The 144179-nt window shown below is 40.6% G+C and overlaps 3 protein-coding genes across 4 annotated transcripts; all 3 read left to right on the top strand.

The window, feature by feature from the left end:
• The first annotated feature begins 11975 nt into the window (after positions 1-11975).
• Positions 11976-84578, top strand: RGS17 (regulator of G protein signaling 17). Its single transcript, XM_075036811.1, has 5 exons — positions 11976-11989; positions 56162-56305; positions 78685-78774; positions 80696-80930; positions 84390-84578. The coding sequence occupies exons 2-5, from the start codon at positions 56187-56189 to the stop codon at positions 84576-84578; spliced, it is 633 nt and encodes a 210-aa protein (XP_074892912.1). The 5' UTR covers positions 11976-11989; positions 56162-56186.
• Positions 84579-91009: 6431 nt separating this feature from the next.
• MTRF1L (mitochondrial translation release factor 1 like) lies at positions 91010-108727 on the top strand. Its single transcript, XM_075035969.1, has 7 exons — positions 91010-91493; positions 94471-94550; positions 95744-95927; positions 102890-103053; positions 104017-104134; positions 106512-106648; positions 107101-108727. Exons 1-7 carry the CDS (start codon positions 91190-91192, stop codon positions 107314-107316), a joined length of 1203 nt encoding a protein of 400 aa, XP_074892070.1. The 5' UTR covers positions 91010-91189; the 3' UTR covers positions 107317-108727.
• Positions 107479-117094, top strand: FBXO5 (F-box protein 5). Of its 2 annotated transcripts, none has more exons than XM_075035967.1 (5): positions 107479-107609; positions 112165-112901; positions 113040-113130; positions 114343-114504; positions 116005-117094. In XM_075035967.1, exons 2-5 carry the CDS (start codon positions 112180-112182, stop codon positions 116254-116256), a joined length of 1227 nt encoding a protein of 408 aa, XP_074892068.1. In that variant the 5' UTR covers positions 107479-107609; positions 112165-112179; the 3' UTR covers positions 116257-117094. The 2 variants fall into 2 exon arrangements, with proteins under 2 accessions (XP_074892068.1, XP_074892069.1); XM_075035968.1 differs by lacking the exon at positions 107479-107609 and adding an exon at positions 110139-110258.
• Positions 117095-144179: the final 27085 nt, after the last annotated feature.

Raw genomic sequence — 144179 nt, forward strand, 5'->3', positions numbered from 1 at the left:
AAATGTTCAAGGAACAGAAAGTGTTTATTTGGAAATGTCGTTAAGAAATTGCTTGAGCTGATAAAGTTTAAACCCTTTTGCACATTTTCCTCTGATTTTTTTCTCTCCTTTTTTCCTTGTCAGTAACAAAATTCTCCCACTCCTACAATTGTATTTGTTGTGTGTTGGTCATCTAATTATTCTCTTAAATTGGATGTTCTCAGCCCTTCCCTTTTTATTTACTTTGAAACACAAACTCCATTTCCAATGCCAACACAATGATTCTACAGCAAAGCCCAGGGGAGCTTTGAGTGGGTAAGGAACGAAACACCGGCTTCACTTAATAGTAAAATTAGCTGGAGCCACCATTTTACTTTCCATACATATTTTATAAAGGAATCACATCCAATAGCCTTTGGTTTCAATATCAGGATTTTCTGATATAGTCCTACATTTGGACTTACCTTTGGCTCACAGCAAATTGATAGATGCTGCCAGAGTTTAAGATATTTGGTAATTAAAAACTTCCCTGCCACTTTCTGTATGCACAAGCAGATTATCTGGTGCTGCAGAGATTCTTACAAATGGTACTCTAGCTGCCAACGTCACCAGAAAAGTGAGACACATTTCCTTGTATTAAGTTCCAAAATAGCATATGGTCTAACAGCCTCTAAAAGATGCTGTCGAAGAAGACAATCACTGACAAGGTCAAGCCTGGTCATAGCTGGGGAGATGGGGTTTAGCAATAAACAGAAGAGGTCTGGAAGGCAGCTTGGCTTCTAATGAGAGCAGATCTCAGGCACAAAAGCAGACTGATAAAGTGGCTTGCCCAACCCCAAGGAAAATGAACTGCATCTTCATCTACTCTGTTGTGAAGCAGAACTGAATTTGGTGAGTGACTTCCAGACTGAGCTTGTATAACTGAAAGCGCAACTTTATCCAAGATCTGAATTCATAAAGGGTTATTAAAAAATGGCCTGGCCGGTTGCTTGAGTGATTTTTTTCGTCAAAATGTTTTCTCAGAAAGCCCACAGCACCAAAGGCATTGTGTATCCATGCATGCATGTGCAATACCATTTGTATTATTTTCTCCTATGGCCAGTGATTATGTATGCCTCTTACAGGCTGCTTCTGCACGTAACTCTATGACAAACAGAGCAGAAATTATTTTTAAAATACACAGGCAATGCTTATAGTCATCTTTCTTACTACTAGCAATATCACAAATCCACTACTATGAGAGAAAAGATTTGGTTATTTGTTGTGGTGGTTTTTTTTTTAAAAAAAGGTTGTACACCAAAGGTCCCTTTCTTGGATTAGGTCCTTATCCACTGAGGGATTTATATGAAAAAGAAAATTTTTCATATTTCTGCCTACAGGATCTAAAATGTCCTGTGATTCCTACCCTGATCTAAATGAACATAGCGCTACTGCTCAATCCATTCTATTAAATTTGGTGGATTTTTTTTCATTTATAAGGTTATAATTGAGATTAAACTGTGACCATGATTTTTATAAAATGGTGAGTTAGAGTGACTAGCTTAAGATGTTTCTAGAAGGCCGGCCTTTCAGAAACTCATGAGCAGACCACTCGTCTTCCCTGCCTTCTCTCTAAAAACGAGAGGCTTTGTGGTGTTTCAGGTTGTTGAGCCAAAATAATGAGTCATTTCTGAAAAGGGATTCTTTTTAATGTTGGCAACCTTATCTACCTGCCTCTGGCATCACACCGGCCATGAGAACTGCCTGCATCTTGTAAATAACAGTTGGTCGGGGTAACAGAGGCCCTACAGTTTCAGGTGCTTTGATGTTATTTCATTTTACACCCTTTGATTTGATTCATAAAGTGGTGCGTAGGAATTCTTTGCAGTGTTCCTTAGTGCGATTAAATTTCCAGATGCTTTGCCTCCACTATAGCTCTGATTATATCTTGGGAACAGGCCTTTTTGGTTAAGGGGTGCCATTTTTAAACATTCATTTTTCAGGCTACGTTTGCTGTTCAGGTTCTGGTCTGTCGCCTTCTGGATTGTGACAGGCATTGAAATGTTCTTAAAAACAATGATATCGTTCTTCTCAAAAAGACTCCATTTCCTCTGGTTTGTTGTGTCTAAATTATTTTAACACGCAATATCAGCTACATGCCATTTATTGAATTATTAGGCTTCAGACAGGTTTAGCAAATAAGTTATTGACCTTCAAAAGCTGTTTTTTTATATATGCAAACAGTGGTGTTGTCCGCAGCGTGTTTATGATGCTGTCTTTCTTAGTTTTGAGACAAACTAGAGTTGACAAGATGTTGGGTTTCATGGAGGGGAAGAAGAAGAAACTTGGTGGGCAGGATTTGACTTCATACAGATACAAATTTCCTAGCAATTATCAATTATCTTTTTATTTTAGAAGATACATTCACACCTAATTTACCACAGTATGATTCTGGATTGTGTTAAATTAAATAGAGTTTCTCAGGATTTACAGTAATATGCCCTAGATTAGATTCTAGCCAACAATTTGAAAAGGGAGAGAGGGGTTTGGCTGATTTCATTTTAGGAACTTACAGTGATTCTTCCTGAGCAAAGAGTGAGAGTTCACATTTCTTTGTACAATATTATTGTAGTCATGTTTATGGATTAGATCTATCAGACTGTAAAATATTAAAAAACTGACAGAATGGCAAGCTCTTTCCTTTTTTTTTCATAGTGCTGTAGGCATATGCATTAGAAAATAAAGATGGAGTCTTGCTAAGAGAGATGACATGTTAATTCAAAATGAGCAACAGAAGAAGATAATAAATACAGGATTTTTTTTGAGGGAGGGAGACTAAAAATGAAATAATGAGCTTATGTGGCCGTCTGAGTATAACTTCGGAATTGCTTTATCATGTTTAAATAAAAATAGACTAGTCTAAAAGTCTTTATATAAATGAAGACTAATCCAGGAGTCTACATAGGGAAGTGAGTTTTGACAGGTACCTCATAACCATATATGAATAGTAACTACATGCAGCCTGTTAGCTTCCAGTCACGTGCTCAGCTCATTAAATCACGGTGCCTAGTTGAGTGACAAATTTACAGGTCTTCTTATAATTTGGACTGATGTCATCATTATGACACACTCAAATGTAAATGCTTTCAGTTGTGCAAGTAAGGCAAATACCTTTCCCTTTTACTCTCTAAATGAACTATAAGTTTAGGACATGAAATAGTCCTAACAAAATGAAGAATGAAGACTAAAAGCATAGGAGCCAACCACCATGCTGCTATGCTCAGCCTTGTTAACAGTTGTCACCACTTGGCAGAAGTCCCCGAATATGGTTGCTGCTACACCGTTGCTTCAGGACTTTGGTTACATTTAAAGTGATCCATAGCTGACATAAGGGACCACCACCTTCTCTTGTTAGTTAGAGTGCAGTTTCCAGTCTTCCAAAAGGAGTCATAAAGTCAGAGGTCGGTAAGATTGCAAGAGTAATAACAGAAACAAAAAGCTAAACAAGTCCAAGTGGGGCCATAAAAAAGCCTTTTTGCACAAACCAGCATATTTTCAAATTAGTGTTTTGCAAATATCTGGGCCTACACCCATTGCCCTATTTTTCACCTGCTGCAAATGTCTCAAAGCATCAGTGATGCTGTTGGACCGAACTTGATGCAGCTTACAAAGGTGATGCCAGGAGAAGAGAGCATGGTCGATGTCACTGCTTCTCAGCTTGGAGTTGCCTCATAAAATGACTGTGGGGAAAAAGGAAACAGAACACATCCTACATACCCTAACATCTGCAATTGAGAAAAGAAACTAAATTGGGAAAAAGCAAGCTATATAAGAGCATTCAGAATTTATGCTAATTTTGAGCTGAGTGTAGCAACACTGCACAGGCACTGGGATGTTTTCAAAAAATTTTAGAAGGTCTCTAATAGGAAAGGTTGAGAAGCACCGTCTTCTGATCAGCTGCATATGATGTTGCAGGTCAACATCATTCTATTGTTCTGTGAGAAGGACGTGGAGGTGACAGATGTCCTGGTCTCTCAGAGTTTGGACCAAGGCATTTGTCTGCAGACTAAAGGCTAAATTGATCATGTGGGAAAATCTGACCGGGAAGCTGTCTCTGGATTTTCAGGAGAATATTTCAGAAATCAGGAAATTGCCACTAAGTTTCCACTTTCCTGCAGAAGACTTAAATTGAAGTGAAATGGTAATTTTAGCAGAGCTTTGGCAAAAACTTGCTTTGTATTGGCTTTACTGCCAGTTATTCTCAGTCAAAGCAAAAAGAAGAAAAAAAAGTGGGTGAGGAGGAGCAACAACCAAAAAAATACAGGCCCAAGGTTTTTTGGAGGACAACTGCTATGAAAGCCAGGGTACTTGCACATGGCATATGCCTTCTGTGAGGGGGATTGAATTTGCTGAAAATATTCTCTCTCAAGCAGGTGGAAAACAAATTTCTGTTCTACCTGTGAGCCTCTCACAAGGCCAAATCCATGCCCATCTACGAAGACTATTGTTGGCTAGCTAACTTGTGCGTTGTATCTTAAGATCATGAAGTCATTGATCTGTAAGGACTGATGGATTTTGCTTTCATACCTTTTATTAGAAGGTTAATTTCAAACAAGAAGTATTAGTTCTGTATTACAGAAATTTAAGGCTTTCTGACCAGGGCAGTAACCAGTTCATTGCTTTTACATCATGTACAAATGCTGACATGATACCTTTTTTCAAAAATTCAGACAAGTGATCAGATACAGCCAAAAGCAATTAGTTAAGAAAATGACCCAAGAAGGGCCTGAAATTTCCTTGTGGGGAACAGACTAAATAATCTCTTGCAATCTGTTTTGAGGCCATTCGTTCTGATTTTGCAAAAAGCTCCAATCACTTCTGTCAGACTTTATTGTCAAGTACTTTAAACTTATTAAATTATCTGAAAGTATTTGTAGAAGAGCTTACCAGACAAAGAATGAAGTTCATACTTCCATTTATTGTTGGTTTGAAGAGGGATGCCACAAAAGGATGTGTTACAGAATACTTGAGGCATCATTCACAAGGACAATTTAGTGACATTTGCCTATTCTCTTGGTTACATCTGCTAGTGATTACTTACCTAAGTCACCTTGTGTGGACTCTCTGTTTCTGTGTACCACTTCTACTGCAAAAAGTTTCAGCTTATAGATCGCAGGAAGGAAATAGCAAGTACCGACCAGAGAACAGTGTTGTCTATGTGCAAATACAAATACCGGTAGAAAGACCAGACGTCCTCTAAAGAGGAACGTGTCTGTGAATACTGAGCAGTCTACTGTGTTGAATCATACCATTAAATCGTGCCATTCCCTGCCCTCGGAAGGTCTCTGAGCGCACAGGTAGAGCGCAGTGGGCTGGCACCACCGACGACTGCTCCGCTTTCATCTCTCGGTGAGCGAGGGGAAGGGCCGCCAGGTGAGACCACCTCAGCCGGAGTCTTCATCCACCCCAAAGCCAGAACTGATTCTTCAAGGGGGAGGACGGCTGTGCTGCGTCGGACAGGGGAGCACGGATAGAGAGTCATTGGCGTAAGCTTTTCTCCCAGAGTGTTCCCACCACTGCTCTGGGACTCACCATAACCACTGCTACGTGTGAAGTGTACGTACAGGTCGTGGGCATCGATCCCAGGAAAAAAGGTGACTAGCTTGCGGTAAGGAATCTTTTCAAATTACTATCAGATGCTGATTCCTAGCCATTAAAACCCATACGCCTTTGGGAGGATTCTTCAACACGCAGTGACAAAGAGGGAAACAAGGACAGAGACCTGCCTTTGCCAGGGGATATGGCAGTGACTGCTGAAGCCAACGAGGTTGGCAGCAGAAGAAGGACCAAAGTTGAATCCCCATCGGTGGGCTAAGGGGTGCAGCCGCAGGCGACAAGCAGAGGACGCTTCCCAACTGCCTGGAACTGCGGCTACTGCATGTGTCGGGGGAGTGTGGGAACATACAAACCTCTGGCACCAGCCCGTGACTGGCACCAGAGCCGGGCAGGAAAGTTGCCTCTCTGATGCCGGTAGGCTCTGGGCTGAGTTCATAAACTCCTGCCAAACGCAGTGAGGGTGGATGAGAGGGTGGCACACCATCCACAGCACAGGAAGCTGCTTACCCTGCTCCTTCTGCTCCGTAGTCAAATCTCCGAGGCTGAGAGCTGCAAAACCTGCCTCGCAGGCTGCTGAGGAAAAGGAGGGTCTCGGCCACAGATCAGACCCTCACCACCTTGCCACCAGCTGCACAGCATAGACAGAAATATACAGAATTAGAGCCACGTGAATTTCAAAAGCTACAATTTAAGCAACTTTTTAAGAGATAACATTGCCTTTTATTTCCATAACAGAAATCTCTGTTATGCTCTTTCATGGGTTTTTTTCCCTTGAGAAATGTTCTTGTCGGTTCTCTCAGAAACTCCAGGTGGACACTTATGTGTGCTTCCAATCCCAAGTCTGGTTGCTGCTAACGACTCTGGCAGAAGAATTACATATATTTCAAAAATAACAATGAAAAGAAATGGGCTAATTTAATTACTAGAAACAAAATTAATTTCTTCAAATTATACTGAACACATTGCCTGTACTTATAATAGAGAACAGATACTACCCAAACTCCTTCATGAAATAAAATACCCAATTTTATTCCAGCACATCTACTTTGTTCTATTTTTAGGTACAATTCTCCACCTGAAATATTTGCCTGTGTTAATAGGTGGGCTTGTATTCACCCGTATTCTCTGATTTCAAATGCTTGGAGGCTTTTAAGTCTAACCATACCATTTTGTATTTCCACAATGTAAACTCTTATAGCCACTGTTGTGTTATGAGGGGGAGGGGCTTTGGGGCTTTTTACTTACTATTATTTGCACTCCAACCTTTAGCTTCAACTTAATTAAGATTTTAATGGAAACGTGAAGTAGATAAACTAAGTAAAAACAGAATATATAAAGCACAGGCCTCTGTGCTTTCATCTTACCTTCAGCAAACTATATGAGATGATAAACTGTGTAAAACACAATAGAAAATACAAACTCCCCACTTGAGAAAGAAATCAAGTATGTCTTATTCTCATACAACTTTTTAAGTATGGAATTACCTCTACATCTATATTTAAGTCCCATTTACTGAGAGCAAGAAAAGGCTTTCTTGACTCAGGATCAAATTTTAAAGCTATTACTTGTTTTTTACTGAGACAAAACAAAGTTTTAGGGAAATGGCTTTATGATATGTTGTATGACTTTTAAGGGTAATCAGGGATGTCATCATTAAAAAGAAACATTAAAGAGTTTATGGATCAGCAAGCTAAGTAAAAATTAGTATTTCATTGTTGAACCTTAATCTTGATAATTTACTGTTACCTTGGGATTATTCACTAGAAGCAGGCATGTTCAAAATACTATGTACTTTTTGCCATCCAAATGTCATTTCTTGGGACATATAAGTGGCTTTTATGACTACTAGCCTTAAAAAATTATTTAGCGTCTACTGGTCCTTTCTGTTCAGTTCCACTTAAGGACCAGAAGTGTTTCACTGCAGAGCGCTCAGATCACCTGGTTACTGAAGTGAATCTCCATCTCCCACTTCTGTGCAATGAAACCTCTTAAAATCTATTCACTCTAGCTGCTAAAGAAGGGGGATAAAATATATTTAGCTCTAGGAATAGTGTGAGGAATCTTTGTCTAGCTTGTGATGGAAGAATATATTTGGTGAAATGGTAAAATGATAATACCAGTTTATTACTGAGCTAGGATCAAGAGACCACCAGGGTAGCTGAAGCCCACAGGAAGCTATCTCAAGCACCCGTGCTGTACTTCAGTCTGGTTTCGTCAGTTTGGTGCCAGTGACATTTTTCTTCTCATTTGAGTCAACAGACTTTAGGGGTTTGGTGGCTGTTGGCACATAATACCAGCCTTTGAAATACTGATGGCTCAGCCAAAGTTAACAGAAACAGCTGCAAAACAAGATGTCATTATCTCTGGGTCTTGCTCTGAGTGAGCTACAAGTGCACCGCCATCTGCAAAGAGCAGTTCTTTAATAAGGGGACTTCTGAAGCCTTTGTTTCTGCATATAAACAAGCCAAATTACAAACGCTGCTTGGGGAAATCTGAAACTGGACTCTCAGAGACTGACTCTGTGTTTGTTCGATTTGTTGCTACTGCAAAAATAAATCTCTGTAACATTGAGATGCTGTAGCTCTAATCACGTTTTGCAAGCCAGATTCCCATCCAAATAGCCAACTGAAGTTGATCACTTCTTCAGCTCATTTGTTTTGTGCCAAAGAGCAAGAGTTAGGTTGGGGGTTTGGTGGCTGGTTGGTTGGGGTTTTTTCTAATTTTCATGGTTTTCTGCATAGCAGCATAGAAATGCCTGTTTAATTCTTTAAACTCTTCATAATAGTGTCAAATAGCATTAGACAGCCTGATAGTTATAAACAGCCATGGCTGTAAAAGAAATGTGGTATTACAGGGACACAGCTAAGAAAGATTCAAAGCAGTATTTTACATGAAGCAGACTGTACAGTCATCTCTGTAACTGCAGCACAGTTTTCTAACCCATTGCCTAGTTGATGCTACAAATGTAACTGTCTTTAAACTTTGGCAATACTGTTGCTTACAGAGAAAAATATATATATGATCAGTGGCTCAAACACATTTCAAATATTTCATTTTGTATCACATTGAAGCAATGCTGGGGGCATGAAAGAACATCATGACTTTCTGATCAGTTTGAAGTCTTTGGCTATTGATTTGTTTTAATGATAGCCTTTGGGTTTTTATAAGTTGAAGATAGGCAGAGACTGCTGTTAACTGAAGGTAGTCTTGAAGAGTTCATGACCATGAGAAATTTTAAACGACTTGTATTCTACAGGTAAAATATGAAGTTGACGAAAATGATACAGTCAACTAATAATTATGTAGACTTAATACTGAAAAATAAGGAACCTAACTTCATGTGTGTTAAAGTCAATAGGAATCCAGACATTAAAGATCACAAAGTTGAAGAAAAAATGATTTTATTAGATTTATATGGACTCTTTGTATTAGAAAGCCTTCTCACGTACACAGTGTTCTAGATTTTCACAAGTCCATTTATAATGCATTGCTCCTTCCATTTCTCTTTTCTCAAAAGTCATTGACAATTCATTGGAAAAACAATGACAACAGGTTTTAATAAAAAAAAAAAAAAAAAAGAATGCATGGTAATAAGGAAACTGGGTTAAGAAATGCAAAAAAGCGTGGAACAAGACACATGAACCAGGGAGAGAGGATAGAAAGGCCTGGAAGAAAAAGCCATTGAATGCAACTGCAGGGCTCTAAAACAGGCACATGGATTAGGCAGTGGTCAGAACAGAGCTGCTGAACAGCTATTGAAAGGAAGTGGATTTATAAACACGAGTTCAAGCAACAACAAGGAATGGCTTCAATGCAGGAAACTATGGTAAATAGGAATAGCTGGGCTTGTTCAGAGCTGTGGGAAACATTAACAGAGTCATAAAAAGCTGAAGACTTTTATTCATTTAAACATTTTAAGCATAGCTTTTTCAAACTTATAAAATTTTTAAATCTCTTTTCTTTTTTTTCCCCTGGTATGTGGATAAAATCATTTCATTCCTACCCATTACTCAGTCTCCCTTTTAGGTTGAACATCTGTATACACTTTCTATGTACCTACTAAATCTTTAGGAGAAGACATTTGCTTTGATCGGTTTCGTAGCTTTTGTCAGAGTAGAACTGTCTTCCTAATATTAAGCAGGTACTGAAGGCTTACTGTCTTCAGTATGAAGTCAATAAGCTCCAACATACGACCTTGAAGTTAAACAAGTCTTAAGACTATTTCCTAAACATGGAGGCTTTTCTGAATTGAGGCCTTAGAATGGAACTGGTGCTCTTTAAAGCTGTAGAAAGATACCCAAGCAGTTATTTTAAGCATTGCAATTAACAAATACAAACACCGTTAACACTTCATAAATACTTTTAATCCTTTTTAATGCTCTTCCCAGCACTATTTCTAAAGAAAGGGAATGTCAGCTAAATTTCCATAAAGACCTGAAAATTGCCATGCACTCATGTTTAACTTGGAGTTACACCTACATCTTTATTTAGGTATGTAACTAAAAATCGCCTGATTTTCTGAGGGCAAGGCTACACATGTAGATAGCATGTTTATTAGGACACCTGAGATAGCTGGAAAAAACAATTTTTCAGGCCCTCAAGCTCTTCAAGTCTTAAACAAATAAAAAAAGCTAAATATCAGTTGCTCTTAGTTTAATTATTTTAAATAGGTGGAACAATTCAAGAGAAGTCTGTTGATACACAAAGAGCAGAGGGGGATGTTTGTCAGGGAAAAGGTGATAAGGTATGAGAAACTATAAGACAAAGAGGAGACAAGCTGCAAAAAATTTGCTTGGACAGAATGTGATATAAAATCAGTGATACAACTGTATTCGGTTAGGCAATAACCTTTGCTATCAAGCAGAGTTAAGACTTCCAGTTCTCACACTTCTCCCCCTCGAGGATGGAGACCAGAAGAAAATTGAAGTGATGGTTTCATGAGGAGTGACTTTCGGGGACGTTAACACTGACTTTGGTCCTTATGATTCAGAATTTGAGGCTTCTGTCCCAGAATTCAAGAAGTAAGCCATAGAGCCATGACTGCGACTGCCCTGTCATTAAATTAGTTATGTTTTGAATACAGATTCCTGGGAGCCGAGATGTTTTTGATGTGCCTATGCTCGTACAGCTCTCATGCAAGTTAGCCCTTCGGGACTGTTTCCAATCCCCTTAATTTCAGCCCTACTAACATACGTGCAGTTTTGGCTACAGTTTTTGTAGCACTCCACTTTGGGATCTAGATGGGGTACACAGGTGTCTGGACCAGTTTTGCGAAGCGAATCAATCCGGGTTGTTGGCGAGGCACGGTACCACCTTAATCTGGCCTTGTGCCTTTTTGTACCATCTCGCCAGATTGTTTTGGTGGAGCGGTAAGCGCAGCAATGTGTTCTCTCTTGAGACGTTAACATTTCTGGAATCGTGGCATGATTTGACAGGATCCTGATGCCAAATATGTGTTTTTCCAGCGCTGTTGCCTTGAGGCATATCAGGCTCCAGATTTTTAAGGTGCAGTGCGGAAGCTAAATAACGTTCTCTGTCGAGCCAAAATTTGGAAACTGGTGTTTGGAAAGCTGGGACAAACTAACGGGCAAGACCTGGCAGGATTCGGGAATCACAGCCAGATTTTCAGAACACCCTGATCTTGATTCTCACGGTTGCAACCAACAGATCCGCGCTGGTTCTTTATTTAGGCATCCTGCTTCAGGTGCCCGACATCAAAAAGTTACTCAGCCACTAAATCCCTGCCTCTCTCTCGGCTGCACGAGGAGAATGAAGAGCCGGATAGCGGTTTCTACACCCTTTTTTTTATTATCATTATTTTTTTCTATTTGGACGCAGCGATGTGGGGACGAGAATAAAACCAAGCAGGAGCCCAGCACTGCTAGTGCTTCTCTTTTCACCACCGCGGCGCCCCGCTCCCGCCGCAGCAGCCCTTCCAGCCCAGAGCCTCGGATGCCGCCGCTCCGCCGCCCGCCGCGGGGCGGACCGCCGCCCTCGGCCCCGGCCCCCCGCCGCTCTCACACCCCCCCGGGACCCCCCCCGGCCCGCCGCACCGCCCGAGCAGCCTCCCCGGGAGCAGCGGCGGAGCCCGGGCCGGGGCGGGGCGGGCCCTGACTCACCCGCCGGGGCCGAGCGGGGAAACTCCCGCTGCCGCCGGGCTCCGCCGCCGGTGGCAGAGCGCATGTGCGGAGCCTCCGCGCCGCTCCTCGCACCCTCCCTCCCTCTCCACCGCCCTCCTCCCTGCCTGCCTGCCTCCCTGCCTCTCCTCCTGCCAGCTGCCCGCCCGCCGTCTCCCTCTCCCTGCCGGCTGAGGTGCTGAAGTTGGGCGGATGGCAGCAGAGCCGCTCCGCTAGGGACGAGCCGCACCAGCCCTTCCCGGGATCGCTCAGCGCCAACTGCACGCAGCCGGGCGGGGGTGGGTAAGGCGCTCCGCTTTTGAGTTCAGCCTGAACCGGCTTCAGCGGCATCAAAATGTCTGCTTTATACTGATGCACGGGGGGGGGGGGACGGACACACCAAAAAAACACCAACCAAAGGGGGGGGGGAGGAAGAGGAGGGAGGGAGACGAGAGGGAGGATGGATGAAGGGCGGTGGAGTGCAACGGAAAATGCATTTGCCGGGGGGACCGGCTGTGTGTGTCAGTGTGTGTGTGCGCGTGTAACAACGGGCGGCTGCGGCGCCGGGGCTGCAGGGTGGGGGGTGCGTGTGTGTGCGTGTGTCTCCGTGTGCGTGTGTCTCCGTGCGTGTGTCTCCGTGTGTGCGTGTGTCTCCGTGCGTGTGTCTCCCTGCCCGCGATGCACAAAGGGGTGGGGAGAGGGGCCGCCGGGCTCTGCCCGCGCCCTCCCCCGCCGCCCCCTTTCCCCGTCCCCCCCCGGCCCGGTTTGTGTCTGGGGTGCCGGGGCCCCGCCGGGCGATGCCGCCGGGCATCCGCCGCGCCGGGAGATGCTGCCCGGCCCGGGGAGGGGGAGGGAGCGGCCGCCCCCGGGGAAGCCGGGGGCACGGGCTGGCGGTGTGACAGCCCGCGGGTAAGGCAGCGCTCCTGCCTTTCCTCTTGACCTTCCCCTCCCTGTAACGCGGGTCCGCTCGGCTGGGGGGGGGGGGGCGAGGTGTTGTAATTATTGTTACGATTATTTTAATCCGCGGAGCCGGCGGAAGGTGAGGGCGAGCGAACGAGTCGCTGCTCTAAGATCGAGAGTTGCTTTCCTAACCCTCCCTCCCCCCGGCCCCCGTTCTCGGCCGCCCCTACCGGGGCCAGGGGCCGGGGGCCGGGGGCCGCCCCCACCCCGCTGCCGGGGCCACCGGCCGCACCGCCCTCCGCGGCCCCCGGGCGGCACCCAGGCTCCCCCGCCCGCCGTACCCTGCGGCACCGCCATCCCTCTGCCCCGGCCTCCGTCCCGCCCCTCCCCTGGAAATGTCGGCGGGATGCGGGCGGGGGCGGCGGGCGGAGCAGGTGGCCGGGCGCGGCCGGCGGGGCAGGGGCTGCTCCCGGCCCCCGCCCCGGCCCCGGTGCGGAGCCGTGCGGGAGAGCGCGGCGCCGGCACGGGGCTTCCCTGCGCCCGGGGAAACACCGGCCGCCGCCGCTTCCCGGTGCTGCGGGGGATGCTGTAGCGCTGCCCAGCCGCCGAGCCCCGCGGTGTGCCGCTCCTGCGGTTCCCTGCCTCGCCTCGGGATGAAACCGCCCGCGGTTGAGAAAGCCGAGGTCGCCTCGCTTGCGCGGCTGTCAGCCCTGCATGGCACAATTTATAGCCACCGCGTCTTGTTGATTGAGGAGGAAACCTCACCCGCGCTGGCAGGCTTCGAACTGGCAGGGCTAAAATTCGGGGGTTTTTTGGTATTTGGTTTCTTCATTTCAGTGTCTGGATTTTCACCAACGTGTGTCATAGGTTTGCAGCCAGATGCTTTTGCAAAATGGATGAAATCTCAAATACCCTGATAGGTAAATGTAAGGAAGTTATACATCGTCTGGCAATACTGTTATGGGTAACAGGTGATAAATAGCTTTCTACGAATGTAATATTCATGCCTTGCGAATGCGGGGAGTTCTATAAAGGAAGTTAATTCTTTTTCACATCAGTGGATGCTAGTGTCATCACCCTTACGTAAATCACTAGGGATTTTTCCCATGGCACCAGCCATTTGGGCAAACAAATTATTTAACCTTTATGGAGAAACAGTGTTACACACCATTATCACAGTTACCAAATACATATTTTTATTTGAGTTCATACTCAGAATAAGCAAAGTCCTAATAAAAGGTGTATGTGCCCCACCCCAGTAAGTTTACGGCCTAAGGCGCAAAGGCTGTGATACACACCAGTACTTACCTCCCTAAAATACGTGAGCATTAGACGTTTAAAGACGCCTTTCTCCATCGGGGTCTTAGATCTTTTTAAGTAGCCAAAATAAGAACATAATCTGATTAAAAGCACACGATCAAAAAAATTGCTACAGTGAGTTGAACATCTAGTCCAGTATCCTGGCTCTGACTGTAGTCATTAGCAGATGCTGAAGGGAGAAAAATGTAAGAAGCAGGATTGGTATACAGCGATCTTTTCCTGGTATATCCTTTCAAGTTCCAGCAAACCGTAGTACAGGGATTTCTTAAACTGGAGTTTGCTCCCAGACCATCATATTTAATACGCCCTTGAATTTCTCTACTCCCTTTTTTTAATACGTGAATACTTTAGTCTCCACCACATTCTGTGGCAATGAGCGCCACAATTTAATTACGATTTGTGTGAAGAAGTGCTTCCTTTTGTTTGCTGTGAACCTGCTGCCTGATAATTTCATTCGGTGCTCCTTAGCTTTCGTATGTGACAAGGAGCACACGCTGTGTCTGTACGAGGTGCTAGGAGTGTCCTCTCACACCAGAGCAGATACAGCGCTGGCAGTTCAAGTCCCTTCATTTTATCTATCGCTGAGTTGAGAGGTCTGCCTAGAGGTGTAAAGCCCTATTCAGCCCTCGGTCTTTATGTTGAAATCTACAGATAAGAATAGTCATTCTTTTTCTTGTTATGCAACATGGACACTTGTGCACAAAGAATTGCCCTGAACCCATGAACTCATTTCAAGAAGGCTGCTGAAAAGCTGTTTGCTGAAAATTAACTCCCTGCACTATTGATTTGAATCGAAATCTGACTGACAGCTTGGTGAAAAATGCCCTATCCTAATACAGTTTTCTACCTACCCTGAAAACAAGATGAAATGTTTTATTCTCAAACTGCAATTCTTCACTTTTAAGAAGTATACTAAATACAAAATGCAAGTTGTATGTCGAGGGACATATATCTATGAACTCTGTACATTTGAATTAGCATCACTTCCAGTTGTTCTGTGTAACGTTCATTATAAGGATGTGCATACTGAACAACATGCATAGTTTCAAAAGTAAAGTTTAAATGTCCCATAAAATCTGACTGATCTGGAAGGAGCTGTGACACCAGTTTTTCTCCCCAAGACTACTCCCAAGTTTGAATCATGCTTGAGGAGCGCTAGTATTGATCAGACCAGCATCACAGAAAGTTTCCCTCATCTCACCGGTAGCCCCATTTTGATTTCCTCACAAGAATAATGGAGGAGTAAGAGACCAGAGAACTACAAAAGTACAACCCGGACCCACAGACCCCAAAGTTTGAATTCAGCAGCAGGCACAACTTGGAGCAACACAATCCACGGCAGAATGTGGACAAGTGGAAAATGGTAGAAACCCACGTGAGTTGTGAAATCCTTCACAAAAAATAAAATACTGGGAACCTCAGATGCAGTAATCCTCGTCTCCCAAAGGACTAAAAGAAGAAGAGACTGAGTGGCATCATTACGAAGACAGGATAGAAGGGATGTTAGCCAGTCTCAGACTCAAGCCAGTCTCAAACTAAATGTGAGAATGATTTTCCACTTATAAGTGGCATATATGTGTATATATATGTGGCAAAACATATATATATATAGTATATAAACTTTCCTTCATAGAAAATACATTAGCTTGAATAAATTTTGCAACCCTAGTATCTTTTAAATAGCACTTTCTTACTTGTATGCTTCACACGCCTGCCCTTAAGTACGAAACACTTGGAGATTCTTATGAATACGCTAGAAGTGTACTAAGTGAAACAGTATTAGCTCTTACAGAGATGTTCATCACAGCTCCATTAGCTCCCTCCTGATCGTGTCTCCAATATGTCAGGCAGGGATTTATTTTGCTTGTCTACCAAGGTCTCAGCTTCAGCTTTTTTAATCAAAAATATATCTTCACCATACTCATAGTGCTTATTCTGTGAATACAGAATGAGTTTTCTAAGAACATAAAATTCATGTGCTAATTGGCTTGAGTAAAAATTAGTTAAAAACTAAATCCTTCAAGAAATACAGCATTTTTGTTGGCCTATTCTTTGTCCTAAGTAGTCTTAATAATAAAATAATGCAATCAAACTTTCCATACTGTTAATTAATTAAAAGCTTGTGCACAGGGTATAAAAACAAATGAATAGATTAAGTTGTAATTAAGTTTATCTAGTCGTGGTTATAGCTAACGGCTATAACTGTACAGGCTGTAAGTAAGCTTGTGTGAGTAGCTTTGCTGCTGACTCCTGGGGGCTACCGCACCCTCCGAAGGAGCTCAGCCCTTCGGCTTGGCCCCTCTGCGGGTCTTGGCTACGGCGGGTCTGAGATTGGGAGCTCCATGCATGTCTCCGATCCTCCGGCAAGTTAACTGATTCAGAGAGATCTTTTCTGCAAAGATGTTGTGTCTCGACCCCAAGTCGGGTGTCTGCTCTCGAAAGGTTTCCCTTGGCGCTGCTGCTGTCTCTAATGTGCACAAAGGAAGCAGCCATGCAGTGTGACTGTGGCAGGAACTTCGGGGAACGCTTAAAGCGCACAAACAAATGAACTCAGGGTCTGCACTGCTCCTCCGGCCCAGCCACCATGTAACCTGGGCCTCGGCTAAACGCGGGTCCTCCAAAGCAATGCAGGGGCTTGATTCCCTAGCGTGCTTTATCTGCTTTGCACTGCTCCAGTGATGCAAAATAGATATAAACTAATTTAAATGATGGGTGTGCTTTGAATCGTTTGTGCTGTTCTGGTATATTAATGAATCTGGGCTTAAATTTAAAAAACAAACAAACAAACAAAAAAAAAGAATAAAAGTAATGCAATCAAATTAAGATTGATTCTGTCATATCTTCCTGTGAGTTTTGAGTGATAGCTTTGTCTTTAAGTTCCTTGTTTATAAAATATGAATGAAATGCTTCTTACCTTTCATACAGTCGAAATTTTCATGTTATTTACTTTGTAAGAAAATGGCAGTAAGTTCCTAGAGATCAGTAAATGTCTAAACAGAATGTCTGTGGGGAATTACAGGTAGGGAGGTGGAATAGAAATAAAAGGTTAATAAAATCTTAAATCCCGAAGCCAAGCATTACATATTACTTAAAGGCGCTCAGACATCTTAAATACTGCATCTGCACTGCATAATCTTTCTCCATGCAAAAATACCATATATCTAACCTAGTTTCTTCAGTGAGAAAGAGAGTAAATTAGTGAGCGATGCATTAACACAGCTATGCAGCTTCTGCTACCAAAGCAGCTTCGTTTAAAGCAGCTTGGCTGCTCTCTCCAGTGACGCCAGCTCTGTGCTTGCTGAAATATGAGAGAGATCTCAAGCTGGACCACTCCAGTTAAGTTAGCCCTAACTCTGTACATACAGGCTAGCAGAGAGTGTGCCAGAGTAATGCTGCCTTAAAGGGAGACTGCCACTGTGTCATGGCTCCCCGCTGTAAAAGACAATTGATTATGCCACCTTGTTCTGTAATTTTACTTCAGTGCAAGTCCAAGCAAGACTTGATCTTACTCTGTTTTAGGAAGGCTGACTATGGCTTGGGCTGGTTTGCTGTGTTATGCTTTGCTGTGTTGTGTTTTGCTGTGCTGTGGTGTGCTCTAACGATGTCTTCATTTATCAGCAACTCATGTCAATTACGGTGCAATAATCCTATGAGATAAGGCAATTAAAGCACAGGGATCATGGATGAAGGCTGTCATGGTATCCCTAGCACAGCACCTTCATGCCTGCTGTAGTTCAGACAGCTTTTACACGAGAGAGCTCAAAACACTGGGCACCCCAAGAGGCAATGTGTCCTGGGCATGTCACCGCCGCTGCGAGGAGCTGCACCAAGTTCTCGCGTTTTCCACAGTACCCCTGGCCGGCTGGTATCACCATATACACACTGATCTCCTAAAAGCCTAAATCAGAGGGAAATGTATAGTAAATTTTTAATACCATTGTTACTGCTTATCGTTTATGTAATGAGAGCAACCTTCTGAAGGAATTTCTTATCCAATCCACCTTATTATGACAGCACTGCAGGCAGCATGCGCCCTCTGATATTCACATTGCACCAGACCTTTGGGTGGTGTAGATGCTGCTTTCTCAAGTGATTTGCATCATATGAAAATCAAGAGCAGTGAGTAATAACTTCCTGTGCAAGGGCTTCACAAGTAGCCCTGTTTTAATGAATGTAGGTGGGAAGTGTAGTCCTAATTACTCAGTGTCCAAAAGGTACTTTTATTTCCAAGTCTCATCTTCAGAAATTACAAAGTCCTAAAATATTAATCAGATACTTCATAGCTTTCAAGATGGGTTCGGGAAGAGAGGAGTGAGATGCAGAAGTTATTTTTTATCTTTCAGATATAATGGTTTAAAAATATATTCACAAATTCTTTTGATGCTTAACTCTAAACTAGTTTGTTGCAATGCAGTTGTCATATAATGGTCTGATAATCTAACTGATACAGCTTGATATATCTGGTAATCTGGTAACTAGAGTCTTAATTCATAGCATTTTTTCACTAATATATATATTATATGTGTCCAAATATTCTTATAAACACTTATTGACTCTCACAATGTAAAAAACCCAGACGATAATAATAGAGTCTCAGCTGTATGGTAAGCATCGTGCTGACCAGAATAGACAAGGATGTTTTCAAATTCTATGTCTGATTATTTGATAGGTAAAATCAAGTCATAGAGCTACCACAAAAATATGAAGTACTTGTGTGGCGAGGATCTTGAAAAGGCTAGAGGGAATACCTCTGCCCAGTGAATGCAGCAACTTCATAAACGATGAAGTTATGAAAGCGGCAGCTTGGAGCTGATAGGTCATGTAGGACTGGGCATTGGTCAGTGATGCAGTATACAGTGCTTCACTATACAGAAATCGGACTGTGTACTGGAATTGTCCTGAGCTCTCTCTGCAGAAGGACCATCCTGTATCAAGTATCTGTCTCAAAGCCTATGTCTGCACTGCGAATTGCAACGTAGGGTAGAGATATCTGACAAAGGTTGGACATTCAAAAAATTTAGTTAAAGCGGCACTGAGCCCTGTGCAAGAAAATGACCTTATTTTACCTCTACTATCTGTATGTCATCTTGTATCCTGCAGTTATAGGCTACTCAGAAACTGAAAAATCCACTCCTGAAATTTTTCTATTTTTAAGCTAAATGGCTTCTGAGGGCATTTACCATGAAATATGTTCCATACTCCTTCAACCGTTGTCTTAGCTCTTCTTAAACTTGTTTCAATTGATCAATAACCCTCTTCATCTAAGGACATCACAACTGTTGTTTCAAAAGCAGTCAGTAAAAAATACAGAAGTATTCACATGGCTTTCACATGGCTGTCTAAGATTTCAGCATTATGTAGCTGAGGCAGCACAGCTCTTTTGGGTGCAGGATTGCACTGAGCACTTCGTTTACTTGCCACGACTCTCAGTTCTTGTTAGAGTCCCAGGTTATGTCTCTGTAAAATAACAAAAGCCTGAGCTTGTGCACCAGAACTTGATCGTCTATGCATTAAATCGTTAGAACGGTCCCAGACCTGGCTGGAAAGTTACCACAGCCCAGGGACCATTCCCAATAAAAAGCTTGCATGAGGCTGTCCTGTTATCCAGGGCAGGTCAGTCATAATTATACAAATATAACTAAATTGGCCATTTGGCCTCAGAGCCAGAGAACAAGCCCTGGAATTGCTTAGCTTTCCAGTACAGACACATCACATTTCTTCAGGATATAGCCTCTAGCCTCTGACTTTGGCCTGCATCCTTTCTTCTTAGGCATATGATATTAGATTCAGCCAAAGTAAATCCATGTTTGCTGTGATTTACTTACCAATGGATCCAGATCACCTTAAGTCAGTGATTTGTCCATGTTGGCTTATATTGTTCCCTTGATATTTGCCTCCTACAAACAATAGCATTAACGATTTTTATGGTTCCTTCTGTTTCGTTCACAATAGAGGGGAAGGTGGTCGAGTCATATAAAAGAACATATTCTTGAAGGATCCAGTTAGAAACACACCTGCTTAATAATTATTCCCCATTTTTAATTTTAGACCGAGATTTATCAGGTTTTAACACATTTAATGTTTATCATGTTGATTTTTATCATGTTTATTCTACAATCACAATGTTGTGTGTACTAACAGAAGTCAACATATTTATATTGACAATATAGCCATCAACTTTAGCCATCAAATTGCTAATCTTATATAAAATACTAACCATCTCATACCAATCTCAAATATATATAGTTTTAAAAATCTGTATTTAGCATAACTCATATTGAATGGCTTTAATTATACTGAGTTAATTCAAGTCCTTCATGTGTTTATTACTATTAATATTCTATCAAATCTGTGGGATGAGGTTCATATGATTTATGTTCAATATTAATTTCTTTCATACATCACAGGAGGGAGAATTGTTCAAGCATATTCAGCAAGGAGGTGTAAAGTTTAGGAAGGGGGAGTGGCTCATATCTGTATGTGCATGATATAATAGGAAAATTATATACCTTGTGTGACTTTACTTCTAGTGAGCAATTTTCTTGGTCAGGCATATAATGCTGTGACAAATACTGTGACCTGGTTTCATACAATGTGTAAAAGCAGGTGGCATTTCAGGAACTTTTAAGAAAATTCAAAACAGTAAGAGAGGAGGGGACTATCCTTCCTATTATTATTATCTTGAGAATCTAGACAGTTTAGTAAGCACTCAGAACAAATGCAGAACACATTATGAAAAGGTTCTTACTGTCTTTCCAGACTTCTGGGATTTAGACCTAGTAAGTGTTTTAAGATAATTGTCCCATCATGCCATCTTTTCTACGAGCTCAGTTTTCAAACCACCACATCACCTCTGCATACTGGGACAACAGCACTGCTATTTCACAGAAAAGAAATACATATATATATATATATATATCAATTAAGCGATTACAGGATCACACAGTAAAATAGTGGCAGATGCAGAAATTAAATATAAGGGGCAAAATTCTTGTTGATTTCAAGGGTCAAAATTTAACATTAAGAGTCTTGTCTACCACTTCACTTGACAGCTTCCCTTTTACCAAAGTAATGCTCATATATAAAACATCAGAGAGAGCTTAAGCTCCAGAAAATCTCCATATCTAGAAAATCTCCAGGACAAAAATGGGAATTTGCAGTTGAATCAGAAGTTGGTCTTTCTGATCAAATATTCTTAGGCATTCTGACGATGACCAGAGCAAAATCCATACAATATAATTACACTGTTCCCTTGAATATGTAACCTGAATATCAATATGAAAAGTATTAGTTATGGCCATGTTAGAAAAAAAATCCTCAGTAAGCAAAAGACTTCAAAACCATGAAGACTTTGGATGGTTGAGCAATGTAGCCCTACATTTGAAAAATCAGAAGAGAACATGGAAGCATATAGCAGGTAGCATGATACCTTCTGCATATATCTCCTGACATTCAGCTCATCAGTTCTTTAAAACAGTCTGGGATTTTTGTGATCCATTAAACCATTACCTGTAGATCTGTCATTCTCATAAAATGAGTACACAGTAAAAATACAGTAAAACTAGTCAAATAACACCTGCCCTAGCTTTACAAAATTAAGTATAAAAAATTCTATGCATAAAAGATCCTGTGAGGTCACAGTTGTAATACACAGGAGAAAATGTTTTTACAGGTAATAACAGAGAGTGGACTTCAGTAGTCAACTCATGCCTAATTCTAGTAATGAATGCAGCATACCTTTTCTAACCACAGATTACTCTGAATTTTAACAACACTGCATTCTTGGGCTTGATCAGAGCTTGGTCTAGGTGAGATGCTTTAATCGGTCTATATCAGCGTATACTTTATATGTGCTTATATATATTTCTTTGTAATTTAGCCTAAGATACTTTGAATTAATTGCCTTCTGCTTACCACAGAGAGAGAACACATCCATGGGCTGTGGCATAAGTTACCACCAATCAAGTCCTCTAGTAAATTTTCCCTGAAGTATGCTGATGGCCCAGGTAAATGCAAAGTAGTTTATTTCTTAATGAAAAGAAGTAAGTTATTATATGTCCCTGTAAAGATGGGGGGGAAAGATCTCTTTGAATTCAAGTAAATAGGGTCTAAAAGAACTTAAATGTAAGAAGACTAAATTTGTCTGAAAGCCTAATTTATTACAGACCCAGCTATAGATGGGATTCAGTTGTTTTAAGGTTCATGGGGGTTTTAAGACTCCAAATAATTGAATTGCTATTAATGTGTAAGGCATTTTTCCATTAACTTGAATGCACTTCTGTAGCAGAAACTGTTCTTACAAGCAATGCTAGCCATCAGTCATATTTCAAATGTGATTGCAAGGCTCTATTTAGGCTCTGTTAAGTAGAAGCTGTTCTGCTGGACAGTGAGATCATACACAGCAAGGGGACTGAATGCCACTGCACCCTGTGCTGTGAGGTACTAGCTGGCATCACCTAAAACCACGATTTTATGTTTTAAACCCAAGTTGGGTACTATTCATATAGCAGACTTTTTTTTTTTTTTTTTTTCCTGAGCTCTGTAGGTGAGAGACTGTTTTAAATTGTGCTACAGCCCTATCCTCTAAGGTACAGAGTGTATCCACCACAGTGCCAAGCAGCTCAACTGCTATCGAACCAGGCTGGCAGCGTGTGCTCAGCAGCAGTCTGGATTAGCCTGCTTTTCATTAGTATGGCCAATTCCAGCAGGTGGCTTAGTAGTAGTTTTAGGAACATTGGAAAATAAGAACATAGGCTGGAGGGAACACCCTGGCTAATTGCATCCCAATCTCTGGCTTTTTCCAGCAGCCCGTTCTTACCTTTCCTTCCTTTTCTGGATCAAGTTAATATTAAAAGCTAGAATTTTTTTTTTTTTTTTTTACATCTATTCTTACTCAAAGGCTGTTCCAGAGCTCCTGTTGAAAACCTTTTTCTCATTTCCGGCCACATGCATTCAAAGACAGCTTATTCCCCATTTGTTCTTGTGCAATCATCTGTATTAAATTGGTCTCCCTCCCTTCCATTTTCCCACCTGACACACTCATCTCCCTCCCATTTAAATATTTGTCCCAGTAATGCTCTTTAGATCAAGCAGATGTCAGAAGATGGAGGGAACCCTCAGAATGCAAAATCTTCGTACCTTGTGAAGAAGGGGGCTCAAATGCCATGGCAGCAGCACTCCTTCCAACCACAGAACGCCTCCTCCAGCCCTTTCCCATCATAACTTCACCTGTGGAGCTCCCTGGAGTAGGAATGCAGTAGGCTGCATGACTACTCCATGAGCATCCTCTCAATCCCATTTACATAAAGGCATCCCTTGCTAAGAAGTATTCAAGGTGCAGCTGCCACCTAAAGAAATCTTAAAGTGTGCTGCTTGAGTTTCAGTGCTGTGACGCAGTGCGATCCTTGCTGTGAATAGTGGCAGCAAAACACATGAGATCATGTGTGTAAGTAAAGACTCACCTACATAAACTTGGGGGGGGGGGAGAGGGCACTAAAAGTGTCTTTTTTTTTTTCTCTATCACCAAAATACATTTCCATGTTGATCTGGATACAAGAAAGCTTCAGTATCAGTATAATTTCTCCTCTCAGACAAAATGGCCTTTTCAGGAAACTTCTGTAAGTTACTTATAAGTGCTTCTCAATCTTGGCATCTTGTAGGACTAGGTAAATAAACAAAATATTAATGTAGACACTTAGATAATAGTCTAGAAGAGCAGGGTTCCAGCAATAACAACTGTGTGATGCAAATGCTTTGGTTCACCTACATGAGATTGCACAGGACAAACAAAAATGTCATCGCTTTGATTTGTTGCTGCATGAGTTACCTTCAAAAGAAAAGTCAGATCATAAGAGAAAATTAAACGTTTGTCAAGGAAATGAAGAATCTGGGCCACTAGGATGGATTGGCTGATGATTATTCTTAGAGTTCAGTTCTGTTATGAACTCGGTATTGTTGACCCACTTGAAGACTCAAACGGAAACAGATCATGCTGCTTTATGAGGGTTTTGCACTCACATCTAAAAAGTTGTCTTTACACCCAAGAAGAGGTTTGAACTGACCATAAGCATGCCATATCCTTTATTCTGCTTGCTACCATCCTGCCTCTTACTATGCACTGAGAAAAATACTCAGCCCTATCTCAGGACAGGGACCTCTCGAGGAAACAAAATTTGGCTGTGCCCAAACTTATGCTGGCTGGATAATGACCAAACACCTCGTGTGATCAGCAGGCAGCTGTGCCCTCCCCCCCCACAATGCAATTATAACATGACCTCAGTTAATTTTTTATATTAAAAAAAAAATTGCATTGTTGAAACAAACATAAAGCCATTCAGAAACCATCTAAATTTGGCTTCCAGACTGTTTCAGATTTCAAATGCCTTGTCACTGCTTCTGAGTGATATATAATGGAAATGTAAAGGTCAGTGCTATTAGCACATTGAAAACATTTCCATCCATATCTCCTTCCTAAGATGTTGCATGGGTGACATGCCAGCAGGCAACGTGTCATGAGTATTATCTACAGGTCTCAGAAAACAGTCCCCTGATCAGAAAAAGCAGCTACCCCAAGGCTGTAGGTATGCGGACACCATTTGTTAAAGGCCAGTCTGGAGCTCAGACACCCCAACAAACATGTGGGGACAACACTGCATTAGTCTGTGATTAGCCCAGGTGATAAGCACTTATCTTTCGAGTGTCCAGTGGATGGTTACTCCATCAGGCACTCCACATCCCAGCCAGGCCCAAGTGCCTGAGCCTCCCTGGCCCTGCTGCTATCACGATGCCACACACAGGCACAAGAAATCTTGTCTGCTCGTTCACAAGACAGCGATGTGGATGGCCCATAGGAACTTGCCATGCTTACAGCTGGCAGGGACCTGTAGTTTTTGTCCCCTTGTAAGCAAAGCTTCTCAAAGGCAGAAGTTTGCCACAGCACACGGTTGTTATTGCTAGGACTCTAAACTAGTCTGCAGCTTCCCAAAATCAAAATTTCATGTGTGGAATTAGATGCAGTATTGTTGGCAAGAATATCTAACCTTTGTCAGTCTTTCTCCAGAAGTCATCGGTCATAGCACAATTATAGCAATAAGGCTGTAAGTTAGGGTGAAGTCAGAGAAAGAAAATTCAAGAAGCTTTGAGACATTTAGATTGTCTTTGAGAAGTGTCTATAACTTTTTTCCAGAATATTAGTGAGAATGGGAAGGTTAGAAGTAGATCTGCAGCGGTATAGAGGGTCAGTGGGCAGGGATGGTTTCTGACAGTAAGAGCAGACATATACTTTCTTAAGGTGCTTGGTGTTACCGCATCCTGAAAGATGGAATAAAAAATATTCTCCACAAAAGTATCATAGTAGTTGCCCACAGGTCTATCCCAATGAGGAAACATGTTAGTCCAAATCAATAATTGCAAGGCAAAACTCCTTCCTATGTTTCTACACAATGGAATGATGAACATGAACACAGGCCTCCACCCTAGCAGAAAAATCTGCAATATCTTACTTTGTGACCAAGCATGCAGGCAGTTCAATTGAATTCTGACTAGTTCTTTCCACAAAACTACAAAAAATTTCCCTGCAGGAGGAAGTGCTTGAGTCAGCTCCACAGAGAACAGAAGTTTATCCTATTCACTAAGTGGGATGAATCTTCTATTGAGATGCTAAATATTGTTTCATTGCCTTCCATAAGATCTAAAGAACTTTTTATGCCACATTTATATTCATTGTGAGCCTTTTGCCCCTGGCTCTCCAGCTGTTTCCCTGCTTACATCCTGAGGCAAGAACTGCTGAACTTGGGGAGCAGGAAGACTGAATTATTGACAGGGATGGTCTACAGAAAATTTGAGAGCGACTACACCTCAGAATTGGCTATCCAGATCTTCCAGGAAAAGGAACAAATCTCAAGAGCAGAACTAATAACCAGCACTGACTGAGAGAACACAGAGATGTTAAAAGGACCTTTGAAGTGTGAAAGGGCAAGAAACAGGCATAATAGACATGGAGATTGTAATGGTAGATAGCAAAGAAGGGTGCTGAAGTGAGAACATGAGTGTGGATGCTAGTTTCTGAAGAAAAAAGGAAAATAGTGAAGAAAAGGTGAATTAAATGACTACAGTGATACAATCTTGGAAGTATGGAATAGGAGAGTAGGATGCTGAAAAGTAAAAGTCAGGGAGCAGAGGGAGGCTTTTTGCTATGGAAATGGCAAAGAGAGAGGGATTTTAGAGCTCAGAAAAATGAACAACAGTATTTTGCAACAGATGAGATGGTAAATGAAGGAGAGAGGAGTCATTGGTGACTGAAGTCAAAAGGTTGGGAATAAAGTGATTTGAAAGATCATAGTACAGAACAGAAAGGAAAATTTGGAGAAGAGATAAAGACATTTTCTCTCCATCCAATGAATTTAAATTGCCAGTGCAACATCAAGGAGAAGAAAGCCATCCACCAGTGTGTGAGAGGCTGAAAAGTGCAAGATCTCACCAACAGTAAACTGACTACATGGGTGCCAGTGTAGACTTAAGGCAGTAGGGGAACATGTTGTAGGAAAAAGAAATCCAGCATTAAAGAGCTAGAAGAAGAAGGAGGAGATGCTGAAGAATTTTATAGTAAAGACTGAGGGGAATGGAAGAAATAAATTATAGTAACATTTTTTAAATAAAAGCTGATTTCTAATAGCTTTTGATTATTAGACAATGTTTGTAGCATCTGAGAAATTCAGTCTTTATAAGGAGATGTTTGTTCAGCCTGAATATTAGGAAAGATATTACTCAAGTCCTGCTTTAAAAAAAGTGTTAAAAATTAGAATAATTCCTTTATGTGTAATAAATAATGACATATGGACAACATCAGAACAACAACCAAAAAAAGCCACAAAAAACAGGTTCGGTTTTCCTTTGCTATCTGCAACTAGAATTTCCTCCTGAGGCACTCAAAACTATGTGCCATTCAACTCAATTTCCTCGATCTGGAGATAACAGGAGATCAGAACTAACAATTAGGTAAGATTTCTACTCCCTCTCCTCCTTTCTGATCCTACCCCACACTGAAAATAAGTAAGACACTTCTGGCTAAGTAAGGGCAGATGACCTTCTGGAATAGAAAGGAGATCAGCTTTTCCAACGCTGTGCTTTCTTTGGATCTGGAGATCGGCACATGAAGAGAAAGAAGGCAGACAACTTTTGATAGTAGTAAAAGCTCATGCCATTCCTAGATTTGCTTTATGCAGCAAACCTACTGCAGGCCTTTCTTATCCACAGCATGCTTTCTATTACAGGACTAAGGTACTAAGGAAAAAGGTACTATTGAGCCAACTGCAAGTCTCCCAAAGATTTTATTGCTGTTAGAGATAATTCAAAATTTCATTGTATCCTGATCAATACCCTTAAAATTTAAAAACTGATTTTGTTTAATTGTTTTTAAAAAAGCCATTTTCCACCATCCAAAATTTCCCTAATATAATTTTTGAGCAATTCTGTTTATGGAAGATGCATAAATATTACAGTAGCATAGTTATTGGCAACACTGGTGTCCTGAGTACCAACCCTTTGGTAAACAGAAAGTGGCTGTTTCAGTAATGTCTGAATATACATTCTGGGATCAAATCTAAGATTTCCATATTTTTAGGGACAGAGGCATTACTAATTGTCATTCTTTTTGAGGAAACCATAATTTTTAGACAGAAGAGAAACAAAAAAATGTAATTAACATATTTCACTTAATTTAAATATTTCCTACAGCTCCATTTTACATGCAGTGTTCCAGGATGAGATATTTGTGCATAGGTTGAACTGCCATAGCATAGAGATAGGCAAGAAAGAGTTTGTCTTCTTCACTCAAACTAGGATGACAATAGCTGCTGTATGCACCTTGGCCCCAATCTGCTACAGAGATTAGGCATCCAAACTAGGACTTAGTTGGCTTTCAGTCCTCTGTATCTAAGAATCCCCAATATCCCGTTCCCCTCACACCCTTAGGTACCCAAATTTCCCCAGTCAAGTGCCTTGAGTGCCTATTACTCATGGTTGGAACTGCTTCCAGCTAAGTAAGTCACAACCAGCTCTCGTCAGGACATGTTTTCTGCCAGAGATCCCAGAGGAGCTCGGTCCAGGAGACACACTGAGAGTGTGCTTCTCATTTCCTAAAAGAGCTGAGCTCATCACAAAACACAAGACACAAACGAACTGTCATTCCAAAACACAGCCAGAGAAGGAGGCTGGTCAGAAGTAAGTTTTGTGATTGTTTCAGCCCTCCTGCCCTCACCAAAACTGTTGCCATTTTCTCCATTTTTCTTTCATAAGGTAAAGCAGGAGGGACAGCTCTGGCCAGGCCGTGAGACATCTGGGTTTTCATCCCTTGTGAATCTGAGGAAGTTCAGACCTTCCTTTCCCCATCACAAGTTTTGTGTCCCGAAGATATTCAAAGGGAGAAATGGTCTCCACTATTGCTGTTGACACTGTGCTGCTGTGCAAAAAAACCTACCTAAAACCCTGTCAAACAATTAAAGAGTAATTAGCCAGAGAGGCAACAAAGTACCCACTGTTACAATGTTCACCTTGGAGCAGGAACACCATGATTTCTGCCCTGTTCCAAGCACTAAAGAGTGTGGGAGCCACATTATTTAATCTTTGCAATATTGAATAAAAGCAAGAAAGCACATCTACTGTTTCCTTTTTCAAAGCATAGCCTAGTCCTTAATGTGTTTTTAAAAGGGATAACTCAGGTCTTAAATCTAGGAGAGGGCCATGGCTGCAAATCTCAGTCATTCTGCAGTTCAGACTGGGTTTCTCAGTCCAGGGAAGGGACAGTGTAAAGCACTCTCTTGGTCACCGGTCTGCCACTCCTGGTTGTGCAGCAGCTTAAGCCAGTCTAAGCCAGAACTGCTGCTCCTCTCTCCTTGCCACATCTCAGTGACCACAGTGAATCAGTTCAGAGAGTTAATCCATCTCGCAACTCATCATTTGTTTCTGCAGAGTTAGTTTTCTGCCACAACACCTACTTGATTTGGGTTACCACGTGGTAGAAACACATCACCAGAAAGCAGGAGTCAGAGGACCAATGGCTTGGACTTCAATTGACCGAGGAGCCTCATACTTGGGGTGCTGCCTCTAGGAATTCATTCTGAGGTGTCTCACCCTGTCAAGGTATTGCAGATGCCCAGGTACTTTACACAAGGCTGTTCCCTTCTAGGAGGCAAAAAACCCTCCAACTCCAAAAGCAAATGGCTCATTGCCTCTTTGCAGCCAGAGTTGCCTGGCCTGGTACCTGCAAGCCAGCTGAGCGGGCCCGGCTCTGGGGAACTCGGAGCTCCCCACAAGGGACTAGAAGCAGAGGGAGCATCAGGCTGGCTTTCTCATTTCCTCATCTTGGTAATAGTGCCCATGTGAACTGTGTGATTTTTTTTCTTCTGGTGTTCTAGTTTTATGGGGCTCCAGTTTTAACTTCAGGGGTTATGCTTGTGTTTAATATTTTTTGTTACCTTACAAAAATATGATCATATGCAATAGGACTAACATATAACAAATAACTGAATCAGAAGCTGAAAAAGGTGGTTCAACTTATGAACAGTTGTTCAGGCAAATGGAAAAATGTAATTAGGGAGCACATTAAAACCAACAAAGTCTGGGTGCCTACCTGGGACAAAGACTAAACCTACAGTAAATATTACGTGCAACAAATAGCCTGGCAAGTTCTCTCCAAAGGTCTGCAATTATTATTAAGTGCATGTTCAACCTGACTGGACATCCTAAAAGGTATTTATCCTTGCATAGAAGTTCTGCAGCTATGTGGTTATCCTAAACCCATCACTAGGAAATTCAGTTCTCTTCTACTCCATAGCTTCTCTCTCTTTTCTTTTTTCTATTTATACTATGACCAAGTCTCCTGAAACTTCACCTGGGTGAAGATATTCACCAAACCTGGATGGAGAGCGCCCTGAAGGCAGACCTTTTCTAAGCATTTCTTCTGACACAGCATTTGGTCTGGGTGCAGATGAGCTCTTCTGGCAGTTGTGTCAGACAATTTTGCAATTGTTGCTTTCTGAAAAGAGACCATTGGTTTTTAATCTTTCAAATGCCATGGGGACATCAAACAAGACTGTAAGGAAATTACTTCCTGGGGTCAGGACCCATGCTGGTGGAGGCAGAATGTGGATGGATTTAGGAAACTCAGTGTTTCTGAGTTATCTGTCAGTCCCTGCTCCAGACACCTGTGGAAGAGACAAGAGGCTGTATGTTCCCCTAGTCTGTGAAATTATTAGTATGACAGGAGTCATATATGGGATATGAAAGCTGTTGTTTCAAAGTGATCGTAGGACTCAAACAAATAATGTAGAACACCCTTGGAAATTCCAGACAGGGCTCCCTTAATGCAGACAGGTCCACTACTGTGGCCCTGCACAGTAGCTTAGAGAGATGCAAATAGCAAATTTTTATAAGTTAAAGTTTTTCTCTGGTTATCTACATTTCTTATGTATGTCTCATTACCATCTTGTCCAAGTGCCTCAGAATCTTAAAAATCTGTGTCTCGAGTCCAAGCCCAACTTTTTGACTGTCTAGTCAAAAAGAAATTACTTCTTTCTGCTCATCCAATAGTCAATCACTTGTTCTTCCACCTAGATTTAGAAAGCAAGGTTTAAGTTCATAAGGAGCAGAAAAGGGACTTACACTTGCATGTCTTGCATCCCCTAGCTTTGTATCTGCTAACAGTTACATCCCCTTTGATGTGACCTACACACAAGTGAGAAGTCTGGAGTCATCCAGTTAAAACTGGAAAGATTTTAAAATTATAAATAAGTTTCATGGAATGAAAAAATTATTCGGTACATGAATAGCTGAGATACATAATTTCACAACCTGTAGTCTCCAACGCCTATTGAAAGTAACTTATTAAAAGACAATAAGCAAGAATTTAGTCAGACTTCTTAAATTTTAGGGTAGCCCTCAGCTACTGGATCATCTTTCCTCTCCAGTTTGTTGACTCTCTCTGATCAGTTGGGTATGGTGCCTGACTTGGGCACGAGTGGAACTTCCTTTATTAACTATTTATTGAAGTTGTGGTGAATAGCTGTTGTAGAAAGTTTAAAGCTTATGTTCTTTAGTGGAATCTGAACACTTGCTGTTACAATGCCTCTGGCTCATCTACTGACACACTGCCAGATGTGAATCATAGCAGGATTGCCTGCTGCCTTCTATGTAGAGTTGAACACACTGAGAAAGAGTCCTCATCTCCATCACCAGATTTTCTAATTAGTTAATGTAAACTTTAACTCTGCAGTGCTGTTTTTTCCTGAAAGGAATGTCTTGCTTATACACTGTCAGATTTTAGGATATGAGAGAGCAGTGAAGATGAACACTGAAAGACAAATCAAATAGAGAATTGGTGTGGTCTGTTAGGGGAATACAATGGCTTACTGTAAGGGAACATTGTTAAAACCAAAGTGCAATAAGAGACAGGGGTTTATGCTAAATTAAACTTTAATTATCAGGATTGTACCTGAAGCACAGAACTAATTTCTTCAGTTAAAAAGCATGCAAGTATCTTTCTGTGAGACTAAGACTGACCAACTTTGTAAGCCTCCCATGAAAGTGACACAAATGCATAGTAACAGGAAAAAGTGAATAAATGGAGAAGCAACATTTCTATCCATTGCTGCAATAACTTAGACGGAAAAGGACACACCATTAAAAGAGAAAGGGGATAAAAGCATATCACTAGACCGCTAAGTTTGCCTTGTACTTTGCCATAAAAGCTAGGGATCATCAGGCTGAGTGTTCTGAAAGCTTCTCCATTCAGCAGGACTCAAAAAAAAAAAAATCCCTACATTTTGTTATGAGTCAAGCCAGCAAGATGTTTTTAACAGGCTTTCAGGCTTGATTTTGGAAATATCATAGTGTCACTTATGATAAAACTAGAACAAATAATAGCATCTGTCTTGAATATAGCCATCTCAACCCCATTACACTATAGCAATGCCATTAGAAGCAAACCGGTTTTCCTGTCCTGTCTGTCTATTAAGTTATCTTTCAAAGTGGTAGCATTCTTACCAGGAATATTTGCCAAGCAAGTCTAAAGAATGATTAACTGTTTATATATTACTTCAATTTCTCCATCTATTGCAGTTTCTGATTTTCTTTGGTTTCTGTTTTGAGTATCACATCAAAAAAAGTAATTTATTGCCCCCATTTGATAAAAATAGCCTCTGTATCTGAAGGAGGCTAATGTTTAGTTTGCATCTAGGTTCATACAAGGGTAGTTGGGAGATTATGGATTACTTACTCTGGATTTAGGGAAATTCAGCTTTTCAAGAAGCTATGGTATTTGAGGTTTGTTGCTAGATTTGGGGTTGGGGTTTTGGTGGTTTTTTTTTAAAACTTTGTCCTGCTACCTTTCCCAAAGCAAGCATATCAAAGTAACCCATGTAAACTGCAAGTGTGCTCCCAGAGTGATTAATGTCCGCTGTCATTGAAGAAAATGTTTGAGCAAGCAACAGTGCACACCATTTAGCATGGCATGTAAAACTTTGAATCTCTTTCATATCATTTTGATGACAGAATTTGACTTGGTGCTGAAGACCAAAGTATTATTCTCTTGACTGCAGCTTAGCTTAGCCTCCATAAACTCACTTGAACTAATAGACTTTCAGAGCTAAGCTACTAGAAAGGCGTAGTTACAGCAGGAAACCAGACTGAGATTATTGCTGAAATCTGAGGTCAGTCTGTTAATACTACATGAACCTCACTGACTCAAATCGCAGTTTGCTGACATGATAGAGCATAAACCATCTTTCTTTTTGCCAAGTGGCTACGAACTGCCACTAGAGCCCTACAGTAGATATCTCTGTGGCTGAAACATAAGCACTCACTGAATAACAATGAAGCAGTGTAAGGGAGGATGGAGCACAGAGAAAGGGAGCAGAAAAAGCTGAAACAGCTGACAGAACTGCTTTTGTAAAGGAAAACAAGGTGAGCACCTGCAAAATCCTGCATCATGGCCTATGTCATCCTCTTGAGCAAGGAGTAAACTTCTTCTGCGTTTGCCCAGGAGTAATCCTGACTCATTTAGGAAACACAGTGTATCCAAGCTATTGCTTGGCTTTTGATAGAAATAGTCACTGTTCTTCTGCTTCTTCTACAGCAATTTGACATCTCCGTTCTCAGTATCAAGCTTCTTGACTATCAAGCAGATAAGGCAAAAATCCGAGTCCTATACCATTCCCTCATTCTTCATAGGAGTAAAAAACACAAGGGCTATCCATTCTGTGTTAAGAACTTTGTCCCTCATACCTCCCTTCATAAAAAGAGAAGAGGAAAAAAAAGCAAACAAAAAAAAAAGTAGCCCTGACTGTATTTAATATGAAATTTATCTACAGTTCTAACTGGGGACAGCTGGGGGATTCAAGAAAACCTTGTGCTCTAAATATTCACTTGGTGGTTTCCTGTATAACTCTGCAAAAAATCCCACCAAACCCTTACGCACTTGCTTTTATGTTTATATGACCAGTTATAGGAAACCAAAACTCGTCTTCCTTTCAGGGTTATTTGGGAACTTGATTAATATCTCGGGCACTTGGAGGCTGATGGAAATTTTGTGCAAGTGCATAAAACTGCTTTCTTACTAAACAAACTGTGGCTTTACAATAGCTAAGATGGAGTTAAACCAGAAATACATCTAGGCAGCTTTATTGGGGCACTGCTTAAAATGATTACTCTTTGATGTACAGTACAGCTGCTCTTTAAATTATGCCTCCTCTCCAACAGCTCATGTAAAGCTTACTGCTCACTATTCACTTCGTCATTTTAAAATACCAGTTTATATAGCTTTTCCAGTATAAGAATAAAGGGATGGTAAATGGTGAATAATAATTCCTAGATGTATTTATGATTCAACAACCCTAGAAAGCAGATATGCAAATAATAGATACCTGTCTTGTGAAAGAAGCACCAGGGAAATTTCTTAATCTTTGAAGCAGAATTTTTCAGGCAGCAGTCACTGTGTATCCCTCAGTTTTGCATCCCTGACCCACTCAGTTGTCCAGACAGGAAACCTTCCAGACAGTTCATGTGCTGAGGTGTAATCAGAACTAAATACCTTATTATAATAGTCAGTAAACTTGATTGTGGTCACTCAACTGCTGTAGGCATGAACAGGAGTAATTACATGAGAACTTATTGCTCTCACACATAAGATTTCTTTTTGCACAGGTTTCCCTTAAACCTCAGATATTATAATTATTAAATATAATACCGGCTATTATAATATCATAATTTTATAATTCTCTGCATACTCCTTGACTATTTGACACTACTTGCCTGAGCGAACCTCTCCATTATGCCCAGAGGATCCCATTCCTTCAGTTCAATCATCTACTTGCTTATTGGTATAGTCAAAAGGGGATGAGATAATTAGGAGAAGTAGCCTAGATATCTGTAACAGAAGAGATTAAACTGTCAAAATTTCTAAATATTCTTACTCCATAACATGGTTTAGTGGGCATGGATGATGGTTGGACTCGATGATCTTGAAGGTCTTTTCCAACCTAAATGATTCTATGATTCTATGATTCTATACTTAGAACTTGCTTCTAGCTACCATGTATTTGCTTTAGAGAAAAGAGTACAACCCAATGACTTTGTACATACTACTGCCATTCAAGTATAATTGTTTCATTAAGTGGAAAAGCTTTGGCAATGTAAAAAGCTTTTGTTAGTATTTATTTTAAGTTAAATACATAACTTGCTATGGGGGAACACTGTTTTCTGCTGTAAAATAACCAGGTATACCCTACTGAATCAGTAGCAATGGGTTAATTACAGCCAAATTTAAGGTATTTGTTCACATCATAAAAAGCAAGCAAACATGGTTTTGGTACAAGAAGAACTCTCAATGTATTCTCTAAATATTGTTTTGTTTTTTTCCCAACCAACTATTTACAAATTCTATAACTTGAGCTCTGATTTCTCCTCTGAATTGTTTTCCCATTTTTAGTCATACCACAGCAGTTTTCCCTATTCATGTGGAAGCACTCAGGGTTTTTTCAGCACAACTGCTTGAAAACAAGATAAATTGGATTCCAGAGGAGAATACAACTTTTAAATCTAGAAAATTAGTGGTTTATAGGCAAGTGGGGAAATTGATATTATCATAAAAGGATTGTGTTCTACTTTTAACTTGCTGGGGTCTCTGGGAATGAGTTGACACAGATTCCTGAACAGTTCCAGTCTAGAGGCAGAGAGAGAAAGATTTGTCCTGACCCATGAGCATCTCTAACATTTTCAAAACTGTTCCTGCCCTGAATAGTGAAAAAAAAAGTCTCTCAAACATAATAATCCTTCCTAAATAGAAAATGTGGAAATTTAGTTGGATTAATTAAAAAAATGGGGTTTTGGAATTCCTTCATTTCAATTGCCAATATAAATTGATTAATTTCAAACCAAAGGTTTCTTTAAATGAAAAACTGGCCTCCATTAATACAAAAGAAAACAAAATAAAACAAAACAAAACCACTTCAGTGAGATACTTTGGCTACTTCCAAACTTTCTTTAAAAGAATATATTTTTAAGAGGATATCTGTCAAAAACAATTTCTTCAGCAGTCAGTTTTGGTTTTGACAAACATAGACTTTTCTAATTAATGTTTAATTGAAAAACTCTGTCCAAGCCTATTCTAGATTGACATGGGAACTAGCTAGTGGTTGGATACCGTGCAAACGAAGTATGATACTTGCACAGCCCAAGGAAGAAAAGTAAGCTGGGGAGCCAGGGCATAAAATTAAGGTGATGTTATATAAGGCAGCTCCTTTCCCAGAAAAATCTCAGAGTGAGCAGAAAGCATTATTGATTTTGTTTGCTGTGACAGCAAGGGGAACTAGCATGGCCAAATTGGGATTGCTTCATGCCCTGGCTGTGGAAAGCATATGCACTTATTAATATGTCCTCTACAGCACATAGCAGTAGTAGATCAATATACACAGTGCCAGTGGTTAAAAAGTGGAAATATCACAGCAAATGGGAGTCATCGGTATCTCATTTTCTCATTTTGATGAAAAAAAGCTTAAAATCTAGATTTCCCTTTACTCTATGGAATAGCCTTTGTGATGGTGATGCCCACTAAGCAGCTTGTGTTTTGCTAATTGCAGGGCTACAGAAAGCTATGTATGTGCACATGGTTGCAGAGCTTGATGTTCCTGTGGAAATACCTTAACAGAATAATTACTTTGCCAATTACAAACTAGCCCTGCTTATAAACACCTCCACATTTTTAGGCTAAATTTTCAAGGAAAAAAAAAGGGGGTGTTCTTTGCTGCTGCTGCACCTCCCATGACCTTTGTTACTGCTGCTACTACCACAACTGCCTCACTAGCAGAGGAGGTGGTGAGGTGCACTGAGACAGTAGTGATAATTGCAGCAGGAGCTGTACCCGTGGAGGTGGGAAAAGTGCAATGATAAGAGCAGTATCAAAAAAGTCAAGTACTTGTAGGATGAGTGGGAATTTCTGCACTCCCAGGGAGAGGAAATGAGATGCTGGAGAGATTTCAAAACCTTTTTATTGCTCCAAATCAAATCCTCTTTTTTTTTTTTTTTCTCCTAGAGCACAACAGGACAATGGTGATTACAGTCTCCCTGTGCAATTCCAGCTTTCTAGCTACAGCCTTTTTGGGGGCAGATATAATTAATCTTTCCTTGCGCACTTGAGAATGCATTGGGATACTCTCCAAGTCTCATCTTCAGCAGACACCTTTGTTCCCCAGGGGGGATTTATTCATTGCTACAAATCACTCACTTTGAACATCCTAATCGATATATTTCAAGAGAGTTTGAATAAATGATGTTTGGAAGCTGTGGTGAATAATTCTTCATTTAGAAGAAAACAAACTCTCCTTGAGAGGGAATGCACCATGTATAATCCTGGAGCAGAACCGACAAAATGGACAGAGACCCCCTAGATACCCAATTCACTAAAGCAGCCAGTCTTCGGTGGGGATTTTAGGGAACGATAGAACAAAAAGATAGAAGATACTCAGGTTTTTAGTGTAGTGGCAGAAGTTCTCTTTAAACTGTAACAATAAAAATAGTCTCCTTTGCATAGGCCTTACTGACATTAAAGCCCTAGACGTACCAAGAGGACAACAGATCACTGTATCAGCCTCCACGGGTAACTGGGAGTTACTACCCTCCTTTCATGGGGACTTGAGGACAAAAAGAAGACATGAATGTCACTGTTACAGGAATCTCTTGTAATGCCCATAAATTGATTAGAATTCTTCTTTTCTTCATCTTGCGTGTACATTTGCTAGTAGGAATGGGGAGGGGAAGGGGAAGGAAGAACACGGGGAGTGTAGTGGCTATAAAGCACTTGACCGAGCTCCAGCTTGATTTACTTCAGCCTACCAAAAGGCTGGCTGAAATGGAGACTGCGGTCTTGAACTGCTGAATGAGAAGTATGTAGGCACAGAGAAGGAGTCTTTAGAAATGCCAGAGTGGCTAGCATTCCTGATCTGTGCAAGAAAACCCAGGCTCACTGACACCTCTGCAAAGGAAGAACACCTGCGATAGAGTCAATGGAGTAGTCGCATTTACTGCTAAACAGGGAGATCAGAATTTGGCCTTTTGTCACTAAAGTGGCAATTCATGAATACAAATAATAGTTTAAATATAGGCAGTTAAAGTAATAAGTGATGTGAGTAGGAAAGGACCCACTCCAGCAAAATTGTTCTTCTGGATTCATTTGAATTTGAAAAGACCACAAAGCTGATAGAAGTGCCAATGGAGTTTTTCAGCCCCTCTTCTGGCTCTAAAACAGAAATTAACTTGGGTGAAAATGAGAATATCAACCCAATGGAAATCTGTCTTATTTAAATATTTGTATTCATCTCAAATGATTGAAATAACTCTGCAAAACTTCTGAACTTTGATTTGGAAATACCAAGGCATAATTTAAATAACTCCGATTAAAGTATTTCAGGCATTAATTGCAGAATAGCACCTTCCCATTGCATCAAGAGCTTCTCTACCCACTGTTTCCCACGGTGCACTTCCAGTAATGGGACTTCAGTGATACATTAGGGGATTTAGGCAGCGAGGGGAAAACAGTGCATCACAGGAGCATAGTGAGTGCTCCCAGAATTTGGGCAATTGATGAATCATGGCATCAGGGGCAGAAACAGTCTAATGTTGAACTGAACAAATCTGAAAGGGGGGGGAGGATTGCCCCAACCAGAAACTTAGAACATAGCCAGCAAAATCTTTCCACCACTACCACACCCTTGGAAATCTGTAATGTTGCAAAAATGCCATTTTCCAGCAGTCACAGGGAAACTGATTAGTCCTTGGCAGAACCAGATTAAATGTTATTCGGTAATTTGCAGCAAGACACAACTGTTTGTTTCTGCAGAATCTTTTGCCTTTTTTAAACTATATAACTTGAAAATACCTCTGAAAAGTTTTGTCTACTATCTGCTATCATCATCATCATTTAATTTGAGTCTATTTTTCTGGGAAAAAAGTGCAATCGTAGTTATGAATATTATTGAGTGATTCGCAAGTGTTTCAGCATAGAGCAGGTTATTTGGAAGTTTGGGGTTTTGTTTATGGATAAATAAATCACGAGTAGGATACCTGACAACTTCATGAGAGCCTGAACAAGGGTGGCCAGCTACATCACCTGCGTAATTTTTCATAAGCCATTTTTTGTTTCAGCTGAATTAGCTTTCGTGTCGGAACACATGGTATCAGTGGAGTACACAACTTCTAGGTTCTCATCACTTTTTTAAATTACATTCACATTATCTGTAATGATTAATCAACCTGAAAAAAATTGCCTGGCAACGTCCCTTTAACCACTCCCTGCTTGTGTGTCATTAAAAGCACTGCCTTCACATGGGAGGGAAGGGTGGCAGATGTATTTACATACAAATAGAAAAAACAAATCTCCCTCATGTTGCCATGTTCCTCCTGCAGTGTGAATTGCTTCTGGAGTTCTCTTAGCCTGTACTGGGGGCTAGTAGGGGAAGGTTAATGGAAAAGCAGACATTCCTTCATTTTGGCAGGAGCCAGTGCTATCTGAAAAAGAAGACAGGCAGAAGCGTTCATGTTTCTGAAAGTAAATGGTACTGAAGAATCTGTTGGTTTTCGTTATTTTTGCTAACTCGAGTAGAGATGGTTAACCACCAGGCTGTGTTCAAAATATAAGCAATGCACAAAAGTCAGCCCCAGAAAAAATGTGGTTTTTAACAAGATATTACATGCAGGTAAAAATGGAGTTAACGACTGGTCTAGCTTTCACAGGTGATTTTAGGAAGGTGAGTCCAGGTACAAAACCAGACTAGGACTGCAGTGTGAGGCAAGGCACTTGGCCTGCTGAAAGATCCGGAATTAACTCTTAGCAACATGTTTATTGATGGGCAAAGGAAGTGCCCCTGCCTGAAGTTTTGAATGATAAACAGAACTTTGATACTGTGGAGAATGAGGACAAACATAAAACGCATTTAAAATTAGACCTGAGGTAGAATGGCATTCAGAACTCAAAGTCCACCATAGGCAGCACCCTGCAAACAACCCAAGTATGGCTGCTCAGTGTGGAAAAACTGAAGGAACTGTGTTGGAATATGCCCTTAGGAAGATTCTGCAAACTTCAGGAAAGTCAATGAACAGAAGAATGCTTCCTAACAGTCCGAAACAGCCCTGGAATAAAAGATGACTGGTTTATTAACTGCAAATATATGGAATGCTCGGTTATCCAATGTTGAATGCTGATGCACAAGTTAGTATAGAGCTGGAAGTGCTGACAGTATCGCAGAAAGAAAAGCAACAGATAGTAACAGGGAACCAGGAATAGAGTTTTCAAGGTGACTTTTCCCCCATGAGAGGACAGCGAAATAACAAACAGAAAAGATAACACCTGCAGTGCTGCTGGGGAAAAGTATTCCTGCTAGGGCTAATATCTGTTATACCTTTTCTTCTTCTTTGTTAGCTCTCCTCCCTTCAGAAGAGGCTCCAGGTGGCCTCCAGTGGAATGGTAGCCTGGAGACCTCTGCCCCTGCGTGCTCTGGGGGTGCCATGGGTGCCGGCCACGTCAGCCTCGTTTGTTCCACATCTGTGAGCTCCTCTGTGCAGCACAGGGCAATTCTTCTCCATCAGTCATCTCCAAGCATAACTGAGTAACTCTGCTGGGATTTTTCTATTCTTCTTGTTTATAATGTGGAATGAAGCCACTTCAAGAGATGTTTATTAGAACTAGCAAGGACTGGCAGACTGGCATTAGGCATGCTGACTTGTGTCATGCGTGCTGGGAAGAAATGCTGAGTTTTACTTTTTCAGTTGTGCATTCACTGAATGTGCCAGAACTTTGCAAGAGGCATGAGTCAAATATAAAACATACCATGAAAGCATCATTTAGTTTGAGAGCTCTTGAAACAAAGCAATGGTCTCTTTTATTGAGAAATATTGGGTTTAATGTCCCTTTGTTCTTATTTATTATTGCACTTAGTTGCACACCATTCAGGTATCAACAAGGAAAGACATATCATAGAACTCTGAGGCTGCACAGTTGTGCTAAATATTCATCTTTTGCCTCAAAGGCTAAGGATTTTAGCTGTAGCAAATGTAATGTTTTTTGTTTGGTGAAAAAGCTAGAATGTCAGAGGAATCTCTGATCCACATCATGCAACCTTAGAAACTACCCATGTCTAGCAGCCTTATGTCTAATACTTAAAATACAGATAGGTTTGCCGTAAATAAAATCAATTCCATGGATTTTTCTGTGATTTATGCATTTTTTAAAGATTCTGCTGCAAAATCTTTTCTAACTAAGAAGCTTTTAAGAGTAAAATTGTTTCAGAGATGTTCTCCTTCTTCAGGACGAGAGCTTCATCTTCATTTTGCTTCAAATTAGAGAAGTTTTTAAGAGTTGGTTCAGTGGACAAAGCATATTACAATCACTGGATGTTTTTGAAAGTCCTATCATACAGAACATGTTGTGTTTTTTATAAGAGGAAAGGTATGTCTTAGTCCATACCAAGCTCTGCTTGCTACAAGCATTATGCCCTAATTTCCAGTTTACTCACTCAGAAAGGCTTCATTATTCTTTTATTGTAAAGGGGTTTGGAAGAAAAGATACTATAAATAACTAGTGTAGAGATTTTAAAGCAACTGATTCAATTTTTATTTCTAATAACATATAAGTATTATAGAATGACATACCCTACCCTTTGCCTCAGTAGAATCAACTGAGGCAAATAAAAACAAGACATCAAAACTTTGACCTAAAATGGGAGCTAGATAAGGCCCTTCAGCTGGAATACTTTGAATTTTTATGTCTTATGGGACTAAAAGAAAAAAGCCTAAAGAAAACTTCTAACTGTTGCCTTTTTTAAAAAAGACTGAAGTAGTTTCTAATATTAAGCCTCGTCCTTAGCCTGCTGTGAAGCTTGGTAGCTTCAATCATATTTTCTACCTTTATTGCATAGCTTTTTTCCCCTCCCCAAAGCATGTGATGAAGCTGCACAATTGGTGGGACTGGAGCTAGTCTAAATACTCCCGATACACAAAATAAAACTGCAGTGGAGTCTGGCTCTGCTTTACTCAATATAGCTGGGCTAGAGTGAGCACTATTCTTCTCCTTCCACACCCTTCCTCAGCAACACCCTTCACCCTTTGCTTCAATGACTGAAGATAGCTCCTGGATCATAGCTGTGGCTGAATGAATGGGAATTTACTATTCAGTGGTGGGCTATTCCAGGCTATACTGCTCAAAGCTCTCCACATTCATCTGGTTTCTGACTTTTCGTTTTGGTTTCCTAAGCTGATGATGCTTGTGAGACCTTGCTGTATCTGCTTGTCTGACCCTCTCCACTAACTTCATGTGTGTCATCCAAGTTCAACCAAAGGTTAAACTTTCAAAGACAATCTCAAAGACAAAAAAATTAACCCAAGTGCATGGAAAAAAATCCAGCAGCCAAGTGAGGAGAGAGGTCCTACTAAAGCTCTTGCTGAGAGAAGATTTGGTCTGCAAGCTTAACATTTACTGGCCAACACAGACTTTGTATAAAGCCTTCCTGCTGGAAGAGCTGCTGTGGTAGCTCGCTGAGAAGGTCCTCAGGAAGAATTGGTGTGTGAGGTTCCAGTATAATTTGGCCTTTTAGCCAAGCTTGTTCCCAAGCTTCCCTCATTCCCCATCCTCTTACAGATCTCACAGCAAGGTCCTGCTTTCAAAGAGAGTTTGGGACAGAAGTCAATGCCCAAGTCATGACACAGTTGAATGGCTGGGAGAGGGCAAACTGTGGGGAAGGTGGAGCTGTGGATCGCTGGCGGGGCCAGCTGTGCCATGCCCATAGTTCTTTTTAATCCACTTAATGTTGTCCTTTAACATACGGTTGTCAGGCTGCCCAAAGCTCTCGTACAGTTCTTTTAAATTAAAACATTACCCTGTCCTCTTATCATTATAGACATAACTTTTATAAAATTCAGCAAGAAAACTACCTAAGTATATTTCACTGGCTAAAGGAAATGTAGCGCTTTATGCAAAGCTCTCTAATTTTGTTTAACATTATGAAATACTGGATAAAAGGATGCTGATGAACAAGGACATCATACAGGCTGCACTGCCAGTGAGCAGAGCTTTTATAGGAAGGGAGGTGATAGACCAGACATTCACATCAAGCTTTACTCAGTAATCTGTGGAGACAGTGTTCCAACAGGTCTCATCTGCTGATCTTCAGGGATCTATTTATCTAAATTAAATGGGTTCACTTGCATATTCAAGTGGACCTGCTTTAATGCCTTAACACAGTAACATAGCTGGTGATTGTAAATCTGTGCTAATGCTCAGCATAAGAGCAGAGAGCTTGTAAATGCACAGATCTGACTACACGCGACACTTTCATATCAAAATTTGCATGTTTCCAGAGATTTCAAAGGTTTCCAGTTTTCACAGCATGTTTTCAGTCCCTCGTGTCTTAGCAGTAGATATTTTAATATTGGTACAATAAATAGACTTGGATTGTGAAAAATCATGACATTTATATTATGGGAGAGTAGTTTCAAGTTCCATCCTTTAAACTTTGTAAAAATGAGGTGTTAAAAATAGATCTTTTATGTAAGACAGACTTTTTGTAATTCACTTATAAATGGTCTTCAAAAGTTTTTGTGCATTTGGATGTATTTTGCTTTTTTCTGGGGAGCAAATGATTTGCAATTCTTTTTCTCTTCTTCAGCTTTGAAAAAAATGCAGTAGAACTACAGCCTTCCCTGAGCACATACTGCTTCAAGTATACCATCATACAAAGAAAAGGGGGAACAAATTAACTTCTGGAACATTATTTATTATTGGTGCCTGTCCTCCAAAGTAAAATATCCTCTCCCAGGAGGAAAAATAGTGGTTTCTTTCTATGCAAATTTGTATTTAGCATTTGTAGAAATGCTGAAAGAGTTAACTCACATGCCTGATAGGGTTAAAAAGAAAAAAAAGAAAGAAGAAAAATGGCTATATTGTTTTTTAATATGTAAGTTTTCCATAGTGCAACAGCTGTCAGACTCTGCAGGAAGACAGAATTTATTTTCTTCTGTTGGTGAATATGACAGAATACATGCACAGCTTGCTATAAAAATTTGTTTACTGGGATGGTTGGAAATCTGCATTTTTAAAACTGTAAAACATTAAAAAATGACCATGGGAGGAGAAAAGAGAGGAGAAGAAATCATAACTGGTTTTGGTTTCTTTCTCTGAACCTCCACACATCCCTTCCAACACACAACATGCTCACTAGCTTTAGAGACTCCTCACACTAATGTCAAAACATCTCAAAGCCTCTTCCTCAGTGTGGTATTTTGGGAAACTCTATGAACTTAGAGATACCACTTTGACTGTTAGGCATGTTCTGTATAATTTACATATTTATGGCTTGCTTTTGCTGCACACTTGCATCATACCTCCGTGTTTAGGGGAGAGAGACTCTGCTACAAGTGTCCACTCCCTGATGTTACAAATTACTAACAGCCGCATAAATTTGTGGTAGTTGGAAAGTGACCTGTGAGTAGCTCTGGAGAAACCCGTTCTTCCAGGCAAGCTAACAAACAAGACGCTACTGAGGATTCAGGCAGCTGAGGTAGATGCTCAAGTGATGAGGTACACAAAGGAGGCTGCAGCTTTCTACATGGGAATTCGTCCAGCAAGGGAAGCGATAAAACAAGGACAAGAGAAAGGACAGAAAACCTGCCTTCTCTCACCGAAAAGACAGCGAGTAAGTTCTAGAAATCTCTTGTCATGGCAAGGGGGTTTAACCTGGAAGTCTGCTTTTTCTTTTTCTCCACAGATCTCTTTTTATTTCCCGTGCTGCCTAGTGGCTTTGACAGATGAGTCGTAGTGAGTCTTGCTGCAGCAGCATTAGCCACACATCTGCCTGCCGTATTGCTCTGCAGGTTTTTGGTTTCACAGCAGAGCTGACAGACATCTCAGCCAGGGAAAGCCAGTGACCTCTGCAGTGGGAAGGAAAGGAGGCGGTGGAAAGGGAGCTGAGCTAAGACACTGGTGCAAATCAGGAGGAGGCAGACAGTCTCACGAAAGTCTGTCACTCTGCTGTCGGCTGAGCGCGTCCTGTACCACTGCACTGGGTTGTTGCAGGAGAATGCAAATGGAAGCTCGAAGAGCACAGTGGAATCATTTTTAAAAACTCTGTGATACTTTCTTCTGCTGTCAGAGAATCTTAGAGGAAAACAGCTTCAGCATCTAGACCAGTGGCTTCCACTGCCCAGAGATGTGTTAGCCATGGGGCGTGCCTTGACTTTTCCGTGAGATCTAGGTAGAATTTTTATATTTTTGCCCCAAATAAATGGAAGCTTTTCAAGCCACATAGCTTGTCACCTCTCTGACACCCACTCTAATTTCTTGCTCCAAAATTTTTCTAACCCAAGATTTAGTCAGGTAAATCCATGTTTTCTGTCTTCCATATTTGTTTATTGCCTTCCCATTTTCCCACTGTTGTCAGCTAGCTGCCCTTTTTATTTCATGCCTGTTTTTCCTGGTAACTTGCTGAATAGCAGAAAGGGGTAAAAAAGCCCTTGATAGCTCCTCCCAATGACTGTCCTGTGCTTGTGGCTGTGATCAGCAGCTCCCACCTCTCTCCACACTGGTGAAGCCCCAGCCAGGTCTCAAAACCAGCCGTGAGGGACACGGAGCCTGGGAAGGGGACAGCACCAATTACAGGGATGTGATGAAGCTTTGAGGAAGCATGTGGCCTCAGTGCTTGCTATAGCACCTCCACAAACCATTCTGCTACTGAAGAAAAGGGCCGTATTCATTTTATAAGGGGGGAACCCTCTCACGTGACAGCACGAAGGACACAAAGCTTGGTAGCAGCAGATGGAAAAGTGAGTCGCTGCACAGGACATGCGAGTAACAGGTAGACAAAACAGCATCTAATGCAGAATGAGCAAGTAGGGTGAAAGAGTCAGACCAGTGGAAATGTGGGATTTCAGACAATAAACCTTCTCCAAGGATGAGAACAATAGCTGCTTCTGTAAAGAGATGAGCAAATGAAAGTAAAGCTTTGTTATGATGTGGGGAGGAGAAAGGGGAGATGGAAAGAGACTAAGACATTGATGTCAAGAATAGTGCCTGAAACACAGAGATAGCAGATACCAAGTAACAGAAAAAAAGGAAGACATTTCTTTTGTCTTACTTTTTTTTTTACCTAACATCTAGGAGCACAGAGGGAACAGACTTACACAACAAGAAGACTGGCATGAGAACTTATGAGAAACTTGGTAATTTTAGAAGTTGCTCAAGGTTCTGTAATTTAAAAACACTCAACATGGGGAACATTTGCTTGCAATTTGTAGCAAAGATTTGGGTGGGGATAGTAAATCTCATCCTAAAGCTATAGTCTAAAATGTTCATGGCAGCAGAACCACCCAGGGAATGATTAATATATGTGCCTAAAGTGAAAATTAATGATCTGTATAGCCCTGATAAAAACATAGCAATTAAATAGAAAGACATACTAAGAAAATTGCAGACAAACCTGGAAGAAGTCAAGAACAAGCCTGTTTGCTTTTAATTATATGAATGACTATTAGACCACATCCCAAAACTGAGTTGGCAATCTGGAAGATACTTAGGTTTGTTCTTTTCAAAGTACTTGATGCTTTATGCTCTTACCATACGCAACAATATTACTGCACCCATGGCATAGCACCAGTCCTGGTACCAGTGAGCACAAATTATCTTTACCAATAGTCAGAAAACAATGGAAAGATCTTGTCAGCAGTAAAGATGACCAAGAGATTGACAGAGGATAAAGAACGGATGGACAGGGATCCCTCCTATGTCATGATGAATCATCCCTTGTACCTTATCAGGTGCTAATTATAACCCTGCACAAACTGGTAGGTAAAGACCTGCCTATTAAAGCCAACCACATAGAGAAATGCTTGACATGACACAGACTTCATTATAGGAATACTAAGGAGTAAAAGCACCACAAATCGGAACCTGTTATGCAGGTGAGCAGATGGCCACCCACAGCATAGGCAAGAAACCAAAACCTCGAGCTGCCATGGACTGCAGATCGCTTAAAGCAGCTACAGACTTAGGGTGAGAGTGGAGGAGAGGAAACCAAAGGCAACTTTGGAGCAGTAGTAGAAAGTGTCATACACTGACATACAAACAGGCAAACTCTTGAAACCCCTCAGTTAACAGGGTTGAAGACAGGAATAAGTAAGGAAGAAGTCAGCAGTGATAAGATAAGTGTGTTATCTGGAGATAGCAGCAAGGTAAATGAACACAGAAATAACAAAGTGGAAGCAAGAACCTTGCCAACAGCATAGTGCACTAGAGAGAGTCAAGGCTTTAACAGCTATCAATTCAAATGCCAGCATGGTGGGAAAGAGCACGTCCTTTACACAGAGTAGGCACTGGTCTCCTCTCCCTTCCTCAGACCAGCAAGCTTTAGCACTAACTAGACAAGCAGAAATATCAGGAGCTTGCTACAAGCTTAACAGAAGTAGCATAGCTTGTGGGAGGGAGGTAGAGATTCATTACCGATGGGTATGCGCCCAGTCTGACCACTATTTGTCAAGGGTAGATATTCCTTTAGTTCTACAGTCATGACGTTCATAGATACTATGAGCAGAGCGTGGTACCTGGACAATCCCTGCCCCTGTCTGTCTTGTTGGAAGCAGCTTGGTTTTAGATCAAGCATGTCCACATGTAGTGCTTAGATTAACCTTCTCCCACTGTTCCAGGCATCCAAGCCAGAAAGACCCTAAGCCTGTTTCTACCTCATGCCACCTTCCGCTCCTCTCCCTCTCAGTTTCACCATGTTAACCAAATACATTCTCCCTGCCATACTAGTCTCTCGATTTTGTTTATTATACTGCCTTTTTTTTTTTTTTTTTTTTAACTTTTGAGGGTGGCTGAGGAAAGGAGAGCAGGAACACACAGAAATCCTGTCAGACGATACCTCAGAAGTTAGTCAGTGCAACTAAAATCAGCATGATGGCCAAATATCCAGTTATTTCAAAAAGCCTATATTAAGGACGCCTTTCTGAGGCTATTTCTGTCCCAATTTGTAACTTCTATTTCCAGAAGGAATTTGAAAAAATAAAGTGCCCTGGAAGTAGAGGCTGCAAGTCTTCATTTTACAGTGAAGAATGTAGATTCTGTCACTTCAAAGACTAGAACCATGTCCAAAGTGGTTTCACAAAAGCTGTTCTCACACTAAAACAATTCTCCTAATGCCTTCCTTTGTTTTTCAGCTTGTAGTAGCACCTGCACCATAAACGAAAGCTGTGTGCATTTATTTGATTAAATGCTGCCATTTCTGCAGATAAAAATTTTCCAGAATGATCTTACATGCAGAAAAAGTAGTTCACCAACATTGAAGCTTGTTTGATACTTGAATTACACTTGCAAATCTTTTTACCCTATGTTAGCTACAAATTATTGGCTGACCTTATGATATTTTCTTAAATTTCTGCTGAAATTTGTGCAGAATCTGTGCAGTTCACATAACCCCCAAATGACATCTGGCTTTTTACACAGAAATGGCTTTGAGCACAGGGAAATTTATTTAGAAATTACAGTGCTAATGCATGCAGTAAAGCGCTCTGTGTTCTCAAGAGTCTTCTTAGTGTCCTCTTTATGGGGAATGTCATGGACTTTAACAAACACTTCTTTCCAGCAATATTTCAAGATCTGTATTTCCCCCCTGTGAGGAAAGTTTCTTTTCACTTCCTGAAGGGTAGTGGCTTCATGTGTCTAAGCTGCAGCCATGTAAGCCACAATGAATAGGTAGGTAGATGTAGTGTAAAATGGGATTCTCAGATGCTTTTCAAACACATACAAATAAAAACAATATGCTTAAAAAAGATAAAAGGTTTCCTGATGAGTTTTACATTTTGCTTTTTATAAAATGTTCCTGAAGACTGTAGAGTGCTCTTAATCATAATTTTAGTACAGCTCCTTAAAAACCACATGCAGGCATCTCAAACTTTTCAATAATGCATTAATGTCAGGCTTAATGTTTTGTAACTGAGCAGTAATGTCTGATTCAGAAGTACAAATGCATATCTACTTGATGATGCAGAGACTTAAGCAGGGCTTCCTCAGGATACTAAGTTCACCATAAAATAATAAAAAGAAATCTCAGACATCCTTTATGAGACAGAAGCTGTCTGGCAAAGTCATAAAAAGAATATTACTGTACAGAAGGCAAGGATTTTATAATGTTTGGCCAAATTGCACAGTTTCAATTTAAACGAATAGTCACGTAGCAGCGTCTATCCTACTAAAATGCTTAAAGTCTGAACACTTTCTGCCAAGTGTCCACACAATTTCTTTTTCTTCCTATTCTATCAATGGATAGAATGTTCACTTTATGACCTTCTCAGGGCTTGCTCTGAGAAAGACTTTAGAAAGAGTCAAACATCTCCAGAGCAGAAGACCTGACAGGAGAAAGATGTCTGTAAGGTAGAGGTGTACATGTCTTGAAACTCTTTGCTGAGTTGCAGTAACTAATAGAAGAGCAAGATGTTTTGCTGTAGACACTCCAGTCGTCAGTTCCCCAAAAGAAAAACTCAGTAGGTGCAATAACCTGTTCTCTGAGACAAAAAGTATTCAAAACCTACAACTTCAAAAGTTACCACCAAGAGGTTGTCTGCCATTTATACAAGAAGAATGACAGAATGGAGGCTCTGGGGTGTCTTGAGCACTTCAAGATACTTAAGAGAAATAAAGTCCCTTCACAGTTCTCCCACCTTGGTAATCAGTATGGGATCATCAAAGTTAAAAGCAATGGTTCATACAGCTTGATGTAGGCAGCCAAGCTTTTAAAATTAAAAGCTATACTATATGCATGCCCTTTATTGGCTGAAGTCAGCACACAGAACACAGAATCTGTGCACTGGCCTGTGTGACACATCAACATGGAGTATGTATGCAATACGAAAATCTAGTCACCAGCACTTGGGTCACCTTCTGTTTTGATTCAGACCTTCTTACTCTTCACAAGTTTTAAGAACTTAGAAGTGGTGCAAAATATAGTTTTTGAAGAACACAGAAAAGCAAATCTGTTAAAATTTGGAGTTATAGTTCAGTTTCTGACATGACTACTTTTAACCAGAATAGTTTTTAGAAATTGCATTTTGCATTGATCTTTCCTTCCAAACCACAAATTCTTAAAAATGCAAACATTTCCAACTTTCCATACAATTAATTGAAATTTTCCATGTAGGCTATATTTAAATCAATTAAGGTGCAATTAAGGTTCCATTGTTGCCAATAGCTTCTAATTGTTCTGTAATAGACTACAAATACATTGAAATAAGTAAACGGAGCCCAAGGTAACTCAATTACACTTCTTCTGGTAGACTTATTCTTCTCTATTACTTTAAATGAACTTATTTGTGAGATACGGAATGGCTTTCAGGACTCAGTGGCAAAAGAGAGTATATACCTATGTCAAGCTTTCTCTCGGGCAGAGTGACTACTATGAATGCCATTGCTCTATGAAGACTGTGTAAGTGGTTAGCAGCACTTAAAAGGGTGCCCATAGTTCTGCTGTCTTGATTTCACTCCACATTGTGAGAGGTGTATGGAAATCTTTACAGCTCAGAGACATCTGATAAAATCTCTTGGTCTGTCTTCATTTAGCTTGCGGTACCCTTAAGACACTCCTCTAGATGAATGAAGACAGCATAAATAAAAGATCAGTGTTGCATTAGGGCTGTCTTTGCATTGCAAGAGCAGCACGTGCATCTGGAAGATTATTTAACTGGCAGGGACATCCAAGCTGTGTTGCAATGTTCTGGTACTCTAGTAAGTCTGTCCTTAAAAAAACCTAAGGTTTTAAAACAGATAGAGTATCACAGATCATTAGAAGTAACATATTATGGCATCCTCTGAGGGTTTTTGCTTAGTGTTTGGAGTTAAAAAGTTGTCTTATATATTAAAAATTCAGTAAGGCACCTAACTCCTCTGAAAAAAATAGTATTTCAGGGATATCTCTGTCACTTTCCCATTGCCTGTTTTAGGAAACTAAAACCCAAGGAACCAATCAAAATCCTGTAAAGATCACCCCAATTATGCCCAAACAACTTATTAAAAAAATTCAAGGAAGTGTTAATGTTGCTCTGCTCTTATAAGTGTTGAGGTTTTCCAAATGTGTGGAAAATCTAAAACAATAGTTGAAAGTCTTGAATCCACAGTATACAAAGCCTTCTTCAATGTACATTTATTTCTTACAATGAGCCCTGAATGGGGTCTTAAATGGATAGTGTTTATCTTAATGCTTAGGGCTTGAAGGTTTTCAACTTCCCTAAACTTAAAAACAATTCTTGTTAGGAATCCATGTACCAAGTGAATGCCAGTTAAGGCAGTGAAAACATGAAGTACAGTTAAGAGACCAATAGAGTCACATTTGGGGCTGGTATGAGGTGGTATAAGATTTGAATTTATGTAAGCTACACAGTTGAAGTTTTGGTCCTTTATTAGGACCAAAGCAATGCAGAAGAGCATACTTAAAGGAAGCAAAGCAATACAGAAGAGCTGATGTGATAGATCACCAAACAAGAAAGTATTTTAAGGGCTAAGTTTCTTGCCTGCAGAGTAAATCACCCTCAATATACTTAAGTCATTGACTGCTCCTTTCTGATGCAAGGTCATCTTTCTTGCCTATTGCAGAAGTTTGAAAAAAGATTGCTCTAGCTGATTCTGCTCCAAGTCTGTCCTGAAAGCTAAGCCATTATATGTCCTACCTGCAACAAAAGACATAATGCTACTTCCTTGCTGTATAAAATGATGGCGTGTGTTTACCCGCATCCTTATGTGATATCTGTCTTTCAAAAAAGCCATTAGGGAATGGCTCCAGAAGATAGGATGAAGAATTCTCAATCCCTAATGGAGTTTCCAGTTGTATGACTTCCTAACATGTGAGCTTCTCCAGAGAATGCCCTCTCAATCCTGAGAGGGGGACAGAAGTGCTTACAGGAGGGTCCTGTGCAAGGGGAAGCTCCAAAACGAGCAGAGAGGGCTGGATGGGACAGTGCCAAAAGTTCAGATAATTTGTGGAGCTGTAATGACAGGCTTTTGAGGCCAAGAAAGAAAGAAAGAAATAAATAAAGAAAGAAAGAAAAAAGCTTGCTCTTGCTTCTTGCTTCATCAGAGGACAGGCATCAACAGAGCCACTGAAATGATGCAGCCTGTATTTTGTGCCATGTCCAACACCTTGGGAATTTCTGGGCAAAACTCTAAAACTCTGGGCAAAACTCAGCACAAGTCCTGCAGGAGGTAGAGTCAGGGAGGTGCAACTCTTCAGAAATTACCTTTTCATCTTCTAGAGGCACTCTGTGGAATTTGAAATGACTGCAGTCAGTACTCAGTAGGGCTGTCCAGGTATAAATGTAATAAACCAAACGATTCTTCCACCAATTATTCCTTTTTGAGCTCTCTTCCCAAGATACTGCTTTGTGCACAAGGGGATTTCTGTAATAATTACCCCTGAGTACCCAGTGGAATAAGTGGTAATTACACTGTCTAAACATAAAAATAGATCCTTGTGCCATCGGTTCCAAAACTGACAGGAAGCCTTACTTCAGATTTCTACGGGTTTTTTAGTTTTCATATTCTTCTAGCACTGCAACACACAGAAGATACACACAGGGTTGCACAGACTTTCTTGCTCTGCGGCTTATATGAACTACCTGTCTCGTACCTTGTATAATAAACAGTTGCTGTACCCTTGGGTTCCTTTCCTCAGCTGCAGAGTAGGAACAGCAGGTGTTCTGCAAAATGAAATCCTTCATGATTATGGGATTGCTCAGAGGGCCATAATACCTACCCACCTTCAAGAGAATGAGTCAGTCAAGCAAACTAGAATACTATTCCTATTTCCTATCAGCACAAATGGAAATCATAACATTGTTAGTAAAACCATGCCACCAAATGGAGGGAACGAACCAGATGCAAAACTGGCAGAAGAAACTTATACCTGTGTTGTGATGGTCTGAGAGATCATACAGAGTACCAAGGAGAAAAATTATTTCATTGAACAAAGGCCCACCTTCACCACCCAGTATTTTTGCCAAGCTAGAGGGTCTCAGGAAGAATGAAAACATTGAAAAAGCTAAAAGACAAACTGAGATCTTGGAGACAGTATGTGCAATTTGTACCGCTAACCTAGGTCTGCTCAATATCAGTTCACAATATTCTACTCCCTCACAGTTACGTACCAACTTTCATACTTTATTACAGAAAAATAATTTATCTCATCAGAGTGACTTGCTGAATTAAAGATTCTGAATTTCCTTTTCATGCCTTGGACCAAGGCACCAAATATAAACCCTCTGTGTACAGTTCAGTCTCTAAATATAGCCAAGAATTAAGATATTGCTGCTTCTGCATCCTAAATAATCTAATGGAATCAATTACAGTTTTGCGCAGATGACATCTGGTATTTGCAAATACAACATGTAACACAAAATCCAATCAAAACAAGCATGAAACTAAAGTTTCCACCCATCCTACTTCATCCTCAGTAAACACATTGTTTTGCATCACAGGATGGATTTTTCACATTTTTTATAGACTTCATCTTAGAAGCTCTCTAAGAGAATGTAACACAAGAAGAAAAGGGCTTCTAACTTTGACTTCAGCCAGTGGTTAAGCCAGATGAGTGAACATCATTCATGTATTCACTAAGAACACCATCCCATTGCTTGGATTTTCAGCCTTGTGCTTTTATTGATCAGTATGCCAGTCATGCCAAGCTAAATAACAGTTTTGCATTGTCAGATACAGCAAGGTTCAGAGTGAACACCAACATCAGCTGTGGAAAGGACAGAATCTGAAATGGATTAAATACAACTCTGTCCCACTGTGCCAGTAAGATCTTTACCCATTATATTTGGAATGTAAGGATAGTCACACTAGATAGTATCCATGTTATCAACCCATTTCAAAATATACCCCCTTGCAGCACTTTCCTAGCATTATAATTAATGTTTTATCCTCAAGTAGCCCAACATACTGTATTAGGGCTAGGATGCAAACTCTCCCTGCATGTAAGTACACAGGATTTGGGTGGAGGGAGATTTTTTTCTTTCTTTTTTTTTTTTTTTCTTTCAGATACAGCCTAAATAGATAAATATAAGTGTACCTGCAATCAAGGACTACCCTCTACCTCCTCCAAATAATGCAGGATCAGGAAGGAGGTGGGTCATGTCCCTCCCCATACTCCAGAGCAGAGTGAGAGCACAGCAAAGCAAGCAGTCCCACTCTGAAGACTGGCTAGCCCGTGGGCTCTGAGCAGCCTTGGAGGAAACCATGCCTCCTGAAATGCTCTACAATGAAGACCCATGTTTCCTCACAACTCCTGTTGCTACCATGTATTGTCAGACTTGCAAAACTCCAAAACATTTGGTCATGGCAGTCCATGCTGAAGTGTGAATGCTGGAGAATTTTCAGTGGTAGAGCTTGCTGATCAGGGTTAAGGACTTGAACCATTTTTTTTTCCTTCTCCTTCTGGATTAATTTTAAATCATGGCTACTCTTTTCTCCAGTTCACCCAGTACCTGCACAAAAGCTGCTGCCAGCACAGAGAAGGGGACAGCTCCAGTGAGGAAGTGAGTGACTATGAGCTGTGCAGGAGAAAAGGGAGAGAGACATTTATTTCAGTGGCAGCGGCAGCTTGTGCTGTGTTAAAGTTATTGTGAAACTGCAGCAAAGTCACCAACTGTCATCATCATGTCTGAATGGATAACCTTCATCCTGCCCCCTTGTATTTGTACTGCAACAGATTCTAGCCATAGTACATTTTATACAGATAACTAAAATTGTGTAAGAAATGCGTGACTTTAGGTACACAGGTGGAATGCATGGGATGTTTTCATTTCAAGATTCCAGCCCTACAAATAACTATGGGTAATTTCACTGGTTTCTGAAACTAATAAATTTTGTGGTTTTATACAAATGTTTCTAGAATCTCTATCTTACAGGAAACAATTAATTCCTTTAACCATAGTCATTGCACTTGCTGAAGCAAGTACCATTCACAGCATGACACAGCTATCTATGAAATAATTTAACTGCATCATGCGCAGTCAGCAGAAGTTCAGCACTGTGATTAGGAGAAAGTGACTTCATACTGTCACTCACTGTTTGAGCTACATATTATGCTGCAACAATTTTCCTTTCCTTCCTCTCTATCGTAAAAATATGGGCAGTTTTTCAATTATGTCAAAGTAACCCTTGCTAACAACACGTGTTAACATTTGATAAAAAAATGGTGTGGGGTTTTTTTAGTATGTCGTTTTGATCCTCAAGATTTCAGCAACTATAAACCATAAGTAGTAATATCAATAGCATAAGCAGGTGCCATCACCACCGGTAGTTAAATGGTTCTTCATTGGTCAATTTGACCAAACACTTCAGAAATTACTTGATTCTACTCAGTGACAGTGTACATGGAAAAGTTAGCTGTGCAAGAAGCTGAAATAACCACCAACCTTGAGTTTTGCAGCATGAGTTTGAGTACTGAAGTTTAGTATCCTTGCTACATGTTGTTGTGTGTAAACTGTCTATAAGGACACTATTGCAGAAGAAGAACTTCAGGAGTTTTAGCAACCATGTCAATGCAAACTCTGACAGCTGCTGCTTGAATGCATGTAGACAGAGTAGGACATCCCTCGGTTGTCTGTGCGTGCTGGATCTGGGTGGCAAACGAAGCAGAGCCTGCCTCTTCCCAGCACTCCTGGCTGCTGCAGGATGCCCTGGGGGTGTGGAGCACAGCACCTGCTGTTCACACCAGGCCATTTTCTACCTGCTTCTGTTTGAAACCGGGCCCCTCCCCACAGTAATCTGGTTGTACCTTTTCAAAGGCAAAAGTACTAAATTTATTCTAATTTATGTATGCTTGTAATAGCCACTACTCTGGGAAACTTATGGTTGTTGTACAAAGAAGGTGTGAACTATTGGAAGGATCCTGACATCTAAACCTTCCTAAATAACATAACTTAGCAATAAATGTTTTAACTTCTTTTGAAAACTAAGTAATGCATGGAATATTACTTCCAGCTGCATAATGCAAGTCACTGGAAAGAAAAATATCTTGGCCTAATAAAACCTAGGAAACACTGGCAATGAGCAAGAGAAAATCTTCTGTGACAAGAAAATAGCCCCAAAGTTGGAAAAGTATTTTGGAAATATGTATTTATTATTCTTTTTATTTACAGAGAATAACTCTTAAGTAGCAAATGTTGGCTTTTAACAGACAGCTATTAGTGCCCATGATATAACACTACTTATATCAATTTCATCGGTCCAGCATTGACCAGAGAAGTCAAGAAGTAAAAAAGGACAGTTTCCAGCTCATGTTTAAAGTGAATAACCATCCCGCTCTATTTTTAGTACAATGGAAAGAGCCGTGATAGTCATATGGTAAGGAACAACTCAGTCTTTACCAAGTGCTACACAAGCTGCGTAGCTTGCTGTTCAAAAGGGTAATAAACAGTTCTTTTAGTCCAGCCAAAGCGATAAGAATAGACGTGATTCAATGGCACTGTAGCATAAGCGTGTCACTAAAACGCGGTCTTCTGGAAACTGCTTTTAACACAATAGAACTATTACTTGGCCAGCACAGTTGACGGCCACGTGCTTTTGTTGCCATGAGCTGTGAGAGTCAGTAGAATCAGATTGCTGTAGAAATGTGAATGTACTTTATGACGGCCTGTAGTAATTCTGTACATCTCTTATGTCTGTGTTCTTATAGCCACTTGGGCACTGAAGTAGCTGAAATGAGAAAGAGGCAGCAGTCACAAAATGAAGGAACATCAGCTGTGTCTCAAGCACCTGGAAACCAAAGGCCCAACAACACATGTTGCTTTTGTTGGTGCTGTTGCTGCAGCTGTTCATGGTATGTCCTGTAGTATATTCGGTTCCATATCCACCACAGGTAAACTATGAGAATGGAAAGTGCCAAGCACTGGGAACATGCAAACTTGTGGGAGAGGACTGCTGCCAAGAGGCACAATTTAACATTTCACTTAAAAATTTGATTAAACAATTCCCTGATTTGGTTGGACATCTTGTGAGGGGGAAGAGGAGAGAATAGTAAATTCAAGCTATATTTACCCTACTTAAACCATAACTAAATGAGGAAATTTCAGTTGTAAAACTAGTATGTGTGAATGAGAGACTTGATACTGAACATTTTATAATTTGCATTCAAAACTTTTTTTTTCTGCTTGTACTTTTGATATTGCAGTTCTCTGCATTCAGGAGGGTAAAAGGGACATGGTCGTAAATGTGAATATATGGTGACCTGGTTTACTAATCAGTTGTTGAATAATATATATTCTGTAAATCTGAAAACACAAGCCTTAAATTCCACTTTATCTTTTAACTGGTGTGGGGTAATTTTAGTGGAAAATTGGCTCAAAAATTGTGGCTGCTTGTCTCTTCCTAACCAAAGAGTTCACTTGGAAAGTCAAAGAATTAAAACCAGTATCAGAAAGAGCTTTAAATTCTCAGTGTCTTGAGAGGTATCAGGTCTTTATTTCTTATTTTCATGAACACAGTTAGTGCTGAAATATGAAGTAATTGACATGCAGTACTGTTCGAAGCCTATGCATCCTGTTACATACACAGTTCAGTCTTTTTGGAGTGACCATTCCTCTGTGTATCTGTGTTATTTTCACTTGAATCAGCCATGTGGACCCAATCTAATCTGAGGCTATTTGCCCCCAATATATTTAAAAATACATACCAACGTGTGTGTACCTGGCATCAAATGGGACAGCTTTTTCCAAGATGCCACATCCTGGAGGCAGTACCAGGGTGGACCTGCCTTGGCTCTTACTTCCAGTTTCACCTGGAGGCAGAGGATATTTGGAGCAAGGATGAGCGAGAGCTCATGCTTTTACGAAGTTACTTTGCAGTGTATTCAAGCCATACAGCAAAGAGGTGCAAGTGTATTAAATGGGAAGAAAAGGGAGGATGTTTTGCCACTGTTATCTCTGCTTTGTGACAAGGGCACAATGTAAGATTAGCTATACTGTTACAGAGCAGAGGTTCATTTAGCTCAGTATCCAATTTCAGGAAGTCACCTGTAGCGGATGCCACAGGGAAAGGATAAAACAAGTGGACATGCACCTCCTCAGTTTACCCACAGCAAAACTCCTCACAACTGGCAATCTGCAGCTTAGGGACTTCCTGGCCCGGAGGTTATTTCTGTGTGTTTTATAGCCCTTGATGGAATTTTCTTTCATTAATTTGTCAAACCATTTTCTGAAGCGACTTCCTGAACTCATCTAAACTTTTGGCATCCAGAGTTTTCTGTAGCAATAAATTCTACATCAGACCTGTGCACTCTGTGAACTATTACTCCCTTTTATTTTTTTAACCTATGAGAAGTTACTTTCATCTGATGCCTCCTTGGTCTTATGATTGTGAAGAACAGCGAATAATTGTTCCCAGGATGATGGAGCTCTCTCATATCCCCCTTCAGCTGTCTTTTCTTCCATAGTCTTCTCTATTTTAATCTCTGTGATATGAAACTGAGGCAGACCATGGTTTATGCTTATCTCTCTTCTATCTATCCACCTACCTTGTGTCTCTCTGTGTACCTTTCCTACTCTGCTATCTTCTGTCTGAGATGTGTGACTAGATCTGTTGCAGTAATCAAGACATAGGTGCACCCTGTTTTGTGTTTGCTCTTGATTTTTTATTATTAATTCCTAGCACTCTGCTTGCTTTTTAACAACCGCTGTGATGAAGTTTTCATAGAATTATCCACCATGACTACATGTACAGCTCGGGTTGGCTTTTGCCTTGCATACTGGAACATGAATGGCCATACGAGTATCAGTCTAATTTCTAAAACTTAAAGAAAACTGATTTTATTTTTTAAGTATGTTATAGCTCAGGAAGTCTTATTTGACAACTATACTCTATTTTGAAGCTTTCGTGAACTTTGTGACCCTTGGAGTGCCTCTACTCCTCAGAATGCAATACCATTATATATTTGAACAGCTTATGGATATTAAATCTAAATTAAAGCAATTATAGCTTTAAAATGTAGGATGTCCCTTCAGCTGCTTTAGTAATTGGTTTTGCTGTTAATATCCTGTCTTTTGGTGTTTTTTGGGGGTTGAGGGGTTTTTTTGGTAAAGTAGATTAGACTGAGCACAGAGAAATCCTGTCAATTTAAGCTAGTTTTCAGGATTAAATCAAAGAATGGGTTGAAAGGGATAGTGACATCACTTGTGTTTTCTAAAATCAAAAAGATAGAGCAGATCATGTAGTAAGTCTTTTCCAGCTCTATCTTCTGTTATTCCATAGTGGAAACTCCATTAGAGGAGTGATGGGAAAAAACTTTGAAAAAGGCAATATGAAATGTTTCAGAATCTCAGTTAAAATGAAGCAATTGGTTCCGGTGCCAAATTTGTTTGGTAAATTTGAACTCTCCAGGTAGAGTATGGATTACTGTTCTTGCCTCAGTTGTGTACCCTAAAAAACTACCAAAAAAAAATTTAAAAAAAAAAAAAAAGTAACAAACTTTACTAGTCACCCACTATATAGGGGATCTTAGGTAGGCAATTCTCTAGGGTAGTTCTCTGTAACAGGAAAGCCTAATCGTAACAGATTCTCTGGACTTAATGTAATTACATGCTTTCCCTAGTTCCACAGGTCTTTGTATTTGAGTAATGTGAATCTATCAAGAGATACCTGTCTGGAAATGTTGCTGGACTCATTAATGGTGATGACAATGCTTTAACTGTCAATAACAAGATTAGGAGAATTTTCTTCTGTTTTTCCACCAGCCTGGGTGACTGAAGACAGCTCTTATATCACTAACCTCTTAGTGCCTCAAATTCCTCATCATTCATAGAAATGGGGTGGAGGGTGTGTGTGTGTGTGCAGCTTTTAGTAAGAAGCTTTCACTTTTATCTGTTTGAAGAATTAGTTCAGTAGATCATATATCCAAACAAATCATTAGAATTCTAAAAATATCTTTTGTGTATCATGTGATGTTTGTTTTCTTCTGTTCTACCCTGTGTTAAAATCAGAATAGGCATTAAGTCTTCTGTTTGCATAACAGCATAGGCAAATATTCACACCTTTGTTTGGGGAAACAGTACCTTGCCTAATAGAGACTTATTAACAGCAAAAGGTTAGATCAAAATATTATTTAGTACATCTTATTACAAACTTTTTTTTTTCCTCTAATAATTCCTTCTTAAACGTATCAAATATTTGGAGTACTTCTTTGTTGTGGGAAAGCCCTGGTAGGCAGCTCAGCCCCATGCAGCCGCTCGCTCACTCCTGCCCAGCAACATGGGGAAGAAAATCTGAAGGGTGAAGGTGACAAAACTCATGGATGGAGATAAAGATAGTTTAATAGATAAAGCAAAGATGTGTGCACAAGTAAAGCAAAGTAAGGAATCCATTCACTGATTGCCATCAGCAGGCAGGTGTTCAGCCATTTCCAGGAAAGCAGGGCTTCATGACACGTTACGGTTTCTTGGGAAGACAGACAATACAGCTCTGAAACTCCCTCCTTCCTCCTTCTTCCCCAGCTTGTATTGCTGACCATGATGTCTTATGGTCTGGAATATCACTTGGGTCAGTTGGGGTCAGCTGTCCCAGCTGTGTCCCCTCCCAGCTCCTTGTGCACCCCCAGCCTGCTCGCTGACAGGGCAGCATGAGAAACAGAGAAATCCTTGATGCTGTGCAAGCACTGTTCAGAAACAGCTAAAACACTGATGTGTTCTCAACACTGTTTTGGTCACAAATCCAAAACACAGCACCATATGGGCTGCTATGAAGAACATTAACTCCATCCTAGCCAGACCTGGTACATCTATCGACACTGGTAATTGTCAGGACAGTAAATTGCTCAGTTTATGAGGACAAGGCAGGGCTGATAACCAAGGTTTGCTCAGATTGGAAAAGATGGAGATAGACAGGCTCCTTAAGTTGGCCACTGTATTGTAATAGGTATGGTCAGGATGTTGCCTAACTAGCTTAAGCCCTAAACTGGTGCCTGAGCGTCAGTAGTGAAGGAGACAGTCCTCCTCAGTGGAGAAAATAAAGTGCTTCTGAAGTTCCCAACAGGAAAAGCTTGTGCACTTGCCACAGAGGCAGATGATATATGCCTCTGGAGATCTTCTATAGGACCTTCCTCTCTCCACTGACCAGACACAAACCTTAAGCGCTTACTTCAGGAAGACTGTCTCACTAAAGCATCTAACAGATAAGTACCAGTCAGGTACCGAAGGTGCTGGACTGAATCTCACCCTGTGTCTTAACCTTCCACAAAACACCATTCCCAGAGAGGACAGAAGAAAAGGCTTCCTTACTAGATGTAATTTCAGTGACTCGGGTAGCCTGAGAGTTGCAGAATTTGGAGTAAGCCTCCTAACCTGACAGTCTATAATTTCCTCAATTACACTTTCTCCAGAGAGCTGCCCATTTAGTGTTTAGTGCTATGGCTTTACAGTTTTGAGCTCAGCTTGGCGAGGTAAGGGTAGAAGCCTGCTATTTCACACCCCCAACTTTATTTAGCAATCCGTTACTCCAGCTTCTTGAGCAGACATGGAGCCAGTCATTCTCTTGCAAACACTTGTAAATCACATTCTTCATAAAACTCTCAAGACACTAGCACAGGGAGGTTGGCTATTCTGCCAATTTTCTTTTGCTTCCTCTTTTGCCTCCCACCTAGAGCAGGAGTCATAAGGTGTTCAGTGAATTTTAAAGCTGTGGGACACTCATGCCTGATAATCCCTCTCCTTTTACCACACACAGAAGGCTCAGAAGGCATCTAACATCTGCCCTGCAAGAGACCTTAGCAGTACTGGAGTCTGTGGGATGTGAAAAGGCTTCCAGGGGATAAGTGAAGATGATCACACAACTTCACTTGGTTCTGTAGCTCCATTCAAATGTGCGAGCTGGAAGGCCTTTACCTTAAAGGGAACCATTAAAACAACTGCTGAAGACTCTTGTGAAGAGGGAAAGGGACTCATGTCCAGCAGCTCCGAGCTGTGCCCTGTACAAAAGCTATGCCTGCCATTTGATTTCTTGTGACCCTTCCATGACTAGTTTCCCACACCCAAGAGATGCCAAGGAAGATAGGGTATTTGCCAGCTTGGCAGTAAACAAGAGTTGCTCTTGGCAAGAAACATCTCTCCTCCAGTTCTTTAAACTTGTCTAAGACTGATGTGAGTTACGTCTGAAACTTCTTCCTGATGACCTTGTTACACAAATATTTTTCTTTATTAAAGGGAACATTTTCCTTGCATTGGTTTAGCAGTTGACTTGGGCCTACAAGAAGATATTTCTGTCACTTGTGCCATGAATACGAGATGACAGATACAGTTCTAAGGATGATATTAAATTATATTAATATTTTTTCTCTGTGGGGTTCAACGTTTTCCTTCTCCTAACAGATAGTGTGCATGGTACTCTATATGAAAAAAACAAACCAAAACAATTTTTTTTTTTTGCACTTCCCACCTCTCTAGTATTTTGAGATGAATAATTTTTTTCTGGTGTATTCAGTGTTAGTTTGTCATCAAAAAATTGTGTCTAAACTTTGCATGACTCTATGCAAGATAATCCCCAGGTGTCATAGTCGTGGCTGCTTTATCTTATTTAACTATGGTAGAAAGTTTGGAGAAGAGGGAAGCAAAGAAAGGATAGAAACAAACAAAAAAACAATTTAATGCAATAAATCATAGCCACGTGTTGTGAAATCTGTGGAAAACAAAATCCATATTTTGCTTCCCATGCCTGTCTGCAGCAGAACTTTTATATTAGGAGTAGACTAGAGGTGGGCTGGTACAAAAGGAGTCACCCAGGCTCCAGGATTTTGTTAAAGCTTTCATCAAGAAAAGAAAATCTTTATCTTTGAAACAAAAGCACTCATTATGAAAAACATTTTTGGCTTTTAATTTTATTTTTTTTACAAACTTAATTTTTTAATTCTTCTTTTCCTCCCTGAACCCATAGGACAACACATCTGAAACAGATGTACTCAAGTCTCTGCATTTTACCTTTTCAAAACATCACACCTGAGAAAAGCAAGTATGGAAAAGTGCATCGGGAATTATTGTACTCTAGTACAGAATACTGTACTCTACTGAAATAGAAGGTGATCTTTTTAAAAATATTTAATGGGAAAAGATGTTCCATTCTGAGCCTTTTTATATTTTAAAACATCACAGGACTTCCTTATGTTTTTATCACTTGCTGTTGCAGAGGTCAAAGATGAAAACAGTCCCTCTCTTTCCTGGAGAATAATTTATTCTGAGGGATAGTGGGCTTAGCTAGCACAGGAACTCGTGCTTTATGCATCTATGGGACAGTATCATCTGTATCATCACAGCGCAATATAGAGCACTGGTGCCTTCTTAGGAAAGGAGCACCAGTTCTTCTGACAGGTGGAATTTAAAGCTGGATAAAATCCATTATATGACCTGTCACACAAACTACCGCATGTGATATTCTAGAAATTCAGTCTTAAATTACCTTGTCTTTAAGTCCACATACCCTCGGTGCTGAGGCCATGAGAGAAAGCTGCCTGGCAGACATTCCTGTTGCCAGTGGAATGCACCATGGGGTGAGTGTGGGGTAAGGATTTAAATACTTAGTCCTCAGAAATGGGCCTCTCAGGATTCCCTGAGCTACTTAAAATAAGAAATTTAAGTTCTCAGCATTTGGAAAAACAAGCAGAAGACACTCTAAAAATAAATAGCTTGTCAAGTATTTTTTCATACTTTTGTAAGTTATGTTAACAGTACTTATTAAATAATACCCTAGTAAAGCATTTCTTTTCCCTTTAAAGCAAAAGAAAGGGATGATCTCTAAAGTTAAAAAAATCAGAGGGGAGAAGCATGTCTTCCTAATGGGTCTGACATTTAATAGGCTCTCTCTGCTTTATAATTCGGACAAGGCAAGTGATTTTTCCAGAATTTTATGGATGTTTAGGTCCTCAGGGCAGGCTGGGGACAGGTGGCTCTGTGCATGCTTGTTTACACAACTCTCCCAGGGCATCACGGCCTGACTTGCCAACCTCTGGGCTTGCGCCCTTCTGTGACACTGGGCCAGATTGTCAGTGTTAGCCTAATAATTCCTGGAAGTCTGCTCTCTTCTCGAGCCAGAACACAAATACACCTCAGATGTGATTCAATACATGGCTTACCTCAGAGCCCCAGAGGTGGTGAGTAGAGGCACCTTTGACTGCTTCCTGCACCTCCCTGTGAAACAGATATCAAACACTACTGTTCAAAAAAGGGCAGTGCATTTCTTCTACGTAAATGATGCCACAAGGTGCAAAGGTATGCCAGACGAGGTCTCAGGTATACTAACTGCAGTGAACTGCTTCTGATAATTTTTCCTGCATCTACTTCTAAAGAGTAATATGTGAATGCAGGAACTGTTACTGGCAAACGAAAAGGACTATAGGAATAAAATTTACAAAAAGCAAAACTGAATGTAAAAACGACTCAAGGAAGCTTAAAGTTAACCTGTTAAATCTCATGCGAGCCTGCACTGGTCACTGTGGAGCCCTCTTCTAATTAATCAAATAGATCTCATCTCCCCTCATCAAAAAGCGGCCCAGAAATCCCTACTTCCAAGTTCATCCACCACCTTTTATCTTCCTCCTTTCTTCTTCTCAGTCCCCTGCCAGCTACGTCCAAAGCCCTGTGGAAGCACAAGGTCTTGCGCAGCCTTGGAGCGGGGGCAGGAACTGTAAGCCACCAACTCCCACAGCAGCAGCGGGTTTCCACAGGTCATTTGCCACCCAGAAGCGGCTTTGGGGCAGCTCATTGCTTTGTGGGACATGCAAAGTAAATCAAAATCATGCAGTTCTCTAGGAGAAAGCTGTAAGCTACACAGTGCATTTATTTTGGCAAGTGTCTGCAAAGGGGTAGTCACTAAGGTGCTGCTGGCCTACCATGAAATCATGGTGGAAGTGCAAAGATGCAGAAGACACTACACAGGTGTTCAGCATATATAAATAATTTTAAATTCATTTTCAACCAAGAACTCTGGTTCAAAGAAAACTTTAACGCTGTGAAGTGAGTGTAACTCCATGTAAACTGATAAATGTTTCTATTTTCAAAGATATGAGGTAAACTTGTTCCTCCCCATAATAAAAAAGAAGTCTAATGTGAAGAGTGGAGCATTAGCTTCTTATGCAGCTGGTCTGTTAACGTTAATCACAAGCCAATGGTAGAGTCCTCATTAACATCATCAAAACCAGCCCTGGGCTCTCTGGCCCAAGCTTTCCTGGTATCAGGATATTATCCTTAATATTTTAAACTTTGAAAATTCATTTCAGCTGAGGAACAGGTGGAGGTTTATGTGTTTACTGACATTTTTACCCATCTGTGATATCAAAAGCAGGTTAGAGAATGGGTAAAACATAAACATAATATATTAGCAAATTTTTAATAAATGTTTCTGAAGCTTCACAAACCAAATGCATAGATTCCTATGTGTATAATACTGCTAAGATAAGAAACCCTCATCAGTCTAACTGCAGAAAATAGTCGTATTTCAAGCAAACAATTCTGTAAAGAAAACTGGAATAAAAAAAGTCGGAACTGCAATCCTTCTAAATTGAAGAATAAATACATGCTCAGAGGGGATTTGGGATTACAGAAGGCTCATTCTAATTCAGCCGCACATAAGATGCTGACAGTAGCTCCTTAGAAGGAGACAGCAGACTAAATCTAGTTAACTTTAGAAAATGATCTTGATTCTGCCCTGGCACAGCACACAGAGTGTATTCAGGGACTCTTGAGGAAGAGAAAGGCATGGCAGAATCACCTCCACTGGGGTAAAGCAGCTTGATGTCTCCTCGGAGGCTGTTTTAAGAGATGGATTGCTTCAGAGCATCAGCATCTTGGCTCTCCCTCGCCGCTCTTGCCTGTTTCCCACCTGCCTGTGCCAAAATGCTATTCAGTGTGGTGTCTGCAGAACAGTGGCTGAAGGAAGATTCATAATGTCATGACAGATTTTCTGTCACCAGCACACAGCTTGACTGTTGCTGTGGAAAAAAGAAAAAAAAAACAAAACAGGAGTGCTGAGGATGCCTGAGTCCAGTTTATGCTCTGATTTTCAGCAGTTAGGAGTTTGGAGCCTTTGAAATCTCCCCCGATAGGGTTTGGGCTGCTTTTTTGTTTCCATATGCAAAGTTGACAATTATGTATTTACACAAAGATGCATTAACTCGGGAGTCTGTGGAAAACCACAGAAATAGAGAAGTGTGTGAAAGGTCAAATGGATCTGAGATCGAAATATAAGCTGAAGTAAGGCATGTTGATAAACGGCGTCATTTTAAAGGTGCCAAGGTGGCCTTGCAAATCCTCCAAACGTTGTTCATCGTGGAGTATAATAAAAAGTTAAATATTTAACATGCAAAACCACCACCAACAAAATGTTATCCAAATTAAACACACTGGCTGTGTCTATACTAGTAAACTAAGCGGGGCCAGGGCCTAATATGGGCTCAAGCAATCAGATGTACAGTTAAATTGTTGGCAAGCGTTAACTCCCTGGCAGAGTTTTGGCCAGTGCCAAAGTGCACAGTCTCAGGTAATGACCTGTCGCAGGTGCAGAAACCCTGTTTTGGGTATGGGCTTTATGGACTGGGGCTACGTGCTGCCAGTCAGCCTCAGGGCCAGAGCACTCTCCAAGCCCGTTTTATCTGCAAGAATAAATGCAGTCTGTAATTCCAAGCCAAAAGGGGAAAAAATTAGGCTACTTAAATCTGTTAGCAGTAAAATTTCCATCTTACAAAGGTTTATTTTTTAACCATGTATCATTCCAAATCGGTTTAAAATGTCAGTTAAAACAGGAATAAATGTCTAGCTCTTTTAAGAGAAAAAAATGAGAAAATGTATCATGAAAATGAGTCTGCGCCCCTAGAAGATAACACTTATAAGATGGAGCTTCTCTCACTAGAAAAGTGGGTCAGACATTCATTATGTGAGGCAGAAAGGCAAAGGAGATGCGAATCTTGTCTAGTCACCCTCAATAATTCCATAGCACATACATTTGTCTAGATGGCAACTCTGGCTCTTCTGAAGTAGCTGATTGAGAGCCTGATACTGGCAGGTGCTGAGCACCCATTATGGACCAATGGATATCTTCAGTTCCTGTTGACATCCATGTTGAAAATGCTTCCCAGCTCAGGGCCATGTCTGACAGAAAATCTGGAAACCAGCAGTTAACATCCATCAAAACAGATGCCTGTAATTTACACTGGTTGGCATGGCATTTCGCAATCCTGTTTGTTAGCTGGACAGATGTTAAGTGGAAGATCCCTCATCTTATTTGATTGTAATGTGGCTAAGCGTAAACTAGTTTAGTCCAGGCTAATGTCATAAAATACAGTGTTCATAAGCATCATGGTAGGAATTATAGTTTACAAATACATAAAGCCCTCTTTAATTGAAGAACTTTACAACATCTTATGAAAAGGAAAAAATGTGAATTCAGTATGAATGTTCCCAGGCATCTATTCCCATTTGGAAACTACAACTAAATCTATGGAATCAAAGGAGTGACCCTAATCAGGCTCAATTCTTTACTGTTGCTGCTATTTTCATCTCTGTAAACCAAGAATAATAAAAAAAGCCACTACAGAAACTGAGACTAGGCCCATTTATCAGAATTAATTGAGACCATTAGGCTGCCTTGCTGGTGGATTGGAGTGCTTGTATTCAGCTGGTTACCCTTTCAAAGAATACAATTTCTATTTCTTTGAACACTAGACAACTGCCACTTTTAATTGTCTGAAGTCCGTGAAGGAATTGCTTGCAGAATAGCTGTAGCCACGAGTAAGGACACTGTGGGTTGTCTAGTAATTAGATGTATCCATTGTACAAGATGGAATATGAAGGGTAAAATTATTCTGAAGGAAGGAATGAAGCTGACAGCCAGACTAGTGATCTGTTGGGTGACCTGACAAGAGAAATACACCCTTGAGTTGAATCTTGCCTAAAGCAGAAACCAGCTCTACAGTAATGAAACAAAGCTAGAGTAACTCCATTAGGAATCATCGGCAAGCAAAATTTGGCAAGCCGTGGATTTCTTACCTATATAGATATTACATTGCGCATCGGAGAACAGAAGTCTCAAGAAAGGACTAAAAGTTTCCAAAAGTTGTAATAGCTTCTGGTGTGGCTATCATTATGTAAAAGTAAAATAATCTCTTTAAAGTAGAATCCAGCAGAAAGCATATTTTCTTACAGATTTTCAGAGGAACAAAATATATCTGAGAAAAAGGAGAGTTTAGGAAAGTCAGATTGCTTTAAATCACTAGTTCTTCCTCTCCTGCACAAAGGAGCAACTTTTGCTCAGTGCTAGTCTAAGTTTGAGGGAGATACTGTCCTTTATTTCAGAAGTTCAAGTACAGTGCACACTGGTAGTTTCCATCTGCCTTTGGATACCTGCTGAGCTGCAATATCTGTAAGCTAGGTAGTTTAAATCAGTCACACAAGAACAGAGGAGGAAAGCAAGTTCAGCAAGGCTGTCCATTAAAAGCAGCAGTCTCCTTTCACGTACATTTTAGCCTGCATTGACCTTGAAAGCATTTCCCTCCTTTACCCTGAAGTCATCCTGAAGTGTAAATATCGTTGCATTTTTTCAATTAGCCCCCAAATATATTCTTCAATCAAAGTCTTTCTTTAAATATGATGGTAGTAAATGTGTTGGTTGTGGCACTGGTGGCCACACCTGGAGTACCGGGTCCAGTTCTGGGCCAGGCTCTTTTCAGTGGTGCCCAGTGACAGGGCCAGAGGCAATGGGCACAAACTGAAGTACAGGAGGTTCCCTCTGAACATCAGGAAACACTTTTTTATTGTGAGGGTGACCAAGCACTGGCACAGGTTGCCCAGAGAGGCTGTGGAGTCTCCATCCTTGGAGATATTCAAACCCCATCTGGACACAGTCCTAGGCAGCCTGCTCTAGGTGGCTCTGCTTGTGAAAGGGGGTGGACAAGATTATCTCTGTCCCTTCCAACCTCAACCATTCTGTGATTCTGTGTTCAACTTGGCGAAGACTAAACTAAGGTCTTAAATGTTTGCAAAACATTTCTGGATATATTTGTGGGTATCTTAGGAGAATGTCCCTTTTGTCAGGGGGTTTCCAGCAGGTTAGTTTTCCCACTACCAATCCACTTTTGAACATTTTCTAAAAGAAGAAAGAATCAATACAAAAATTACATCAAAGATCACATTGCAAATAGCAATATCTACAATGGAAGATGTATTGACGTGGCGATTTTTGATTCTACAAGGCTTTGCTTTCAAATTCTTCATGGGGTCCAAAAGGAAAATGCAGAGTTTGGACAAGTTTGAACACTTGTCTGCCAAATGTATACTGAATTTAACTTTTATGGAAAATACAGCAGAAGATATAACTCGGCTTTAAAAGGAGACAGTTAGTCCAACTGTCCCTTATGAACAGAAAATGTTACCAGATTTTATATCTAGGCCATTTTAAATATACAGGAACGGGAATAGAGTGGAACACTGCAGATTTGCTAAAACCTTTTTAGGTACTTGCTTTACTGAGCACATCCCTCTATGACTTACTTTAGCTTAGCATTCGTATTTCAGTAAGGATGATCTACCTTCACAGTGGCATGTGGGATGCAATTTAATAACCTTATATAATGATCTTACATAAACTCCAAAATCTTGGCCAAGACTTCCCATTAACAGAGAGATGATTATACTCGTAAGCACTAGATCACTTGGGTTCAATTCTGCTTTTACTCAAGCTGAGCAGTAGCACAACATAAGTAAGACTAGGAGGACAGAGCTAAATGTCTTAACTGACTAGACCTTAATAGCCTGAGATGCTCCAGATATCTTAAACCTTAATTTCCAGCAATCTCCTTTTTCTTTTATGGTTTATAGTTGAATCTGTAATGACTTTGACCAATTACGCTGAATCCAGCACAGTATTAAGAAAGTGCTGCAATTGAAAAGCAGTAAGAAATTCAGCCTGCTCTCCCCCTGCTTCAAAGTATGGCAGAAACATACAATCTCAGATCAACTGAGAAGTTTCGTATTTTTCATGGGGAAGTTCACAACTCTGAACAATGATGAGTTATCATAAGCCTTTGAACAAAAGAATTCACAGACCTTAGTCCAGGTTTTCACAAGGAAGAAAGGTAGGACCCTGCTCATCCATAGTGTTTTTAAGTGTATTTCCTTCTAAACTCTCAAATATTTCACAGGGATAAAAGCTATTCCTTCACACAGAAAAGTCTAAATAGCACTGCAAGAGCAGCGCTACGGGACAAAGACAGGGGAATTGTCAGTATTTCCTTCACCCACCCCTGGGTTGCTGCTACAGCGCAGGGGTCAGAGACACAGCAGCTAACAGGCCAAGCTACCTGTGTGTGGGCACAGGGGGTTTGACCACATCTCTTTATTCCTATGTTCACACGCTCTGCAGACATACCGCCAATGCCACTCTTCTAGAAATCTCCAGACTGGTTTAGGGAAGCGAGGATACTTCAAAATAATCCAAAACCCAAATGCAGATTTTGCTGGGCTTTAGGATTTTGGTGCTGTAAGGCATTGCTCTTCAAGCTTCTCTCCACAGTTCTTAGTATAAGTGTTATTCTGAGGGAAAGGTGAGGCTGCTAACTCTTTGCAGGACTCTGAGAGATGAGGTTCTAATAAACTCCAGGTATCACGAAGTCAAGAGTTATAGCTGCTGGATTTCCTGATGAACTGTTTTCCTATTAGAAAATCTCTTTTCTTGTAATCAGAAAGCTTACTGGGAAAAACATCTACCATGAGAGAATGTAATTTTTCTAAAGGGCCTTTTAAAGTTAAGCGCAATATTTCATTTAAATCTATTATGTGATTACATTAACTAGAAATACTTACAAAAGACTAGTTAGAATAACAGTTACTAACAATGAATGAAACGAAGACAACTGATTATTTCTTCTTAAAATGTAATTATAATTATTTTTAAAACCATGAAAACAAATTATGAATCTTCATTAATCTTAAACTTTTCCACAAACACTGTTTTGTGGAAAATCCAATTCAGAAGTAAATTAAACTGTCAAACCTGTGCGGAACACAAACTCCATTCCAGTCAGCTGCATTCTCTATAAAACCCCAGTGGAAGGGCCTGTGAAACAGCCTCTGCACCCACCCTAGGTAGCAAGAATCAGACCAGAAAATTTCCACCTTGAGCTCCCCCTTGGCCCACAGGATTTATGGTATGCAGAAAGGTACATATGGGAGCCAGAAGTCTGCCTGCATTTACTATTACTGGATCCTGAGCAGACACTAAGCTGTTCAGTTGAAAGCACATTCATGGCACACACAAGTGCCCAACCGTCTGTTACAGACTGTTTCTCAGCTGTATGCTCTTCAAACAAAGAGATGGAAAAAAGCGAAAAAATCTGAAGTACACCACACTACAACATAGCAAACTGACTCTAGGGGAAAAAATACCACCAAGGAAAATTGGAATGGAAGAAATTGGATGTTTTCTAGCCATTGAAAGAGACAAAGCATCTGTTTTTAGCATTTGTTTCATTTTAATTTTACTTTTTGTGACCTATGAGAAAAAAAAATGAAGGCCAGTTATCACTGTGGCTTTTATGGTTACAGGTCAAAATGATGAGACCACAGTGTAAGCTGAGCAAAGAGCTGTGAGGTTTGTCACTCCACATTCCTTCCCCCATCTGAAGCTTTGAAATATTGGAGGGGTTTTAGCTGTAACACAAAATCTCCAGGATGCTAACCCTGCAAATACTTGCATTATTTAAAACAAAACAAAACAAAACAAAACAAAACAAAACAAAACAAAACAAAATACTTGATTGTTTTTTTTTCCTATATGAGGTAAGGCTTGCAGGATCAGACCACAAGTTTATAAATTCTCCTTGCAAGCACATATTTTTTTCACTCTAAAACAGCTGAATCCAAGCTGGAGTCTATGCTCGTTTGGTTTTTTCTTTTAAAAACAATTTGGATTATACATGTCTCTTGCAGCATCTTTTTACCTAAGGCAAATGTAACTCTGGCACTCATGAAACTTAGCACCACAGGTACCTGGACTTTTTGAAAGGAGTTTATAGTTTCAGTGGACACTGCCAAGTAGGCTGATTATAGCCTTATGGTAATTGTTGGCTTTTCCCCAAAAGACCGCTTTGCTGTGTCAGTCTACTAAACACAACCTCCATCATTTAGTTCTAAGAACAAGACAATTCATTTTTTACTCAGAGAAGGTTATAGCTATTGTTCACTAAAATTCTACCTTGTTTTCAGAATAAAATTTTACATCCTACATTTCTTTAATAAATTCAGTGAAGATCTGTAAATCTTACCTCATCAAAGAACCAGGATGGACACTAATTTAAAAAAAAATGTTTTATATTTTTTTGTTCTGTTTCTTCTTTGGAACAAAAAATATCATGTTGTGCTGACTGAGTTAAGACCAGATTCTGAACAATTTAAGTAAATGACTCCAAAAGCTCTTGACCACTATTCCCCTCCAAAGTTTCTCTCAGACAACCAATGCAGACATAGGGAAATACCACATTTGCAATTTTTACTGTTTCACATCTTTCTGTGGAGGAACTGCACATCACTTACGCTGGCCTCGCAGACTTCCAGGGGTCCACTCTAGAATTCCTTAGTGCCACGAATTTGGCTGAAGTTCGCTCTGCAATTCTACGCTTTGCATATGCTGTTATTACTACAACAGTCTAAGTGCTTTAGTCTGTCTTGCTATTCTTACAAGGAGGTAAATTCTCAGAGGGTGGAGATAAGAGACCACAATGCATGGTTTTGATGGCTGATGCATCCCCTTTCTCTCTAATAGAGCCAGGGGCCTGATGGATATAATGCAAGTTTATCTGAGCCTATGAAAATATCTAGTGCAAAGCATCGCTTCTTCATAAAAATCAGACTAGACTCTAGCTCTAGTTTTTCTCAGAGTAATTGCTCCGGACACTATTCACTTATCATAACAAAAAGTGAATTCTTTTCTGAACTTTGATAGAAGCAGGTTTCTTACCCTTTAATCAGCTTAAAAAAAACCAAACAAACTTATCCTTGGATAGTATTGTTCATGTAACATTTCATTCTCATGGATGCATATTTTTGTGCCATTAAAAGAGATATAGGAGATAGCATCACTGACTAGACTGTCAGTGATTTTGAGATTAACATAGCTGTATTGTTCTTTATGAATGGATCATGATAATATTGCAGTTATTTTTCATTATTATTGCTTTGTACAGCATAGCAAAACCATCATGCTGCTCTGTTCATAAACAAACACAGCCCTGATCAGTTTTTGCTGCCATCAGGCTTAAATACGCCAGCTGTCAGAAAAACAAGGTGTCAGAAAAAAATTTTATCTCTGCTTTCATGAAAGAAATTAAAAAGTGCTGGTATAGGTGTCTGTTGCTTTATCATACAGCATACGCAGACCACATCCATCTCTGACTTCTAGCAGAGCCTGCCTCAGCATGTAGGAGTGAACTTGTGAACAGAGCTGCACAAACAATTGATTTTTCAGTCACTGACTGTTGAACCATAGTATTGAAGACAGTCTGGTCAGACTGAACCACAATCAAGAATGAAAAAGATACTGGCATGCACTTTTTCTGCATCCCAATTAAAACCAGGAAAAATATGTTTCTGCTCATATAGCATGTTTTAAGCCAAACACTTATAATAAAAGTAAAGGAATCAAAGAGCTTAGAGACAGGCAGGGGCACAACCACTTTGTATTGAAGAGTAAAGGCATTTACCCAGCTGGTGAAAGTTGTAGGGTTGGTGCCCATCTTTGTCTCAGAGTTTTCAAAACCACCTTCCCCTCACTCCAGGAAAAATGCACTAATCATATGTTCCTGTTTTCAGGCTCTCCTCTCAATGATGTATAAAATATTGTACTTTATATAAAATCCTTAAAAGTCTTTATTACAGGATGATTTGCCATTAAGTTAGGAGTCTCCTGTTTCTGTCTTGTGTAATGAGTATTGTATTATTTTCACCAAAGTGGAATAGCTTCAGCAGAATAGCTTGAAAGACATCTACTCCACCGCAGTCCCACAGGAAGGGTGTTTTAAATCCTGAATGAGTGCAGTAACTAACTTGCTTGTTTAAAGGAGGGCTTTTCCTCCTCCAGACAACCTTGAAAAAATATTTCCTATCTGAATCTATTTGGTAAATTTAACCTGCATTTGTCAACATTTTAGTTGAATGGCCATTTTGCATCATCTACCAGTGGAATTTTAAAATCATAATTAAATCATGATCTCTTGTCATTTTCGGGGGCGAGGGGGGAGTTGTGGGTTTTTTTAAGAAAGCCTTCACTTAATCTACATCTACTAAATCACCATTAAGTTATGGCAGTCCTGCCTGTAGTTTGCTTGCACTGGAAGCTGGATTCAAGCATCAAAAAATACTTCTTGGCTTTTGGACCTATGATCTAAAAATATTTTGTCTCTTTTTATCTCAATGATAATAAAAATTCCTAGGAGTAGGATAGGGTGAAGGGTGGTGCCAGTGAGATACACTCTTTCAAAGGGTAGATCAGTGAAAGAAAGATGTCAGAACATCTGTTATCCAGGGGATCTTAACTGAGTATTGATTTTCATCTGAAAAGCAAATCCTGCCTTTAAATTATGTATGTGCAGCTGACTTCATGTGGCGTTTGGGCTGGAATAAGGAAGATTTTTGTGTTACAGGGCTGGCTAGAGGGCTTGTGGCCCTACTGTGTGACATACACAGGTTCAGCCTAAAATGTAATCGTTGCTCTGCAGGGCCTAGTATCTGCAAACTTCAGCGTAGAAGTAGGAGTTGAGCACAGATCTCCTGAATGGCAACCCAATAGCCTACCAAGTAGTTCACAGTGTCCCGGTTTGATTTCTACTCCTTATCTTCATGGCAGCACAAAAAACACCACTAAGGCAAGAGGCTTTAATTGTCACATTGTCTTCAAAACCAGACATAATTGCAAAATACTGTGATGATATACTGCATATCATGCACATAACTGATAAAATACCTGAGTGAATAGTAACTGGTGTTAGCCATGCATGGGCAGAATATTCATCCTAGGACCTGTCACAATGGCATAGTTTTCTTGCCATAGTGATAAGAGTAATTTCACTGATTCACCAGATTTAGGCTACTGGTACATGAGAATCTGACCCTTGGGAAGCAATTAAAGACTATTTGTTTAGTGGATATATAAAGAATGAAAGATCAGGTCCAAGCTCTAAATGATTTTCAGTTTCTTAATGGCAGTAGAAGGTAAGTGCAGCAGTAGGGATGCTAAGCAACTTTAAAAAAAAGGCTAAAACTACCAGCTGGAAACACCTGGAGGAAGAGTCAGTAAGATTTTTGCCCTTAAATTAGTCCGACTCTCTTGATAATTTTATCCAATTAGCTTGGCTTTTTCACCTTAACGTGCAGCAGTGCCATGCTAAGTAATTACTCAACAGAACAATTATTTAATTGCTGAACATGAATATTAACAGTGGAATAAAAGAAGCTAAATAAATAAAGATTGGTTTTCTGAATCCCAGTAGTTCCTCCAAACACACATCATCTAGGAACCTTGACTAGTTTAACCTTATGTGTGGTAATTTGTTCAATTTGTATACTTCTTCAAATAGACCCTGGTCATTAACATTTTTACTTATAAAGTCTGTGAAGTTGCAAAATAGAAATGCACTCCAAACAGAAATTATAATAATACTGTTGCAGTAGTTAAAGAAACTATCATTTTTGTAGAAGTCAGGAACCCAAAATATATATTTGAAAGGTACATTGAGCTCAGGCCACTTGGGTTTACTGAAGTACTTTTTACCATATTTTCCAGAGCAATAAAATCAGCATAAAAGCAGGTAGAACAAACCGTCCATAGGAATAGAAAACAAACCAGTGCTTGTGCTTTCCACTTAAACTCAGCCTTTAGACACCCCAAACTCTCTCTTTTTAAGGCATTAGTAATTTTGTTGTGCTTTTATCATGGGTACTTTACATCTCTAAATTTTAAAGATATCTGATGGATGTACTCCAACTAATAAATAATAATGGCACCATATATGTTAACTTACATCAGATATCTCTCTAGAACACCTCCCTTTCATTTAACTACTTTTTGATAGGGCGTGTCAGCAATTTCCTCTTCTTAAAGCCTTAACTAAGATCATTTTGTTAATCTTTATCCTGTTACTTTTACTCTGTTTAGTTTTACACTATACAGCGTAATTTTTCTGACATAATCAGCTAGCTTCCATGATGGAATAATGTATCAAGGACACCAACTCCAGGTATACAGGGTACCTTTCCTGCTGAGGACTGCTTGAATTCCACAGAGAAATGTGAATAGATAGGGTATTTTCAACTGAAGATAACAACGTAGCAATGCAGTGCTGTCAATTTGAGGTAAAAGGTAGCAATGTGTTACTGTGATCAGCGTTATTTAAAGGCTGCTTTTAAATTAGCTTTGCAGTCACAAATGTGTAAATGTTTAATTTTTTTTATAAGCGAACATCAACCAGTTCCTTGAGTGAAAACAGAACATGTCTATATTGAATGTACTTCTGTATAAAAATGATGGTTTCTTTCACAGGAAAAACATATCAAAAGTAATGTATCCAATGGAACTCCAGCCTTGACAGATGTAGATAAATAAAAGTTGAAATGTAGTGCTAGTGTTTGTTACTAGAAACATAATGCAGAATTTAGGCCAAGATGTATTATAAATTTAGCACAGTTTTAAATACAATACCAAAACTGAAGAAATTGTTCCAACCAGGTATAACACTTCTTTCTTTAGAGTCTTCCCTGTTTTGCAACTCTGACTAACTTCAGCCATTGAACTCCAGCTATGAGTGGTGAGATGAAGGAATTAGGGCCAAGTGCGTACCTCGCATTGTCACTCTGGTATAGATACCAGAAAACTGCACGCTACGTTCTGGGCCCACCATCTGAACTTTTTACTGAGGTGTAGTCCTGTAGAAAATCAAAATGCGTAGGGCCTATCCATTACTCCTTTGATAGACAAGTGCAATCAAGTCAACGTGGCTTTCTTGTCTGTTTTCCTGTTTCCCTTTCTGACTCACCACTCACTACTTGTATTCCACCTTCATCAGCCCATGTTGGTTTTCCTAAGTTTAGCACAGATTTGGCATGAGAAAAACAAAGAGTATTTGATCCCAGACATCAAATTAAATTAGCAGTGTAATTAACTGCTCTCAGATGAGTCACATTCTACTTCCAGTAAGACTCTGCATCCAAACCTTGGATGTCTACTGCCCGACAAGTAAATTATCTCAGTACAGCTTAGCTGCTGCTCATGTGATGGAGGAAAGAAAACAGGCAGCTTCATTCTCTTTTGGATGGACTCGGGAGAACATCCTGTTACATTCCCAAACTTTACAAGCTGTTTCCTCCTTCCATGGAGTTACTCTCCCATGGAACCAAAGGACACTCAGTTCTCTGCACCTAGCAGAGGAGACAAATGCTGCTCTACCTAGGGACTGCAAAGGAGGGAGGGAGGGAGGGAGAGGGAGAAGCTTAGTGCCTTCCCTGTTTCTCCCTCACCCCAACTTTGTGCTCCAGCCAGATGCAAGGTGACCCTACGCAGTTACATGTGTGGACTTAAAGATTACAAGACAGAAAGTGGATGGTCCCTTTTTTTCTCCTCCTGTATACGGAACTCCCGTTGGCTTTCCTGGCTGCTCCCGCTATAGACTGACGAGCAACAGGTCAGAGGAGACGGAAAGGCTTTTTACCTGCCAACCCCAGAGTTCAGGATGTGTTGTTTCTCCTGCAGCAGTTGATGACAGCCTAACACCTTAGCAGCACTGGAGCTGCATTCCTACGCTGTAACAGGGGAAGCAGGACCAAGGGCCTGAACTAAGGTCTTGGCAGGTAAGTGAAGGAGCAACCAGTATCAAACAGCTTCGTTTGAAAGTGTACGTCTTTGTAATGTTTAAGTCTTAATATGTGCTCTGCGTTACCTGGGAGCTTAAACTTCCCGTTTTCAGAAGAGTATTTGAGATCACCTGGTAACTCTGCCAAACACTTGGAAAAATGTTGAAGAAACTCATAAATGCAGAGGGGCTAGAAAGAAAGGTTATTTGTGCTAAAAATCTCTCGAAGCTGGGATTTCTTCTGAGAGCTGAGCAGAAGTTACTCAGATTAGTGGGGGAGGGAGAAGCTTTATGCTACCAACATATTTTTGTATATCGCCACTTAGGATGACTGAGAGCATCACTGTACGGTGAATACTCAATATTAAAATATGAGCTCTATGAGGATTGGGAGGGGGGGATTTTTTGCTTGGTTGCTTGTTTTCTTTCAATTGGACACATAGGGAACACATGATAAAGGGAAATCTCCATGTCCTTACTACATTCCATTTCTTAAGTTTAATTATTGGAACCAGGTTTCCTATATGGATACGTATGCCATTCAAAATGTGCTTTATTTCAATAGTTACCAGTAATTGTGTTTTTGCTGGCAAGGCCATGTTCCAGAACATTCATAGAGAGCACACACAGAGGAAGTCGCTACCACTAAAGCAAATCCAATTAAAAAGATATTTACGGAAAAATAAGTGATGCTAGTTACCACCTCAAAAAAGAAGAAGAAAAAAAATTAAAAACATCCTTACGTAAAGGAAGTCTTTCTTTTCCTTGCTTGTGGTAATACGAGGGTAATGGATGCCTCTCTATTGAGAGGCCAGTAAGTTTTACTTTTTGGAATGAAAAACAAATTTAGGTCAGAGGAGGAAATCATAAGGAGCTGCCACACGCTAAGTTCTGTATCTGAGCCATCTACTGCCACCGTATCCTGGAGAGAAAAAAGGGAATGTTCATAAAGAATAAACAACCATCCAGAACTGGTGGGGTACCAAAGCCTCATCAATGTCTGGTTCAGATATTCTGATCCCCCCTACCCTTATTGTTACTAATATGCTCAATTTACTAAGTGAAATCACTCCAAAAGTGGCCTCTAAGTTTGTGTCCATCTTTCAGTGGATAAACTGTGAGCCTGTAAAACATTACACATGCTAATAGCAACTGTTAATTAATATTCATCAGAATTAAGGGGAGAAGTCATTATCAAAAATTCCTCTCCAAAATTTTAGGGGCAAGAGTGAAAAATGACATTATACATAGGTTTATATATTTTAAAAGTTTTCATTACTATAGTCATTGTTTTAAATTAACTTCCTCTAGACAAAATAAAGTGTTGTACTACATTGCAGCCTCACTGTTAGGAATGAAGATAGAGGAGACAATGCAGGAAGGCCAACACACACGACCAAAATGGAGAGTATCCAAGTCATAGAAGAATGGTAAGTTGGTCAAACTGTTGTCTAGGAAATATTTTTAATTTGCCTGTAACTAACATCAAGAATCGCCTTGGTTTTTATGCTTCCGGAATGTCCTTCTAATAACTTTTCCTCCAAAAAATTCTATAGAAAAGGAAGCAAAATCTGTCCTGACAATGAAAAGCCAGCAGAGACGTTCATAAGCCAGGCTTACTTACAGTTTCTTATTTGCGGGGGAGAACGGTGGGGAGGAATGGGAGGCACAGGGATGGTTCCATAGATCTGTGGGTCTCTATAAGAAGCCTTCGCCACCTGTGGGATCATTTTCTTCTATTTATCGAGACAAGAAGAAAAACTAACGGGGCCCAAGTGTACTTCATAGTCAGATTTTTAACATGGCTACCTTTCATAAAACAGCTTGGACTATGGTTTCACTGGAATTAACTAAGGAAACACATACCTTGAGAAACAGGCTAGCACACATTGGAAGTCTGAACTTCTGTCTAAAGTTAGGGCCCATGTTTATTGTGTTGGGAAAAATGATAACCTATCAGTGGCCTTGAGTTCTCTAGTCCCATAAAAAGTAAATTAAAACTTACCTCAAGAGGATATGATTGATGGTAAAAGCAACCCAAACTACTCATTGTCTTCATTGCTACTCAAGGTCATTTATGAGAGGACAATGTCAGAAATTTCCACAAAATACTGTAGTGAGGAAAGCTTCCCAATAGAAAATGAGGGAGCACAGGTTGCTTGTCAGCTCCATCCACCTCAGCAGGTTCTTTCACTCTCCTCAGAGAGAGGACTTTTCACCTTCAAATCTATATGTTTATACTTTTTGGATCAAATTACAATTATTTTGCTGGATAGCTTAAATGTTAAACACTTTCTCATTCATTAGATCTTTTGGACTGCCAAAAAGCTACCACAAATATATTCCCATCATCCAGTCTGCCCTGCATGCAGAGTAGGAGTTGATAAATGGACTTGAAGGGAAATCATATAGACAAATGTCAGTTATTGTGCAACATGATTACACTGAAGCTATTAACAACAGTTAGTAAAGCTCTTGTATTGGATCCTGCCAGGGAGGGGGGGCAAGCGCTCAGAATTAAGTTTGAATCTATATTTAATTGTTGTTAAGTAACTTGGAGTCTTACCTTCTCAAGCTATTCATTAGTAAGTTAATGGAGTAGTGACACAAGTTAGTCTTCTGATCACTTATCCAGTGTGTCCACTGTTAGAATCTACGAACAGTTTCCTTCAGAAAATGGGAATAAGGACTTTTTCCCATTTCTTCTCTCTCCAGTTTTGCCAGCAATGTCCGTCACATCTCATGCCAATAGATCATCATTCAGGTCAATAGCACCAAACAGAGGGAAGCTTAGCAACCCTTAGGTACAAGCACAGAGAAATATGCTAATTTAAATGCTCTCTGAATTACTATTTTGTTGGGCCTCATTAGTATGCTTTTGGCTGCCAAGAGCCTTTTGTTTTTCTTGTCCTTCCTGAACCAAATCGTGTGGCAGCCAGTGATTGGCCAAACACCATCAGAAGCAGGCAGGGACATCAGGTGTCATCTAAACCCCTCATGGAAAAGAGTCTATTGCCAGCTCCCTGAAATCACATCCCCTTTAACTGCAAAGGCAGGAATTCAATGCTGTTGTGGGATTTTGTCTTTGAGTCTGATGGCTAACAACTCTAGTAGAAAACTTGTAGAAAGCCAAGTGCATGTCTCGTAATGTTAAACACGTTTAGTGGGCTATCGAGATAATGAATGCACAAGTGGAGAGTGAACAAAATTCCCCTGTCACTGCTGAAGCCTTGTTGCTTCCAGTTTTCACTCTGGACTACAGTGCAGTTGAAAGGAGAATTTTTGGATGAATGTATGAAAACACTGTTACAAAAATAGACGCATATTTGTAATGATACTTTGCTTTTGCAGCCAAAATCCTACTGCAGATGAAATTTTGTCTTGGGCTCAGAATTTTGACAAGATGATGAAAACACCAGCTGGGAGGAACCTTTTCAGAGAGTTTCTTCGAACAGAGTATAGTGAGGAGAACCTGCTTTTCTGGCTTGCCTGTGAAGATCTAAAGAAGGAACAGAACAAGAAAGTTATTGAAGAAAAAGCAAGACTTATATATGAAGATTACATTTCTATACTATCACCAAAAGAGGTAAAGCTGTAAACATTACGTTTGCATTTTCTGTTATTCTGGAGCAGAAATGTTATACCCTGGATTGCCAGATGGGGCTCTAAAGGTCTGCCTGATTTGTCAGATGAAAGTCTTAGTATGGACATTAAATCAGAAAAGGAAGGGACACAGGTGCCAGGCCATTTAGCATCACTGCCCAGAACACTCAAAGCTCTCTATAAGACTCAAGAAACTCTAGTAAGAGAAGGCTGAGAAATAGGTATGCTGCTTTAGTAATGCTACCTGCCTGCCAGAGAGAGGAAGTAAGTAATGCAAATTAATTTCTGGAGAAAAGACACCCAAATTAAGGAATTTAAATCAGAATCAGTATAGATTTATCTGCTGCAACAGCTGTCTGGGAGAAAATGCAAATTTGCACTGGTTATTCCTATGTGAGAGTCCAGGAATGGAGACCAAGTATTTTCTCTGATGAAAAGTATGAGAACATCTAGGAAATTATATAAGATTTCCTTCAACCCTGAATCTGAAAGAGTCAAATTATGAAATTAACTTCACCTGGACTAAAAAACAAGTATCCCCTATCACACCATGTTTTGGAATAGAGAGATATGTAAATATATCAGCACTATAGAAGAACCTTTCTTAGGCCACATCATGTACCTTTAGCTCCTTTGCCTTGTCTGTGCATTGCATCTGACTTTCCACTCAATGGTGTTATGCTAATTTATGCTCACTGTGGAGAACCTTGCTTCCCACATTTACTTCTGCACTGCATTCAGTAATAATTTGCAACTTCATTCATATGAATGAAGCCCACTGCAATTTATAGCTCCATTATCTTCTCTTGTGCCATAGTGTATACTTTTGCTTTGGAGTGAGATAACTGCCAGTACAGCAAGCTAATAATGAGTTTTTCTTATAATATCTCTAGTACATAAGTATGTGCTGAATGCTCAGTTGTCTTTTTAAGCTAAGGTCAACCAGCAGTTAAAATTCAAACTAACTAAATGCTATTCGACTTAGAGTTTAACAAAACTACTCACCAACTTGATGCACTGGACATGTGCAGATGTCATCGATCCAGTTGCTCCTGCAACTGGAAATCTTCTGAGGCAAACAAGAACTGCTTGCAATGCTTTAGATCGGCACAGGAGCTGAAAAGTTCTTGTTCATGCAGGCATCCCATTCCAGGTGTGATCTTCTGGTATAAGAGCTGAAGTATTTAGCATCACATGTTCAGTGATGAAGTTATTGAGGCAGAAGGCCTTAGTATTACAAACAGATACTTTGTATTCATCTGTTTAGCAAGGAAATACCTTTAATAATCCCAGCTAGTTTTGCCATCTGGCTTTAGTGAGTCACTGAAAAACTACGATGTAAATTAGTAGTTCCATAATTAATTTTTTTTCATTCTATAAGTGCAATTAGCTTTTACCATATTCAACGGCACAAAACCCCACCATCCTGCCAAATTTGAGCTTTTTATCCCAGCTATTATATTTGATAATGAAGAACCGATTAGTTAACTGCACAAACTTTTTTTGCTAAGATATGTGCATGTCCGTGTGTGTCGGGGAGAACTGCTTAAATCTTAGCGTGTCGTTTCTGCGCTACAGAAATGCAATGGTCTAGGATCGAAACCTATTCAAATAAATTCTGAAGACGCATGGCTGCATCCCTGCTTCTCAAAACTACCAGAGCACTACACCCCTGCACACTGTCGCGTCTAAAAGCAGGTAGTCACTGGCCAAGCGGCCCCACCGGTCTGTTCGTTCCTGCTGGGCTACCCGGTCCACTCGCACCGCTGCCTTAGTTAGACAACGACTTCTACCGGGAAAACGCCCCGGTTGAAAAACCGCCCAGAAAAGAAGTGCCGCTTCCAGACGGATCGATTCCTTAACTCAGCTGGCTGGAACCAGCCCAAGGGATGGGAAGCGCCAGGGTGGGAAAGGGGGGCAGCTGGTCCTGGCCGCTGGCGCAGCCCCGCTGCCCACCGGTGAGGGAGCCCAGCGCCAGCGCCCCGGGGTGCTGCGGCAGGATGAGCGCTGGGACGGAGCGCTCGTGGAGCACAGTGGGTGTTCTGCAGAGACAGCGCCCTTGAATGATGGGTATGTTTTGCTAGCGTGGATAGGCGAGGGTTTACTCGCAGTTAGGCTGCATCGTGGCCGTGCCTTGTGACCGATAACCAAGTCACAGCAAATACTGGAGCAGAAAGAGCTTGCCTGCTGTGGCAGTAACGTACTCCCATATGCCAACAAACCGACAATGCCAGATTCTACAGTTGGTACTGAAGATAAGATGAAAATGTGGTTTTGCTCCTCGGTACACCTGTATTCCAAAGATTTTGCTTCACCACATATAACAATACACAAGCTCACGCATCCACACGTGTTCTGAGGTAGGTAGCATCCTTTGCATATCAAGGTGTCTTGGTACGTGGAGCTTTCCAGGGTTGAACTCAATTCTTCGGACAATATGACTATTGATACGGTTGCGGAGTAGTAGGGTCAGATTGCAACCTGGTGTAAATTATAGTAGCTTAACTGATCTACGCTCGGTATTTCTCTACTCAGTGTTTTAGCCTTTTTCTCCTTAGCTGAGTAAACCCTTGCTGGCCCCAGTGGGCTTTCCTGCTACTGCCATTTCATTTAACCCAGAAGGCATTAATTTTACTGGTTTTAGAGCATTTTGTGGATAAGCTGTACATTCTTTCAAATTTCTAAAGGATATTCTAAAATCATCTGTGCATTCATCCCAAGCATAATATGCCCTTTTCTGCCTAGGCACAGGAGTTCATTACAAATGGAAAGTAAGTGAGAAGCTAAAATTGAAACTTGCTAACAACTTCAATATGGGCATATGATATCCTGAAAGTATAAATTACTAGATGTTGAAGAATCTTGGAAAAAAGGACTAATCTGAAATAGTTAATATTAATGGGGAGATTAACACAATAGACATGATAAAAAACTCTGGGTAATTTGTGAGTAACAAGTGTAGTGCCTGAAAAAAATGGGAAAAAAATCTGTAGGGCAGCCAGATGAGAATGCTGAATAGAAAGCTTCTAAAGATTTAACCACAAATGGTCAGGAAAAAAACATTTCAGCTCTCTGAATGACAGTCATTCAGCATTCATTTCAGAGAATTAATTTTAAATATGTAAATTTTTTTTTTAATGTAAAATAACATATTTTGGGAAATCTGGGTTACTGCAGAGGTTTATTTAGTTGCACTGTATTTATTCTGTTATACAGCTGCATTTCATCTTACGAATCTTAAGATGGATGCAGAGACCAAGTCAAAACTGAAATAGAGTTGACTGTATCGGTCTGTAATTTGGTGGCTCTGAAAGAAGCACAGAGCATTACTTGAATAAACTGATAAACTTGTCATGTTCAATGGAGCCCTGGGAAATAAAGATACATATAACAGCCTTTCCAATATTACTATTTAAAATTAGTGTGTTCTCATCTTCTTCAGGTTAGTCTTGATTCCCGGGTGAGAGAAGTGATCAACAGAAACTTATTGGATCCCAGCCCTCACATGTATGAAGATGCCCAACTCCAGATATACACCCTAATGCACAGAGACTCTTTTCCAAGGTTTTTGAACTCTCAGATTTATAAGTCTCTTGTTGAAAGTATTACAGGCTCTACTTCTGAAACTTAGTTTTAATTTTCAAGCAAAATAACTTGATTTCTTGGGGGTGGGTGGGATGGAAGAAAAGTAGTTTAATAACATCTGGAGCTGGGTTCCTGGAGAACTACAGTTTAGCACTACTCAGGCTACTGTGAAGAAAACAAATACATATTATGGTCTCTGTCTACATTTTTACCAAGGTCCTCCTTGCTCGAGATGGCATGGGAGGGGAACAATGGATTTGCCAAAATACATTTGTTTCACACTCCTTTCACCCTACTGCAGTCAAGATTGCAATGATGTATTTGTAGTTTTATGAACAGTCTCCTTGTGTATCCTCACACTGCATGTGCAAGGTAAAACTGCTTCACTTACCACTTAGTTGTTGCAATATTTAATCCAATAACATAAATTATATCTGTACTTAAGAACTTTTTTTGTGCAATACAGTCTTATGGTACATAAAAACAATTGCAGCAAACCAGAAAGAGGCTTGCATTTTTTAACATCACTAAGTGAAAAAGCCAATTTTTAAGGTGTAGCATTACTCAACATCCTCTACTGAGTACAATACACTGACTTTTTGAAGCCAATATTTCTGTACAGGAAAAAAAGAGCTATTTATCACTGTTTATTTAAAATAAATCAAGCGGAGGATTCCTCTGGTTGTTCACTGCCAAAACTGTGGCATTTTCATTACAGAGTTTGCAATGTCAAAAAAGAAAAAAAAAAAAAAAAGGAAAAAAAAGCACAAACCACTTAAATGGATCCATATCTGGGTGACACAATCTATGCGCTGATATTGTTTAATTGTTAAAAGAACAAAGATTTTCAATGTACATTTCAGATGTCAGATACTGTAATTGATTTATTAAAGACTGGCTATCCAGTTCTAACACTGTTGTATAATGTTATGTACTTCAGCAAAAAAAAACAAAAACAAAAACAAAAAAACAAAAAGCTTGATAATTTAGTTTTTTTAATAAAGAAATTTAATAAAAGATTGCCTACATGTAGCATTTTAGAGCATTTTAGAACATTTTGATGAATTGCATCTGTCCTGTAAGATTTTTTTTTTTGAAAGCTAAATCCAGTAAAAAATGTTTTTAAGCAAAGTAATGTTTTACAAGGTGGCGGGTTAAAGAAGACTTATCTTAGCTTCTAGCCTCATTGATTTTGAGTAACTCCTTGAAAACAAGGGGTTTAGAGAGTAATAGTAAACCAAACTTAAAGGGCTCCTAAACCTACAGTCCTTACCCAAGCAAAATGCCTACAGAAATGCAACGGGTGTCTTTCCTGGGTAAAGAATCCTGTACTGAGCCCTTAATCAGAGCTAAGGCAGCACAGTACACCCATCACTTGGCTGCCATGGTGTTTTTAATAGGTGTTTGCTTGGCCTTTTTATCAAAAAATGTCCAATTTTAGGATGCATTTTGATGTTTAAAGAGACAGTGACTTGGAACTTAAAAACCCCACATCTTTATACCTACCATATACAAGTAAAATGAGTGTTAGCATCCCTCACAAACTGCTAAAGATATACCAAGAAATGGCTTTGAATACTTGTTAAATATATATATATATGCGTGTGTATGTGTATATATATATATTTAATACTGACAACTCTGGTCTCGTACTAAGACTTAAGAGGCAAGGTTCTTCTCACTTGCATAGGACTAAACGTGGCATAAGCCCGTTGCTTTTGGAGGGACTGGAAGGTCTGGCAGTGGTGTCCTTGAGCGGAATCTAGCCCTAACACACTTGGCTCCAACCACCCAGTTCCTCCCTTCAGGCAGCCTCTGGTGCCGGCTCTCGCTGCAGCCGCGGCTGCCGAGGCAGGTCTGCTGCTATACAGTAACTGGTAGGATGCAGGTCTTAGTTTATCTTCTGGGGCTTATATTTTTCCTTTGTTTTACTACCTCTCATTTTTTTTAATTTATTGAACATGCTTCAAATAGCAAGTCTGGGGAATTTTTTAATCATTCTTTTTACTTGAAACCTGTGTGCTTTTTTTGGATATATATATATACGAACAATTTAACGAACTGTTTCTTAAACTCATTTGGTTTTGTAATTTATATAGAATTCAGGAGATGATTAAAAGGGCTATTCTCTATTCCCTATGCAAATATTTTAACTGTTGTAGTGTTTGACAAAATGGGATCTAAAAAAAAAATCTGCAAAGTGGAAAACAAATCTGTTTACAGTGGCGTTGCTGACTATCCTACCATATTCAGCACTTTTAAATATTGTTATTTATGAAAATGTAGTTTAAAATGCAAGACAAAATATTTATAAATGTTTCTTTTAATAAATACCTGTTTTGTCTGAAAGTGTTATTGTGTTATGACAACTTTATTCATGTTGGTTAGCTACTTACCATTATGAATAAAATATTCAATTATTATACTGATAGAATAATAGCTATGATGTTTACAAATCCTGAGGGGGGAAAATTCAGTGAGAAAGGACTGCCTCCTTCTACTGTGAAATACTGTTAGAAAAAATGATTTTTTTCTGGCTTTTTTTCTTAATTGGAATTTAACTATGGTCCTACATATGTCTAGTATCATTTGATTACAGTTATATTTACTGTGGTACTAAACATATACAGCATCATATATGTATATATTTACATAGTGTAATTTCAAGTTTGTTGGTGTTTGAGGCACAATACATTTAGTCCACACATCTAAACAATGTGTAAGAGACAAAACTGCATGCATAAGTCTTTACAAATGTAGACTTGAATATTCTTAGTGTTACTATTTGATGGTGACCTGCTAGTCATAAGCTATCTTTATAAGATATATCACACAGGTAGAAGTTCTTGTCAACATAGACAAGTCATCCTTTCAAGGACAGTTTTAAAGCTAAATGTGCAGGCCCTAAAATATTATCTTGATTTCTAGCATAAGATTCCAAAATCTGTTATTTGGAAACTGTTACATCATTTTGAAAAATATTACATCAGTCTTCAGTGTAATACTGCAATGAAATCACGTTCAAAATTTCTTGTCTTAAATCCTCTATTTGGAGGGATTTAAAAATTGAACATAACGTGAAGTTTCTTTCTTGGAGCAAATGCTCATATTAAAATGTTTAATATACATTTCATCTATCAGTTTGGGTTTCCCAAATTTTTTTATGAAAAAATGGATTTGGTCCAAGTGGACAACAAGTCATGCCATAACATGATCTCATTGCCTATCATACAGTTTTTTGAACACAAATTGTAAAACAGTCAAGCTATTAAACTGATTTATTGTGCATGCAGTGTACAATACACTTTGAAAAACTGCCTAAATACACTTATTCTATAGCGTGGAATAAAATAAGTATGTATTTAACTTGTATTTCAGTTTTTCATGAGAATGTATATAGCAAGTGCACTACAGAAAGCGAGTTATGTTTTTGTCACTTCTGCCCAGTGTTTAATCTTTTCTGTCAAATAGAGCCTAATGCCAAATAGCCACAAATAAGCAGAGCACTTGTGTACACTCCTGACCTTTAGGTTTCAAAGAAACTGGATATATATTGTATTATGCATGTGTTCAACTTAGCTGTTTACAGTCAACTTTCACATAACTGAGCTGAAAGTAGTTTGGGATACCCAGGATAAAACAAAACCCGCAGACAGTATCAAGAGTATTTAAATTAGACTGAAGGCACAATGGTATGAAGGAGACTAAAGGTACGATGGAGAAAAGACAGGTCAGTGACACAGGTGGCTGGGCTGCATGTTAACCAGCTGGGTCCAGGCAGCACGGTACTGTGGAAATGTGGCCACAGCGCTTCCAGGTCCACAGCCCGTCCACAACTTGCTTGGGCACCTGTGGAGTCCACATAATCCATTCGCAGGGCAACCGAGTGGACACAAACCAGACTTAAGCTAGTAATAGCTCTGTTTTAAATTAAAACCATGCTCAAGTGTCTGCTAGGCTGTAGTCTAAACCAAGCAAATAGAGGAGACCTACATTCTACCTTAAAGAGCCAGGTTTTAAGCTCTCACCTGATGCCAAACTTGCTCCCATAGGCAGTAAACTCTATCGCAAGGAGCAACTGCCTGTGGATCCGGTATCTAGAACAGGCGGGGGGCTCTTTTGCTGGGAGCAGCTTGCTGGACTGACCACGCCGTGAGCCCGCTCAGGAACCAGCAGCTTCTGTATGCAGTAAGTGCTTGCAAAAGCCATTTAGCATAAGTATTCCAGAACGCCAATTCAAAAGCAATCAAAGGTGATACAAGAAAGTCTCTTAACTTCAGGGGCTCTCTACACCACAAGGAGTAAAGTTCACACCTCTACAATGTCTGTGAGCCTGCTCCTGGCAGTGTTAACCCAGCCAATGATAGCCTGAGTCCTTATCAAATTTAACAAAGCAAAAAATTAAGGTTGCATGTAGACAGACAGCTGCAATGTCTGCTCCGAGTTGATTTGAACTAGGTCCAACTACCAACTTCAAAATAGGGTTTTTCTCAGCCTGTAATGCTGTTTTTGGAGAGACCCATGAGTAGCACTGTAGCACATCCCGGGACATGGCTGCAGTGAAAAAGGTCCAGTTGTGTTCACCAATACCCCGAGTATGTTTGCAGTGACAGAACATCAGCCCCATTCTCACAGGTCCTGAATACTTCTGCCAGCAGTAGAAGTGACGTTTTTGGGATGAAAGAACAAAGCAATAATGGTGCCAAAATCAGCTGGAAAAAAAATGACATAAACATTGTCTGCATATTACTTTAATGTTATACCAAAACACAGATTTTGCCCCTTCCTTCATCCATGAACTCACTCGGTGACAATCCATCCTTCTGACTTAAAACAGGGATACAATTCAAGTGATTCAAAGGCTGACCATCAGTCATTGACTCACACTACCTTTTTTTCTTCTCAAAAGCTTTACATTACATCACCCCTTACTCTAAATTTCCTGAGTTCTGCATACTTGTCTCACAAGCAGGGTTCACACAGCCGTTAAGACTCTTAATTTCTTTCATTGTTACAGAACACCAAAATATTTGGTCTATTAAATGCATAAATTTGATCATTTTTCCCTCACCCTTCTGAAAGAAGGCTTCAGGGAGCTTCATGGGCAGGCAGCAGTGAGTGCAAGGGAAGCTTTCGGTGGGTGAGATTTCATAAACAACGGCCTGGGCTGTTTGTCAGCACCAGACTAGCCACGCAGACTGGACGTTCTCCACAACGTTCTTTGAGTGTGATTTTATTTATAAATTATTCCTACAGTGTATTTTGCCAATAAACCTTATTCAAAGCGGTGCATTTAGAATCACAGGAAAAGGCTTTTATCCAACCGTTCATTCTAATGTTTAATATTCCAAATAACAAATTCTCACGTTGACCGTATTGCCTTTGGACTTCTAGAATGGAACAAAACTTCCAAGTTTTCACTTCTGACTACCGAAACTACTTAGGTGTGCAAGCATTACTCTTGCTTTTGATATTACATTCATGAAAATAACAATTTACTAATGTATCATATGGAAGTTGTTGTTATTCCACCAGTGTAATTAGTTGTAAAGCATTATTACTTAGTTCTGTTAACACATGAACAAGGACGGAAGAAGAGCAAAGACCCGACTTTGACTCCTCCAATGATTGTAATATAAAATACTGCCTAATAAAGTTTTATGGACAGTTGCACATTTTTATAATAAAGTATATTCTTCAAACTGTTTTGAGTTTAGCCAAGAATCTCATTAACGATGTCATCTAAAACAAGGTTACTATGCCACCCTGTCTGCACACCAGAGGGGATGGGTCAGGTATTCCCACAGCGCCCACCACACCGCCTTCACCAGTGACCGCACTTCCACTGCCTTCCAGTTTAGAACTCTGACGTAAGACACCGTGCTCAGAGCCGTATTTTGTAAGCGGGTAGTCCTTCGTCTCGCTACTGATCTCTGCCATAAAAGCTCTTTCAATTGCCCTTTTTTCTTCTTCTGACAATGCTTTTCCTCTAAATTCTTAATTTTGCACCTGCTTTTTGGATTCATCCTTCCGCAAGTATTTGCAGCTTCCCGCTCCTCCCCCGGGTATTTTAATTCTGAAAATTTCCTCTGGAGTGCGAGGACCAGACCTGTAGGAGTAGCCTGGACACCCAAACCCCCAACTGAGACCTTCCGCGCCCCCTTCCAGGTACGCAGCCTTGCAGGTCGGCTGCAGTGTCGGAGCACACTAAACCGCCCCACTGAACACCGCGGCACCCCCGCGGGCTCTTATCCCAGGAGCCCTTTTGGGGCTTGGGGGCTTTTTACTTTTTTTTTTTTTTTGTCAGAACGAATAAAAAAACCCCACCCAAACGCCCACCCCCCGCGCCCACACCGGCCCCCCCAGGCCCACAGGCCCACACGCGAGGCGGAGCCCCGTTACCGCCGGGCCCCACCCCCCCTGGCCCGCCCCGCCAGCGCTGGCCAATCAGAGCGCGCCCACCACAGGGCACGGCCCCTCGAACCGAAAGCAGCCGAACCCCTTCGTCCGTTTCCGCCGGCGGAGCCCCGATAACTTCCGACCGCGCCCGAAGTCCGCGCCGAGGCTCTTCGGCGCCTGCCGGAAGGGCGTTCGGGCGTCTCCGGCCCGGGCAGGGCTGGCGAAGGAGGGGCACGCGAGCTGCCGCCCCAGCCGGCCATGCGGCTGCTCTCGCGCGCTCTCCGCGCGGCGCGAGGCTGCCGGGCCGCCGCGCCGCCCCCTCGGAGCCTCCGAGCAGCGCCGGTGGGGGGCGGCGCGGCGGGGACGCGCCCGCTGCAGCCGCGCCGCGGACTGAGCGCCCGGCCCGGCTTAGACGAGCTGTTCGCCGCCCCCTCCGTGCGCCGCCTGCTGGAGGCGCGAGCGCAGAGCGGGGGCGAGGCGGCGCCGGCGCTGGCGGCGCGGGTCCAGCGGCTGCGCGAGAAGGAGCGGGAGCTGCGCGACACGCGGGAGCTGGCGCGGCAAGGTGCGGGGCGGGGCGCGGCGGGGGCGGGCCGCCGCGGCGCCTCCCGGCGCGCTGGGAGGGGAGGGGGCGGGGCTGCCTGATTTGCATATGCCGGCGCCATTGGGGGAGCGCCCCAAGGGGGCGGGCGGGGGCGGGAGGCGCGGCACGTGCCGAGGGCGGGGGCGCGCCCCGGTGGCGGGAGAGCGGTGGCACGCGGGGAGGGTCCGCGGGGTGTCAGCTGGGGAGGGCCGGGGCGGAGGTCAGGGTACACGTGAGTGGGGGCGGGGCGGGGCCGGGCGGGAAAGGCTCGTCCTCGGGCCTGGGGGCTGAGAGTAGGAGCCGTGGTACTGGAAGGAACAGGGGCACGGTGGTATCTGTTTCATATAAAATAAAGGTAATCAATCAGGGATAGAAGGCTTTTGATTCTGGGTTTGGTGGCTTTTTTTCTTACTGTCAAGACAGACCGGGCTACCTGCCTGCATCCGCTTCAGTAGTCATGGAGTCATGGAATGGTTTGGGTTGGAAGGCGCCTTAAATATCGCCTGCTTCCAACCCCCCTGCCATGGGCAGGGACACCTTCCCCTAGACCAGGTTGCTCAAAGCCCCATCCAGCCTGGCCCTGAACACTGCCAGGGAGGGGGCATCCACAGCCTCTCTGGGCAGCCTGTTCCACCACCTCACCACCCTCACAGTGAAGCACTCCTTCCTTACACCTAATCTAAATCTACACTCTTTCAGTTTAAAGCCATCGCCCCTTGTCTTATCGCTACACGCCCTTGTAAAAAGTCCCTCCCCATCTTTCCTGCAGGCCCCCTTTGGGTACTGGAAGGCTGCTGTAAGGTCTCCCCGGAGCCTTCTCTTCTCCAGGCTGAACAACCCCAACTCTCTCAGCCTGTCAAGTCATAGACCTTAGCATCTGTTTGTGCAGCATCCACGCTGTGATTTAACTTTGGATTGTGTTAGTACCTGCACACTTTTAGTCTTGCCAAATAGGGAATGTTTTTTACCCTGAATCAAACTTCATTCTGATAGCAGTTAGAAACCAAAATGCAGAAAATGAGTGCTTTAAGATCAGTAAACATTCACTAGATCATGAAATGTTTCCTAGATTGTTTAATACTTACTACTTTGCTAAATACTGGTAATTAAAAGTGTTAACTATAGTTAGTTATTCTGACTAATGGAGGTAGCAAACACTGTCTAAAAGCAAATGGTCTTTTTTTTTTTCTATTCATTCTCTCCCACTTCAGATTGAAAAAGGAGCAATGGTTCCTTTGAACAACCTAATCATTGATCCAAATTAATCAATTGAAATGGAATGGAAGATTTTTTTCTCCTCTCAGAACCTGCTGAAGAAGCCAGTGTCATCAAAACTAGGCTTAGAACTTAAGCAAAGTGAAGTGATCAGAAGGCCTTAGTCAGTAACTTTGAGCACTTCTGTAGTTCATCCTTAAAAATATTTGTATATATTATTTTAAACTGATTTTAGAGTCTATAATACATTTGCATCTTAAAGTACAGAACTGCTATTAATTGTTAGATTATTTCTTAATTGCATCATCAATAGCTGGTTTGACTCTAATAGATTTGTAATTCCTTAATTCTTATCCTTCCTTCTGTTGGTCTTAATGACTAGCCCCCAGTCAGTCAGTAGTTATTGTACAGAAATGTAGATAGTTGCAGATGATCAATTTACATGTGTCAAGAGTTACAGTTAGTCAGGTAGTCAACCGTGCATACTCTTAGCCAGCTGTAGGTAAAGCATGCTTGTTGTTTAAACCAAGTTACGCATGATTATCTTCTTTAATTTCCTTCTTACAGAAGTGATTGGAGGGGGGTTTAAGTTACCAATATTAAACCTAAATTGTAAAGTCAAAAAGTTGAATTTAATATTGTGCTAGTGACTAAATGCAGTTACAGTGCTGAAAAGGTGTGGCTTTATTGTAAGAGTGCACCTCCCATCTTAGCTGAACACATTTAAAAGCTTGCTGTACACAGAAAAAAAAGAAAAATCTTAGCATCTTTCTTTTTCTTCTCTTGCTGCTGACTGTACAGTTATGTGTCTCAATGCCTGCCCCAGTTCCCTTTTTCATCGTGTGTACCATTTGCTCCTTTTTGGGGTAATATTTTTTTCTTCTGGGCAAGTGAGCTGAATCGGTGCAGATTAGAGGCACTTTTTTGGGTGTGTGTGAAGTTTGATATTGACCAGAAAAAAAAGAAACATTTTAACATATCAAAACTGTAGTACAGAAAAACAGGTCTTGATTGTAAAGCATTAGTGTTGATCAGTCAAGTATCTTTGTTTTTAGTGATGTGTTAGAAGTTTCGCAGCTGTTCTGGAATAAATTGGCAGAGGTAAAATACTTGAAATTATTGCTACCATCTTCAAATTTTGCATACAATGATAGGGGTAGTAGTCCTTTTAATGAAGAGTGTTGGTTGCGGGGCTGCTGTGCTCTTTAAATCCTTGATGTTCCCGTGACATTGAAATAAAGAAAGTAATTTCTTACAATCACGGAATGGCTGAGGTGGGAAGGGACCTCTGGAGATGGTCCAGTCCAGCCCCCTGCTCAGGCAGGGTCACCCACAGCAGGTCGCTCAGGGATGTGTCCAGTTGGGGTTTGAGTATCTTCAAGGATGGAGACTCCACAACCTCTCTGGGCAACCTGTGCCACTGTCAAACCACCAACACTGCAACTGTTGTTTTTTTGGTTGGGTTGGGGTTTTTTTACATTTAAGTGGAACTTGCTGCATTTCAGATTTTCCTCTATCTCATACCTGAACAATATCAGAAAACACTCAGTATGTACTGTGAATCTTTGTTACAGATCATACTATTAATCTCATTTTCTGACAGGTTTAGTGTGTTGGGGGGGAGGGGTTGTGTGGTAGGCTTTTTTTTTTTTTTGTAAAGTTCTTCACATGGTTATTTTTCAGAAGGTTTTCTGAGAGTGGCACTGATATAAGTCTGAGGATTAACCATACTCAAATATTCCAGATGAGAGTGAAGATTTCCAGAAGCTTGCAGAAAGGGAAATCGCCTCCTGTGAAGAAGAGATAGCTGAACTGAAACACCAGGTTAGATCCCCTTTAAAAGCCTCTATTTCCTTGCCATTTTTAAATTAACAAAGCCAGATTGTCTTCTCATCAAAATAAGGTGTATACGATAAACTCTTCTCCTCCTCCCCTCCCTGGCAGTTATATTCCTCAACTAGCGTCTGTTATCTAAGGAAAATGAAAAATGCAGATGATAGAGAGACAGCCTGTAAGTGCGTGTCTACTTGTATCTGAAATTGTTTGAATCAATACATCTTTGTCTTGTCTGGGTATACCTTTATGGAAGTCCATTTTTTTATCTGTTAGAAACATTAAACTTGTATAGTATCACACACATTAGTGGTGTTGAAAAAGATAGTTTAATACTATGTAACTACTTTAAACTGTTACCTTATATAGGTTCTACATAGTATCTATGTTATTTAACATAATGATCTTTACATAAACAAACTGTTACATATTCTTAATGTTACTGGTGAAGTAGAAGCTGATATTGTCACATTCTTTATTCTTTCAACAACAATACAACAGTTACTTTACAAATATTTTTGTAAATACTTAGCTTTTGCCAAAAGAAGTCTGTGCAAAGAAACATCACCTAATGCTAGTGAAGGAAGATGATGGAAAAGCATTTGCAAATCATCCAGAGTTTTGATCCAGCCTGCACAACTGTGATAGTTTCTTGGTTCTAGTGTATCTTTCTTCTACAGACCAATATAAGGCTGGCTCTCCCTTTTTAAATAAATAAATGAGTAATACAGCTGAGTTGTTGTTGAAGGACTGTCCTCCTGAACACCCATACCTTCTTAGCTCTGCAGTTGAGACTGGGTTAAAAGGGAATCTGATGGGAAAGGAGATGCTCAGTTGTCTTGCAAGAACTGGCGTATATCCTGTGGTGGCCAAACATCGCAGTGCTCCCGATGGGTGAAAACTTCCGTGAAGTTTCGTAGGTCTTGAGAGAGAGACCTGTGTGGCTCCTGCGGCTGTGAACAGACACGAGGAGCCTTCCTGCAGCGCGGCATCCCCCCCACCTCTTCTGGCTGCTGCTGCTTCACTGCAAGAGGCATGAGAAGCCTGTCCTCTGGGAAGCCGAGGGGTTAGTGCAGGAGAACGCAGCCTAAATCGATTACAGGCTTGTCTGGCATTTTATACTATCTCAGTTGTGGAGAAGAGTGTCAGAGGGAAGTCTTAGCTGGGTGTTTTTGTATTCGCAGATAGTGTTGCTTTTGATTCCTCCGGAAGAAACAGACAAGAGTGATCTTGTTATGGAAGTAACTGCTGGAGTTGGAGGGCAGGAAGCCATGCTGTTCACCTCGGAAATATTTGATATGTATCAACGATATGCTGCCTATAAAAAGTGGAAATTTGAAATATTAGAATACTTTCCCAGTGAAATAGGTCAGTAATGAAAATACTTAATCTTCGTAACTTTTTAATTTAAGTCGAAATACTATTTGAATTTCCTGACTACAGGAAGCTAATTTGCACTAACTTAATTTTAGAAGCAGAGAATTGTTTGAATGCCTGAGTACAATTTTCCTCAGCTTCTGTATTTGAGAATGAAATTCCACTTCAGAAGTACTATTAAAATACTAAAGTGCTACAAGATAAAACTTGTCTTTCGGTAGTTTCAAAAAGTAGAAATGAAACTAAGGACTTGGCAGAACAAAATTCAGAAAATGATGCAGATATGTTGGTTTAGTTTTATTTTTTTATAAATACATACTACATATACTTTTTATTTGGATATGCTGTTCTACTTAAGTTATGCTGTTCTACTGAAGGCTGGGACTGGAGTCCTCCATCCATGCTCCTGTAACTCACCTGACATCAGCCCCAGTACTTACAGTACCCTGTGTGAGCTGGTGCAACTTGTTAACCTGAAAGAGAGCTAACTCAGCAAAAAAAAACCTTGATCAGTTTTTACTTGGTTATCTAGCTGAGTCTTTGCGGAAAGGTATTAGCACTGGTGCTGAGGTGGTGGTGGTGGCACAGGAAAGAAAGGAAGGAGACCTGGGCTTCCTGTGGCAGGAAGCTATTGCATTGACTTGGCTCCCTATGAAACTGTACCCTGAGCATCCTAGTCAGTGTTTAATTTGAAAAAGTTGGCTATTGAGTTTATTTTTCTTGTGTTTTCTGCAGCCAGGGCTCCAGTGCAATACTTTTGCAGTCTGCAAAACCCGCAGTCTGAAATAGTGGAGACAATCCTGCAATAATTTAACATTATTGAAAGAATAATAGTTCTTTTCATATTAGTCTTGTGTGAAAATGAATGCTTTGGTTTTTTTACCAAGGCCTCTACTGACAGAACAAGGAGCAACAATTTTAGACTGTATGAGAGTAGATTTAGATTAGATATAAGGAAGAAGTTTTTTACAATGTAGGTGGTGAGGCACTGGAACAGGTTGCCCAGAGAAGCTGTGAATGCCCCATCATTGGAAGTGTTGAAAAACAGGCTGGATGGGGCTTTGAGCAACCTGATCTAGTGAAAAATGTCCTTGCCCATGGCAGGGGCTTTGGATTAGATGATTTTTAAAGGTCCCTTCCAACCCAAACCATTCTATGTTTCTATGTTACTTAGTTACTTAATGTTTCTAGTGTTTATAGATAAATTTGGTGGCAGGTTTATTATTATGGAACCCTTGGCAGAGGGATCAGTATAATTAAAATTATTCTTGAGGTTTAATCTAAAACATCTTGAATTTATCTGAAATAATGTCATCAGAGGATTTACATAAGGAAGTGGGATGTTTGGATACAGCTCATCTGTAACAGCTAGTGTATGAGCAAAGTGGGGGAATTGTTGAGACTTTGAGAGGAAAGATAAGAGATCTAATTATTTATGAAAGTCTTCAACTAAAATTTCATAGGTAATCAGTTTAACAACTTGATGCCAGTAAAAGGAGATGTTTCTCCTTTCTCCCCTCTTCCTTGCTCTGTCTGTCTGAGCAGTCCTACCTTTTTACTTTTTTTTTTCTTGTCTGTTTTGATGTCCTTTCACTTAAACTGGCAAAGACTGCTTTTTATGACTGGGATAGTTTTTTGCCTAGTTAATGTGTTAAGTCAGTTCACGTGAACCTTAGAGCTCCCATAAGAGAAGCAGCAATGTGGGGCTGAATGCAAGGAGGTGGAAGAACTGGATCTTCTGGTGATGGTGAGCTGTGAAGTTGGTTCACTGCATCTCATGGAACTGGGGATGGGTAGGTTTACACAACAAACTGAGGCAGTGGCACATGTTAGTTAACTTAAGCTAAACCTAGTTAGTGTGTAAAGTTGTTTCACAAAGATCAGGCTGCTGTCTCTGTGTTACTGCTGATTTCTTTGCATTGGCGCTTGTGATTATGTGTCTTTGCAGAGTCTCATCACCAAGTCAATCCAAATGAAAAATAGCACAACCCCCCCAGCCGATTAGTTTTCAGGTAATCCAGCACCAGAGAAGAGGAGAAATGCTCATGGGGGTGGTGGGGGCAGAAGTGTGGGGCTACTGGTGGTGGCAGTGAGAAAACCAGGACCTCCTTCCAGCAGCAACAGGTTCAGTCAACTTAAGCCGACTGTGAAACTGCAATCCAAAACATGCCCAACCAGTGGCAGGGATTTCGGGTTTTGACTGGCAGACTGTTAGACAGGTTTCTCAGCAGGCTAGATTTGCTAAGTCTGTGTTAACAGATCTGCAGGCTTACTGTTATCCATGGCTTTGTGAGTAAAGCTAGCATGTTTTGCTTGCTTACATATTGCTGTGGAGGTAATGTATATATCATAGGGCGTATGGATCAGTAGATGGACACTTGTGCAGCTTACTGCTTCTAGCTCAGATTGGTTGTGAAACTTTACCTGTATTCATACTTTCATTGGTGTTTTTTTTTTTCTTTTTTTAGTGAAACTTTGAAGAAGAAATGAGAAAAGCTAGGATGTTAGGGTATGCAGTCTGTCAGAAAAACTCTAATATTTTTTCAGTCAACACTTAATGTAATTGCAGAGAGATTTTTATCAAACTTTGAGAAATGTGAAGCATCTTCTAATACTTCTTCTGTTTACTTATGCCATATTTTGGACTTAATGATATTTTCAAGTATCTTGAACCCTTTCTGTTTCAACCATGTAGAAATTCACAAAAAATAAATATCCACAACTCTCCTAATTGAGCTTCTTATGTCAGTGAGCTACTTTCCCCTTCTAATGAGGGTCTTTCTGTGCCCTAAGACCCTTCTTGCATAAGTACAGTTTTTGATTTACTGTTACATATTGAGAGATTAAAAGCCAGTTCAAAAATTGGACTCCATGGAAGAAATAGTTGGACATCACAAACTGGGAACTTGAAAATCTAGGTACAGGCTTGATTTGTTGTCAGTATTCACACTTCAAAAAAGGGAAGACCATGTCTTCACCTTTTAGATATGCAGATATAATTTAACTTACTATGGATTTCACTTACACTTCTGGGTTCTTAGAATCTTTAATAGAATTTGATTTTAAAGTATTGTATCTGTAAAATGTTTGAATAACTTTAGAGTTCTTAGCAGGTGACTTATTTCAAGTTGATGAACATGAACTCAGGTTTTCACAGTATGAGAATCTTTTTCTAGAGTGGCTGCTGTTGATTCAATTAATAAATATTTTTTAATTTAATCACACCTGAATTCAGTATTGTCTATTATCTAGATTTCTCACTATTAATAAACTTTTTTCTATGATCAAGAAATAATTTGTCAAGTAAACAGTTTGCACAGTTCAAATGAAGGTAGGGACAAGAAGAAGCTTCATGCTACAGTGCAGCTTGTTGCTGAAAGGGGAAAGTGATGTTTATCCCCATTCATCACTAGGCAAACACTTTGCCAGGAGCTGAGCCAGTTCAGCCATCAAAGCTGACAGTAATCTATTAACTTTTTTTTTTTTTAAGTAAATTGAATAAACATGATCTAAGTTAGATGGGTGTAAAGAGAATGGGGGAAGGGTCTGGGTCTTCTTTATTTCATATACTAGGAGGAGAGGAGAGTTGCCCTTCCCATTGAGGCAAGACTTAGATGGGGTAAACTCCAGCAGTCACATACTTTACCTTCAGAGTACAATTTCACAGTCAGCTTAAACAAGGGCTGTCCCACCTTCCAGCCAGCTGCTAGCCGTATGTTCTTTCTCTCTCTCAGCTCTAGCAGTTTTGAGGCCACAGTGCTAATTGGATCAATCCACTCATTTGGCTTAAAAGCTCTCTGTTGTTGGATAGTTTTAAGTCAGGTCTGACTCAACTTGCAGTCCTGTGATTGGAAGAGAAAGGGAGTTGTGCTTGACTGCCCTTTTGGTGAAAGCTCAGTCCTTGGACAAAGAGCCCACACCCTCAGAGGCATTCTCTTTAATGCCTTAAATCGGAAATTGAAGTAATACTTTAACCTAGTATATATCTAGCTGTATTTTCTCTTTGAAACTGCTAGTGTTTAAATGGATATATATTTATTTAAACTCTTTTTGTCTTGCTGAGGGCTTGCCTGTGCACTGAAATGAATGTTTAGGAAGGTAGGATGTAAATTTAAAGAAAAATAAAGGCAGCCCTAGCCTATGTAAACCTCTTGCAGTGTATTTTCTGATCCTACTTGCGTGCCCGCATATTATCAAAACTGAGGAGCTAGAAATAAATTGGAAGGTAGGGGCACTGTAGATGGCACTGCCACTGAAAGGCATGTTTGATCCCTCAGGTTCAAAGTGTCTGGGCCGTGCTGGGTAAGAATGGAGTTAAGGATGCTTGCTGGTGACACTAGGCTGTTGCATCCCATCCACACTCCATTTTTATGGACTGTATGAGCAAAAGCAAGTCCTATATTAAAATGTCAAACTCCCTCATTTCAGAGAGCCCCAGAATTTGGCTGAAATCTTAATATGAGCATGTGTGAACAAGGTGAATGTTAAACAAAGCTGCAGTTAAGAATTGGTTTTGGTCCACTCTTAACTGACTTTATTGACCTACCCCAAGGGACGCCACTGTGCAAAAATAGCACGTTCAAGATTTAGCACGCACGTTAAAGCACAGACCCGCATGTCATTGTTTATCCACTGCCTCTCACCCTGTAGTGGCAGGCAGACACACAGATACGGGACTTTTAGTCTGGGTATAAGATGCCACATAAAAAATGAGTGCAGAGTCATACCCTTGTTCCATGCACATAATTCTTCAGGGTAGAGAGGGACATTTTAATTGAAAGGGGCAAGCATACAGTTAGTAAGAGCTAACTATATTAGACAGGCCTACAACGTGTCTGCCAGGGTAAAGGGTTTGTTGAAATTTCATTGGATTTGGCTGCATTTCATATTAAACCTATGTTGGTAATAGTTGATTTGAAGCAGTATGACCTAAATACCTGTCTTTTGAACCAGTTTCTTGGTCATCTCGTGCTAAGCACTGTGGTGCCACAGGCACGCTGTTATCACTACAAACTTAAACTCTCCTGAACGTGTCACAGATGTGACTGCAGCTTAAATAGACAGACTGTACCTGCGGTACATATATTAATGCCAGGAGAAGTGAGGGAGAAAAGACAGAACATTAGCTTTTGCAATGAACTGCTTATCACATAATTAATACTTGTCAGTAGGGCCGTAGCCTTGTGGTCATTCACATTATTTTTACTCCTGACATTGCCTGGCTTCTTCCTCATGTGCAGAAGTTGCTTATGATTTTTTTTAGCACTTGCTTTTATATGTAAAAGAGTAAGTAAGTTTTATTACTCAACTACATTAATTATTTCAGGTTATATAAGATTCTTTTAGAGTAAAGAAGAAATCTTTTGTTCATTTGAATAGCATTTGCGTAGCAGTAGAAAGATTTCACACTACCTGTTAGAATGAAACTTACTGATCTAAACTGAAGTTTTTGACAGATATTCTTATTTGTTAAACTGCATATTTTATGGTCAGATTTATTGTAAACATGATGGATTTATCCTACAGAATTGGATAGTAGATAATGGCTATAAATTAAATCAGTGAAGCACTAGGTATGTTGAACAGTGCCTTTGAATGAAAGTGGTACAGATTTGTACAAGTAGGAGAAAAATTTTAAAAGTCAGAAGGACAAAAATGAGATGAAAGAGAAAGGAAGAGGCAGTTTAGGCTATTTTCCACAAACGTGACTGTAAAAGGAATTATGTTTTGCTAAAGTTCTGAGGGAATCTTAAATTTCTGTAGAATAAAAACATTTGTAAACCTTCTCCGTGGAGGTGAAAAACCTGGCCTATGTTCTGACTGATGATATTTTCCTGCTCTGCAGGGCATTTTCAGATTCTACTTTGTCTTCATTTTCCTTTTTTAAAAAGGTGCTATCTTGTCCCTATAGTTTATTTCCTTGGTCTAGAGACAGCCCAAAACAGTATTTCTGAGAAGTATGTGCCGCCTCTTTTTGTTGGCTGTGGTTTCATGTTGCAAGACTTCAAAGTCAATAATCTTTCAAGGCTGCCTATCTCCTCTCTAATCATTCCCTTGGCACACCATCCACTGTGCTGAAAATGGGATCTGGGAACTGAGCTGGATTAAAAGCCAAAATGGGTGAAAAATTACATTCATTTATAGTGCCATCACTTCTCTGATCCTACAAACAGTTATACTGACACGACTGAAGGGTTTTCACACTAGCAAACAGGGAAGAGCAAGAATGCCATAAACTAGTATTGCAACAAACTCTTTCTGTCACGAAACCATGATTGCGTTGGGCTTTACTTCCAAGTCCCAAGCTGTTCAATGCTAGTTTTTAGTACATTGCTGTCGAGTGTTTTGCTGGATATATTGGTAAGAGGGGCAGGATTTGGAGTTCTGCTTGCTCCAAGGGAGCAAAAGATTAAAATGAAATGAAAGAGCAAAGATGATACACAAGTAGGATGCATAGAGGAGAATGGATAAAGAATATTAATAATACTCATCCTTTAGTTAAAGAGTTGGGGTTTTTCCCATTGAATGATAAAGTTCTGAACTGCCAATAAAAATATTCATGCAGTTTCTGAAGGTGGCTTTCAAAATTTGATCTTTTTGTAAACTTACTACTGATGTTAGAGTTCTGCTGTGGTTTATGATTGTGTGTGTATGTACATGTATGTACATGGTTCATGGACAATCTTTTAATGTATATTAAAAAAATTAAATTGGACTCTATAAAAAAGAATTTGACAGTCCTTTACTTGAGATAGTGTGTAAGTGTATGTCTGGCTTTGTTTTTAAGAGTTTTCTTGCATTTTCAGTATAATTCTGCCTAAGTATTTAAATAGTAAATTCACAATTTTAAGAGACAAATGACAATGATGTCTAAATACAGTGTTTGAAATATAACAGCACAGTACCAACAGTTTTTCTTACAGCTTTAGAACTGTTTTTCTTCCATATTTAAGGTGGCCTAAGACATGCAGTTGCCAGTATAGCAGGTCTTGAGGCTTACAAGTACATGAAATTTGAAGGAGGAGTGCATCGTGTTCAGCGGGTGCCAAAGACAGAAAAACAAGGACGCATTCACACCAGCACAATGACTGTTGCAATATTACCCCAACCCACTGAGGTAATATTTGTCTTTTAGCATAACACACTTTACCATGAGCAACGTTTTTATGTGCCGTATTGCTGATACCCAAGTGTTTTCTGTCTCTCTTGTTCTCTCTTAATTATTTTTTTTAACCTTAGTTTTAAACTAAGTCATGTTTGTTTGTTTTGTTTGTTTATTTTTTATTTTTGTCCAGGGGGGTGAAGTAAAGAATTTCTGGATTTCCTCATAATCCTATCTCAAGAAAGTCACTGGCTGTCTACTTCACTGTAATTTGAAAATTCTCTGTGACTGTGTCTTGCCTGTTTTGTGTAAAACTTTACATTTGTTACAAAGTAACAAAAGACTGAATTAGCTTGCAGAGCTCATAGAGATTTGTTTTAGCACCTTCTCTTCCCCATTTTTGTCAGGTCCTCACTTTCCCCTTCCAAAGTATAGGTGATTATTCATTCTCACCATATTTGCTTGGTTAAAAACAACTGACTAAGAATTAAAGCTTTGTTTTGATCTTTGTTTCATGTTGACCTAGCAAATTGTCAAAGATGTTACTCCTTCATGTTCTCACCCCAAGTTGTCTCGCTCCTTCCTCCCAGAGACTATAGTTACATTCCAGAGCTAGCAAAAGGAATCTGTTCCATTTTATCTAAAAACCATCTGGTCAAGTTCAAATATTGGTTAACTCTGTTGGGAGGGGGTGCAGAGCTTTCAGAAGAGGGGGAAGATTAGTGCTGAGGGATGGTTATGCCTTAAGCTACTATTTGTCTGATTTCCTGGCTTCCATCATGTCGCATTCCATTCTGGCTACAGGATTTTTAATATGTTATAAGTGATGTGAGCTACCACTCATAAACTTTAAAAAGTTTGATCTTGCCTGAATGTGCTTTGTCAAATATGCATACTTGGTTTATTTTCTATCTGTCTGGAAAGAAACAACATAAATGTGTTCTTTTATTATTTTTTTTTTCCTGTCTCCCATGACAGATGAGGCTGCAAATTAATCCAAAAGATCTACGGATAGAAACAAAGCGAGCTAGTGGAGCTGGAGGCCAGCACGTCAATACCACAGACAGTGCTGTACGGATAATTCATATTCCAACAGGTGCTTCATTTTTTCGCTAGTACAAGTTCTACATCGCAAAACTGCTGTCAGAATTTCTTTTGAAACAATGATTTTATTGTCAATCCTGGACAACAGTAGAGTAGATTTTCGTATAGTTTTCATGTGTATTTATAGTACTCTAAATGCACCATCTTGTGCCCACTCCAATTTGTAATAGTGAAGACTACTGGCTTCACTGGGTAAGCTGTCCATTTTGCCATTACGCATGATGCTCCAAAAGTGTTGTGCTGTTTTTGTCTGGGCTAGAATTAATTTTATTAATAGTAGCTGGTATGGGGCTATGTTTTGGATTTGTGCTGAAAACAGTGTTGATAACACAGAGATGTTTTAGTTACTGTTGAACAGTGCTTACACAGAGCCAAGGCCTTTGCTGCTTCTTGACCCACCCTGCCAGTGAGCAGGCTGGGGGGGCACAAGGAATTGGGAGGGGACACAGCTGGGACAGCTGACCCCAACTGACCCAAGGGCTATCCCAGACCATATGATGTTGCGCTCTGCAATAAAAGCTGGGGGAAGAAGAAGAAGGAAGGGAGGGATGTTTGGAGTTATGGTGTCTGTCTTCCCAAGTACCCGTTACGCTTGATGGAGCCCTGCTGTCCTGGAGACGCCTGAACACCTGCCTGCCCATGGAAGTGGGGAATGAATTCCTTGGTTTGCTTTGCTTGCGTGTGTGGCTCTTGCTTTACCTGTTTTTAAACTGTCTTTACGTCAACCCTTGAGTTTTCTCACTTTTACCCTCCTGATTCTCTTCCTCATCCCACTGTGAGGGAGGTGAGTGAGCGGCTGCGTGGGGCTTGGTTGCCGGCCAGTGTTAAACCACGACAAGCATCCAGATCAGTTTCTGTGAAAAATTTATATTTAAACTTTCAAATAATGGAAAAGAAACTGAAAAGCAGAGTGGGTTAAAACGTGATGATTTGCTTTTTCTTGACTAGTCTCCAAAAGAGAGATTGCTCTATTTCCATATTAAAATGTTGCTTTTAATTGCAGAGTCTACTCAGGATGTCAGCTTCCATTTATCTGCTGGCTCCTTTCCCATAGTTTACAGACATAATTAGGAGGCCCATCCCCAGGGCTTATGTTAGGAAACGTAGGAGTGTTAAGATACACCCTCAAATGCTACCTGATTTTAGCTATCGTATCTTTTTTTTTTTTATTGCCATTCCTAAGCTTTTTACTTCCCTTGGAGCAATCTGCAACAGCTGCCTTGACTTTCATTGCTTTTTAACTTTTCCTCTTCTCTACCACAAACATTAGTCAGGCTTTACAGCCTCTGGGTAATCCCAAGTGCTCTTTATCTTCATGTATCCAGATTTTTGCCACCCATTTCTTCATATTTATTGAAGACATTAATCCATTCTGCATTTGTTGCATCACTTCAGTAAAGCAGAAAGTGACCAGTGGAGAGAATAGAATTCTGTTCAAGCTATGGTGATGAAAAGATACTCCAGGTTCAAAAAATTTTGGATTGCTGCGTGTTTGGAAAAAAAACCCTCAAACTAAAACCAGCAAATGATCTTAGTTTTTGCTAAAGGCAGTTATTACTGTTTGTTATAGAAATCTTAAAATGTATTGCAAATTTTTTTTGTGGTTATGCACTAGAGATGGTTCATAGGGGGTTTTATATCTCAACTTATCTCCTGACTTTTTCTTATTCCACCTTTCCCTTCTTCATTCCTCTTTATCTCCCTTCCTTTACAATTGTCCTGTTACTTCTATTTCTCTCATCCTGTTTTTGTAAACCTTCACTGCAGTCCAAAAAGTTGTTTGTAAACAAGCCTTTCATAAAGTAATACTAGGTACTCTTATAAAAGCATACTGTAATCTTACCAGAGTTACTTAAAATAAATCCCTATTCCTTTCTTAGGCTGTTGACTTCTCATCTTAAATTGAATTGTATGTTTTGGGGCGAGAAACCATACCTTTTTTTTTTAAGAAAATAGTGCCCACTTTTGTATACTCTGATTGTATTCTAGATACTCACTATCTTGTGTATTTTACTGCTCATTAAATCCTAAATTTCCTGGAACTGTGGCTGAAAATTACAGGTATTAAAAGTGTCTTCTGTAAGTCAGATCACATTACGTATCTTTTCTTTCACATTCTACTTGTTGTCCAGCATATCGAATTAAATTTCTTGTCTTATGTCTTAAAGCACCTGTACAACTCAGCCTGCACTTCTCTCCCCAAATTTATCATTAGACATTAATAAGCCTGCACTTTTACAATCCCAGTTCAAAATATGTATTGAAGAAAGAAACAGCTTATTGTAACATAATAAAAATCTTCTAGAAATTGCAAAACCCTTTTAGTATGTGTTACTGTTAAGTGTTAAATGTCATGATATTTTTGGCAGGCATCATGTCTGAATGTCAGCAAGAAAGATCTCAAATTAGAAACAAAGAGAAGGCTATGCAAATGCTATGTGCTAAACTATACAAGGCCAAACTGGAAGAAGAAACCAAAAAGAGAAACAGTGTTCGAAAAATTCAAGTAAGTTTCACTTAGTAAAGAGGTAACTCTGTACAAGCATATGTTCTTAGGGTAACTCCTGTGTTGAACTGCAAATAGTAAATGGAAGTATAGAGTAACAGGAGCCCAGGAAGGACTTATACGAGGCAAAAAAATCACATTCTATTTCAGCAATAAATGTTGCATATTAATAAAAATTTCAGTAGTAGGTAACTTCTAAAGATCTAGTGAAACAAACTGGATTACAGCATGAAGAACCAGAATAGTACTAGAAAAAGGTGCAGTAAAATTGTTCTTTTACATATTTGAGAACAATTATTGCAACTACTGAACTGGTCTAAGTAGTATGTAACTATAACAAATTTTGGATAATCATGGGAGGAAGAGAAAGCTTTTGCTTTAGATTCTTAATCAATATTTCATCCTTTATATAAAAAGATGATGATGATAAACTGATTCTTCTTGTTTGACAGATTGGGACTAAAGGAAGATCGGAGAAGATCAGAACATACAACTTTCCGCAGGACCGGATTACTGACCACAGGATCAGCAGATCAGTGCATCGTATTGAGTGTTTCATGCTAGGGGAAGAAATGCTAGATGACATGATACAAACTCTGAGAGAATATGCTGATTATGAATCTTTAATGGAAATTATTTCAGAAAATGAAAAAAAGAATCTATCCTGAACGTTGCTCTTTGTCAGCCCATTACAACAGATGTAGACATTTGTCTGCAAAGGAATTTCTTGGAGCACCACCTGGAAAATGCAACTGCTTTTCAGATCATGAAAGACACCACAACTTGTTTCCTCATGACTGATAAACAGTTTTCTTACTTGCCGAGTAAAAGACTTTGTTACCTTCATATGAGACATTATTGCTGCAGCAGTCCACTTAAAAAGTAAATTTGACTGGGCCAGGAGTAACTGCAGTTTTTAACTTTCTCCACTGAGAAGCTACTGATACTCCACTCTCGAAAGGTATGCATTAAAAAATGAGCTATTTCTAGTTCCATTTTTCATTTAAACAATAGTTTAAACATCAGTACAGTGTCAGACAGCTTACTTGAGAGAACAAAAAAATCATATTTTGTTTGAGTGATTGGAAGAAAGTGATAAATAAATGACCCCACTACTGATCTGCATATTTGTTAATCACAAGTGGCATGGGAGAGGGAGTCAAAATGTATCTCCTTCATGTTTTCATGGCCTTGTGGCCCTTATTAATAAACACAAAAAATTGTTTAGGAATATCCCTTGTTCAAAAAAAAAAAAAAAAAAAAGGCTGTGGAAGCCAAGTGACAAGCTATGTGAATTGTTTTCGAAGAGGATGTTTCTGTTCTTGAGTCAAAAGTGAAAAGAATCATTACAATATTGTTCGACTGATATTTCAGTCTCCATTTGGCTTCAATTCAGTTTCTCCTTTTTTTTAATTGACTCTCCAGTTTATTGGTTTCCTAAACGTTACATGGTATGGACGGCATCTTACTATTTTTGTCTAGTTATTTAATAGCATATTAAAACATTTGATCTGTGAAAGCAAAGTAAAACTTTTGCCTTTCTAATCTACTGATATATGTGCACATGTTTATATCTGTGGGCAAAGAAGACTTTTAATCTTTATTTTAGACTACATTTTACAATCCCAAATACATCTAGCAATACAAAAGCTGCGGTTTCCATGCCACGTTATCCCATCATGCATTGTACCTATGCATGTGTGTATACACACACAGAATGTATTTGAAATATAAATACCAGTAAATAAGAAATTGGAAACTAAGGAAAAATGTTACCCTGAATATAGGGGTGTTTACTTTCAGACTTCTAATTAAAATTAGTATAAGAAATTAGAATAGGAACAAAGTAAATTTGCTACAGATAGCTTATAGAAATGCATTATTTAAACATCCTATATAAAAAGTCAAATTATTATTATTATCAGTTTACTATCTTCTTTTTTTACCTTTGAGACTGCAGTTTGAGCCAATGCATAGACTCATTTAATACCTTTATCAGCTTTGTTTTCTGGGAAATATTGCATGGTAATTATGATTAAGTTCCAAGTATTTTAATTAAAGATGCATACATTAACTTCAGATGTAGGAGTGCCTGTGTGCATGAGGTGAGGCGTACATATTTCCTGTTGGTAAGTGTGAGACCTAGGTCTAGATTAACAGATTTACAACTCCCAGCTGGCACATAAGAAAGTAAAAATAAACATTGATGCATTTTGTGTGTAAAATAATTAGATACCAATTAGAGCAGAAACTAGGAGTGAAGTCTTGATTCCTGCCAGATCAGTACTGTGAACAGAAGAGCACAGAGCATTTGTGACAGCCGTCTTGACTTCACTTAAAGCCAGGCTATCTTAGACCAAGTGGAGGATGGAGTTTGCGATTCCTTCTCTCTAACTTCAGCTTCATGTTCCTCCAAACAAATAAGGGCCATCAGCCGGGTGTAAGCACTGGGCTCCTGCATGAAACCTGTATAAGCGTTCAGGTCTTTGTCACCCTAGACCTTCCCTGATGGTGCAACTGGTGGCCTGGCTAGCCAGATCCTGCCTGGCTCGCAGCCGCCCTGTTCCTGGCTGGCTTCTGAACAGGCACCAGCTCTGTTGTTACCTTGCAAGCAGCTAGCCTCTGGGCAGTGTGAGAACAGCCAGATATCTTGTGGTTCTGGCAGGAGGCTGGCAGAGGTATCCCAAAACTGGCATCTGACGGCATCGTATGGGGTGGACCTCACGATCCTGAGGGGTACCTCCTTGGCCTGTCATGGCAAGCTTTACTGCCTAAAGACTTGAAGTCCCTTTCTTGCTCCACGTTCATTTTAATGCAAGGTCTGTTGTCTCACTACAAACGCAACCTCCCTGAGCTGTGAGAAGACCGTGTTTTCAGCAGCGGCGGGATCCCCACGCTGGCATCCAGTCTGTTTAGCTCCCCGTAGCCCTCCTCCTCACTCTGCCGGCTATAATAACGTTGATCACGCTTAAATACAGTTGTTCCGCGGGGAGGCAGGCAGATGTAGGACCCACCGCCAGACTTAACCAAGTCCTTCCCCGGTAGAGGAGCTTTGCACACTTGGAGCGTGCCCTCGGAGCGTGCGAGGATGACGGGAAGATCCCGGGCGCGTCCATTTATAAAAGCAAAGGCAGGTGTAGTCGGGCGCCAGGCAGGGCCTAGAGCGGTGTCACGCCCCCGTGCTGCAGAAGTCGGTCGTTCGCTTAGGAAAGGGCCCCGAGACCCTTCGGGTGCCGGAGGAAGGGACGGCCGGGCCGGGCGGGAGGCGCGGGCGGCCCCGCCGCTGCCCGAGCAACTGTCTCCCGCGCTCCGCCCCCGGCCCGGCCCCGCCCCGCCCCGCCCCGCCCAGAGCGCGCGCGCGCGCCGCCTCTGCGCCACTCACCTCGCTCGTTGCCGGCCGAGGAGGGAAAACGCGAGCCGGGGCGGTTCCGCCCGCGGCTCCTCGGATTGGCCCCCGCCTTCTGCCCGCCTCCCTATTGGCCGCGTCGCCCCGCCGGCCGCCCCCGATTGGCCGGCGCCGTTTTGGATACCAAATTCAAAGTTTTTAAAAGTACCCGGCGAGGGCGGCCGCGCACTCACTGTCCGCGGCCGCGGCGGCGCAGCCCTGCAGGTGAGCGCGGGCGGGCGGCGGCGGGGCGGGGGGCTCTGTGGCAGGGCCGGGGCAGCGGGGCTCCGCGGCGAGGGCTCCGTGGCAGGGCCGGTTCGGGGCAGCGAGAGTCCGCGGTGAGGGCTCCGCGGCCGGGACGGTGGGGGGCTGCCGGCGTACGTGGTGGCGGGACCGGGGGTGCTGGCGGCGCTGCGAGGGGCGGCGGGCGGACCCGGGACGGGGTCCCGGGACCCGCCGCCCTTCCCCAGCCTCGCCCCGCGGCTATTCCGCCGGCGGGACGGGACGGCGGCGCATGGGCGGCCGCCGAGCGCCCGGTCCCGCCACCGAGCCGCGTGTGGGGCTGCCCCCTCTGCTCCGCCGCCTACTAGCGGGGCCGGGGCCGGTCCCCGGTCCCGGCCCCAGCCCCAGCCGGGGTGGGGAGCGCAGCTCCCGCCGGCGGGCAGCGGCGGGCGGGCAGGCGCCTGCTGTCTCCCGCCCGCCGGGCCACGCCGCCGGAGGGGGGCATCCCCCCGGCGCGGTCCTGCCCGCCCCGCCGCCATCGTTTTAGGGGGAATCCTCTGAGGCGGGGGAAAGCGGAGACCCCCCTACCCCCCGGAAAGCTCAGGGTGCCGTTCCCGCGGCCGCGGGGCTCGGCAGGGCCGGCAGCCGGTCTACCTGCCGCCCCCCCCCGGGCCATCTTGAGCGCTGGGCGGGAGCAGCCTGACAGCGCGGCGGGGGCCCGCGGCTGAGCCCGCTCCGCCGGGGGGGTCGGGGCAGGCCCTGGCGCCCCCAAACACGGGGAGGGGGGAAAGGGGGGCGGACGACGGCGACGTTTCCCAATTGCGCAGGGTTTCGGTCCGAAAGCTCTTCTGCTCGCTGGCGGCGCGCGAGCGAGGGGGGAAGGGGAGGAGGCTTAGCCAGGGCTTGCATCTCGCCCCCAACTCTCACTGTACAAAGCCATCGGCGTATCTGCTCCTTTCTTCCACCGCACGTAGGTAGGAAGAAAGGACTTTTTCTCTGAAACGTTCACGAAACGCGTTTTAATAATCCTTTTTTTCCAAAACTGCTGGAAGTGCATAAATCCCTTAAAATACCTGCTCAAATGGGGGAGCTTGTTTTTCCTGCGGATTGCAAAGCATGTTGGAAATCGTTTTCCCCTTAGATTTAACACGACAGAGATGGCTTCCTTCAGCCCTCGCCCATCCCCCCGCAATGGTTAATATCGATAGCACCACACTTCGGGGGGGGGAGGGGAAAGAAACAGGGCAAGAAAAACTCAAATTTCCCTACGGTAGCTATCGACTTCCCACCCTCTTAAAATCGCGCTTGTAAGTAACCTTTATTTCACTTTGACCATTGTGCGAGGGGTGCTGATTTCCATTGTAATTTACACATGTATGTGAGCGCTCAAGCTTTTCCTGTGCCACCCAGCCTCCTCCCCTTTTAAAAATGCCAGATACCTGGCGGCATCAGCAGCATTGCCTCTGGCCTTAGATGCAAACTTCAGGCTGCTCTGGCCTGGCTATACCCCTGGACGGTCTTGCTGTCATTCACGGACCCTCTGCCACTGGTGTCCCTTGCAGGGACCACTGGTGTCCTGAGCATATTGCTGTGTTTAGGGCAGGAAGCGGCGACATTGGTGTGCTTAAAAGTAATCTGTACTGGTGGAATGGTGACAAAGTCAGTCACCCAGTCAGTTTTCTCGCCCCAGTTGTATGCAGCATAAAGCTCTAATTTTGAGAAGACCTTACTTAGATTTAACGTGTGGCTGTTCAGATCCTTAGTTCCACTAGTTGTCTGTGGTTTGGACACTAAAGGGTGAGTTAGGTAAGCTTAAAATTCATAATGCAGAAAGGAGACATGATCGGTTCTTTATAAGGAAAAGAATTTGTGATATGTGTTGCAATACTGTCTTTGTTGTTTTTTCCAGGATACAAACAAAATAATGAAATCAAACCTTAACCGGTCTTTCAAAATGAAATGTGATTTTGACCGTACGTCTCTTCATGCTGGGTTTGCACCACTGAAATCTGCTGTGGAGAAGACAAGACTAGAAGAATCCTGCCCCTTGAATTATGAGGAAGGCTTTTGTAAAAGCTGTGCTGAAGAGCATCAGAAAATACTACTTAGTGACTCATACCATGCGGCCACTAGAAGTCTAGATCTTGAAGATGAAAGAAGACCTGTACATAACAAAGAAAACAAACAAGTAACTCAGAGACTTGAGGAAGGTATCTATGAAATGGAGGCACTGGAAAACAGTAAATTTTGTGAGGACAGTGGTTATTCCTCTATGTTAAGTAATCAATACACTGATGCCATAGAACATGAGGACAGTATACCTTTGGCTGGGAATCTCTGTGGCACACCAAAGCATTGTCTCATGAAGAGCCAAAACCAAGCACAGTTCTCAAAGAAGACTTTGTTGCCAGTAATCCATTATGAAGAAATGATTTGTTCAACTTTGAAAAAAAGTGGTAAAAGAAATCTCAAGTCTTGGGCTGCGCTAGACAGAATTGTTTTTAGGGGAAAGCTTGAACTTTGTAACCTGATTGGAAAGAAAATGGGATTAGATAGAATAGACATTCTTGCTGAACTCTTCCAAAAGAACCTGAAGCATATATTAGCCAACATTTTAAGGCATCTCGGTGAGATGGATTTAATAAAGTAAGTATATTGATCTCATTGTATTTCATTGGGAAAGTAAACAACCTAATCAGATAGCTTAAGAATGTCTTAGATATGGGGCTAAAAAGTTTTTCCCTTTCCTAGGAGGTAACTGATATGTTTGTATTGTCATTGCAGTTTTGCCAAAGTCAGCACAACATGGCAGAAGATTCTGCAGGAAGATAAATGGATTTTCCAAATGTATAGTAAAGCAGTGAAAAACGTTTCTGTAAGTTTCTGCATTTGTTATATATTTCAAGGCTAAACCAGCAGTGTCTTTCTGCTATTTCAGGATTCCTCTCAGCCTTGGGACGTTGCAGAAGAGCTTCTTAGGTTGAAAGCATTGTCACTGGAGTGTCTGAGTTTGTCCTGTTAGGATGCCCTGTCTCAAGGGTTGCTAGTCACTTCACTGCCTTTGGAGCCCAAGGAAGGCTGACTGAGAAGGTTACCCAAGGAGTGATGCAGATGTTCTTAAGAGCTTCCACATGTCCTGTGTTACAGAGGAAGGCAGGAAGGGGAGGGTCAGTTCCAGCACTGCCAGCTGGGCAAGCCCTAGAGGCTCTCAGCAGAGGCTTGCTTACTCCGGCGTCCCCACTGATCCAGAAGGGAGACACAGAGAGAAACCATTCAGCTGGGTGTGCAATTCGCGTTCTCTGCTTATACTTTATAGCAGCAGTCTCTGAAGTGCAACGTGCTGGCTACAGAAAACTGGAAAGCTTTTTGCACTGTAACCCATTCCTAGTGCCTCTTTGTCCTATGAAATAAAAAATACGAGATCCAACCACAGTAGCATTGCACTCTGCCAAGGCAGGACTCTTAAAACACTAAGTGTGTTTTTCTTCCTTGAGAGATGGAGCGGCAATGAAACAAGGCTTAGGATCTACCACAGAATAAGGTAGTCAACAAGTTGGAATTTTATGTAGTATTTTGCGGTGCTAGCCTCTTGAGATTAAACAGTTAGACGCCACTGAACATTCATCCCATAAAGTTTGATTTCCTCCCTGCCATTGTATGCTTTTTTTTTTAACCTGAACCTCAAACTTAGAAAATTGGTGGGAGGAATTTACTTCTCAAAGAAAACTACAAGCATCCCTCTTCACTGTAAAGAATTAGAAAAAAAAGCTTTGTGGTTTAAAACATCGCGGTGACTAGGTTACATACTCTGCCTAAATTATGTGTTAATAAGAAAGTAAGTTGCATTACAAAATAGGAGGTGGTTGCTTTTGATGGTCTGAACTAGGGGTCTGTTCTATGCATTTATAACAGTAGTGACTGAGAAAGCTAAGGTAAAATTAGTAGCGTACTACTTGGTATGAAGCTTTATTATTTGAAACCTTCTAGCCAGGAGGAAGGATCAAAAATAAGTTCTTAACTTCTATTAAACAAAAAGTCAGTATTGGATGAGTCTATTCTCAAATTTTCTTGTTTATCTTTTCATTAGAATGGCACTAAGGCATCAGAGCATGCTGCAACAAGGGAGTATGTTCTCTACCGAGCGGCTTTAGCTTCTATTCAGAAAGCAACTCCACCAACCAACTTGAACAAAAAAGGCACCAGATCCAAAGCATCCAAGAATCACAGCAGGCTCATGGAGTTTTCTGAGGTAACTGGTGATTTCCATTCATGTTTAATTTCTCACATGTTGTCTGGCACATGAACAGCTTGTAAAGCATATTTCTGAAAAGTAGTATCTCCAGTTTGATTTTGCTTATTGTGCCTATTTTAAGACAATGTCAGAAACTAAGTGGAGATGACTGATACACTCGGATGCTCTACATTCCCTCCCCCCCCCGGGTGTCTAGGTACCCTCAAAATGGCTTAGTGATTTTTTAAAATTTTTTTTTGCTTAAATTTTGGCTTGAATCAGACATGAAAAAGTTTAGTCATTTCATCTTAGTTTCCACAGGCTTATAATGAATCACATATTTTCCAGATAAGCAATCCCACAAAACCTGTCAATTTTGCTTCAACAATTTAAAAAATTTAAACAATTTTTTGAAAAGGAAAAAAAAAAAGCCAAAGACTTTAAGTAGTTCTTATTTCTTAAGAATTAAATAAATGAATATTTCTTCTGTTCATTCTATACTTCTTTTAACTACTTATTTGTAATGCATCAAACATTTGGAGTTGTCAACAACTGCCAACAGCCTAAGTTTCTCTTCACCTTCTTATTTTTCTTAAGCTTTTTTTTTTCCATGTATAGCTGCAGATCTACATTGCAAGTGTCTTATAAGACTTTAAGAAAAGTTTATTGAAAGTCATTGTTAATAAGCAACAGATTTTTCCTAAGTAGAAAAAGTTTTTATACTCAAGCTCAAAAGTCTTATTCTGCAAATTTGTGCAAGAAGAGAATAAGGTATAATTGCACTGGAAAGTACAGTCAAGCTGCTCTAATACTACTACTACATAGCATTAGGAATCTGAAAGTTCAACTGTACAGCGAAGTAGCAGTCTAAGAGTTTTTTCCTTGATAAACATATATGGATGTCTACACACACACATTTAGATTATAAAAACATTTTCTTTTCACAATTGAGTGATATAAGGTGTTATACAGGTCTATGATTTTCTAATGCTGAATGATTTTGAATGGTGGATCTGGTTTTGTGTCAAAAATGAATTCATCGGAGAGAAGTAGGAATTGCTTCCATCTGGTGTCTCAAGCTGAGCGCCCCACAGCTGAGATTTCTGGACACATTGCTCACTTTTCAAAAATGTTAATTATTTAAATGGAATTAAGTTTTATTTTCTTTTTTGAAATTAAAGTTAACTAAATCACCATCCTTGGATGAGGTTTGGAGGATTCAGGAGGGCTGTTTTTCTTACTGTTTTGCATTTAGTCTGTCCTTTAAATTTAAAATTTAAAGAATTTTAAATCGGTTACCTCTATTCCGGTCCAAAGTACCTGCAGTTATAGACTGATTATTCCTGTTCAATCTCCATCAGAATTTGATACAACCAGAATTAGGTTAAATTTGTAATTTTTCTCTCTAGAGTAGAAGAAGTTATATTATGTTTTGTGGCAATTAGATAACATCAGGGAATGTTTGGGCTGTGTGTTTACCCTCCACTCATGATTTTCTTTATACTCTTTCTCCAACAGGCTGCCAAGACCTTGAGAAACACTGAAAGCCTTAAAGTCTGCCATCGCTGTGGCTCACCTGCAAAGTATGACTCCTATCTACAAAGGGCAACGTGCAGTCGTGAAAGTTGTGGCTTTGACTTTTGCACAAAGTGCATGTGCGGGTACCACAGCTCCAGTGACTGTATGAGTGGCAAACCAGTGAAACCCAACTCTAAGCTAGGGCCGCTTCCTGGGACTAAGAAAAGCAAACAGAATCTACGGCGGTTGTGATCCATCCATCCCAATAGAGATTGTTAGATGTGCCAGCGAAAGTTTTTTTAGGGTATGAAGTTATCCTCAAAGAAAATCAAAGAAGAAAATGCTTTCTGCTATTCTGTATTTTAAAAGAGGTTAATTTTATTATTCCTCTGTACTATTTGGTCATGTTGAAATTCCTAGGGATCATCACAAATATCCAGTCAAAAATGTCTTACTAATCTATAAATTTAAAAGAAAATTCTGGATATGGATTCTAATAACATTTTAAATATTGTCCTGACAATTTGTCTATTGTCTTCCAGTCTTCAAAACACCCCACAATAATATTGAACAAAACAAAAAAGTTTTTGCGAGTAGCCTTCCATGTTTAATGCTAGCAATTCTTGAATGCCGGAAGGGAGAAGGGTAAACTGTTTTATTTAAATTTTTACTCTTGTTCAAATGTCTTTTAAAAGCATTTATAGTAAGAATGTCAGTGAGGTGAGTGAAATCCCTTTTAACACAAAATTATGAGGGACTCCAGATTTTATGATATTTTTTTCCCAAGGCTTTGCCTTAATTTTAAAATGTGAAAAATTTCTCTGATGCTTTACCTTATGTGGATCTTTAATTGTTGCTCTTCCTTCATTTCTTAATTCAGAAACTGCAGGTTTTCCTTGAACTGAGATGATACCCTTTCCAACTTAAAAAAAAAAAAAAAGTACGGTATCTTGGCTATACTGCTAAAAAATACTTTGCCTGTTTTTTCTAAATCATAAGATAAATTTTTAATATTTGTATATATTTGTAAATACTACTTTAAATATTATTCATTTTTGTCTTGTAAATGTGAAAATAAATTACTGTTCTCAGAAACTCGATTGGCAGACCTGGCCTTCTTATTTATCATCTGAAAAGATTACTTCTCATGCTCGTTTCTCAAGTTTTCTAGTATGTGCTTCTAAAAATGTTGATTTAACAAAGAGCAAATCTCCTGGTTTTCTGTAAAACGTACTGAATCCATTCTCATGGGGCGTTCCTGCAGCTTACCTGATGGCTCTTAGCAGTAATTGTTGATAGTTTCTGAACCAACACCTTCAATGGAAAATTTTCGATTGGCTGAATTTATGTTGCTGTTGCAGAACTAGCTCACTGTCAGTAAAGTCTTCCTGATTCCACAGCAAAGAAAGGCAAGCTTTCAAGGAAAGGACTGATAATTTTCTGGAAATGTCTGGCATTTGGCTGTATTTTTCCTGTTAATGAGCAAATAACAGACTGGGAAGGTAGCATTGTAGGTCCTGCTCCTTGAACTGGGACAGCAGTTATATACTGCATGGCAATTCTCCTTTTGTGACAGCAGTGGTAGAAACAGTTGTGCAGGACCTCTAGCACTCTACTTTTATGTGGTGAACTTAATCTCCTAGCCTAAATCTGAGACTTAAAATAAGAGGCTGGCTGAGTTATATCAAGAACTTCCATTCCATAAATCTTTTGTGTATTTAAGTCCACTTAAGGGTATGTTCAAGATGTGAGAATGAAAGGTAGAAGTCTTCCACCCTATTATACCTTATTCTGGTAATTAGATCCATACCACCTTTAACAACCAGTCCTGCAGAAGAATGATGTTTGTATAAGTAACAGCCCCCAACTACTAGATATTGGTGTCTCCAGTATTGTTTGTGAGATGGAAAAAGCAACGGTCAGGGGCTTGATATGCTTGCAACCACAGTGAATCAGTTAGTGGGCTGTAGGCTGAGCACAGATAGATAAGAAATATTTTAAACAAAACTTTGTTGTAAAATTTTCATCTGTGTCTGCTGAAATTCCTGTGTCCTGAAGAGCACAGATATTTTAATGGGATCTGGACAGAACTGCCCTTTTGTACAATGATTCTGAGAAATGTGGCACAGGCATCCACACTCAGACTGGTGTTGCAGAGTATGATGCATCTTGAATCAAAATTTGTGTGTCTGTTTTGGAGCTGAATGTGGATGTTACAAACTTACGAGGTTTACCTTTTCAAGTTTTCAGCTTACTAAGGCGAACTATCCACTCCCTAGCAGGCCTAACAATTTGTATGGGAAGACAGTGAAGAACAGCTGCTTTTGTTTGTTTGTTTGTTTTATTTCCTGTAGAAATTTATCTGCTCATGTTGAATTTTGAGGAAAATTCCTGGTTACCTCCAGATTTGGGGGACAAATTGGACTACATGGCTTCAGTGGTCACAACTGGAGATGAACAATATGTGAAGAAACAGGCATTTTTCACTGACTTCTGAGGGATAAGATGCAACTATGTTCTACCTGAAACCTTGCTGGAAAGGTCAGATTACTTGACTGCTAACGAAGCTTTGGCCAAGCTGTAATGGTTCTGCTGCAAATCACTGTGGCTGTTTCTTTCCCATTGTCCAACTGTTTTTGTCCTATCCTGATTCTCAGACCCTTGCCTACCAGCTTTAGGGTTAATAATCAGACATTCAAGATTGCAGCCTTCAACAGGTGGGTGACAGCTCCTTAAGGACCTTGACCTGTTTCCAATGCTTACAATTTTCTCTATGCAAAATTTCTAAAGAGAAGCATGGGTGTCTGTGGTGGCCACACAGCTATTTCTTCCTTTATGGTAGTCTTGCCCGACAGTTGAAACCTTGCCCAACAATGCTGAGCGCTGTATAAAAACTTTCTTACTGAAAGCCACATGATTGTTGGTCTGCTCATAAATAGTTTCAGTGAATGGTGTACAGCAGAAAAAAACAGCGGACAATCTGTCCCAACCCAGGCAGGCTGGCATGTACTGCTGAGAGAGAAAGCAGCTCCTCGGGGAGTGAGGGTGTTGGTTGTTAGTACTAGCAGTGCCCCAACCAGTGCTGAGGAGAGTGATTTATGTGCCAAAGGTGGGAACAAAGTAGATGCAGATTGTTGTTAATGTCTGTGCTGAGCCTATCTTGAACCTGCCTTTGATATGTAATCAATGGAAGAGTCTTACCTAGCCCAAGAGCACAGCACTTGCCCTATGGAGATGAGTCTGTGTCAAAACCACTTTCAAACTCAACATTTGGCAGCCCCAGTGACATTGCAGGAATGTGATAAGCTGCTCACCCCCATCACATACGCCTTTCAGATCTATAGAGGGTGATAAATACTTGCAGGCTGGCTGGTGCAGGAGTACAGATTTCTCCCAGTTACTTGCTTATCTCTAGGCATGGCTCTGCATGGTGAGGAAGGGCGGGACATTGCTCTGCTCTGTAAACTGCCCTGGCTAGCAGCTGTTCCCTCTGGCCTGAACAGCTATGGAGCCAGAATATTCCTTAATTTCATCGTGACCCTAGCTAGGAGGCAGGCAGAAGCAGGGGTTTAGGAGTTTCTGAAATCAATATCGAATATCCACATTTTGCAGCTCTTCTCTCTTGCACTTACGATGCTGTCCTGAAAAACCCAAGGAGCTGCTTGAGATGCTTATGTCTTTCTGCAAAGCCTTAAGGGCAATCTCAGCTGTCCCACTGCAGCGACCAAAGAAGCTGGAGAGAATTGTCAGATAATGATGATTAATCTGATGATGTAATCACTTGTAAAAACAAGGACAAGTTTGTATGCACTTAGCAGTGTAATTTATCCTCCAGGAGCAGCAGCCTTTGTGCTTTGAGGACTGTGGGACATGGAAGAACCAAAACAGAAAAAAAAGCCCTCTTACTTCAACTCTGCAACTGCTGGTGCCTTAGCACAGCATGCAGCCTAGCTGTTCACCTCGGAGGCTGATTTCTAACAAGTGGCAAAACTGCAGCATGTGTCAGATATGCTGTCACTAGCCGAAGGCTCCACTGCAAAGAAGCGACATTTCAGCATGTTGAATATGTTTTGTTTGACAAAAAAGTTTAAAACTCAAAGTTCTGGCAGTGAACACTCTTTAAAAAGCTCAGAATATTTAGTGGTAAAAATATGAAGTCTTCCCTCACTCACAGAGTTTAAAAAAAGGAATCTAGATTAAGATTGTGATAAGAATTCCCTCCCCACCTTCCAAAATACCTACTCCTAAAGCCAAGGGCTGACAACCCTTTTGAGGAAATCATGCTGTAGTATAGAGATTTTTAAAAATAATGTTCTGGAAAGGGAAAACCACAAGATGGTGCTCTTGAAACACTGCATGAAGCTGGATTCATTGCATTCTTGCTGCGCTGGTATTTCCTCCACCTCCACTGACAGTAGCTATCCATCTCATTACTACTGTCACTGGTAATTGCATTAAATCTGCAATTAAAAGAACAAAACCCAAACCTTGAATTCAATTACTGATTTTAAAATTCGTTACAAACATATTTGTGTAGGATATGTACATATTTGCTAAACTTAAAAAAATACAGGTGCCTTTCATAAAAGCTTTATCCTGCTGCTAAACGCACATGCCTTCTTCAAGGAGTGAAGGCTGCCCTGAAAATATAACATTTATTTTGCCTGCCTTGTGCTCCTGTAGTGACAAGTGGAGAGCAAAGCCACCGCTCTGAAGCAGTGGGTGCAAGACGTCCCATGAAGGCCCCAGCAAACGGAGCTTTGCCTGGGATCGGACATCGTGTTCCTGATCTGCTGAGGTTCGGTGAAGACCTCCGCTGCGTGACTGCTGCGGCCTGACCTGGACGCAACTTCTGGCAGAAGCCCATGGTGCTGACTTGCAAAATACCTAAAAGGAGTAGCGTGAATATGTCAGGCAACTTCTCATACAGCACCTCTGCTGTGGTTAGGAGGAGCTGGTGTCTTGAGCTGCAATGCCATTACCTGAATGCAAGGATGGACTGGGCAATTACTGTGATAGATGCTTGATTTGGGAATACACTTGCCGTGACAGAAGATTGCCTCTCTGATACATTTAAACTTTGGAGCAGAGGATGAGGAGTTACAGAGATGGACAACTGTTTGAATGTGAGTCTTTACCTGAGAATGAACAAATTGTTGTGTCAGGTCCACCCGATTTTAATGTTATTTTGTCAGAGTGGTTTCTCTGAAGGAGTCCAGGGGAACATAAGGGGAGAGGGAAAACCATAGTGCCGATATTCTGAGCACAAAGTAGGAGCAGCAGGGGTTTACCTGAGCCGGCTGGCACATGCAGAAATGGTTGCAAGGTTCAAATGAAGGAATAGACATTCTTGTAATAACTGCTGAGATGGTTCAGCAGCTGAGGGTTTGTCCCTTAAGGTTTAGTATTGCTCTGCTCTTTGCATTCAGAACTGCCCTCACGGTACCTCGGTATAGCACCGAAACAAGCCAAAGGTTCGGGAGGTATTTTGAGAAACTAAGATGTAAAAAAATTCAATTCCCTTTGTTTGCTGACCACTCCGTAGGTTTCGGTCTCGTGCCGGGGGGATACAACGAACCCTCCACAGCCCTCGTCCAGCCGCCGCCGCGTCAGGGCCAGCCCTGGGGGTGTCCCCTGGCTGAGCAGGGCCGCCCCTGGGGAAAGGGAGGGAACTCTGTCCCTCCTCTGCCCTATTTTCCACCTCCTAAGTGCTGGGCTGGCTTTTGGGAGGTGCCAGCAGTGCTGCTGCCCTTGGCTGGTGCAGCTGTGTAGGACTATGGCCTTTCGGTAGGTGACACAGCACGCTGCGTGTGTGTGTTTGCTGAAGAGCAAAGGCCTCAGGACGTCGGATGCTACCTTGTACCCAAACCAGGATAGTAAAGGTGAAGGCTGGTGTTGCATTAGACGGCCGAGTTCCTCTGGCTTCCTCGGCCCATGTTGGACCCGCACCGAGAGCATCGTGAGGGCAGGGGTCACCTCTAACCAAAAGAATTTGCTGTGGGTATACGAAGTTCAAGCGGTCCTGGGCTGCTGTGCAGAAGGACGGGGCTCGGACGACCCTCCTGTGTGGTTCGGGAGGAGGTATAGCTTCACGCGAGAGACTTAGGTGGGTACAGCTATGGTGGTGTGTCACCAGTTGCCCCCTCCTGAAGCTCCCGTTCTCTGCCCACGTCACCTGTAGGCCGGCCGGAGAGCGCGGTGCCCCTTCACCACGGTGATGAAGGCTCCGGCCAGGGGCTTTGCTGGTGGCTGGCCCCTGTGCCAACCGTTAGGCAAACATGATGACACAAGACCTCTGAGACTTACCTCTTATGTTTAGTGTCATTTTATGAGGGTCTACCTCAGCTCAGTTAATTACATTGTACAACAGATTTTCGTTAGTCATATGTAGATCTAATTTTCAAGATTGTCCCTGGATACCAAATTAGTAGAGAAGACATCAATTGCAATTTGCTTACAAACATCCTTTAAACACCAGCTGCTTGTAAAAATACACATAATGTTTTTAAATTAAAAAGCTCTGCGCTGCCTTAAAAATACTCCCAACAGGCATCGCAATAATACATTTACTCTCTGCAGCGCATTTACTGATGTACCCCTAGAAAAAAATCTGGGTGCCAGTATGCAAACCAGAAAGTTTGTGAGTTGCTCCATGTCCCTGTCATTCTTTATGGCACATCGTGGCTGTGTAATAAGTCGTGATGTCATACTGTAGTAGGAAAAGCAAGGGAAAAAAAAGTGTAAGGTGTCATATGTTGAAGGTAAGAATACTGCACGACTTCCAGTCTCACTGTATACATTTTAGAAAGAGTTTTGGAAAAGTAAGCAGTTCATATTTGTTCTGGTCTCCTCACCTGTGTTAAATAGCAGTTATATTCTCAGTATTTGTACATGATATACAAATGTAAAATACATAAACCAAGATGTCTTAGTGTCCTACACCACTACCACAGTCCCACCACTCTGCTATGAATTAACCATGAAGTAGATAAGGAGTACACTTCTTAATATTTCTATTTATACTCTCAGCATGTTAATATTCACAGTATTTATTCTCTTGTCAGTACTCATAACGTTCTTCAGTGTTCTCAGCACTCTTGTGACTAGATTATACCCTGAAGGGTGACTTTCTTAACAAGATGAAGACAACTCTTTTGCTGTGATTTGCATATCACAACAGAAGAAAAGTTCTCTTCCCTTGGAGTTTCAGTCAAGAGCAAGGTTTTTGTTGTTCATACAGAACAGCTTTATCCTCACTACAGCAAGGCTTTCACAAAGTTTCTGGAGCAGGCAGTAATTCAGTATGTTGGTTTATGCTTATGTGCTGGTCTGGAATGTGGTTAAAATGCTTTCAGATTTCCTATCCATACATATTGACACTGAAGCAAATTAAATGCCTGTAATTATTCTTTTCCATATCAATTTCTTAAATTCTGGTGATCAGAATCAAAGGTACTGATTGTGCATGTTTTAAGAAGTTAGACCCCCCTGTGCTCCTTCTTCAGGAAATACTCAAAGAAAAAGAAACTGTTATAATGTACTAAGTAATAATAATAATGATATTGAAAAACACTGACTTGTAGGGCAGCTAATGGTAACTATTGCACTAAGAACAACTTGATTTCTGGAAGATGTAGGTCTTTGACCTGCAGGCTCATTTTTTTTGCCAATGGATGAAGTGAGAAAAATAGTATTCAGGGACTCCATGATCTTTTCTTGAAGGTGGTAGCTGGACCTTCATGAAACTTTTTCCTCCTGAGTGTTCACACTAAGCCAAACAAATGCATGACCAACATGACATTTTTCAGAAAGAGTTTTTAGAATGATCTTGGCTTATTGGAACATAAACCAAGCATAGAATAGGACATAAGAATACCTAAATCACATGTCATTTTCTTATCTGTAAGTTGCAAAGAACATCACAAGTGAGATGAATGTTGTTCCTCTATTTCAAATGTAAAGCAACGGAGATATGAACCGCTTGGTCCATGGTCAGGCAGTGGTTCAGTTACCAGTACAGCCTGGACTTTCTGACTCCACATTCTGGGGCTAATGTCTTCTATCCATACTGCTTTTCATAGTAATTAAAGTGGTAAATCAAGAAACACTTTGTATTTTATGATACCTAGTGCTCAAAAAAAGCAATGAAACTTTTAGGAATGTGAGGCCTTGTCTACTTAAGAAAGATTACTGGTTTAATTTGGTAATATTTGAAACCAGGTTGCTTCTATGGATGGAAAAAAAAAAATATATATATATATACACACTATATACACTAAAGAGGTTGTCTGAAATTATAAGACCAGGTTCAGCTCATGCCTCAAACACTTTTAAGACCAAGTGAAGATCAGAGGTAACAAATATCCTTATTTTACTTTGTGAGACAGAATTCACCCTTTGAAGCAATTTCTTACTGCAGGTAAGTGAGGTATACTTGTACAGCCCTCCTAAGTCTACAATACATTTTCGTTACTTATGCAGCTGATGAAAACAGAAGTTTATGCTCCTATATAAAACCAGGATAAACTTTTAGCACTGCTAACTAGGCTGAAATGGTTGTCACTCAAAGTGAAAAAAATGAAATCAATGGAAGAAATACCTGTGACTTGTCCTGTGGATTAAACTTCCAAAGGATAAAAAAATGTTAATTATGGAGAGGATGGTAGAGGATAACTATAGCTTTTCCTCTTCTATCTGTCCTGAATAAATGAAGTATATAATTTAATATGGGATTACAAGGATTATAAGCTGAAAAGAATAAGTCATTAGCTATATTACTATTTATTTCTGTTCCTTTCATTTTAAATTAGTAGGGGTTTTTTTTCAGAGAAATCATTAAACAATATTGTTAAGTTCAAAAATATTGCAGAATGTTTCATTGCCATATGCACAGAAATTCTCTATTATAAGACAGCTTAATTTTTTTTCAAGGAATAATGTTAAAGAATTCTCCTATTCCAAGTTTATCTGTATATGTAACTACAGTGCTTATCCACAGAAAATTTAGTCAATTTTAAAACAAAATGTTAGACATAAAATATTATTTTTTATTCTTTGTAAACTATTATCATAGGAGCTAGTCAAATGTAAGGAGATTATAGAAATTTTTTAAAGTTGTGAGTTTATTTTTAATTTACAGATTTTTAAACTGATATTTTTGCTCCCTTTTCCATAAGTGTATTTTACTGAAACATATTTTTAATCTATAACCGTATTAAAATATAATTTTCAAATATTTGTCTTGATACTTTTGAAATACATAAAAACATGAATGGTAACTACAGGAATACATTTGTATTTGATAAGTTTCATTTTTGAAAGCGATTTTAGCTTCTTTTTTTGCTTTACCCCTTTACCTCAGACCCCTTCAGAGAAAGGGAGAGGAGAAATGTTATGCCAGCTCTGTGTTCAATCCATTTTCCATTTTTATTAGAATTTAACAGAAATTTCTGTGGGAACTATGCTGAAAGCACATCCGTGGTATAAACTTGTGGCCAGGAAATAGTGAAAGAATGAAAAATAAAATATGTATGCCATGTCTTTGTTTCTAGTAAAGAACATACAAACTAGAAATAACGTGATTTGGCTTTCAGGTTGTAATCTGAGCTCCTAGTGTTACAGGGGAAGTACATAGTTATTATTTATTATGCAGCTTACAATAGTTGGGGAAATGTTTCATCCAGTACAATAAAAGGTAGCTGCTAAAAAAATTCATATTTTAGACTGGTGTGTAAATGAAAGCAGAGTGTTCCATTTTAGGCCACCACAAATATCATGGTTTGCTGGTAGCAAGCTGTATACCCGGTAGTAAAAGTTTGAAGGATTAGAAATGAAAAGAAGTCAGCGTCTGTTTTGGTTATGATTTTTAAGACTTGTTCAAAGCCAGTAAGAGATTCCATCATTTTAAAAATTAACATGGCAGGAAACATGATCCAAAAGGCTTCTCCTTAAGCTTGCCCTTAAGGGCATGAAAGAAGCTCAATACAGGACTGTGATACACAGCCAGTGGGCAAGAAATTGATCCATAAATCTTTGTAAATTAAACCAGTGTTTGTGTTACTGAAAAATGGATTTCATCTGCTGGCAAACTCAGAACACTCAATGGCACTATATATCCTGTATATGAATTTGCTTTAGAGATGCTGCTGTATTGCCATAGCAGCTGCTGCAAAACTGCTATAAAAAAATACACTTCTCTGATGGTATTTTCAATGTCCTTCTAGTCTGGATGTGTTCTGCAGGTAATAAATGTTAACTCTGAGGAGGATGAAAAAGCATCATCATCATTTCTGTATTAAACCTCAGATAGCATCAGTTCATTTTGAGTTCAGTGTAACAGTAGCAAGTGGATTTTTATTTATGCTAAAATTGAAACAGCATGAAAGGAACATAGAATATATCATTTGGTAGATCTGAGAGATCATATAATTTTGTTCAGGGAGTGGAGAACACGCTTTAATGAGACTTCCTTGTTTTCTTTATGTGCTCAATGTAATTTTAAATGTGTTGATTTAAAACACTGTGCAATTTTAATATAGTCTTCTGCTTAATAATTCTTGATTTCCATCACCTTATTCCTGCAATGCTGATGACAAATTTAAATGCTTTCAAGATTATTTTGCTATCTTTCAAGTTAAGACTTTCTGAGTCGGCAAACTCGACCTCTCACAAGGTCCTTTTACTCAATGACCACTGGGGAACAACTACAAAGGACAAAAACTAATTTTCAACAGCACAGAAAAGTTTTAGTAAACCTTTCTGCACCCCGGAGAGTGCAGAAATTATGATGAAATGGAATAAAAGTTGCAACTGAGAAGTTTGCTATTTGCTACTGTGCGTCTGTCAGTGTAATTTCCACCTCATGCGGGCTTGTGATGTTAAACATAGTATGACTCAAAAGAGGCCTGAGCCAAGGTCTGATCCCTCCTTAACTAGTGTGTCGCTGTCCAAGAGATTCTTTTTGCTTATAAAACTAGTCCTCAGGTAGCTCTTTTGCCTTCACTATGAGTATGTGATGAGGGCATGTCTGTAGAGACTTTATCTTTTTATTTTTCCAGACAGACTTGTGAGTTCTCCGACCGTGCTCTGAACTAGCGGGAAGCATGAGAGGTCCTATCCAAACCCAGGCACATAGCTGAATGAGCACCGTCCTGAATGCGTGCTGGTGAGTTCAGGATTGCCCCTTGGCTTTACTCTTTACGCTAGTAAGACGCCAGTGACGTCCATGAGCACATGTATCATGTGCACCCCCTGTTCTGCTCCTATCCCGTCACTCACACATCCAGCCACTGAATTCACAGCTCTCCTGCTCTCATCTTGCAGCACTCTACCACACAAAGTTCACAGCAGGAACACCAAACGTCCCTTTTTGTTAGTCTTATCAAAGACCAAGAGTGATAGAAGACCTGGTTCGCCTCTCGGACTGGATCATGTCCAGGGCAAGCAAGAGCCGAGCTTGAAAAGCAAATTTTAACTACCTTTGTACTCCCCCATTTCTAGCCACCCAGAGGCAAAGGGGAGCAGGCTGGCGGGGAACACTGCCGCTTTCCACTGCCAGCACAGGCGGCGCCGGAGGAACAGCCCCACGGCAGTGCTTCCCCACTCCAGCCGCTTTCTCCTCGGCAGCGAGGGAAGGGCAGCCACGCACCGTCACACCAGTGGAACCACGGTGTCCGCCCTATCTTCTGAAGCAGCTGGACACTACTCTTTTGAAAGACTTTCTATTTTAAAATACTTAGTGTGCATACCATCTTTCCCGCTTTGTAAAAAAAAGCCTAGTCAGTGCTTTAACATCAGAGCGGAGAGGACAGAACTGTCTTCTCCCCTGCTGTCCGAAGGGATTTAGAACAAGCAGGTGAAAGCACACGCACGTACAGTTCTTGATCCTTGGCCAGGGCAGAGTTTGAACTCGGTGATTTCAGCAGATGCCTGTGTAGACCTTCCTCGTGGAAACTCTCACCGATACAACCTTGCAGAAACTGTTACACTAACTCAGTGATACTGGAGCTTTTTCTTTCCTGCTGTAAGGTTTGCTGTAAAAAGCTTTAGAGTTCGTGTCATCGGTGCCATCCCACATCCTTGCTATTAGACTTGGCCCTGATTGCAAGTTTGCTATTGTATTAATCTAGCCATCCAACTTTTGACTATCTTTATATCTATGCTCTTTTCTTTGCATTGCTATAACTGCATATAAAATCAGATCTAATCTCAGTAACTCTGTGTTTCCATGATGCCAACAATGATACCAGTACTCACACGTACACCTAAAGTAAGGGTCCTCTGCTAAAGAGGAGAAAGGCAAAGAAAAGGTCTTGAAATAAAGTAAGTACCAAAGATTTTTACCTTTCATTAGATATTTGTCATGCATAAAGATTCCAACTCCTATTTCACACTAAATTCCAGTACAGTGTTCCTATATTGTTGATTATCATTAATTTCCAAAAGCCATTTGAGAAAGATATCAGAGTTCAACAGGAGAAAATATAGTTGAATTTATCTGTTTATTGACGTATTCGAGTGCTTTTTCAAACACACAGGTTTCTTGAATTACTACCTTGTTTTATAGCCAATACTGTTCAGTTTTAAATATTACTTCACTTAAGTTATTTTCTACAGTCTTTCAGTTTCTAGTGCTTTGTGTCTTGTTAAGAATGTGAAGCCATTGCCCTGTATACAGTCTTGCAGGCATGATGAGTAGGATTCAAAGTTAATGAATCCTCCTCTTAATTTTAACCCCTGAATATAGCCATGACCTTCTCCTCCTACAGTGTTGAATTACAATGAGGTTGGGGGTGGTTTAATCTATTGATGCAGTTGTCCATGATGGCATTGCTATTTTATTAATTGCAGAGACTACATGTGCATACTCATGCCTTTACTTAAAAAAGATATTTTTTAAGCTTTATGTAACAGAACCATAGTCTAAGCTTTTAACTGTCCCAGCTTAGGCTTTCTGACTAGAGTGTGTGCTTAATTTGTCATGAAATAATAGTCACCATAACAACAATATATATTACAATACAAGGCATTCATAAAATAGCCTATATTTTAGGTATCAAATGTATATTACAGAGGTTTAAGAAAGTATTGGGTATCTGCTAAGTGTGGTAACAGTCCCAGGGCTCAATCTTAGTCCTGGTTTTCATGACGCACCTTAGCTTAAAGGCCATCCAGTGGTGTTCAGAGTAAATTTTTCTGCTTTGCAGTATGAGTGGGCTAAGAACATCCACACAGTTATAAGCCATGTTTAAGCTAGCAAAATAAAAGTGTCCAGAAATGTTTATAGTAAATGAGGCTGACTAGTACAGAACAGCCCACGTCTATGCTGATAAATCCCCTGAGCCTCCAGAAGAGGTTGGCTATGTGCACAAGACCTCTTCATGATAATCTCCATTCAGTGTTAACTTTTGAACAGCACCCAGGAATTACTTGGGGAAAAGTTTGTTGGTACAAGCTAATGACACGGCTCTAGCACTGCAAGACAGAGTCTGGTGCCCAGGTAACTTCTCAGGTAACTTGTAATTTGCTTGTACAGAGGCAGCCACAGTGGACCAGCTAAACTGCTGTAACACCATCGGCTGAGCTTTTAGAGTAGAGAATGATCTTTACTGAAACTACGACATTTTAAAAGTGATTGGAGTTTGGCCCACACTCTTAATTACATTTATGGCAGAGAGAGAATTTGCTGGATAACAATCAGTTCACATTCAGATCTTTCACCAAAGGGGTAAAGTTTAGGGAAATCTCTGGAATTGAAGCAAGGCAATAGAAGGAATGCCAAATTGGGGTGTCCAGACGTCTCCTGGCAGTCTGTGGCGAGCTGCCTCATCCTATTCCTGTTTTCAATGACTGAATCCTGTTTAAGAGAGAAGTAAAAATGCATTATGCACATTTCTAATATTGTAAGCAATGTATGCAATTTCTGTAGTTCCCCAAGGGATAGTATACCTACTTGCCAGATAGATGGATTGTAGGAACTTAAAAAGGAAATATAGTGAAGAAATTACCATATATGTATAGATCTGACCCACCTCTCAGGAAAGATGCAGATCCCTATCGATGTTGTGGAAGAAAAGCGCTGGAATGATACACATCCTCAGATAACTGAGCTGAGTGGAAGGGACTCTGTTCCGCTTTGCCCCAGGCACACGGAAATAGAGGGGTTTGTCCTATCCTGGAAGGAGGAAACAGAGAGGTAAAAAGGGTTGTGTACCATGGTGGGAAGGCAGAGGGAAAAGGCTTCCAGTCCTGAACAATGTCAAGGAAGTGGAAAGAAAGCCTCTTTTCTGAAATCCCTGCTGCAGGTTAGGAAGAAAAGTAGATGACTGAGAGCTGAAAGTATGTCTCTACTTACTGAACTTCTTGCATTGGCTGTGCTTGAGTATAACCTGCAGTATTCAGCAACTAAAGATTTTGACTGATATACACAGACTCTGCATGTGAAAACAGCACATAGATTCCACGTCAGCTGAAGCTTCCCAGGGATTTACCTCTCAGATGAAGGCTGTAATTTATGTTTGGTGGGACAGGTTTTTCAGCTGTTGTAAATCAAAACATCTACATGATTCACAGCATATGAGGATCCAGTCCAAATTGTGTATAGATAATTTCTGTTATATGAGAAGGATTCTGCGGCCTGTTTTTCTTGTGATTTCTACCAGCATAATTTTGGAATAACTGCAGTGAATATCAAAGTATTTCATCATTGAGCGAGAGGTGAATTAACTCCAATATGTGCATTGCAAAGATGTAAATGCCAGGTTATGTTGTGTTTGTTGCTATCATTGTGAAGTTGAAAACTCAGCAGGCGTATATTTAGATCCACGATAGTCATGTTAAATTGAGCCCATCATAGCGCTAATCATGCAATAAATTTGTGGTTAAATCACAATAAATTACATTGATTCTGTCTTTTTAGTGCTCTTTCAGAGAACAACACTCATTATTCATTTTAAATGATGATGCTGAAATATTGAGAATATTATTGAAAGCAATAGGCCTTTTTCAAACAGAAAAGAAAAGCAACTGAACACATGTAATATTCTTAAAAATACGCTTTGAATAATTCAGCAAGGAGTTGTCTTCAAATCTGTGGAAGATTTTTGTGAGATGGTTCCTTAATAACAGTGTGTTTAGAACTGGTATTCCCCTGCAGAGTATTTTTTGCGACTATTGTACTGTTAACAGCTAACATTTCTGCCTGTACAAGGAGAAAAAATGTTTTAGAGCAGCACAGTCCAGCTGGTGATATGTAAAATGGATTTAGACTCCAAGATAATCCTGCATGGCTCTTCAGTCTCTCCTCAAAGGAGTCAGTATTCAAATAATGCAGGTAGTCCTAGCAATCTACCCAGCAGTGCCCCAGCACAGGCCCAGGGAGACATCCCTCAACTGGCATATGGCTCTGGTGCTGATGAATTTCAGGCTACCATCTGAAATTTAATTCCTTTTAATAGGTATAACTGAGAGCCTGGGAGAAGACACTTTGAATGTTGCTTTTCAAGATGCTTGTGAAGTGCTGGCATGAGAAATCAGACCCAATAAAAAGAAGAGGGAAAGGCCAAAATAAAAGTAATAGCCATTTATTAGCCATTTGTGGCAGGCGTTGGTCACCATGCATGCTAAGTGGTGTTAACGGTGTGGCATGATGGCCTGGTGACTCAGAGCCGATTCTTCTCAAGAGGTTGCAGCTGGCTGCTGTGCTTCCAGCCGTCCTCCTCCCTGCTGCTCCCGGGAGCTGTGCAGCTGGAGAAGCAGCGGATTTACCCATTCTGCCCAAAATAGAAGCCTGGAGGCTGGAGAAGAAAAGCAGGCTGTCAGGACTGCTTTCTTATTTCATTCCTCTTTTCCCCTTGCACAAGTAACTCCCTCCAGTGACTGGAGGAGCAAAGGCAGTGGACACATTTCTAGAGGAGGCCACCGTTGGTACCAGGGTCTCACCTGGAGCACCTGTAGGAATCGGTCGCCCTTCCCTTGCCCCATGACCCAGCGGCTGGTACCTTGGCTGAGTCGCTCACCCTTCCACTGCAGGCAAACCCCAGAGGTCTCAGTAGCCTCAAGGGTTCATGGCCAGCAGAAAGATTTGGTGCCCCAGGATTTTATTAGATGCTGTTATTCATCGTAAGGTGGGCTCTGCTTTACAATATGACAGGCAGCTCTTTCAAAACACCCGGAGGTGGAGAGGAAGGTGGGAGAGTACAGGATGAGCTTCTTTCTTCAACATGTAGAGAGAGGGAGTGAGGAGGTGCATGACATCATTGAATCATATCTGCACTTTTTATAGTGAAAAATAGACTGAGGAGAGGTTCTGGTCCTGACACAGGCCTTCTGCCAGCAGGCGCCTGCGGCGGCTCAGAGCCCATGAAAGCACCTCACACAGCTTGCTGCCATTAGGGCCCTCACATGAAGCACTTCTTACCAGGTATGTCTGTGTTACGGTTTTTTATTTGTTTATTTCAGTTTTAGAAACTGAGGCCAGCGAATAGCAGCTGCACTTTAACAGGCCCGGGGGACACAGGGCTGCTGCATGGCTTTGGCGTGTGGCACCTCCAAACAGCACTGACTCTAGAGCAGTGCTCTTCCCCACTTTTCTTCCCAAACCTTTTTGATTTAGTCACATTTTCTTTCCTTCATATTTCTTTTCTGTAGAAATAGTTATATGCCAACTCAACGTTATAGTTAACGTTGCTAACTCACTGATGTAGGCACTCATCATCTCGTTTCTGTCCTCATCCTCCCTCCTCAGCCTGACCCCGAGCTTTGCTACTGCTGCGGGTGTTGTTCACTTTCTGTTTATGAAGTATTCTGCACATTTTGGGGTGCTGAGGGAAAATTGTTAACGTCCTCTTGTGAGTTGTTTTTGATGGTGAAACAGATGTATTGCTGAAAGGAGTGATGGTTCTGTTTCAATCACCCAGCCATGTCCGACAGAGGGTGGTACGTGTTCGTACTTTTTAAAACGTGTTGATAAATGGTGTTGGCCTTTGTGAGGACACAAGTCTTTCTGTTGATGGTATTTAGCACTAGGCTGATGTTTTCATTATCATAGTTTGATCTCATAGATATCTTTACATTTACTGAGCTAATTATTTGGCATAGAAATCTTCGACCAAAAAAAACCCAAAACCACCACAAACCAAATGTTTTGTGTATTGTGGACTAATGTAAACTCATATCCTGAAAAGATATTTAAGAGTGAAGTGCTGCAGTCACTAGTTTGGAGATGATGACAACTGAGCTCAAACTACATGTGAAATTATATTGTATAAAGACAGTCCGAGAAAACTGCTCTTACTGCAGCCCTTGGATGTTGCCTATTAAACCTCCATAACTGTCTGGGGAAAGCTTTTAGTGCTTGATTACCTTGCAATACCTAACCCAAGGGACACAGCAAGGGACCAAAAGTCATTCTGGATGGTGCTCTGGTTGATGTGGACATGGACAGCCTAAAAGGGGCTGCAAAGTCAGGAGGGGACCATTACGTTACTGAAATCAAAACAGATGTTTTTCCTCAGGAGCTCTGCACTGGAAGGATTGAAATCTTTGATACCACCTAAATCCGGCACTCCCTCTACCTTGTCTGTGCAATTATATCTCTCGTTACATTCTTTGATGGATACATCCTGAGTTTTTATTAACTTTAGGAGTTTTAAAGCACTGTATAATCATACTAAATCTCACAAACTTATTATTTATTTACATCTCACAAATGAAGAATCAGAAGCAAGAATTTATAACTAGCCAACAGCTCACATCAAACTGTTTTCAGAGCCAGGATTATAATGCAGGAATGCTTGACTCCTATCCTCACCTTGGTCATTATACAGCTCTATTCCCTTTATTTTCATCTCTCCATTCTAGAGACTAAAACACTATTTCATAAAGGCTCCAAAGATTTACGTATAAAGCTTGAATCAAGACACAATGAACAAAACTTCTGATTGAGGAAAAGAGCTCTTCTCCATGCCCACTAACTCTAGCAAATGTTTTGGTCATTTTAATCACTTACAGACTTAAAAATTACTCACCCAATCTATTCTAGATTTTTAGTAAGAAAGTAGAAACTAAGACAATCTGCAAGAAATGACATAATTTCCTACTTTGAAACCTCCTGTTTCCAAGTTGCTTTACGGACTCTGCTTCAGATTTCCTGAGGAAAGTTTTAGTCATTACATAAGCCAAAATTTCAGGTAGATAGGTTTTGTGTGGAGGAAGGCGAAGTTTAGGGAAAGCTTATTTATATCTGTATTACAAGGGAACTAGAATGATGCATTTGTGAATAATAAAGAATACTCATCCAAATATTTAAAATCAACCAACTTTTGTTCAAAGTGAGAAAATGTAATTTCTCTATTTTTTTTCCCAGCACAATTCTGTTGACTTCAGTGGAATTATTCTAGTTCACATTTACCTAAAAGTGGAAAGAACCAGAGGTCCTTTTCTATCTCTTGATTCTTTCTTTTCTGATACTTCATTCTCACACTATTTTTCAGCGTGTACTGAGGATGAGTGAGTTCTGTTGCAGTGTTTGAAAAATTCTGTCCAACCTCTGCTGTTTGTCTGAAAGCTTGTTGAATACAGCTCTGCAATGTCAAACATCTTTGATTTGATTTGGACTGGACCAGATGTCAACAAATTGAAATTTAATGTTGTTGAGACATATGACAATGTAGGAAGCATAAAGGGATTAATTGCAAATTAGAATTAAAGAAAACATTTGGAGCAGTTGTGCAATTTTTATTTGCCACAACTTAGATCAATCAGGAAAAAAATCAGAAATTCTATTTTTCTCTCATTTCTTGTGAAGGAGTGAAGGGGAATTTAGGACTTATATCATAAGGCACCAGTGTGCTTTTTTTTTTTTTTTAATCAGAACTGGTATTTTTCAAATAACAGTTCTTGGTATATATGGTGACATTCTTCCTTGGCCCTTTTAAAATATACATGCTCTGATTTGCCTGGCAGAAAATTAGACAGAAACTCAACAAAAGCCCAGTGTTAAGGAGAAAAAACAACCTTTTTTAAAGTTTCAGATTTACCTACAGTAGTATAGGTACATAAACCTGGTAAGGATCTTTGCTTTCTTCATGTTGACAGCAGCAAATATGCAAACAATGGCATTTTACACGCACAAGTGATTGCAAAGCAAGTTCTGAAGTCAGAGACCCACAAAAATTGTTAAAGCTGCCTGTGTGAGCATTTGTCAGATGATGATTAACTGTCCCTTAACTATCTAGCAGAAAATACAGGCGAACAATAAAGGGACTCTCCCGGTGGTGGGAGAGCTTGCTCTGCAGCACGGCATCTGCCTCCCTGGGGGAGAAAACTCCTTTTCTCAGTAGTGGCCCAGGTTTCTTTCTCCAGCCTTGGCTTTCCAGTAGTGCATCCAGCTGGGACCTCAGAGGTGCCTGCCTTCTGCCTACCAGCTCTGCCCTCAGATGTTCTTTAGGAGAGCAGGCGGTCTGGCTTCCAGGGGAATGGTTGTAATGGGCTATGGTATTGACTGGTAAAGGTCAGGAAATTCAAAGGAGTCAGAAAGGGACTGGGAGCAATTTTACTCAGTCCTGAGCAGAGTCACATCTCCTTCCTGATGCAGGCAGTGTGGTGGGAATTGGCAGACCTGGATGGAGGAAGAAAAAAGCCCCAAAGGGCACAGGTATATTATTTGCCTTTAGGAAGCACTCAGGTAGGGGCTGTCTGAAAGGAATGGACCTGGTTTCACCTAATCCTGATTTCCATTCTAGACAGACCTGATGCGGAAGAGGGTAGGCTTACTTGGGGCGTACAGAAATCTGGGGTTTTATTGTAGTTTTAGACATACAGGTGTGCCGGCCTTGTCTAAATAAAGACTGAATGAAACCTGACTAGTAGCTCAGGGTTTAACTTGAGGCTTGCCTGAATTATTTCCATTCTTCCACACATGGCAGAGAATTGCATTTATATTTTTTTTTCTTTTTCTTTTTTTCATCATTAAAGACAAGGAATTTGTCTCTTGTGACCATTGTCTCTGTAAGGACTGAAATATGGATACCTTAAAAAGGTCCATCAATTTTTCTCTCTTGATATAGTATGTCCTTCAAAGAAAAATTATGTTCCTCTTTCTGAAGAATGTTATTGGAATTATATAGTGTACTTATATACAATGTATACAAAAATATGCATTGATCTTTGCAGAATAGAGACTCCATATAGAAATTGGTTTTAAAAAGGTAATACAGTGATAGGTTAAAAGGTTGAAAATTATTTTTCTTTTTCTATCCTTTCCACCTTATGAAATGCACACATAATTTGTCTTTCTTGATCCCAGTTTCATATGAAACTGTATAAATATTTCCAGAGGGGGTTGTTTTTTTTTTTGTGTGTGTTGGTTTGTGGGTTTGTTTTGTTTTGTTTTCCTGTAAGGCTGTACACAAATCAGACTGCATTAGCACTGTACATTGTGTCAGATGTCTAAGGTTCAATGAGTATTTTTGCTGAATTCAGACCTGAACCTTTCTGGAGTCTAACCATAAAAAAAATCAGAAATTCATAGGATTATCCACACAGTTCCCCATTGTGACTGATCAAGGTTATAAAAAATATTGCCTCTTGATTTTGTAGAGTTCTCTGTAAAGGTACTTCTTGGTATGTCTTCAGGAAAATTATGTTACTGAAAAAGCACTTAACTCTGCCTTTTTTCCTTCAGATGACTGAAAAAAGACATTGGTCAATGATGCTTCACTCACCTTCTAGTTTTAACTGAGGTTGCAAAGCAGTTTATCAACTCTTTAAGAATTTTGTCAAGAACACAAAAGTATGTCTAAAAGTGGTGTCCACCAAGTTTTCATGTGAAGTAAAGGATAAGTAAGATCAAATATTAAGTACGGATCTCGCCCATTTCTATAGAGTGCCCATTTAGCAAGAGTAGTTTTTTCTCTACAGGCATTCTGGCTAGCTCTTTTGTTATCTAGAAATACAAATATGGTGTGAGAATGATCTTTAAAGTTAATTAGAACAGTAGAAGCACCTATTAAATGTCTCTGGTCTTGTAGAATCCAGTAAACATTGACTTCATATCAGACTTAAGTGATAAAATCACCATTTCTGAGATTAAACCTGTTGAAGTGCTTGACTTTATTCAATTACTGTAATCCTGGGCCTAGGACCTGCAATGCTTACATTTGATTTTGCAAGAAAGAACAGTTCTTCTGATGATCTACAGCTAATTTTCTTCCTCCTCATTTTTTGATATCATGTTAAATATTACAGAGTGTCTATCCTGACATAACTAATTTTATAGGCATTTTTGAAATTATTTAAAGCATATTCTGCCAGTACAAAGGTACAACAGCATCACAGTTTTGCTTGCCAAGAAATACCAAAGCTTGAATTCTCTGTTTTAGACTCCCTTTTCTCTTCACTCACCCTTTATCACACCCCTGATGTTTTAGAGTAAGATAAAAGGTTTTGTTGTTATTGTCGTTAGCTCAAATGTCTGGAGGAACAAACAGGACAGAAAATACCAGAAAGATAATACAAAATAAAAGACAGAAAACTATAAAAGAGGCTTTATATGTATTCCAGAACGGGAATGGCTAAGCAATATCATTTGAAAGGAGGAATACATGGAAGTTGAATCTATTGCTACAATTTAAGGCTATTCCTACTCACAACTGAAGCAAAGGGCAGACTATTCCCTTCTTTTCTGCAAAAGTCTTGCAAGTCTGCTCCTCTTTATTCATCCCAGGATGATTTCACTGCTTTGGCAACAGCAAAACACTGTTAAGTCATGTTAGCTGTGATCCTTTCCACTCTTTGGCTTCTTTTCTGGGAACATATCGTTATGACTAGATAAATCAGGCTGGAAGGGATATTGAGAGGTGGGTGTCTAGTGTAACCTCCTACCCAAGGCAGGGTCAGCTGTGTGCTCAAACCAGGTTCCTCAGGCCTATCTTTGCCCATTATATCTCATCCTCCTGGTGTGCCCTGCTGGGAAGAGCCTGGCTTTATCTTTGTACTGATCTTCCCAGAGGTGCTGGGGAGCTGCTGATAGGTGCCCCAAAAGCCATCTGTGCTGCAGGCTGAACCAGCCCTGGTTTCTCAGTTTCTCCTCACAGGGTGACTACTCTGGTCCTTGACCATCTTGGCGGCCCTCCACTAAACCCACTCTAATTTATCGATATCTTTCTTGTATTGGGGAGCCCCAAATGGAATGCAATATTGCTGAAGCAGTCTAAGGAGTGCTGAGTAAAAGGAGATGATTACGTTGCTCCACGTCTGGCTATTCTTCTAGTCATGCAGCCCTCTTTGCTGCCAGGGCACACTGCTGGCGCATGCTCACTCCCTGTCTGCCAACGACCCCAGCGTCTCTTCAGCAAAGCTGTTCCTCTCAGTAAAGCCCAGCCAGCACCACTGCAGGGAGTTCTTCCTTCCCAGATGCAGGACCTTGCACTTGCCCTGTTGCATCAATAGGTCTTGAGTCTGTGCTAAATTCCAGGGTGTTTATAAAGCACACCTGCGTGACTCAGAAAGCACAACCTCCTCCAGACTACAGAGCCTTGGTAGAACTGATATGTCCAAAGGACTTTCCAAGTGAGGGCCATGGGGGGGGGGGGTTATTCTCTCTAAAGAACAAAAGCCTGTTGTGGTGTTTGGAGAAACAGAAGTACAACTTCAGGGACCTGGACATATATCATTCAATTCATAGAATTTCTCTCTTTCTGTTGTCTTTCCCAGAACAAAATCTATGGGGCAATCAAAATATTCAAAGGAACAAATGTTTCATCTTAGAAGTACAGTTCTCAATTGAGAGAATTTTTTTCTTTCTGTGCTTGATTTAAAAACATTATGCTAACTCTTCCTGGGTAACAGACTACTACATTGGAATACGCATACCCTGAATCTAAGCATTGCTTACAATCACAGCTAAGAAATGGGATCTTGCAAAAAAAGGTGGGACAAACCCACATGAACATCTTTCCTTCTATTGTAGAAGTCATCACTGACTCCAAAATGTAATGCAAGTCTATGATACTCTACTGAGGTGTAAATTCAGTTCTCTGATGGATGCATGGCTTCCTTAACAGCATCTTGAAGTTATTCACAATCTAGCAGGTAATTTGTGATCATGTGACCTTCCCTTAGAAAACTCCTCTTTGCCCCTTCATGCCTACAGTTTTGCTGAGGTTTGGAAGCTGAAATTTACCAAATTAGCTAGTTTATTAATCTCTTTTACGGTGATCATCACTATGGTTTCTGAACATTTCTCTGGTTATTAAAGCTTTATTGTGTTTCACCAGTGTATGATAGGAAGAAAACAAGAGTTATTTCTTATTATCCAAGCTTTAATCTTCAAACAGGATGCTAAAACAGGCTAACTGCCTCTTATCCATCATCTCAAATGACAATGAGTACTATATAATGGTCCTTCAGCTCCCACACCTTTATGCAGTGCAATTATAATTATATTACTGGAACCTGCACAAGTGCATTCTAACCCACCCAAGGTAAAAAAAGCTTTAATCTTCAATTATTACTTCCTGTGCTTGTTGCCTTCATGTTCCTTCTACAGAGTACATTGGATCATTCCAGCACGAAATTAACCTCTTGAAGAAGATAAAACACTTTTTACTTTATATTTAAAATATGTTCTTGCTTTACTATTCATAAACACTTTATTTTAAAGAGGTATATTTTTGTAGAATGACCGCAAGGCTTGAACATTTTCAAATAGCTGCCCTTTATACAGACATGTTGCATTAAACCTGCTTTCACTGGACCTGCTTTGAGTAAGTAATTGAAGTAGATGAGCTCTGGAGCTCCCTTCTAACCTACATGGTTCTGTGGCTAACCCACTTGTCCTTGTTTCCCGTAATCTCAACTTTCTCCTGCACTTGTAGGAGATTTCATTGTATCTTCAACTTCTGGAGGTCTAGTAAATCTCTGGAATAGTAAAGGTATAATTTTGATTATGTCATCTCAGGATCAGCTTCTCGTTAAATTTTAAATTCGTGATGTCTTCAGGAGAGTTTCAGAAAATACTAAAAACATATGAAAAAGGAGATAAGAAAAATTAAATCTGGGAGCTGCAATTTCTTTTTTGACTTAATATTTTCAAACTCCTACTTAAGATGTAGAAGTTGTTTCTTCTGACTGATAAAAAAGTAAAAATATGTACGGATACAGACCTTCAGATTTTTCTCTTAAGGACAACTTAACTAATTATTTATTTCACGTTTTTTCGTCAGCCAGGATCAGGTAATTATGAAAAAAAAACCCCACTGACAGAGTTTTGTTTGTCCTGTTGTTAATCAGTAGTATCATAACAAAGAGTTCCAAAAGAAACCAGTGGGAGCTCAGTGAGAATTATCTCTGCTCTTATTCTGGAAGTTACAGGAATCCAAAAGCTATTATGTTGAAGATTTTCCTGTTAATTAATAAAAATTGCTTTTTTTTTTTTTTTTAAGATGGTTTCCAGTGTTTCTGGCTAGCTTCTGGGAAAAAACAGATTTTTAAATCTTGATTTAAAATGCAAGAGAAAGAGAAAACATTAATATTTAATGTTAGTGGGTTAAATCTCTGTTAACCTTAGTAGGTAGCGACCTGTAAGTTCAAACGCTATTCTAACAAAAAGTAAAGAAAGTTTTCATATATTTGTCTCAGAGTATGCCTCTCTCACATTTCCTCATCTCTCCCTTGACTAGCAGACAGAATAGGATTCCGAATACTGATAGGTATAGCAGCTCACAGAGTACATGGTTTCCTACAGAAATTACAGCTGATTTTTTTTTTTCTTATTTTCTTTGCATGTTATATGTTTCCTTCAGCATATCCCTATTAAGCTTTAATAATTTACCACTGGTTTTACAGTTTTAAAACCTGTTTTTCAACCAAATACTTCCTAATGATGTATTGTGCAAATGGAAGTCTATCAGAAAGGAAATTAAAGCCACTAAAAAGCTATGATGGTAGCGGCACAGGAGTTGGAAAAATCATATCCAAATTGTTTTAAAACAGAGCTGCTCATTGTCTGAAGTATAATTTATTGCACGGTTTCAGAGGAGGCTGCAATAGCGTGATTTCAGAATATGTTATATGTATAGCAAGAGATATCAGGCAGCATTTTATAGCTCCAGTCCTGCATTAAACCCTAGGAACTCAATCCATTTGCCTGGACTTAAGTGTTTGTACCACCCGCGAGGCTCCAGGACATCTCACCCAGGGCCTTGAGGAGGCCCATGTCCTTCTCATGCAGCGGCTAGAGGAATGGGAGGATGGGCCAGGCCATGCCAAAGGCTACTAGCTGCCTCTCGGGGGGTAGGTAACTGCGTGGGGCTGTGCCGGCCCTCAGCTTCTCCTCCGCAGGGGGTTCCCTCTGAGACACCACCAGTGTCCCAGATGTGCACGGGGCTGGCAGATCCATGGCAGAGATGTGTTGTTCTGTAGCAGCAGCTAGGCAGCAAGTGGGGCATTGTGGAGTAGCTGAAAAGGCATTAAATTACTATGTCTGAACAGCTGGATCCTACCCCAAGTGCACGTGCAGACAGATAAAACCTACTCATTAATTCAATCTGCTCTTTAATGTAGAAAAACCTGTGTAACGTACTGATTACACCTCTGTGTTAACTTAGGATTCCCATAAATTAATTTTGTTTCTGAGAATTCGGAAGGTTTTTAACAATGGCTATTTGCAGTATGGAATTAAAAAATAACGGCGACAGAAATTCACCTAGTTTATATCCATGTCCCCAAAGCGGACTCACCTGCACTTAAACTGCTCCTGATAGACGTTTGTTCTTGTAATCCTTTAAATGATGGAGATGCTGCAGTTCCCATAGACTATCTATTCTATTAGAAATCTCTCCTGCTACGATTTAAACCCATCACTTGCACTATCCAGAGCAAATAAAAAACCCCAACAATTTATTCCTTTCTTCTTTGAACCAATGGTCTAAATACTTGAGAATCTTTCCTCATAAATGGCATCTTCAGCTGGTCACATCTTTCAATACAGTAAAAACATTCACTGCACAAAAGCTTTTCTCCCCAGTCCCCTATCCCACAGAGAAAGACCTTTATGATGGTGGTGGTAAGCATTGAATCAGAGGTCATCTGCATTTGAGATATGTGCTCTTTGTCTGCTTTTGCTTTTGAGGTATATTCACTGAGGTGAATTTCTGAGACCCCTTCAAACTTCTCATAGCAATATTTTCTAGTGTGCTGGGCCTGGGTTGTGTGAGAGGCCATCTTTTTCCTCAGGTAGTAATGGTGCAGGTGGAGTTTTCCAGTTTATGCCTTGCCTATGATTTAACCGGGACTGGATGATATTTTGTTTGAAACTTAGTTCTGGAGGTGCTGTAAGTCGTAGTGCAGTGAAGCAGCAGCAGACTGAAACACAAGACCTTTGTAAATGCTAAGTAGGTCACTAACAATTTGCTAGGTTTAACCTGGCTCTCTTCAGTGTACATAAAAGGTAACTTGACTTCCCTATACTGTTGTTGACTTGCCTATACCGCTGTTAGACAATAAATGAGTTAGAAATTTAGTAAAAATTCTCTTCCAATTAAATAAATAACTACCAGTGCATCATCCACAGAAATGTGAGGTAGCAGGGAAGCTCCAGCATCAAATACTGCTGCATTTTATCAGGTCCTGCAGAAAATTCTTCTACTTGTGCTTCCCTGGAGGCGGGAGGCACAAGAGCTTTGGCATAAGTGAGTCTCAGTAACATACTGGACAGAGACTGCGTCACACTTCCAGTAGTGGGATGAGGTTCTCTGACTGAGGGGGACATATCTGATTTATACCAGTCAACTGCCTGTCTCTCAGTGTGCCCAGAAAACCATTTTGAAGAATTCTGCACAAACCTTTCACAGTTCCTTTTTTTTAATGTCTCTTCCTATTTCAGTCACTGGACCTTAATGCAGAGAGTAGAAGAAAACAGTGGTAGAATGTGACTTTAGGGGCACATAAACTGGGGGGATCTCAGCTACAGAAGTATGTTTGTCACTACTTTTAAAGTGATGAGATTTTGTCACTACTTCTAAATGGGCCAGGTTTCAGGTTATGGTGTCACTTTAACAGTTAAACAAGAGATAAGTGTAGTCGGTGATAGGGTGAAGTATTGAATTAATTTGGTGAGCCTGAAATATATAAATCACAAGGAAAATAGACACTTAAAAATAGTTTGTCAAATTATGGATGAAGATCAGATGAAAGAAATAAAAAATAGAAACAGAACAGCCTTTGGGACGTCAGTGGGATCCATCAAAGTCTAATCATTATACAGCTCTGGCATTTTGCTTCAGTGTAGGGGGTCCCCCAAGCACTTCTGGTTGGTGGCTTGCTGAGTAAATGTCAGTTTAATGCTGTTTTCCTGTTTTTACGAAAAACTCCTGTAGGGTCTCTCATCAGCTAACCAGTTTTATTACGTCCTCACTGCCTCTAGTCAAGCATAAATGTTAGTTCTATATGTAGCTGCTTGCTTACCTTGTTTCTTTTCACTCAGTGATGTCAGGGGTTTTAGCCATTGAAGCTCTAAGACCAGCTATTTTTGAACCATGAACTATTGGTTTCTTTGATGCTTCTTGCAAATCATATCCCTGGGTGCATGTCACTGAATTCAACATGCACACAGTTATGACAGCTACTTTAAAATTATTAGTTCCACTTTAAATGTGATCCATGGATAATGCAGCCCAGTGAGTACATAGGAAATAGGTTCAGTTCTGCTTCTTTGTCATGAGCACCAACAACAAACAAAAAAGTTTGTGTCTGTTGTGTTACATATAGTGTGTGTTGGGGGGATATTTGTCACTTTTCTTTTCAATTTGCAGGGTATATGTCTGACCATGATTGCATGCTATATTTTAAGCTTATCTCTTCATTTAAACATGCTTCACACAAAATTGGGAGGAAACATTTTACATGAATATTAGTTAATTTAGAAAAATTTCATCACCTGATAATAAAATAGTGAGAGTAATACAGTTCATTATTCTGCTGTAAACTCTGTAAGTGTCCATAGTAACATACAAAGTGGCATAAAAAGAACATAACCCCTGCATCACCAGGACATCGCAGTCTAAATGCATGAGCAGTCAGTAGAGTGAACTTTCCTTGTATATCTGTTTCATTCATGCTTAATTACCAACATATTTATTACATTAAAAAAAATATATAGAATAAATAATTGAATT

Source organism: Buteo buteo, chromosome 9 (genome assembly GCF_964188355.1).
Source record: "Buteo buteo chromosome 9, bButBut1.hap1.1, whole genome shotgun sequence".
NCBI classification, from domain to species: domain Eukaryota; kingdom Metazoa; phylum Chordata; class Aves; order Accipitriformes; family Accipitridae; genus Buteo; species Buteo buteo.

What these genes read in the sequence shown, in the direction of transcription:
- MTRF1L (XM_075035969.1), top strand. Translation starts at nt 91,190, where the DNA reads ATGCGGCTGCTCTCGCGCGCTCTCCGCGCGGCGCGAGGCTGCCGGGCC. An exon ending in GCGGGAGCTGGCGCGGCAAG is followed by an intron (nt 91,494 to 94,470) that starts GTGCGGGGCGGG and finishes CAAATATTCCAG; the next exon opens with ATGAGAGTGAAGATTTCCAG. An exon ending in ATACTTTCCCAGTGAAATAG is followed by an intron (nt 95,928 to 102,889) that starts GTCAGTAATGAA and finishes TCCATATTTAAG; the next exon opens with GTGGCCTAAGACATGCAGTT.
- FBXO5 (XM_075035967.1), top strand. Translation starts at nt 112,180, where the DNA reads ATGAAATCAAACCTTAACCGGTCTTTCAAAATGAAATGTGATTTTGAC. An exon ending in GGTGAGATGGATTTAATAAA is followed by an intron (nt 112,902 to 113,039) that starts GTAAGTATATTG and finishes TTGTCATTGCAG; the next exon opens with TTTTGCCAAAGTCAGCACAA. An exon ending in AAGCAGTGAAAAACGTTTCT is followed by an intron (nt 113,131 to 114,342) that starts GTAAGTTTCTGC and finishes TCTTTTCATTAG; the next exon opens with AATGGCACTAAGGCATCAGA.
- RGS17 (XM_075036811.1), top strand. Translation starts at nt 56,187, where the DNA reads ATGAGAAAGAGGCAGCAGTCACAAAATGAAGGAACATCAGCTGTGTCT. An exon ending in ATCCAAGTCATAGAAGAATG is followed by an intron (nt 78,775 to 80,695) that starts GTAAGTTGGTCA and finishes TTGCTTTTGCAG; the next exon opens with CCAAAATCCTACTGCAGATG. An exon ending in CTATACTATCACCAAAAGAG is followed by an intron (nt 80,931 to 84,389) that starts GTAAAGCTGTAA and finishes CATCTTCTTCAG; the next exon opens with GTTAGTCTTGATTCCCGGGT.